Here is a 142,919-nt window from a genome sequence, read left to right on the forward strand (position 1 = left end):
CAGCTCCTGATGAGCTGCTCCTACCCCAGGGGTGGAAAACGCTCCAGGAAAAGCCGAAATTCAGAGTTACAAAGGGCTCAGCACCCCCGGATCGGAGCCGGGAAAAGCGGGAGCAGAGCCCGCTGTGGGATCTCCCTGCTCTGGTCCCTTCAGTCCCAGGCTCGGGATAAGCCCGGGAATGCAGCTCTGCCCACGCCCGGGGTTGCTCCGGCTCCTGCAGCGCTCCCGGATCCACCAGGAGGGGTTTGGGTTGTGGAGCTGCTGGAACCGGGAATTCCCGCAGCTTTTGTTCCCGAATCCCAGGGGATCCCACCTGCAGGATAAAAAGCTGGCCTGGCGTTTCTCCTGGAATTCCCGTGTGGAGCTGGTCTGAGAAGGGGAAGCTCCTTTAACACCACGATCTATTCTGAGGGTGAAAAAACAAACGCGCCTGCAGCAACGAGGGATTGGTCCCGTGAGAATCCGTGAGGAAAACAGGTAAACAATCCGAGAATAGAAGGATTTGGTGGACAAGGAAAATACCTTTTATAAACAACGGAATAATTAACAAAAAAGGCATTAAGCAGGGAGAAGTTGCCCTGGAGGTTTGTAAAAGCTGAATAAAAGACAGAGTAAGGAGCCCTCTGAAGGTTTTACCGTGAGCCTCATCCTCCCCACTCCAGGCCTGGACGATGCAGATCCCAATCCCTCGGGAAAACATTCCCAAATTTCCCAAAGGAATGCCAGGGAGGAGCTGCCCTGCACACCCGGGACCCAAAAATCATCCCAAAACCCATCCCAGGTCCAGGAAAATCCCCTTTTCCCTCTTCTCCCCCCCAGGAAACACAAAATAACCGAATGGTTTTTATTATGTTCGAGGATTTCTACAGGACAGGGAACATTCAGAAGGTAAATCAGGTTTTTGGTTTGATTGGGGGTTTTTTTCAATGCATATAATAAATATCTTCACTCAGATTTTTATACAAACTGACACGGGGCTACTGTACATTCGGAAATCCATGGATTGGTTTGGCATGCCCTATGGAGAAGGGAGGGAAAAGGTTTAAGGCAATGGATGACAGCTTTCAATTCATGGAATTCACGGTCATTTTCATATTTTGCTTATTTACATTTTTTCCCCTTTCTTAATTCATAAATCTGGGGACCACCAGTGATTTTCCCATGTTAGAAACTGAAGTTCTGTTAAAAAAAAAAAATTAAAAAATAAAATTCAGCCGCTAAACCAAACGTGCTTCAAACCCTGGAATGCTCAACTGCAACGGAGAAAGAATAAAGAATTCCCACCAGGCTCTCCTCACACTCCTGCAGCTCCTGGAGGATCCCAGGAAATCCTGGAATTGCTGCTCCATGGAGGGGCTGGGATGGCTCAGGGGAGCGCCTGGCAGGGAGCTGCAGCCTGCCCGGGACACGTGTGCAAGGCATGATGTGAGCGTGAGACACACGTGTGCAAGGCCAGATGTGACACACATGTGCAAGGCCAGATGTGCCAGACACACGTGTGCACGGCCAGATGTGTGTCAGACACACGTGTGCACGGCCAGATGTGTGTCAGACACACGTGTGCACGGCCAGATGTGTGTCAGACACACGTGTGCACGGCCAGATGTGTGTCAGACACACGTGTGCACGGCCAGATATGACACACATGTGCAAGGCCAGATGAGTGTGTCAGACACAGGTGTGCAAGGCCAGATGTGTGTCAGACACACGTGTGCAAGACCAGATATGACACACATGTGCAAGGCCAGATATGACACACGTGTGCAAGGCCAGATGAGTGTGTCAGACAGGTGTGCAGGGCCAGATGTGTGAGACACATGTGTGTGCACATCCCAGATGTGTCTGACATGCGTGTGCAATCCCAGATGTGTGACACATCCCAGATTTTGAGTGTGCCTGACACACATGTGCAACCCCAGATGCGTGACACACGTGTGTGACACATCCCAGGTATGTGACACATCCCAGATGTGAGTACCTAACACACGTGTGCACATGCCAGATGTGTGGCACATCCCAGATGTGTGTGATCAGACCCACGTCTGATCTGCACATCCCACACACGTGCACGTCCCACACGTGTGCGCACCTCCCACAGGTGTCTGTGTGCCCCACACACGTGAACATCCCAGACACCTCTGTGCATGCCCCCCAGATGTGCCCATCCCCAGATGTGCACTCCTCCAGACAGATGTGCACACCCCACACACGTGTGTGAACATCCCAGACACCTCTGTGCACGCCCCCAGATGTGCACACCCTGGCACACCTGCCCACCCCGATGTGTGCACGCCCCTGGCACAATTCCATGTGGAATTCCAAGGATCCGGAGCAGCAGCACAGCCCAGGCCAGCACTGCACAGCTGGACACACACACAGCCGGAGCCTGGGAGCTTGGGAATGGCTTGGGAGTCTGGGAATTGTTTGGGAGTTTGGGAACTTGGGAGTTTGGGAATTTGGGTATTCGGGATTTTGGGAATCTGTCAGTTTGGGAATTGTTTAGGAGTTTGGGAATTTGGGAGTTTGCAAGTTTGGGAGCTCGGGAATTTGGAAATTTGGGAGTTTAGGAGTTTGGGAACTGTTCAGGAGTTTGGGGATTTGGGAGTTTGGGAATGACACGGGAGGGAATGGGGAGAACCAGGCAGAGCCTTGAAGTGAGCAAGGCTCCCTTGTGGCCGGAGGCCCAGAGGAATTCCAGCCACGGGAACGCTCCCAGTGCCGTGGATCCGGGCCCGGTGTCCCTCCGGGACAGGGCTGAGGTGACAATGCCAGCACTGGGCCTGGAGCCCTCCCCCCTGGGATCACGGGAATGGGGAATGCTCCTGTCCAAGGTGCCATTCCCAAAGTGCCAAATCCTGGGATATCAACAGCACCACGTTCCATTTCCCACAGGATTAACAGGGTTTGAACCTGGAGCCTTCCCTGCACTGGGATCACGGGAATGGGGAATGCTCCTGTCCAAGGTGCCACTCCCACAGTGCCAAATCCCAGGATACCAACAGTACCACGTTCCATTTCCCATGGGATTAACAGGGATTGAACCTGGAGCCCTCCCCCCCTGGGATCACAGGGAATGGGGAATGCTCCTGTCCAAGGTGCCATTCCCAAAGTGCCAAATCCCGGGATACCAACATTGCCACGTTCCATTTCCCACGGGATTAACCCGGTTTTGATCCCGCTGCTCTCGGGGTCACCTGAACAGAGTCCGTGGGAAGGTGGGAAGAGCAGCCGGGAGCAATCCCAAATTCCCGCTGGATGTTCCAGGAGCTGGGACAGGCTGGCTCCAGGAAAACCACGGCACTCACACCCCCAGCTCCACAAAAATACTCCAGGTTATCCACGAAAAATCTCCTGAACTGGATAGGAGATATTCCCAGCAGAGGCTGAATCACTTCAAAATCCGACTGTTTCAAAAATAAGTCTTTCCCATTTTCTATGCTTTTATTTCTTTTTTTTTTTCCATATTTTTTTTTTTTCCTTTTGAACTGACATTTAATAAATTATAAAATCGGTGTATGGTGAAATAGAATATATCAGCCAGATATGTATGAAATACACATGCATGGGAAAAACCTATGGAACTCACCTGGAACTCACACACACGGATCTATAAATACATATATACACACACATATACATATAAACACCAACAGTTTCCTTTTTCCAAAATTCAAGTCAACTATTTAGTGGCAGAGGGATGCTGTAAAAACACTAAAAACAATTTTTTGATGCCACATCATGTGAACCTTTCAAATAACCATACGACTGATCAGACAGCAATACCTAATGCTACTTGGATTAAAGATTTTTTTTTGCTTTTTTTTTTTCTTGCTGTTTTAAATTTTTTCCTGTTTTTTTTTTCCTTTTTTTTAAAATCAATGCAAGATTTATTTATTTGTTTCTTTTGAGACGACTTCATAGGCAAAAGGTGGCCCTTGTCAATGCTTGAAGCAACTATTTGCAATCAATAGGTTTTTTTTTTTGGACATGAAAAAATTCAGACAAGAATCTGCTAATTTTAGTATTCCTTAACTCTCTTTTTCCTGATAAACTCGTTTACCTGCACTTTCAACCAGTTATAAAAATATTTTTTACACCAGAGGAAATATTTACTCTCTCTGACATGGACTTTGGGACACAAGAGAATCACCTCCTTCCCTCCCCCTTTCTCTGACTTTTAAAGAATCTCCTGAAAAAACAAAATCTGCATTCCAGCTATTTACACATTCCACTCCTTAAGAAGAACGGATCAGCCCAAATGACCCAAAAAAAAGAAAACTTTCCTATGTCATGCAGAACTTAAAGAGAAAAAATAATAATAATGAGAAAAGAAACCAGGAATTCGATACGGCTGAAATAAAATCCGGGAAATCCGAAGAATTCCAGGGGAAAAGTGAATTTTGGAAGCCACTACCCCTAAAAGAGCTGGATGGGGAGCAAGGAGTGGGTTCTAGGGGTGCCTCTGGGGCTGCCATGGAACACGGGATATTCATGGGATATTCACGGGATATTCACGGGATATTCACGGGATATCCACGGGATATTCACGGGATGTTCACGGGATATCCACGGGATGTTCATGGGATATTCATGGGATATTCACGGGATATCCACGGGATATTCATGGGATATTCCCGGGATATCCACGGGATATTCATGGGATATCCACGGGATATTCACGGGATATTCATGGGATATTCACGGGATGTTCACGGGATATTCATGGGATATTCACGGGATGTTCACGGGATATTCAGGGGATGTTCACGGGATATTCATGGGATGTTCACGGGATATTCATGGGATATTCACGGATATTCACGGGATATTAATGGAATATTCACGGGATATCCACGGGATATTCTCGGGCTATCCACGGGGTGGGCACTGGGCACAGCACGGGAGCTCTGCACGGGGCATGCAGGGGCTGCTGGATCCGCTGGGATTCCCCGGGCGCAGGAACTGCGGCTGCTGCACTAAGATGGGATTTGCCAGCGGGCAAGGCAGGCCTGAGCTGCCAGGGCGGATCTTAGGCCGAGTCTAACACAAGCAGCTCCACGAGGGAACACTGGCACATGCTCAGGAGTTTGTGGGGAGAGCTGAGGTTACCCCAACGGGATTGAAGGGCTGGGAAACAAAACCCTGCAGCCCAAGTGGTGCCTTGGTCTGGGGCTCCACGACATGAAAATGGAACAGCTTGTGCCACAAACCATTCCTCAGCTGGGATCTGATGGGGATTTGGGGCTCCACTGCCCAAAAAATGGAACATGCTGTCCCACAGGTCACTCCTCAGCTGGGATCTGATGGGGATTTGGGGCTCATACACAAAAATGGAACATCCTGTCCCACAGGTCACTCCTCAGCTGGGATCTGATGGGGATTTGGGGCTCCACTGCCCAAAAAATGGAATATCCTGTCCCACAGGTCACTCCTCAGCTGGGATCTGATGGGGATTTGGGGCTCCAGTCTATAAAAAATGGAACATCCTGTCCCACAGGTCACTCCTCAGCTGGGATCTGATGGTGATTTGGGGCTCCAGTCTATAAAAAATGGAATATCCTGTCCCACAGGTCACTCCTCAGCTGGGATCTGATGGGGATTTGGGGCTCCAGTCTGTAAAAAATGGAATATCCTGTCCCACAGGTCATTCTCAGGTGGGATCTGGTGGAGTCAGGCCCTCAGGAATAATTGAATTCCAAAGTGTGGAATATTCTGAGTTGGGAGGGACCCACAAGGATCAAAGTCCTGGCACAGAGCATCTCAAAATCCCACCCTGTGCCTGCCTGGGAGCATTGTCCAAACATTCCTGGAGCTCTGGCAGCCCTGGGAATGTCAGCATTCCCTGGGGAGCCCGGGCAGTGCCCGCAGCCTCTGGAGGAAGAATCTTCCCTGCAATCCAGCCCAAACCTCCCACTCAGCTTCGTGTCCTTCCCTGGGTGAATCCGCAACACTCCTGACTAAAGCACAGAATTCAAACGGAGAATTTGCCTGGATAGAGGGGCACAAGGAACCAGAAATGCCAAAAAAACCCAAAAAAACCAACCCCACTCCTGAAAGGCTCTGGGCTGCAGGGTCTGCTCTGCTGCCAGCATTAGAAAATCTGCACTAAACGTGGGATGGGGGAATTAGATTCCACCAGCAAAGGGAAATGTCTCCAAGAGGAGAAAAAACCCTCTCCCCAAGCCTGAACTTCAGAAGTTCAGCTCCTCTCCTGCTGCTTTAGCTGTGGAGAAAATAATGCCATTGGTGTTCAAACTATAGGGGAAAAAAGAAAAGAAAAGAAACTCACATGACAAATGCACAGGTGTAAAATCTTCAGCATCCATAAAAATGAACTGAAGCTCCTTGTTTTTCTTAATTTTTTTTCTCTTTTGTCTTTTTTTTTTCTTATTTTTACCAGCGAGGCCATCTTAGGTTTATATACAAAAGTAAAACTGAAAATAGACTTTTTTTTTGTTTGTTCTCTGTACACATAAATTTTTTTTTCCCCTTTTAAAAAAAGGAAAAAAAAAAACCACCTTGTCTTAACTCTTTTTTTTTTTCTTTTGAACAGAAAGGAAAACCGAGCACGAAGATTTCCTCTGTCCCACCCTAACAACAACCACCCCCCCCAAAAAAAAAATAAAATAAAAATAAGGATCAGTCCAATGAGATAATGTCTGGTATGATACCAAAGATTGAGGCCGTGTCCGTGCTGCTCCTGCTGGCCACGGGGTGGCCGTGGTTGTCCCGCAGGCTGTTGGAGGAGACCAGGCTGCTGTTGCTGCCGCTGCTGCTGCCGTTGGTGGCCGGCAGGGAGCTGCTGCCGCCGGCGTTCAGCTGGTCCAGGAACATCTGGGACGAGGTGTAGGGGAAGAAGCGGGAGTGTAAAAGTTCCTGATCGTCCGAGGCCGACACGGCGGCGGCGGCGGCGGCGAGGAGGGAGGTGTTGTAATGCTGCGCGCGGGGAGGAGAGGGTTAAAATTCGGGGTTTTGGTGTTAAAAAGAAGAGGTTTTTGTCAAGGTGGGGTTTGGGTGGAGCCTGGGTGTCACAGCGGCTCGGGGAGGGGAAGAGAAGAGGATTTTTAGCTCTTGTTTTTAATTTTGAGATTAATTTTAGCCCTCATTTGTGAAGCCGAAAGGAATTGGGAATGCTGGGGTTACAATCGGCAGGGAGGGAATGGGAACAGAGAGCCAAGGCAGGAAAAGGACAAGCAGGAATGGGATCAGAGAGCCCAAAACAGGAAAAAGGACAAGCAGCAATGGGATCAGAGAGCCCAAAGGAGGAAAAGGACAAGCAGAAATGGGATCAGAGAGCCAGAACAGGAAAAGGACAAGCAGGAATGGGATCAGAGAGCCAGAGAAGGAAAAGGACAAGCAGGAATGGGATCAGAGAGCCCAAAGGAGGAAAAGGACAGGCAGGAATGGGATCAGAGAGGCAGAGAAGGAAAAGGGCAAGCAGGAATGGGATCAGAGAGCCAGAACAGGAAAAGGACAGGCAGGAATGGGATCAGAGCGCCAGAGCTGGAAAAGGGCAAGCAGGAATGGGATCAGAGAGCCCAAAACAGGAAAAAGGACAAACAGGAATGGGATCAGGGAGCCAGAGCAGGAAAAGGGCAAGCAGCAGCACTTCGGTGGGGTTTTTTTGCATGTTTGGCTGTTCAAACAATTCCCTGGGGATAAAATTCCCCCCAGTTCACTCTGCCAGCCCCCAGCAGTCGGTGTGAGGCACAGCTGAGAGGTGGAACTGTGCTGATCCCTGCTGGGAGCAAGGCAGAATCCTGGGAAAATGCATTGAGGGCCCACGGGATGGAGCAGGGCTGTCCCAGGTTCTCCTCTCTGCTGAAGGGAGCTGGAGCAATCAAACTCCCCTTTAAACACAAAGCTCCTCCTGAGGGGCAGCTTTGCTCTCAGAGCTTCCTCCCACCATGCCTGAACATCCCAGCCTTGCTCCCAATATTCCCCGCTGGCACAGGCAGAGCAGGGATCAGGACAATTCCCAGGATTCTGAATATCCAGATTCCCTGAGCCCAGGTTCCCCAGAGCAGGCTCTGCTCTCAGTGGGGTATCAAAGCATCCCTCAGCCTGCAGTGCAGTTTCAGTGCAGCCTCCCTCCAAATCTGAGTTTTGCTGTGCCCAGCCCGTGCTGCTGCTGCTCCCTGCACTGCAAATCCCACCTGGGAAAGGCTTTGGACAGGACTGGGCTCCCCTGACTCACCTGATTGTCACCTGACAGGAAAGGGAAGAAATCTAAACCTGTCAAGAGACAAAAAAACAAAATTCAGCTTCTCAAAACAGCCCCTGTTTTCTTCACCACTTATTTTGACATAAAAGCCAGCCTAAAATAAAAGAGAATTTCAAATTCTCTTTGCTACCTGAAGATACTAACCTAAGTACTTTTATTTTATAATTAATAAATTATTATTATATTATCATTATTATAGAAACACTAAATAAAACATATATTATTTAAGATAATATTATCGTACAATATAATATTGAATATATAATATTGTGTATAGAATATCTAAATTATGTTTTCATATAATATATAATATATATTATATAGTGTGGTATAATATAGTATAATAAAACACAATATAGTATAACATGGTATAATAGAATAGAATATGATATAATATATTACAATACAATATAGCATAATACAATAGTATAATACAATACCAGATATGATATGAAATGATATGGTTCATATGATATATGATATGATATGATATAATATTATATGATACGATACGATATAATATCGTAGCATATCATGTTACATAATATCATATAATAGCATATATGCTATAATATTATATTGTTATATTTATTATATTGTTATATTTAATGTAATACTTATATTATATACCATACCATACTATGCTACACTATACTAAATTATTCTATTCTATTCTATTCTATTCTATTCCATTCCATTCCATTCCATTCCATTATACTAAACTATATTATATTATACTATACTATACTTATACTATACTATACTATACTATACTATATTACATTACATTATACTATACTATACTATACTATATTGTATTATATTATATTATACTATATTATATATTATGTTTTATGTTATGTTACATTATATTACTTTATATTATTTTATTTTATATTATGTTCTATTCCATTCCACTCCCTTCTATTCCATTCTATTCCATTAATAATTCTCCAATCATTCTCTAACTGTGTCAGTGCTGCAGGGCAGGGCAGGGCAGGGCAGGGCACGCACCCTGCAGGTCGTAGGGCATGGGTGCCATGTGGAAGGGGTGCCGGTAGTCCTGGATCAGAGATGTGTTGATGTAGCTCGTGTCCACCGCAGGCAGGCTCGGGGTCCGCGACACCGGCGACGCTTGGTGCGGTAAATTCAAAATGCTGCAGGGGAAAAGCTTGTTAAAAACACGAAACACACCCCTGGTTCATTGCTGGCCTGTCAGGGGATGTTCTCTGCTTCTTTTCAAATTGAACTGAAATTCAATTGGAATTTGCTGCTTTTCAAATTGAACTTGAATTCAAAATGCGTCCTGAGCTTCTTGGAAGGTGTGCAGCAATTCCAAAGCTTCTCAAGAGCAGCACACATTCCCCAAGCTCCTTCCTCCCAGTATTTCATCAGCAAAATCAGTGCAGTCCAAGCCAGCTGCAAGTTAGGAAATCGGGAAATTTAGGAAAGGAAATCTGGGAAATTTAGGAAAGGAAATTTGGGAATTTAGGAAAGGAAATTCGGGAATTTAGGAAAGGAAATTCAGGAATTTAGGAAAGGGAAGTTTAGTCCCAAACAGCAGAAACTGGTTGCTGGCACTGGAAATGGTGCTGGGATCTCTATAAATGTGTTACAGATATTTCCAAGATGGACAAGGCATTCCTGAAGGAATATGGAACCCAAAACACCCCAGGGGTCTGTGGAACCTCAAAAGGATCTGTGGAACCCCCACAGGGATCTGTGGAACCCCACAGTGACGCTTCTACATTTCCTTATGCAAGAAAAACATCCCCAGATCTGCAAACCCCACACTGTTATGCCTTTTGCCTCACTTCACACTCATCTTTTCAAACACAACTGAAATATTTCCTTGTGTTCCACACTCAGAGCTGTGATTCCCTGTGCACCATTCCACAAACACAACTGAAATATTTCCACTCAGAGCTGTGATTTCCAGAACAAACCCAGGAGCCACTCAGTGAGGATTTAACCCCGGAGCTGATTTATTCTGGGATCTGGGACTCCTCACCCCTTGTTGTTTATGGGCGATGCTGGAGAGATGGAGGGGCAGCTCCTCTTGGCCGAGGGCTCCTCCTCCTCCTCGTCGGAGGAGCTGTCGATGGTCAGGTCGATCACTTCCACCTTCTTGTTTTTGCTGGACTGCTGGTGAGAGGACACCTGGTGTTCCAGGGAGGAGCTGATGCACCCTGCACAAATCAACGGGCAGCAGATTGATCAAGCAGCTCGTGAAAAAGCTCTCATTTCAAAAGAAACAAAAAAATAAAATCACAGAGTGTCGGGAACTTTAAAGCACCAGCGGCCCCAGACAGTGTGACCCAATTAACTGAGCTCATCAATGATTAAAGGAGAAATATAAGTTTAAAAAAGAGCATTTTGAGAGGTGAAGGAGCAGAGGGGATCCCAGTGCACCCCTCACAGCCCATGGCTCACCATCGACTCCGTTGTAAGACGCTGTCACCTCCTGCACCTCCTTCTTGGATCTCATGGGGGCCCAGGATCCGTCCTCCTTGAACTGGATTTCATCACAGTCTGTACAGAACTTCAGGATTTCCATGAACAACCTGCCCATCAGAAATGGTTCATATCAGTCCTGAGAAAGAGCTTTTGTCCTTTATTAGTCAGTGTAAGTCTGAATTTGTGGTAAAGCTTTTAGTGTTCTGCTCTTCTCTCAGCTGCCTCCTTGATAAAAAGGAATCACTGGAAAAATTCAACTATTACCTAAAACAAAAATCTGCAAAAATAAAATAAAAATCCACAAACAAAACCTCAAAAATCTGCAATACCTTTTTTTATTTAAAAGCACTGCAAGTGGAACCCTGCAGAGCTCGTGACACAGAACTCTCCACTTCTCAAAACAAAGGAATTTTGTGAACTGGAGTTTATGAAAAGAAATCTCCTCCTTACTCCCTTTGACAAAATTTAACTGAGGAAAGCTCTCTTAAATCTGAGGATTTAAGGGCCTGTGAAACTTCCTAAGAAATGCAGAGCATGGGAATCTCAGCTTGCAGCCTCTTCTCCCACAGTTTTGGGATCCTGGCCCCACATCAGTGCCCCTGGGAATTGCAGCTTTGACCAGGGCCATTGATGTGGTTCTGCAGGGAAGAGCTTGGCTTTAATTACAGGCAGCTCCCTCCTTCCCAGATTGGAGCATTTTCCACAAATAACCTTCTCTTTGGGATGCTCCAGCTAGATCAGACCCAACTCAGTCTGCACCTGGAACACCAGAGGAATGAGGAAAAGGGGGGTTTGCATTATTCCCATTTTTTGGCTTTGCTGTTTTAAGGGGCTCTGTGACCCAGGGCAGATTTATCCCTGGAAATCTGGGGATCCAAACCAGCCTGAGTGTCTCTTCAGGAGCTTTTTGCAAGGCTCTAAAGGGACCCTGAGTGACCTCATGATTCACTGGCAAAATAAAACACACATTACCTAAAAAAGACTCATCGTGGATGAGGTGGTTTTTGAAATTTTGGGGTTTTTTCTGGGTTTTTAGCTTTGCTTTTGGGGTTTTTATTCATTTGTTTTATCCATTTTTGGGCTTTTTTTTTAAATCCTGAGAGTATTCACAGAAACCTCTATGTGCTCTCTCCCTTTACCATTCTTTGGGAAAAAAAAAAAAAGATTCTTCTCTTAAAGAAATTAAAATGCAAGCCCAGAAATACACACTTGGCACAGCCCAACACAAGATTTATTTATTTTTTTAGTGCTTTGCAAGTAGGCAGAGCCAAGGAATCAATCTCTGTGTCACTTTCTATAGATAGCAACTCCCCGAGTGTGAAATTGTACACGGAATTGTACAGGCACTCCGAGGGGTGGCAGGATTGATTTGCTCTGTCTGTTATCAACTCTGCCACGTTTGTACAGTTGCTCCATTAAAAGAAAATACAACATTGTGCTGTTTGCACCTAGGAAAGCTCAGGAATTTACTGAGAATCGCTTTCATTATTAGCAATTTGAGGTTGAGGAGGGTAATTCTTGCAGGAGGCTGAATGAGAAGGAGCTGCTCAGGAATTCTTGACCAGCAGAAGGGAAATTAAACGTGGGGGAGTCCAAAAAGGAGGAAAACCAACTCCATTTCAGACAGAACATCACGTTTGGGGTCTGGTTTCAGCTTTACTCACCCATCAATGATGAGATGCTCGTAGGGAGCTTTCTTGTCACACACAGGGCAAACCCAGGTTGGTTTTTTCTCATTCATTTGGATATAGAGAGTGGCATCAAAACACTGCAGGTGGGAACAGGTCAGGGCCCTGCAGGGGATGGTGAGGCGCATTTTGCCAAGCTGGAAGAGAAAAAAAATCAGGGTTTTATTGCCTTGGTGTTAAATTGACCATCAGGGCTTTTCTGCCTGAAAAGAGACTAGAGTTAGGTTGAGTTTTATTCCAGAAAGAACTCTCAGAAATCTGAGTTTTGTCACATACACAGCTCCCTCCTTCCTGTATGTTTGAAAATGGCTTTACAGTGAATAAAAATCCTATCTGGAATGATATTTTTGATCAAGGAAGTTGAAGAATACATCCTGCCGTATTCCTGTAACAAAACACAGGGCCCACGGAGCACCTGTAAACAGCAGAGTCTGGAGGGACCAAAACCAGAATTCTGCTTCATTATCATGAAAGTATCACCACACTGAAAGGAAAGCAGGCAGTGAAAGGAATTTCACGTCAATCTGAGAGAAAAATCTCACAAAAGCCCAGCAGCTGCTCTGCGGCTGCAGCTCAGGAGGGGCTGGGAGCGACCACACCAAAGGTGAGAAGCGGCAACGCCTAAACAGCATTTTCACCACATGAAAACCCAACCAAACCATCACTCCTGGAGAATGTGAGCTGTGCTGAGCTGTGTTTATCTGACTAAACCACGCACAGGGGCTGTATCCGAGCAGTTCTGCTGACTGCAGGGAGGGGGGGTTGGAGCGCGGCTGGCCCGGGCAGTGCGGGGCGGACGCCACAGGATGGCACCAGGGCACCCCAGGGAGGGAGCAAGGCTCCCCTCACGGCCACCGCAGGATGGCACCAGGGCACCCCAGAGCCCGGGGCAAGGCTCCCCTCACGGGCACCGCAGGATGGCACCAGGGCACCCCAGGGAGGGAGCAAGGCTCCCCTCACGGCCACCGCAGGATGGCACCAGGGCACCCCGGGGCGGGAACAAGGCTCCCCTCATGGCCACCGCAGGATGGCACCAGGGCACCCCAGAGCCCGGGGAGGGAACAAGGCTCCCCTCACGGCCACCGCAGGATGGCACCAGGGCACCCCAGAGCCCGGGGCGGGAACAAGGCTCCCCTCACGGGCACCGCAGGATGGCACCAGGGCACCCCAGGGAGGGAACAAGGCTCCCCTCACGGCCACCGCAGGATGGCACCGCAGAGCCCGGGGAGGGAACAAGGCTCCCCTCATGGCCACCGCAGGATGGCACCAGGGCACCCCGGGGCGGGAACAAGGCTCCCCTCACGGCCACCGCAGGATGGCACCAGGGCACCCCGGGGCGGGAACAAGGTTCCCCTCACGGCCACCGCAGGATGGCACCAGGGCACCCCAGGGAGGGAGCAAGGCTCCCCTCATGGCCACCGCAGGATGGCACCAGGGCACCCCAGAGCCCGGGGTGGGAGAAAGGGCTCCCCTCATGGCCACCGCAGGATGGCACCAGGGCACCCCGGGGCGGGAACAAGGGCTCCCCTCACGGCCACCGCAGGATGGCACCAGGGCACCCCGGAGCCCGGGGCAAGGCTCCCCTCACGGGCACCGCAGGATGGCACCAGGGCACCCCGGAGCCCGGGGCAAGGCTCCCCTCACGGGCACCGCAGGATGGCACCAGGGCACCCCAGAGCCCGGGGCAAGGCTCCCCTCACGGGCACCGCAGGATGGCACCAGGGCACCCCAGGGAGGGAACAAGGCTCCCCTCACGGCCACCGCAGGATGGCACCAGGGCACCCCGGGGCGGGAACAAGGCTCCCCTCATGGCCACCGCCTCCCCCAGCGTCACCGACAGGAGGCTGGCCCGCGTTCCCTCGGACTGAGATCCCTCCGCACCGCTCCCAGCAAATATCGTCTCTTTTCCTGCCCTCAGTCACTGGGGACAGGACACACAATTCCCTGGGGACACACAATTCCCTGGGGACATGCTCTGGTGCCAGGGGTTTGGCACCTCCTTCCCCCAGATCCATGACCAAGCACATGATTCCCATTCCAAAATCACATTATTCCCATCCCCAAATCAAATGATTCCCATCCCAAAATCACAGTATTTCTATCCCAAAATCAAATGATTCCCATCCCAAAACCCCATGATTCCCATTCCAAATCATCTCCCACCCCTGCTCCGTGCCCATCAGGAATTCTCATCTCCCCCATGCTGGGGCACTGGCTCATTATTTGATTTTTGGGCACAGTCCCCCAGCCCAGGCAGCATCAGAGGAAAACCTGGATGCTCCAAAAGGAAAATTGGGCAGGTCGAGGACAGGACGGGCATAAAACTCCATGTGCCAAGGAGAAAAAAGCAGATTTAAGAAGCAGGAAGATTTTTCCCTAGGTTTTGGTAGAAAACCTCTGCCTGAGATGTCCCTGGGATGGGATTTAACCACACTCAGAGCTCACAGGTTGATGCTCTTTTTTCATTTTTGGCACTGAACCTCCCGGATCAGCTCTGCCACAAAAGAAGAAAACAGCAGGGATGCATCCCAACTTTGGGAAAGCTGCATTTCTGCCTGTTTGCAGCCAAAAAACCACTGCATTAATTTATTTTATGAGCACACAAAACATCTCTCTCTTTCCCTGCTAAAAACCAGGAGTTCAGGAGTTGTAAACGAAGCTGCAAAACCTCCAGTGAACCCCTGGATTTGGAATTTTTCTCCAGTTAAATATTTGGTCCGGCTGCAGAGCCTGGGGATTTATTTATTTGTGCTTCCAGGGGGAAAAAATCAACAGGAATTTGAGTGTGTTCCTGAAGTCCAGGCTGAGAGCAGCCCTCTGGATCTGCACAGATGCCAAATCCCAAGGAAGCTCTGAGCAGCTTGGAGGGCAAAATTAAGATTATAAAGACTAAAACCACCCTCATTTATTTTCCTGGATATTCCCATGGAGAATTCCAGGCAGGAGGGGAGAGAGCAGCACCCTCCCAATCCCAGAGTGATGCTGAATTCCTGAATTTTCCATCCTGCTGCTGGAGACTGAATCAGCATTTTCAGGGTGCACCTTCAGAGCACTTGAACATCAGAGAACAACAAGAAATTACAGATTAAAAAAATCTCCCTGAGCCAAAAGATTGCAAATTAGCAAGTGAAAAGAGAGGGTTATAAATGAAATTCCATTCAAAGCTGGATCAAGGTAAAAGCTTTCTGCTGGAAGGTGAAGTCCCTGTCCCAGTGAGCCTGGGATGGATTTTTCCAAGAGCTACAGGGAAATCAGGCAGCACTCAAGGAGGAAAAAATGGGGGAAAAAGGGAACCCAAAAGCACTGCAGAAGAATTTCATCAGTGATGGAGGCAATCAGGACAAAGAGGAAATTCCCACAAAACAACACCCTGACAAATCAAAGAAACTGAATAAAAATCTGTAATGGCACCAGATGCACAAAGATTCATTTAAAATAGTTGATTAATACTTCAGTGTTCCAAAATATGACACAGAAATTACAGGTTTTGGGGATTATCAATTCTGAGGTTTTAACTCTACAGGTCAGGATTTGAGCTGGTAAATGAAATTCCTGTATCTTACTCACAGATTAATTTTACCTTCCTTAAAAATTCCTGATCTTCCCTAGCTAGAATCAATGTTGATATGGAGAAAGGAATAAAATTGAAGATCATGACGGTATCACATTTAAAGATTTGCAAGAACATTATATATATACATATATATATATATATATATATATATATATAGATATATATATAGATATAAAAATATAAAGTAACCACACAGTTAATTGTGCTTTTTATGAAGTAAAGCTCACACCTCTAAAAGGTGATCTTTTTAGAGTCTAAGAACATATTTATTAACTTGAAAAAGAAAATAAGCTCCAATGTTGAAGGAATAAACTCAAGTTTTCTTGTTTAGATTCTAAAACTGAGATTTTTGTGTGGAGCCTGAGCAGATTGAGACAAGGCTGGAGTCAGACATGTCCTTAATTTTGGCAAGAATTTCAATAATTGTGCTGCAATAAAGAGATTCTGTCAATCAGTACAGGAATTCAAATATTCTGAAGGTGCCCTGCACCTGAAACCAGTCCCAGAGATTGAAAGAATTGCACATCACGTTAATATTGGGAATTTATCCTGCTAACACAAATGCAGGTATAAACCAGTGCATTTACTTTATTACTGATCAGTAAATCAAGATCTCTGCCTCTTGCACGTTCACTGGAATTATTTTCTCCCACTTCCAATTGATCAAAACATTTTGTTTGAACAGCTCCAGGACACTGCTCTGTTTTTAAATTCAGATAATATTAATATTAATATTATTATTATTAATAATAATAATAATGTGCAGCATCCTTTGGCTGCTTTGAGCATCAAATCCATCCCCTTTTCCCCCTTTTGAGAGAGTTTTTATCAATCCAAGCTCACTCTGCCCACTCAGAGCATCCAGTGACAGATTTAAATGTATGCTTACACATATTTGGAGTAACATTTGCAAGTTGATGGAATATTCCTTTTCCCAGGGGTATTTCACAAGCTTTTAAGCACAGAGACAGAGAATTTCAGCTGCTCACCATCCCCACAGAGTTAAACCAGGTGAACACGAGGTAACTTCTCCCACAACAGCCACATTTCCACCAGAATCATTTTGAGAGAATAAAAAATCAACTTACTGGACAAAGCAGAGACACTCTTAAGCTGGTTGTTGCTATTTCACTGTCTGGATCAGCAGTTAGTTTCTCTTTAACTGGTATTTGAAAGAGAAAAAAGGTTTATTTTAGGTTAATTCAAACATGAATTGGATGATAAAGAAATAAAAAGTCTGAAATTGCGTGGTAAACTTTGAATTCAAGACCCCTAAAAATGAGTTTAAGCAGAGATGTCTTGACTCCTTCACATGCAGCTTTGAACCTGACCATTATTTAATATTTAATATCCCATTAATTTCTAACTTCAAGCTGAAGTTGTTAAACTTGTTGACAACTCTCACATGGACAGGCACCACTGTAAAACCCCACAATCCTCAACAAGATTTAAAATTGAAAAGCAAATTGAGCAACAGGAAGTCAGCAGCACCCTGACAAAATCTGAGATTCAAACGACTGCAGTGAAATCCTGAAGTCTTTAATTTCTGGAGTTTTTCGTCCTTTATTTTTATTTACAAGGCTGTTTCATGAGCAGTCATTGGTAAAATGAACAGGTCACACTCATTTTATTCCTGCTCCAAGAACTGCCCCCACACCTTCATTCTCTCCCTGTGGAGCAGCAGCCACCTGCAACTCTGTGGATTTTTGTGCATTTAAATCATCAAAAACTGCATTACATGAGGAGAAATTAATGCTCAGCATTATTATTTACTGCTGGACTCATTTCTTCCCTTCCAGAGAAGGCACAAAAACCTGATGTGAGCATTAAGATGTCATCAGGGGCTGGGATTTTCTGCCTCTCCCTGAAAACCAAACTCACTTTTGCACTTTTTGTTTTCTGACACCAACTTGTTGAGCCATTCAAACACACAAACACACTTGTGCCATTTTACACATTTTTTTACTGCTGGACTGATTTCTTCCCTTCTAGAGAAGACACAACACCTGATGTGAACACTAAAATGTCATCAGGGGCTGGGATCTCCCTGCAAACCCAACTCCCTGCAGTTTTTGCTGGTGTTTTTCTGACACAAACTTCCACCAGCTTGTCAGAGGAAACAACGAGGCAGCAAATCCAGCCTGGGGTGAGGAGGGGGCTGGCAGGAGCTCTGTGCTGCCACTCCATCCAGGCTGAGCCCACAGCTCTGCGCCAAGGAACACAAAATGCTCCGAGGAGCTGCTCCTGCCCCGGCTCTGCTCCGGGGTGAGACCCCCAGGCTGAGATGCTGAATTCCCACTCCTCTGCTGTGCCACTCTGCACAAACAAAGGCAGGATGGCTGAGCTGAAAGAGATTCTCTTGCATTTTTCCCCTCACAGTGTCAACAGGGTTCCTGGACTGGCTCCTAGTGCAAACAAAGGCCTCTGAGTCTTTGAATTGGAGCTGAACACAAAGAACGCCAGTATCGGATTCCCAAAGCCCAGAGGGCTGTAGGAAGTCCAAAGCTTGGTTAGCACAGTCCTAACTCCAGCTCTCCCTTCCCCAAAGTGATTTTTTCCCTTTTGAACACAGCCCAGCAGACACGTACTCAGTGCTCGGGAGTGATCCGGGTTCCGGATTCCCTTGGCCCGCAACCGCTGCAGGAGCACCGTGGAGGAGAGCTGCTTCACCAGGTACACTGCCATGGAATAGTTCTGCAAAACACCAAAGAAAACACCAAAAATGTCAGAGAAAACACCCCAAAATACCAGAGAAAACACAAAAACCATCAGAGAAAAATCCTGTTTGCAGCAGGTAACAGTTTGTTATGGGATTGCAGTGCACTGAGGAGGAGAGCTGCTTCACCAGGTACACTGCCATGGAATAGTTCTGCAAAACACCACAGAAAACACCAAAAACTTCAGAGAAAACACCAAAACCATCAGAGAAACGCTGTCTGCAGCACAGGCAGCCTGGATACAGTTTGTTATGGGATTGTAGGAGAGCTGCTTCACCAGGTACACTGCCATGGAATAGTTCTGCAAAACAGCACAGAAACGCCAGAGAAAATGGCAAAACCATCAGAGAAAACAGCAAAACCTTCAGAGAAAACAGCAAAACCTTCAGAGAAAAATCCTGTCTGCAGCACATAACAGTTTGTTATGGGATTGCAGTGCACTGAGGAGGAGAGCTGCTTCACCAGGTACACTGCCATGGAATAGTTCTGCCAAACACCACAGAAATGTCAGAGAAAACTGCGAAACCTTCAGAGAAAACTGCAAAACCTTCAGAGAAAACAGCAAAACCATCAGAGAAAAATCCTGTTTGCAGCACATAACAGTCTGTTATGGGATTGTACGAGAGCTGCTTCACCAGGTACACTGCCACGGAATAGTTCTGCAAAACAGCACAGAAACGTCAGAGAAAACTGCAAAACCTTCAGAGAAAACAGCAAAACCATCAGAGAAAACAGCAAAACCTTCAGAGAAAACAGCAAAACCTTCAGAGAAAACTGCAAACCATCAGAGAAAAATCCTGTCTGCAGCACATAACAGTTTGTTATGGGATTGCAGTGCACTGAGGAGGAGAGCTGCTTCACCAGGTACACTGCCATGGAATAGTTCTGCCAAACACCAAAAACTTCTGAGAAAACACCAAAAACTTCAGAGAAACCCTGTCTGCAGCACAGGCAGCCTGGATACAGTTTGTTATGGGATTGTAGGAGAGCTGTTTCACCAGGTACACTGCCATGGAATTGTTCTGCAAAACACCAAAAACTTCCAAGAAAACACCAAAAACTTCCAAGAAAACACCAAAAGCATCAGAGAAGCCCTGTGTGCAGCACAGGCAGCCTGGCAAACACCAGAAGCATCGGGCACAGGCTGTCTGCAGCACGGGCCAGGATGCAGCTCCTCAGGGATCACAGGGCACCCTGTCTGTAAGGAGGCAAAGCTGCCAGAGGAACTCTGCAGGAAGTTCACAGGGCCGGAGCTTCAGAGGCAACAAAAGTGACTTCACTGGGGCTGAGCTGCAGAGCAAGCCTGGAAAGCAGCTTGGGGGCACCTCTGGAACTTCTACATCTGTGTCAGACATGCAGTCTAAACCTTTAAACAGGATTGGGCAATGTCCACCACTGCACTGGTGTCAGTATATTTAATTTTACATGGGTAATGTCCAGCATTGCACTGGTGTCAGTATATTTAGTTTTATATGGGCAATGTTCAGCATTGCACTGGTGTCAGTATATTTAATTTTATATGGGCAATGTTCAGCACTGCACTGGTCTCAATATATTTAATTTTATATGGACAATGTTCAGTACTGGTGTCAATGCATTTAATTTTACATGAATAATGTTCAGCACTGCACTGGTCTCGGTATATTTAATTTTACAGGGATAATGTTCTGCACTGCACTGGTGTCAGTGGTTTAATTTTATATTGATAATGCTCAGCACTGCACTGGTATCAGTATATTTAATTTTATATGGATAATATTCAACACTGCACTGGTGTCAATGCACTGAATTTTACATGGATAATACTCTGCACTGCACTGGTAGCAGTATATTTAATTTTACATGGATAATGTTCAGCACTGCACTGGTGTCAGTATATTTAATTTTACATGGATAATGTTCAGCACTGCACTGGTCTCAGTTCATTTAAGGAAAGCTGTCAGGTCAAATACGATCAGAATTTTTTCATTTTTTTTATAAAAGCTTATTTTGGTTTCAAAATAGAAAAATGAGCAGCGATGCCTCTTCAAAAGATGCATCAGCTGCAGTATCTGGAAGCTCTGGCCATCTTTCTCTTCTCCTCCTGCACTCAATTGTGTCTGAAATGTGAATTTCAGCCCCACAGCAGGTCAGAGGCAGAACCCAACTCTGCCCCACAGCTCAGCTGAACCTTCCCTCATGGAATGAACTCTTCCTGCATGGACTTCAGATTCCTGGGATTTCTGAAGCTCTCCTTTTTCTTATGATCCCCAAAAAATCAGGTTATAAATGTCTTTGTAAAAATGTGATTCAGCAGCAACACCCCTCAAGCCCAGAACGGAAAGGATAAAATCTCTGTTCTCACATTGGGCCACATCAATTATTTCTTGATTTGAACACTGGCTAAACCTGGAGCTGCAGTCATACAATTTAAATTGAAAAACAAAAGGCTTCCCTCAGCAACTGCCGCACATTTCCACTCTAAAAAAATCCAAGTAATTGTGACATCTCCCATCCTTTATTTAGGATCTGAAGGCAGGATTTCAGTGCTATATCTCACCACAAAATCACACCGATTGAAACTGCATCAGAAACACCACATTTTAAATATTTTATTCTCACAATGAACGCTTCTCACGTCGTTAAAAACCACTACTGCCTTAACTTGTTTGTTTAATGCCTCAATTAGGAGAGGAGTTAGAAAAATGCTAATTAACGCTGTGAAATTATTTACCGACAGCTTGAATCTACAAAGGCAGGAGCTTGCCCAAGGCATGGTGTACAGAAGGCTCTTGGAACAGATTGTGAAAAATCACAGCGAGGGCTCCAGCAAAGGTGGGGAGCACAGCTGGGACAGGAGCTCATTCTGGGGGGAAGGGGCAGAGGGAATTTTGGGCTATGCAGACACAGGTAAATATAAAATAATTCTTCACATAAAATGATTCTTCACAAAGAATTGGCTTAGGAAGGATTGTGTCTTTAAGAATCAGTTTAGGAAGGATTGGTTTGTGTAGAATTCCAGGATGGTTTGGGTTGGGAAGGATCTTAAAGCTCATCCATGGACACTTTCCACTGTCCCAGGCTGCTCCAAGCCTGTCCCGCCTGGCTTTGGACAGTTCTGGGATCTAATGCTTGTTCATACCAGGAGTTACCCAAAATGTTCTTTAGAACTGATGGATCTGGGGAGCAGCCAGTTCCCAAGGGATTGGCTCAAACCTGGGGCACCTCCTGGCCCTAAATCCTGAATTCTGAATCCCTCAGAACATCCAGGACGCCTCCACCTGCAGGGAGGCACCTCAGCAGTGCAAACCCGAGCAGGCTGATTTCAAAGTGCTTCTCTCTGATACCTGCAGTTCTCATTAGAGAAAACAGGAATTTTTTTAACCAAAATCACTCAGCCATCCTTTATGCCATCATCTGAACGGAGATTGTTTTCCTCTCCACAAGAAATCCATCCCGAAATCCCACCCTGATGTTTTATCACTGCCCATTGTGCCTGACTGGAGCGTAAGCGTTTTTCCACACTGACAAATTCTTGGCCAAAGTTTCACCTCAGGACAATTCTGGGCACTTCTGAAAACAGGATGGGGGCAGCGGCAGCAGCACACGGCGCCTCTGGAATGCCCATCCAGCAGCTTTGCTGCCAGCACTGAAAGCAGCTCAGCCATTGATGGCTGATTTATTGAAGTCACTTTTTGCAGCACGTTCCAGATTTAATTAATCCCGTGGAACAGCAGCAGTTTCTAACGTCGGCCGTAACGTTCTCCCCACAGACACAAAAAAGGGATAAAACCATGAGGTTTTAAACATGAAGGGTAAGGAGAACAGCTGAGAGAAATGTAAAAAAGGTCAAAGGAATCAGCTGGGCTGGGCTGTTCTGTGTTCTCACAGCTCTGAAGGGCCACTCTGTGCTCACCCGCTCCTTGCGAGTCCAAGCCAAGCTTTGTCAAGCCCCTCAAGTCAGGAAGAGCTTCAAAGCCTGAAGTTTGGCCAAATCAACAAACAAAAGGTTTGGAGGATGCCTTGATCTCTTAATCTGGGCCCTCCCTGAGTCACAAAGATGAGGAGGGAGAGATCCCAGCCCAGGGGTGAGGGAGGGATGGGAGGGAGCGCGCCCTGCCCAGCACCGCGCAATTCCAGCTGCAATTCCAGCTGCAATTCCAGCTGCAGGGATGCTCTGCGCCTGCCCCAGCTGGGGTTTTGTGCACAGGATTCTCTCCAAAACAGCCCAAAGAGAGCCCAGAGTCACTCACTCTGCCGATCTCTGCAGTCCAGGACACGACGATGGTGTTGGGGACCGTGGTGGACAGGCGCACGAGTGAGGTAATGTTGATTGGTCGGCTGGGGCGCTTTGGTTCCACGCCGTTTTTGGTTGGTGGCAGGTAGCCCTAAAAACCAAAAGAGTTCAGCTCTCAGAAACAGAAATTCCACAGTGCTCCTGCCCCTGCCAACACGCCTGGACCAGGCTCTTTGTTTAATTCAAAGAGAGAAGGATCAGACAATAAATTAGCGAGCATTTTGTAAGTTCTTCCTCCTGATGGAAGTCCAAAATCTTAACTCTGCCCACAGAATATTAAAGAGAACTTTGCCACCTCTCCTGTCTCAGCAAAACTAAACAAAAAACCCCAAACTTTGGACCAGAGTTTCTAAAATTTAATCCTTTTTTTCCTCTGCTCATGTTAGTATTAAATACGTGCTCTTGAAAAGGGGTTTTTAATTTCCATATTAAAAACTTCTGGATCTACTGGCTGTAACAAATGACTTGATCTTTTCTATTCATTCCAATGCTCCAGAATGTGAAAACAAAGATTAGGACAAATTTTCAGGCAGACAGTTCTTAACAATGCATCTCAAAATGTGTATTAAATAATATAATTAATAATAAATTAAACAATGCATCCCAAAATGTATATTAAATAATATAAATAATAATAAATTAAACAATGTATCCCAAAATGTGTATTAAAAGGAGATTTTACTTACTGGAAGGCTGCATGGTTTCCCATTTACTTTCACACACAGATTGGGTGGGAAGTGATCTTCTTGTGGACAACTGGTTTCTGATAAACAAAACCTAGAAGCAAAGAGCTGCCATCACCTTTCACTTTTAAAGTGATTTAAAGATCATCTCTTCCTCGAAGGAATTGTTTTTCCACCGAGCTAAGGAATCACGACCCATCCTGCTAAACACAGCCCTCAAACGATGTCACTCAGCAGGAAACCCCCAAAATCACAGTGGTTCAGCAGGCTGGAGGCTCCTCCTGCTCAGACACCTCAAATTCCTCAGCCTGACCCATCCCAACCCCGATTTCTCCTCTGCCTTTTCCCCAGCCTGCCCTCTCCACACAGGACCAAGGGGTCACAAGGACATTTTCCACCGTCCCAGCTGCAGTTCCAGGCAGCTGCTGAGCACAGCCCAGGACTCTCAGGCCTCTGCAGCTGAATTTCTTTGTTTTAAGTTCAAAGAGGTGTTTTTTGCTGCTGGATCCCCAGCAGGACACGCCCTTCCTGCTCCCGGCCCGGCTGGGGGACAATGAGCATTCCAAGGAGCAGCAGAACCTCTCAGCTCCCCGGGGTTCCTGCAGGGATCTGCCCCATCCCTCTCCATGTCCCAGCAGGAAATCAAAGAGGTTTTCCCTCATCCCTCCTCATCCCTTGGTCCATCCCTTCTGGCTCAGACAGAGGATTTAATCAATTTATGATTGATTAAATCACAAATTTAATCCCCAAATTAACCAGGCTGGTGATTCCCAAAGTGCCTAAAGAAGCAGATCTTGGAATGCCCATGGAATCCCCGCTCATGGATTTTCCAGCTCCAGGCACACAAAATGACAAATGTGAAGTTATAGGAAGGAGGATTCACTGATAAAATCAACCAGGATGAGGTTTTTTTCCATCCAGGAATTCCCAGCCTGCTGGGCAGGACCTGGCTGATCAATCCTAAAAACCAAGAGGCAACAAAGTCCCTACCTTAGCTGGACCTGTACTGTGAAGTCGCATTTGGTCCCAGAAATATCCCTGGAAACGAGGGAAAATGAGTTAAAATATCCTGCTTTTCACAAGATTCCTCCATACAGATTCCTCCAGAGCTTGCTGGAAGTTCAATTTATGGAAAACACTTCTTTTTTACACACAAAAAAGCATGAAATTCACACTTTCAGGTGTCTATAATGCACATCAGACTTTGCTGCTTTTGGTCAGACCACCACTCTCAAAAGAGGTTAAAAGGAAGAGTTTTTCTTTTTTGAGGTTAATAAATAAATTCTTGTCTGACCTCTATTTTTGTGGGGTTTTTTTTGGTTGGGTTTCTCGTTACTTGGGGGTTTTTTGTTTGGGTTTTTGGGGGTTTTTTTTGTAGGTTTTTTTTAGGTTTTTTTTCTGGTTTTGGGGAGTTGTTTATTTTGGTGGGGTTTTTTTTGGGGGTTGTGGGTTTTGGGGGCTGTTTTTGTGAGGTTTTTGTATATTATAAAGAAAATCCTGATGGGTCACCATGAAAGTCCCAACTTCATCATGAATTAACAGAGACCTTGGTGGCAAGGCAGAGCTGCAGGAAGCAGAATTCCGGATTTGTAAGAACTCAACACCAGAGAAACCCACCCAAAACTCAGCGGTGGGGTTGAACTCTCCCCCCTACACAAAAATAACTCCCCAGAGGAGTTTTCCCTTCCCATTTCCAAGGCAGGGATGTGGAAAGCTGCCTTTTTTGGGGGAATTTTAGGATTTCAGGGAGCTGACTCACATGGAGCTGCTGATCTGCTGCACTTGCTGCGGCGTCAGCGCGAAGGCAAAGCAGGTTTCCCGAAATCTCTGGCTGTTGTCTGAGGCTGCAAGAGAGCAGAGAGCATCAAAGGCAGCCAGGACAAGCAGGAATAATGGAATTAAATCACAACACACGTTTTTATGGCCAGCCCAGCAGTATCAGCCACATCTGGCTCTGAGCAGCTTTGGGGGAAGTCGCCACTGAAAGCCTCCTGTAAATAAAAATACAATGAACAAACACGATGTGCCTATAAAGCCTGCATTAAAATAGGGATGGAGATAACAGCAGGGCTGAGGCAAATCAAGGCTTTTTATCGCTGTAATTTCATGTCAAACGTGCTTTGATATGAAATAAAAATATTTCAGAGGATTTCTCATCAATCACTTTTTTATTTCCCTCAACGCACCAGATCGTGGCCGGGCCTGGAAAAGTTTACAGAGGGGCTGAAGCACAACACGTGGGACATCTCACATTTCACTTTGATATTTTATGGGCTGAAATGCACCAAACATATCTGGAGTACGCCAAGAACCCGTGAGAACTGCAGCTATAAAATCTGATTTTAAAGCTTTTCCACTCCGTGCCGCGGCGCTCCAGAACCAAACAGTGCTCAAGAGGAAAATGCTCCTGCTGGAAATTAATGTTAAATATCTCTAAAAGAGTGCTTTTAGCTAAAACACAGCCTTTCACAGGGCCACTGCAGCAATGAAAAGAGTTTTTTAAATAATAAATGAAAAGAAAGCATCATCTCCCCAGAGAATTACTGCACACACTCACCAACACACCACGAATAAAAAGCTGCTTATCAGTTGCACTTCAATCTCATTATTCTTCATCATTTTAGGAGTTCTCAATAAATATCCTGTGCATTAAACACTGGGTAAATTTCCCATTTTTTGGTTTACTACAGTGCACTTCTTGACTCATCCCTGAGGGAATATTTCAGGCTGAGATTGGAGAGGTTTTGTTCCAACAGCAAAGGCCTTGACTGAGTGTAAATATCCCAAAATTCCATTTTTTTCTCTCTCCTGCTCCAAACCCTTCCATTTGCCCCGTTATCTGCTGCTGTGGGTGAGGAGCAGGGACACTGAGGCTGCTCTTTGGAGTCCTGGAGAAAGAATTCAGCTTTATAAATAACTGGGATTTTGAAATGCATACATTTCCTCCCTGCCAGCACAATGTCTGCAGGAAACACAGACACAATGTACACAATTAACAATGAAAAGCTGCTCTCACATTTGCTCTTCCACACAATCTGACTCCCGTTTTTAGCTATAAATGGCCAAGATCACACTTACAAACTCCAATTAACAAAAGCTGAATTAGCAAAGCTAAAGCACTGCAGAGCAGTGAGGGAATTCCAGTTGTTATTTTGTTATTTCCTGCTTTTCCATGGTTTTATCTGCTGGGTTGCTTTTTCTCCCAGGTATTGTTTGCTTTAGCCTGGAAACTGTCAGCTTTGGCTTTGTTAGAAAAGTTCTGGAGGTTTTTGGGAACTTTTGGTGTGAACTCCAGCACTTGATTAATTAAAAACTGCTGACTATTTAACTAATGTCACCTTCATTTAAAGCTCAATTATCCAGAGAAGCCAAGCAGCAGCTACCAAAATTCCATGGATTTCCCAAGCTTTTCCCTTTCCCATCTTTTTTTGCAGCAGCTCCAATTTAGGGAACCCAGCAGGGAAATGGGCAACCAGGAGGAACTGGAAATGTGCGCAGCAGGTTGGACCCAAGGTTCTAAATTCAATCCTTTTTCCTCTGCTCAGTTGATTTATTATAAAAAGTTACATTTTTTACTAAACAGGGATATGAAAAGTGGGGTTTGAATTTCCATGTTCATAGAATCACTGAGTTATTAAGGTTGGAAAAGACCTGGAAGTTCACCAGGTTCAACTTCTGACTGAACACCACCTTGTTAACTAAACCAAAATTTGATTTTTGAGCCTTTCCAGGGATGGTGAGTCCACACTTTCCTGGAAAAGCTGCTTTATTACTTAACCACTCTCCTAGGAGAGAAACAGCTCCTAATATCCAGCTGTTCTATTGGTCAAATGAAAGCATTTATACATTTATTGGGGAGAAAATGGGGAAGGACATCCCTGAGTGCTGCCATGGGAGTTTCCCTATTCCAGCTCTCCTCAGGAGCCACGCCAGGACAGCAAACAGCCTCTGCTTGGACCAAATATTAAATGACAAAAAATGACATTTCTTCGTGAGATTTGGGGGGTTTTTTTGTGTTTTCAGTGTCTTTAGTGCAGTTAATGCTGCAGCCTCAAAGAGGAGCCTTGGAAAGGGGCTGGCAGGACAGCAATGGGTTTGCACGGGCAGCAGGGCTGGATGGGATTGGGAAGGAATTCTGTTCTGGGAGGGGGTGAGGGGCTGGCATGGAATTCCCAGAGAAGCTCCCGGGAATGTCCAAGCCCTGGCTGGACAAGGCTTGGAACACCCTGGGATAGGGGAAGGTGTGGGGATGGAGGGGATGGGATTGGGATGGGATTGGGATGGGAACGGGATGGGAACGGGATGGGAATGGGATGGGAACGGGATGGGAACGGGATGGGAATGGGGTGGGATGGTGATACGGATGGGATCAGTGGGGTGGGATCAGTGGGGATGGGGATAAGGATGGGATCAGTGGGGTGGGATCAGTGGGGTGGGATCAGTGGGGATGGGGATAAGGATGGGATCAGTGGGGTGGGATCAGTGGGGTGGGATCAGTGGGGATGGGGATAAGGATGGGATCAGTGGGATGGGATCAGTGGGATGGGATCAGTGGGATGGGATCAGTGGGATGGGATCAGTGGGGTGGGATCAGTGGGGTGGGATCAGTGGGGTGGGATCAGTGGGGTGGGATCAGTGGGGTGGGATCAGTGGGGTGGGATGGGATCAGTGGGATGGGATGGGATCAGTGGGGCGGGATCAGTGGGGTGGGATCAGTGGGGTGGGATCAGTGGGGTGGGATCAGTGGGATGGGATTTCAGCTCCCTTGCAGTCCCAGCCCCCCTGGCACTCTGTGCTGTGCCCCTGCCCCACGGACTGAGCAGAGCCCTGGGAGCTGCCGGATCCCTGATCCCTGATCCCCGGCGTTCCCTGGATCAGCTCTGCCGGCCCCTGCTGCCCTCCAGACGCTGCTCTGTGCACAGCCCTCCCCACGGGAGCACGGCCAAACCCCAGAGAGGGGAGGGGAAAACCTGAGAATTAGGCAGAGATGCTCCAAAGGGCAATCAGAATTCCAAATCAGAATTCCAAACTCCTGCCACACCGAGCAGAGCAGGCAGAGAACACCGGCAAGGAGCTCCACGAAACTACAACAGAGCTGCCCTGAGGACACAGCTCTGCCCCTTGGATGTGCCCAAGAGAGAGACAAAATCTCATTTTTCTCTGTGGTTTTCTCTGATCTTCTCCTTTATCATCTTTTCATGCCCATATCGAGTCCTTCCAGATCTGCTTACCCTACAAACGATGCGTGAAAATCCCACCAAACCACATTAAACAGAGCTCACCGAGCAGCTTTTCCACTGAAAACCAAATTTCCAGCTTTATCTCTGGCCCCATCTCCTCCATTCCCAAAGATCTGAGATCTTCCAAGGCAGAAACATTGGAAATTTGGAATTTCAGAGTGCAGACAAGCTGACAGATTTCCATTAATTCATCTGCTGTATCTGCTGTGTTTAAAACACCAAACAGATCCTGGCAAGCCAAGCACATAATTTACTTTTAGAAGTTCTGGAGGATGATTAAAACCACAAAAATATATAGTTTTAGACAATAAAACCATTCTGATGGCTACAAACACAACTGTGCCCTGCAAACAACAATTATTATTTAACAAAAGAAAGGTAAAAATAGATCTGCAATTGAAAACCAAGAGGATGAAAATAGAATTTATAATCCAATAAAGCTGGAATCAAGCCAGGAGAACAGAATTAATGTGGACATTCTTCAGGAAGATGCCAGGAATGTTTGGGGGGTTGGTTTGTTGTTTCTTTTCCATAACTATGATTTATTAAATATTAAAACGTTTTCTTTAGCACTGTGAATGCAACAGAGCTTGGAAGAGTCAAGAGTGCAAAATGCCTAAAAAATCAGAGTTTCTTCTCCCAAACTTTTCTTTTCCTCCTTCACTCCCACCACCATTCCCTGAGTGATTCCAGGCTTGCCTCACTCCAGGAATGATCCAGGGTTGGCAGAGATTCACTGAGGGACAAAATTCTGCCTTGCTGCTTGTGGATTTCCTTAAAACATTTCACTGAGGTAAAAAGTTCTCAAAATTCGAGGGAAAACAGGTTTAATACAAGGCACTCCCAGGGCCAAAACATTAAAATATATAGGAATATCTGTAACTATAACTGTAATTAAAAAAAAAAAAGATAACTATAAAATTGATATAAAATAGATATATAGATATAATATAGGTATAGATATATAGATATAGATATAAATATAAGTATAAATAAATAAAACTAAATAAAACTAAATAAAACTAAATATTATTATCATTATATTAATAATATATAATGTATACATAATATCTAAATAATAAATTATAATAAATAATGTAAATATCAATATCAACATGAATATCAATATCAATACCATGTGTATAGATGTGTGTGTATATATCTTTAAAATATATGTAAATCCACACAATCAACAGATCCCCTACTTAATCAATAAAAATGATACAGAAAAGCCATTTTCTACTAATTCTGCTCTTTATTTTGGAAAACCCCTCCAGCACCGGAGTGAAAAAAAGAACCCAGCCTGAGTGGCTGCATTTTCTACAGCTCTAAAAATATTCTGTTCCACCTCACCAGTACCCAGGGCTAAAAATAGCCACACAATCTTCCTGCAGTAAAACACCTCTCGCTGGTTTGAGAAAAAGCCACTCTGAATTTCCACTCAGGCACTGAGTGGAACCTTCCATGAATTTTTGGTCTCACGGAGCTGAGGTGGGGATGCTCCACAACCACCAGGAAATCTGAATTCATCTTCCCATCATCATCATCATCACCAGCTCCTGAATACTGCAGGGAATGCACTGAAGAGAGCCTTGGACTAAAATTCACCTTGCACTCTACACAGGAATTACCTAAATGGGCCCATTCCCAAAGATTCCCAATAATTGTGTTTATTTCCACAGGTAAAACAGTTGTAAAAAGGTTGCTGGAGAGGATGAGGAGCAGAGGAAATTGTTGCTGCATGGTGTAAGAAAAACAGGAGAGGACTAATTGGGTATTCACTGACCTGATGGTGTGGATTAGCTAGGTTAAAATATTAACCAGAAATATGGAATATTTATTATTTATATATATGGGAGTTCCTGAGGAGGGGCAGCTCTGCTCTCTGTGAGCAGGGCCAGGAGGGAGCTGAGTCTGGGCCTTTGGGATGGAAATCAGGAGGTTTTTCCAGAGGGACAACTCCCAGGGAATGGGCACATTCCCAAGGCTCCAGGAATGTTTGGAAAACGCCCTCAGGGGTGCACAGGGTGGGATTTGGGGGTGTCTGTGCGGGGCCAGGGCTGGGGCTGGATAATCCCAGCTCAGGACATTCCCCAGCTCCTGGTTCTCCTCCCCACACAGGTGAGACCTCGCTCTGCTTCTCCTCTGCATCCATCTCCCTGCAACCTCCACCCAACACCGCTGCCAGCCTCATCCTGCCCCCCAGGCAGGCCAAACTCAGCTCAGAGGGAGCACAGAGAACACCTGAGCTCTGAAAACGCTGAAATTCAGAGAGGTTTTGAGTGCAGAGCAGGAAATCCCCGACACAGCAGCCCAGGCACGGCTCCCCAGCGCCCCAGCTCGGATCGCTCTGCCTGGGGCTCGCCCGGCTGGAAGGGTTCAGGAATGGTGCTGAGAGGGAATTAGGAAAAGTTTGGGAGAAGAAACTCCGTGATTTTTTAGGCATTTTGCACTCTTGACTCTTCCAAGCTCTGTTGCATTCACAGTGCTAAAGAAAGGGTTTTAATATTTAATAAATCATAGTTATGGAAAAGAAATGACAAAACAACCCCCCAAAAAACATTCCTGGGTTTGGGAGCAGTACCCAAAGCTGTGTTTGAGCTGTAGAGAAGCAAAATCCAAGTGAGTTTGTGGGAGAATAAAGGACCCACCTTGATGGGGGATGTCCTCCAGGATGCACCATGAGGCCCCGAAAGCCACCCCAAAACCTGGAGCTCCCGGGTAAACCAGTTTATTTACACATTTATTTACACACCAACACTTCTGCCTCTCAAGCACAACCTCTGAGCCCCCAGCTCTGTCATCTCCTGGAACCAGCAGCACTTTCAATCCACCACCACTGCCTGCATTTCCTGCTGCATTAAATGCAGCTGGAGGGAGCAGGACGAGCCAGATCCCTGCTGGAGCCACCCTCTCCCTGGAAAAACCTCTCAGCCTCACTGAATCCAGCCCAGGCCAGGCCAAAGCAGGGCTCTGCACCCCAAAATCCTGTACTGACAGCCCCAAGCCGTGCCCCACACAGGCTGGGGGATTCAGGAGATCTGAGCTCCAGCACCAGGAGAAATCCCAAATTCCCACCCTGGCCTCTCTGCTTCATTTCAATCGCTTCTCACCAGGGATGCTGCGCCCTCAGCCTTTGCAAACACTGCAGAACCACCTGAGAGGAAGCATCTGAGTAAAAACCCAAATCCTTCCCTCCCTCTGCCACCTCCACAGGTCCCAGCTGTGCCCACCAAGAGCCTGAGAGAAGTGACAGGGCCACGTTCTGCACCTTGGAGCAGATAAAAACTGGAGCCTGGCTCTGGCCAGCTGCTGCATTTATCCCTTCAAATCATTTCTAGACTCTGTTCAGCTCCCAGTTAATCCTCAGGAGGAACAGGCAGAGCCACCCTGGGGGTGGGAAAGAAAGGGAGTAAAGAGATGTGAAGGAGCTTATTTGAAATCGTGCCTAAATATATACATGAAAATAGCCTGGAAATACTCCAAGGGCTACAATTAATCCATAAATATTATGGATTTTAGAACTCTTTCTGATATGTTGTATAAACAGAATACAGAAGAGATCAGCTGGAAATTATGTGCAATTGGACAGACATTTATGTTTGATGACTCTTTAGATCAGCCAGGGGTAGAACATTTCTGGAGGAAGATGAGGGGACACCTCCACGGCCAAACCCTTCACTCTCCCACCTCTGTGGATGGATCCCAGCTCTCCTCCCCTGATCCATCATTTTTCCAGAGGGAAGGAACATCACAGGACCCTCCCCACTCAAATTCAGCCCCCTGATTCCCTCAGACACCTGAATTGTGTGCCACAACTCAAATGCTGCTTTCAGGCTTGGAGATTTGAACTTTTATCCCTAAAAGCACCGACTCAGCCACGTCAAAGGAGCAGCACCAAGCCGGCCCTGCCACATCCCTGCACGGATCCTGGCTCTGGAGAAGCTTTCCCTCAACAAGAAAAGGATTTTCCTCAGGCACAGGATGGGATTGTTGGGCCAGGGAGATGGATTTTGTCCCTTGTTTGTCCTAACTCAGGATATTTTATATCCTCTCTGATTCTGTGGAAGCCCAGTGGCTTCCCAGCTCCATTCCAGCCATGTCTGGAAACATCCATGTCCTGTCAGGACCTGGAATCTGGCATGTCCCTGTCCTGACAGGACCTGGAATCTTTGTCAGGGTCTGGAATTTTGGTACATCCCTGTCCTGTCAGGACCTGGAATCTCGTACATCCCTGCCCTGTCAGGACCTGGAATCTCGTACATCCCTGCCCTGTCAGGACCTGGAATCTCGTACATCCCTGCCCCTTTAGGACCTGGAATCTCGTACATCCCTGCCCTGTCAGGACCTGGAATCTCGTACATCCCTGCCCTGTCAGGACCTGGAATCTCGTACATCCCTGCCCTGTCAGGACCTGGAATCTCGTACATCCCTGCCCTGTCAGGACCTGGAATCTCGTACATCCCTGCCCTGTCAGGACCTGGAATCTCGTATATCCCTGTCCCTTTAGGACTGGAATCTCGGTGACCTCAGCTCTACCATGAGCAGATTGAGCAATCAGCTGGACAAAACCTCAATAAATCCTTTTCTTCAGGAGTTACCTCTCCAAAGAAACACTCCTGACTGTAAAAGCTCAACCCCAAAAAAAGAACCCCAAGGGTGCTGGAAGTGCAGCTCAGCCCCAGCACGGGGCGAAGATTTCACCCCATTCTTGCACAATGAAAGCTGCAGGGCCGGAAATCAGAGAACTCAGAGCTGAACTGAGAATTTAGTGTTTTGTTGAACTTCCTCCCACAAAGTACATTTCAGAAAAATAATAAACACAGAAGACAGTAAAAGCGTGACTTTCATATAAACCATAATAGCAATTGCACGGAGCACGAGATCAGCGCGCTGATAGAGAAAAAGGAGAAATTCCTGCCAAACAAAACTTTCCTGGTTTCCAAGGCAGCTTTCTTGTGCACTGAATTGTTTAATTGTTTAATGGCTGTACCTTGAACTGCAGGCACCCTCAAGATTTCAGGCAGCTCAGCTGCAAGATCTGGCTCCACTCTGGGGCAGCAGGATCGCTCACAGCCAAAGGAAAATTCACGGGAAGTGCAAGGCAGGAGCACAAATGCTGCTTGGGAAGCATGGACTCAACCCTGAGGGGGAAATTCTGCTAGTGGAGAACAGAAATTACGGAATTAAACACAGACCTCCATGCAGAGTGCCTCAGTGGAGGCTCTGAAGGAGCTGGAACTCTGCTGGCTCGGAGGGATAATGACTGATCTGTGTCTCCTCCTTCCAGGAGGCTGCAGGTAAAAATTCTCCTTTCTCTGGCTCTCATCCAGCTTTCAGTGCTGTGTTGGTATCACTGAGAGCTGAAGCACAGCAAATAAACTGCAGCAGGATGATCCCTGTGCCATTTGGATTGATTCTAACAGGAGGAGAGCTCACAGCCTCTGTAATCCTTTCAGCTGGAAAAAAAACCCCAAAAAGCTCCATTTCCCTTACAGGTAAGGAAAGACCCCTAAGCCAGCTGAAATGTTTTTTGGAACAACTACACAGCTCAAGCAATTAGGAATGACATTTGCTGTAACAAGAGGCGTTTTTAAGATGTTGTTTAACTAGCTCTTGTCCCTTCCATAATAATCTGGGTAAATTCTGGGCCTTGCTGCTCACAGTAAACACATTTCACCACACAAAAGAGATCTTATCTGTGTGTTACGAGTTACTTTTAGAAAATGTGCTTAAGAAACAACCAATTAGCAACGTCTGTGCTCTGGGGGCTGGAAATGGGGGAATTAAGCGAGAGCTGCAGCTTCACTTGACAAACAAGCTCAATTCTCCTCTTTAGATCCTGTCAGAAAAACAACAGAGAAGCACGGGAATAAGGCGACTTGCACACATTCCATCAAAGCCAGAGAGGATTTTTCATCCAAAAATAAAAAAAGCCTTATTAAAAAAAGAAAAAAAGCTATTAAATCACTTGAAATGGTGGTGAAGCAGGGGCAGAGAGCTCCGTGCACACATTTCCAGAACAAGGAGCTTTCCTGGCTGGCTGGGACACAAACCCATCCCGATGCTCGCTGCACTTGGCAATGAGGGTGACTAATAAAATGTGGATCAAATTCAGCAGCTCCACTGCCAATGAACAAATGGCTCTTTGTGTGCCACCACCAGTGTCCGAGCAGGGCCTGGACGTGGCACCGGGGCTGATCAAAGCCTGGGCTCCCGGATCCTGGGGGGCTTTTCCAGGATCCTGGCGGGCTTTTCCAGGATCCTCGGGGGCTTTTCCAGGATCCTCGGGGGCTTTTCCAGGATCCTCGGGGGCTTTTCCAGCCTCAGGGATTCCGGGGTTTGGCCAGCCGTGCTCAGGAGCTGCTGAGAAGGGCAGGGATGGAGAAATCCCTGCATTCCACGAATCCAGCCCAGCACATCCCTCTGCATCCCAGGCTGGGGCTGCAGGCAAGTGTGAGAATTTCTATTTCCTCCTTTTGTTCCTGACGTTACAAATAAGAGGGAGCAGATTTCATTTTCTTATCTGTTCCTCACATGAGTTGTGTTCTACCCACCCACACAAAATATTTGGGTACAGAACGCCTGCTCAAGTGCCCCTACTGGGCAACTCCCTGCCCCGAGGCTTCCTCAAATTATTGCTTCTCCAATCACCCACCGCTTCTCAGAGGGACACAGAATTGTGGCAAACCTTCCCAGCGGTGCCACCAGGACTTGGGGACAAGCAGGGGCAACCCCAGCACCTCAAGGAGGTGCTTTGGCCAGTCCGATGTCATTTCAGGAGGAGCTGGAATTTGAATTGCACCAATTCCCTCTCTCACACCTATTTTCTTTCTCCTCCAGTAGGTTCCGTTCCAAGCAGGCAGAGAATTGTTCCAAACCCCACATCAGGTCATCAGTTCATCCTTGTGGGGGAGGGAAACAGAGTCGATTCAAAAGTTCTTTATCCCTACCCCATGAGTAATCTGATGGGAAAAAGCAAGCAGGAGATGCTGAAACGCTGGCTAAATTCCAGGTTCTGAGTGTCTGCCAGTGGAAAACAAACCAGGGAACCCACACACGGGACACTTGAGGAAACCCACACTGCTGGCAGCAGCAGAAGGGTGCCCGGACCATCTGGGCAAATATTCTACAAATCACTTCAGATTCTGTACTCAAAGGACCAGTGAGAGCATAAATGGAGAAAGTGAATCCGAGCCTGAGGAGGGCGGGGAGGGGCCGGGCTGGAATTCCCAGAGGAGCTGTGGCTGTCCCGGATCCCTGGGAGTGCCCAGGGCCAGGCTGGAGCACCCTGGGACAGGGGGAGGTCTGGGGATGGGCTTTAAGGTCATTTCCAAGGCAAACCATCCCAGAATTTTATGATATTCATGGATACTAAAGCTTGCTTTTCCCCCAAACACTCAACTAAATAACAGGATTTTAACAGGATTGCTTCAGACAAACAGAATTCCCAGAAAAAGCCCCAAAAATTCCTGAAGTTAACAGAAAGGACAAGGATTGCTTCCAAAGCTATCTGCTTGGAATTTCACTTCCATTTTCTTACCCTGACACTGCTCAAAGGGGAAGAATATCCCATTGTCCACCAGTTCCAGGGGCACTACTGAGAGCTGGCAGGGGCTGAAGGACGATCCCTGCCCTTGGGGCTGGCCTGGCAGACACAGAGCTGGCAGCAAGACTCCAACAGGGATGAGCTCTAAGGCCCTCTGCAACCCAAACCATCCCAGAATTTTATGATATTCATGATACTGAAGCTCTTCCCCCAGACACTCAACTAAATAATAGGATTTTTACAGGATTGCTTCAGACAAACAGAATTCCCAGAAAAAGTCCCCAAAATTCCTGAAGTTAACAGAAAGGACAAGGAATCACTTCTAAAGCTATCTGCTTGGAATTTCACTTCCATTTTCTTACCCTGACACTGCTCAAAGAAGAATATCCCATTGTGCACCAATTCCAGGGGCACTCCTGAGGCCTGGCAGGGATCCCTGGGGCAGACACAGAGCTGGCAGCAAAGGGCTCTCCCCACAGCCAGCAATAAAGAAATGCACACCACCATTCCTGCACTGGAATGTCTTGTGGAAATTACAGCCTTATTTTGAAGGATTTCTAATGGAAAAGTGATGAGACACATACTGAGCACCTAATTAGCTGACACCACCAGCATTGCCTGGAATGGTTATTAATCAATTAGGGTTTAGATTAAAGCTAAATAGGTACAGTGCACCTCTGCAAAGAATATCTGAACCAGAAGATTCAATTACCAAAATCTCTCGGCTTTTCCCTCAATTACAGCAGACAAATAAACCAAAATAAAAGATGCAAACAACTGTGCCAAGTCCTTCAAAAATGCACAGACAACCTCAGCACTCACACATCAGGTGGAAAAAAACCACCTGAAACAGAAGAACAAATGAGCAAAATCTCTCTGCTTTTCCCTCAATTACAGCAGCTAAAGCAAAAAAAATGTAAACAACTGTGCCAGATCCTTTAGAAATGCACAGACAAGCTCAGCACTCACACATCAGGCCTCCCACACCCCTCAGACTGGCACTGGAAAGTACCTGCTCAGCTTTGTTTACAGGGATTTCTTCTGCACAGGGCTTTCTCTTCTCACTCACCCACCCTTCTCCCCAGATCTCCTCTCACAAATCTGCTCCTCCTACCAGCAGGGAATCTTCCCTGGGGTTTCAAGCCAGCAGGAGGTTCCAGCACACAGAAACCACCAGCACTGGTGCATTTAGGTAACAGTGAAAAGCATTAAAAGTTAACCGAGCTGTGAGTGCTCCGTGGAGCCCAAAAATCCCACATGATCTAAAGCTCTGGGAGCAGCAGGCTCCTCTCAGCAGCTCCACAGTGATTTATACCTGCAGACAAAAATCAGCTGCAAGAAGAGCAGCCACAAGTGCAAGAGAACCACAAGTTCCCTGTTCAGATGTTCAGACTGTAATGGATCCAGCAAATTCCCAGCCTGGCACTCCTTCCCAGCACAGACGAGAACATTGTAGATTCCTGATGGATTTGGGGGTAGTTTTGTTTAGTTTGGGGTTTTTTTTTAATAATGAAACCACGTGGTTTTTAAGAACTACTGAAAGCAGACTGGGTTGGGTGTTTTTTTCTTTTTTTTCCTAAGATTCAGTTTGTTTCTTGTCAAAGCCCCCCCTTAAAAACAACGGATGTTTAAACCATATTTAGAGGCTCAGCTAAAGCAACTAATGAGAGCGTTAGGTAAGATGTCTCTCCATGTAGAACAATCTGTTCCCAAAGTTCCCAAAAATAGCAATTCTCTAAACACTGCTGTGATGCAACATTTAACCACTCGCTGCACCGGCAGCTGAATTTGGCCATCGCCCCCTGAACACAACCAAGATTCACCAGGAGCTCTCCTTACCGAGGCTGGTGGGTTTGATCAGCTCGTCCAACAGGTCGTAAAAAGGGAGTTTCTGCAGCTTGATGTCGGGGTGCACGGGGTGCAGGGCCGAGGTGAGGTGGGGCAGTTCCAGTTCGTGTTTGGGTCCCAGGAGCGACACGGGGAGCAGGGGGGACGTGGCGGGGTGGCCGTCGTAGCCCAGCTGTGGAATGGTGGATGGCGACAGCGTGGCCGGCATGGAGCTCGAGTGCACGCTGGGGATGGACAGGTCTGCCGGGGTCATGATTTTCTGGGGGAACCTCCTCCTATAGAGTTCTTTGATTTTCATCTGCACGGCGGGGCTGCAGCCGGCCTTGAGCAGGTGCAGGGCTTTGGTCAGCAGTTCGTGTTTGCGGCCGTGCTTGTTCCTGCCCGCGTAGCCCAGCAGCACCTGCAGCTCCGACACTCGAAGGCTCATAACCATTTGCTTCAAAGAAACAAAACAAAGAATTAACAGGGGACTTCCAGCATCCTCACCCGCGCTAGAAAAGGCCTGGAGCCCGTTAAGCATGAAGGTTTTAAAGGCTCTGCGCCACTGCTCTGCCCCCTTTTACCGTGCTCACGTATTTATTACAACGCTCAGTATTTCTTTTCAAGTCTGCAACCAGAGATCTTTAAAGGCATTTCCATTCTGTGGGCAAAAACCTGAGAAAAGGACTCAGTGCAAAATAATTCTAATTATTTTTAATCACTTGATAGAATCTCTGATGCTAAGAGTTTTTCTTGCTCTAGCTGGATGTAAAAGCAGTTGTACATTGACAATATCCAAGCTGTGCCAATCCTCAGCTTCCAAGTGCCTCCCTCAGCTTGTGCCGTGCAGCAGGATGATCCACACAGGTTCAAAGAAAAGATCAATGACATTAAAAGGAGAGTGGATATAATCCCATTCGTGTGCAACCCCTTGTCACCATTCCTGGCTAAAGGAAATTATTTCCCATTCCATCTCTGCGCTTCTCCCACCAGAGCTGCGCATCCTGTTCTGGATGGGGAGCTGGGCCTTGCCTCCCATTAATTAGCATCTTCATTAACACAGCCATTTAGTGCCTCCCAATATGATCCCATGAATCAGACTGGTACAACTTGTCACCTGCTTCACTTCTCCAGGAACTGAGAAAAACCCTTCCCAAACCAGTGAAACCAGTAATCACCAGTGCGCATCACTGGGCAGGCAGGAGCCAGAAAATCAACTTCAGCGCCTGGGTCTGTGCAAAAATGGATTTCAGAGCCTGACAGGGGCCTGTTCATCACCAGAAGGCCTGAGACACCAGCTGGAGTGATGAAAGCCCTGCAGAATTCTGGATTCCCAAGGAATCATAAAGAAATCCAGTGCCTGAAACCCACTGATGTGACAGCTTTGCCTGCACCTTCTGCATGGAAGCATCAAACACCCTGAATATTCTGTAGCCAACCCCCGAAGATGAGATTCCAACAATACTTGGGGGATACATTTGGGGGCAAAGCAGCTAATTCAGCACACGAGGAGGGTTCTGCAACCTCCCAGCCACTGAAGGGTGAAAACCCAAACCAGAATCTGCATTTGGAATCTCTGAATTTGACTATAAACACTCCCACCCTCTCTGGTCCTTCAAAGTGAGCAAAGTATTGAGTCTCAAGCACTGCTCTGATTTTTTCCACATTAATTCTCAACCCTAAGTGCCAAGATTAGAAAGGTGCTACCCCTGGCTTTAACAAAACCAGCCCCAAACTCCCATCATCTCCTCCAAGCTCCAGCACCTGCAAGAGCTCTTCACTGCCCAGGAGTCCACGGGAGGTTTTTCCCTGCTCTGAAACTGCTCCTGGTATTTAAAGGCCCTAAATGAGATGATTCATGTCTTTAATGAGGTTTGCAGCAGCCACACTGAAGGCAAATTTGCCACAAGGTTTCTTCTCTGCTGAACCACAGCTCGGGAACCTGGCTGCAAATCCTCACTGCAGCCTTCCACAAACCCTTTGGATAGAACTGGAGTTGGTTTTTTTTTTTCCCTGAATACCCCAAGAAACTTCTTCACACTTAACTCTGAGACTGTCACAAAGCCACTAATGAAAACAGACGAGGTACTTGGTAAGAAATGAAGATGTCTTAAAAGAATAAGGCATTTCAGTTCCAATCTGAAGTGTTGACAGCTGAAAGGAAAGTGAAACAAATAGATTTGAAACATGGAAAAACACTATTTATAATGCTTTACAAACACTTCTTCAACAGAATGAGTAGTTACAGCTGAAGGGTTTAATGCCATCGCCATTAAAAGTCACTTCCTGAACAGCCAGAACCTCTCAGAGCTTCACTCTGCTCTTGCTTTGTAATGAACTCACGGGCTCAGCTTGCAGAGAGCACAGGAGGATTAAGAAATAACTGAGGGAAGGGAGAAGCTCCTGCTCCACGCTGGATGATTTCCATTTTGAAGGTAAAGACGAGCTGGAAGGAGCACACAGAGAGCAGGGTCCGTGCTGGAGCCAGGCTCAGAGACCAAAACAAACAAAATCCCCACGTCTCCCCCACCCCGGCGCATTCCTCGCACAGGAGGACAAGAACAATTCTGTTTGCAGTGTTCAGGGCACCGACACATCCAGCCTTAAAAACAGCAATAAAGCCTTGTGGGTTTATTACACCTCCATCATTTATAGATAAAGCTTTTATCCACAGCAAAGAGAGGCAGTGCCTGACACCATCCCCACCTCGCACAGGGCTTTGCCAGGGGATCGTGTCCCTGGGAAAAGGCTCCTACAACATCAACAGGAAAATTCCTGTCCCCTCCTCCAAGCCAGCTGTGTTTGAGAGGACCCAACCCAGCTCCAGCACAGAAATCCAAGCCCTCTCCACGCTCTGATCCATGGTACCCTGACCCTGGAACAGGCAGGGTAACACAGCAGGGAAACAACCCGAGACCGCCTCAATTTCTCCCGTTTTCTCTGTCACGTCTCACCTCAGCACAATTCCAACCCCTCGCTGGCTCAGCCGCAGCAGCAAGGCCGGAGGGCAAGGACACAAAGTGTTTTGCTTCAGGAAATGTTGCTTTTCTTTCCTGTTGCCTGCAGCAGTTGAGCAGAGAGATCCCTGCCTGGTACAAACCCCACCATGACGAGCCCGGGCCCAACAACAGCAAAAATCTGCCCCCGCCTCTGGCTGCCGAGCAGAACTGCCAAAATGTCCGGATTTCTCCATCCTAACAGGAAATCTCTATCCTAACACCAAATCCCCAAATTCTGTAAATTTTAGGAAGGTCAGTGATGCTGTTGCATACCTGGACATGAATAAATTCCCAAATTCAGGGAGTTTTAGGAAGTGATGCTGTTTCATACCTAAACACTAAAAAAATTCCCAAATTCACTGTTTCAGGCAGCTCAGTGATGCTGTTTCATACCTAAACACCAAAAAATTCCCAAATTCAGGGAGTTTTAGGCAGCTCAGTGATGCTGTTTCATACCTAAATACCAAAAATTCCCAAATTCACTGTTTTAGGCAGCTCAGTGATGCTGTTTCATACCTGAACCCCAATAAATGACATTTCAGCCTGTAAATTCCAGCCAAAGCTCTCATCTAATGCCACCCCAGTGATGTCACCGAGCTCTTTGAGATGTCTGTCACTGCCTGGATTCCAAAAGCCCACGGTGACAAAAGTACCAAAACTCAGTGACAAGTGACACGACACTGGAAAAGCAAACACAGAGGCAGCTCCAGCCCCCTGAGCTGCTGCTGGGAAAAGGCAGAATTCGGAATTTTTCACATAATCCCCACGTTTTAAAGGCTGTCCTGTGGTATTTTGCTGTGCTCTGGGAGATGGGAAATACCTAAACCTGGCACATTAGTGCCCTTCTAGACATCCCAGCCCTTCTCCTATGGATTTTTTCCTCTGGAAGGGAGATCCAGCCAAACTGGGGGACCACACACCCCAAATTCAGAGTTTGACCTCTGAATCCCATGGGGTTTTTGTGAGATCCAGCCAAACTGGGTGACCACAGTCCCCAAATTCAGTATGTGAACAATGAACCCTGTGGAGTTTTCATGAGATCCAGCCAAACTGGGCAATCACACACCCCAAATTCAGAGTTTGAGCATTGAACCCCATGGGGTTTTTGTGAGATCCAGCCAAACTGGGTGACCACACACCCCAAATTCCGAATTTTAACACTGAACCCCATGGGGATTTTTGTTTGTGACAATGAGGACGCAGCAGCCACGCCAGGCAGAGCCGCTGGGGCAGGATCTGCTCCAGCTGCCAGAGAGATTTGTTAGGAACAGTGTGCCAGGACTGAGGTCATGTCTAAAGCAGGTTTGATTTAAGGCAAGCCCCGTTTTATCTTAATCCCTACCGAAAGTTTTAGCGCTCCCAGGAGCTCTCCCTGCCAGGTGAAGGATGTCATTACTGCTGGAATTAAATAAGGTTGCTGACACAATGGTGATCTCCATTCTCTTGGAGACTCCTGGGTTTTTTTCAGCCACGCTCAGACGTCACTGCCCCTGGTTGTCTTTGCTCTTTGCAGTGGGAATTCCGTGCTGGAATCATTTCCATGGCAAGGAAAGGCCGGAATTCCAGTTCAGGAAATCCTGGATAACACCCCTCAGGCTGGGAATGAGGGCAGTTACTGGGGAGGGGGTCACTGCCAGGAAATGGAGATTTTATGCAGAATATTCCTCACTGGAGCCCTGCTGGCTGCCAGGACGGGCAGCTCCTGCAGGCTGAGGTGCAGCCCCAGGCAGATGTGCCAGATGTGCCAGGAGCTTCCCAAAGCCAGAGCCCTCCCAGGATCAGTGGCAAAGCTTTGCAGCTTCTAACCAAAATAAAACCCCTGTCAGGCACTAGGGAATGGTCTGAAATGTCTGCTTGTGTCAAAAAGGACAGGACCAAAAACCACGTGGGAAGCTACAAATTCCCATTGATTTCCTGTCCCTGAGTGATTTGAAACTATAAAATATAATATAAAATATAATATAAAATATAATATAAAATATAATATAAAATATAATATAAAATATAATATAAAATATAAAATATAAAATATAAAATATAAAATATAAAATATATAAAAATAAAATATATAAATATATAAATATAATATGAAAATAAAATATAAAAATATAGAAAATTAAATAAAAATAAATGAAAAATAAAATAAATGAAAAATAAATTTTCTGCTTTAGACTCCACAATTAACACCAAATAAATAACCACACCAACTGTTGGAGTGATTTGTGATTCCCAGACAGGATTTTCCTGTCAGGCTCCCTTCCAGCCATCCTTTCCCAACCAGATAAAAGCTCTGCTTACCTCCTAAATATCTCAAATACCTGCATGGAGCACAGGCAGCTTTTATAAGCCAATGTGGAGGGAAAGCTGGGCAAGAATGCACCTGGAATTCCACGAATGCACTCCAGGAGCAGCTTCCAGAGCCAGCACAGGACACACACCAGGAGCAACCCTCCCACAGCCAGCCCTGGGGTTGGTGTAAAACTCTGTAAACCTCCCCTCATCAACAAACATCATCACTGCGCCTGTGTTTGTCACCTTCAGCTTCATTAAAACAAATTATTGTCGTGAGAGATGCAGATTTTCCTCCAAAATTCGAAAAGAAAATCTTATTTCTGTACCCCACAAAGTGATTTATTCCCCACGTGCCCTAAGTGAAAAATTAGTTATCCACTGCAAGTTTGCTATTAATTAGCTCCAAATGAGGTAACACTTCACGAGATGAGTTTATGCACTCAAACATAGCCAAACTCTCCCCTTTTTTCCTCCTCTTGTCCCATTTTCTAGGATGCAGCACAGGAGACAGACTCCATCATCCCTGCCTATTATGCTGGTATCTCAAGGAGGTTTAATTAAGAATCATATTAAATTTGGATCGTGAATTGCGACGTGCTGAACAGCAGGGTGAAGGCAGCCCATAATTGAATCTCATTTCCCTGAAAAGTAACCAATGGCTCTGGTAATGCCCCCAGAGAGGGAAAACTGCAAAACTGGAGTCAGCAGCTCACAACTCGCACTGGAAAGGGAAAAATCACGAAAGCCAACACGGAATGTGACAAAATTTGTGTTTTCTTACGGAATTTGAGGCTAATTCAAGCAATGAATTCCCAAGGTTTGTGAACTAAACAGAGCTCAGGCTTTGTCAGTGGGAACCAGGGACCAAATCCCACAGGATCCAGCTGGGATTGGAGCTGGAGACAGAAACGGCTCCACCAACAGTTCCAAAATATCTTAAATGGGGAAAGGGGGGGGAAAAACATTATATTAATATTATTGTATACAACAGAGAATATAAGAGAGAATATTATAAGAGAGACTATTATAAGGCAATATTATGAGACAATATAAGAATAAATAATATTAAATTCATTAAAAAGCAATAAAATTCATAAAATCATAAAATCATAAAACAATACGTTCATTAAAATAAAAATCAATAAAATTTCATTAAATTTCATTAAATTTCATTAAATTTCATAAAGATCATAAAGATCATAAAGATCATAAAGATCATAAAGATCATAAAGATCAATCATTAAAAATCATTAAAAATCATTAAAAATCATTAAAAATCATTAAAAATCATTAAAAATCATTAAAAATCATTAAAATCATTAAAATCATTAAAATCCTACCTCTATTATGAATTATCTCATTATCTAATTATTATCTCATGTGAGTAAGTCCAGCTGCCACTGACCCCCTGTGCTCCGCCAGTCCCGCAGGGCTGGGGACCCTGGTGACCCTGGGGACGCTGGGGACCCTGGGGACCCTGGGGATGCTGGGGACGCTGGGTGTGTCCCTGCAGGGGCCAGGGGTGACTCTGTGCCCGCCCAGAGCAATCCCAGATCTCCTTCCCAGAGCAGCACAGCCAGGGCTGAGCGAGCCCCGGGCACAAAGAGAGGCACAGGGAGAGCAGGAAATTCAGTTTTTGTATCAGCCACAGGCAGGGCTTCTCCCACCACGTGAAAATGCAGAGAGGTGACACACGAGGGGCAGAGGAAGCAGAGCTTCCTGCTTTTCTGCAGCCCTCAGTGAGGAGAAGGAGAATGGTTCTCAATGAATGTGAGGCCAAAGAGAAGAGAGAAGAAAATCCCAACCCACAATCCTATTTCACCCCTCAAAACCTGGGATATTCTGTGCTTGCAGCTTCCAGATGCCAGAAAAGTGCATTTTTATGTGCATTACCAGTGCGTTACCTATAGGCTCAAGCACGCAGTGAGTTAGGAAATTCAATATATTCTGTATGCAATATTTTCCTGGCCCACACAGAGCACAGCAGGGCCTACAGGAACGTTTTCCCCACTCTGGCTCATGCTAAGGACACTTGTTTGGTGGGAAGAGGGAGATTCCATCCCCCCAACCCACCACCTCATCCTCCAGACACTTTTCTTACACTCAGACTGAATCCAGTTAATTTTTTCCCACAATAACCCCTACCCTGCACAGAAACAAAGCACTTGTGGGATTTTTGAGAAGCCAAGTTTCAGCCACACCTAAGATTTCAAATACATGAAAACCACTGCGAGTAAACTCCAAGCAGGATCCTGAATTCACTGGGCTTTGGCCACAGGAATGAACCAGGATCCAAAGAGCTGCCTGAGAACTCTGACAGCAAAAATCAAAATCCCAACCAAATGAGAGAGGCAGAGGTGCAGTTTCTGATTCAAATATTCCCTCACCTTCCCAAGCTTCAGCTACAGGAATGAACCAGGATCCAAAGAGGTGGCTAAGAACACTCTGATAGCAAAAATCAAAATCCCAAACCAAGTGAGAGAGGCAGAGACGCAATTTCTGATTCAAGCATTCCCTCACCTTCCCAAGCTTCAGCCACAGGAATGAACCAGGATCCAAGGAGCTGCCTGAGAACTCTGATAGCAAAAATCAAAATCCCAACAGAGCTGCAGTTTCTGATTCAATTCTTCCCTCTCTTTCCCAAGCCTTCCTCCCCCCATTCCCATCCCAGGCTGGGGGCAGAGGGAGGAGGATGCTCCTCATTGCTCCTCCTCATCCTCACTGACCAAAGCACTGCCCCACCTCATTAACCACTCACCCAAATCCCACCCTGAACAGGAATTTGCATATAGACAAGGCTTCTGCAGCTCATTAATGGCCTCTGAATAACTCTCACACTCCATGCATTTATACCCTGCCTGTCCCTTTTACACACACAAGGACACAGGGATTATTTGGGGTCTGGTGACAAAACAAAGCATTTTCTGGGATTCAGCACAGAATTTTTGTGTGAAATGGCTTCACCTTTGTGCCTTCCGATCCACTCGTGAGGTAACAACCTCCAGCTCCTACCTCCAGGTAAGGATGTCTTAATTGCTTCACAATACTGCTCAACCTCTACATTGAAAGGAAAAATAAAAATAAAGGCACCAAGGCATCATCATGCAGGCCCAAGGGATGGAGTCCACGCAGCTAATCAATTATTAATTAGCTCAAGCCTTTTACCAGCCTGTGTGCGTCCTCTAAAAAACACAAAGCTGCATTTTATCCAACTTTTCGAGTGAACTGAACATAGGAAACAAGTTCCAACACATCTCTGCTTCCCTTTCACACAGCTTGGCACCACCTCAGAGTCCTCCGTGTGTTTAAAAACAACAAGAACAGCACAGGACAAACGAAACGACGAAAATCCAGTGTGCACACACAAGCTGGGTATTCCTCCAGCATCAATAACTCCTTTAGAAAAACAAGAGCAGGCCCTGATGCTCAGCTGCTGTTCCAAGTTCTTCTGTGACCATCGGGGCTGAGCTGCTCCGAGAGCAGACGGCAGAGGAAGGTGAGCGTGGAGCCCTGTGCTGCTGAACCTGCTCCTGAAAGTCCAAGAAATCCCAGGATCAGCGGGGTTTGGGGATGGAGCATCACTGGGAGAGGCCAGTTCAACGTCCAGAACTCGTGGGAAAAGCAGAGCAGCCAGCCCAGAGCTCTCCAGAGTGACCTTTGCACTGCTGGGCCCAAGATAAACAAACACAGGTATGGAAACGTCAGCTCAGCCACGAGCACACAAATCACCGGGAGAAATGGCTGGGAAGGGAGCAGGGAGCAAATGAAAAAATCATCTGAAATTATATCAGTTCCTGCTTCGCCCAAAGCTCCAAGTGTGGGTGGGTTTGGTGGTCTCACCATAAAAATAGGATATTAAATAATTATATATACATATACACACACACATGAGAAGTGGAAATGTTCAGAGGATGGCAGAAGTCCAGCGCGACTTCCCTAATGAAAAAATAATTAAAGCTAAGAGTTTTCAACCTAAAAATAGAGGACCTGGGGACAGCTCTGATCCAATCTGGAAAACCATGAGCAGCACACAGAGATGGACAGGGACGAGCTGTTTGTCCTCCTCCATCACAACATCATGCATGGAACCAGGCTCAAAACAACACCAGCAGGGGCAGAAATCCCTCCCAAAATACTGGGAACAAAATCAGTTAGAAAGGCTCAAGAGAAACCTGGAGAGGCACTTGAAAATAGATTTATTGTGGCTCTTCCACCCCACTGGATCCAGAGGGCTGAGCTGGAGGTGGCTGGAGATGGAGGAATATTGCAGGCAGGGATTTCTCCCACTTTGCCCTGTTGCTGCTTTTCCCCCTCACTCATTTCTGGAAGCTGCAGGAGCAGCACCAGGCCGGGTGGACCCTTGGGCTGAACCACCACAGCCACTTTTCCATTCCTAAGAATCAATTGCTAACACATTTATTTTTAGCCATTTCCTCTGAAACTCGAGTGACATTGTGGAGGGCCTCAAATCAAAACGTCACTGCAGAACAGAAAGAGTCAAACTTTAACAGCAAAGAGGTAAAAGTAGGAATGAACTGAATGAAAACCTGGGTGGACACCCTTTAGAAAAATATTATTAAAAATCCTTGTGATTCAAACCAACAACAGTTCTGGTACTTGAAAAAAAAAAAATTTGAAGCCCTGCCATGGAGTGGCCTGAGCAGATTCACAGATCTCTTAAATCAACACAGAACCCACCAAAAAGAACAGCTTTGTAAATCAGCATAGAACCCACCAAAAAGAAGAGCTTTGTTCTGTCCCACGTTTCCCACCCTGGTGCTGTGCACTCCTAGGTGCTCATAGCTCCATCCACAGCCTGAGCAGAGCTGGCTCCAACAGCTTCCCCAAGAAGCTGAAAATCTCCACAAATACTTGGGCTGCTTCAAAGCCTCTCATTTTGCACCAGGGAAATGAGATATAACATCTGCACGAAAGTGAGATCATTTTGTCAAGGGAGTCTCGAGAAACAAGATGAGGAATGAATATCAAAACCATTCTCATCCACACAACTTTTTACAGGACTCTCCTGCAGTTCAGATTACAGATTTTACCTGAACAAGATTATCCCTATTGCATTTGGCTTCTGCTTTTTACAAAAAACATACAATAGAGAGCTGCACCTCAGCTAAATTGCCAAGGAAAACTTGGTTTGCTGGCATTTTCATCCCATATTCTATTTTGCACACTAACTCATCATTTTTCAGTTGAGTATCTTGTATAAACCATTGTGTACACCCCGTTTTTCAGCTGAATGTCTTGTACAAACTCAGCTCAGAAAAGCCAGGCCTCTCAGTCCTGCCCAGCACGGATTTCTGAGAACATTTATCATGTGTTTGCACGCCCCACTGACCACGGCCACAAAAGATGCAACTTCAGGTGTTGCAGCCAAGCAAGGAGGAGACTGAGCTCAGTTTTCCACATGCTTTAGAACCATGGATTTAATGGGAGAAGAGGAAAGAGTGGGAGAGCTTGGTCTCCCGAGTTTCTAAATGGACAATAATTTCATGGAGCCTCCTGGTGAAGAGCTGTGTCCCTCTGAAGGTTCACTGCTTCTGAAATTTCAATTTTTGGAAGCAACTTCCATCTTTTCCACTGCTATCAGTGGAGAGTTTCAGAACTACTTTTGCACACTGCAGAGGATTTCCACAAACAGGAATCCTCAGGTGTAAAAATTCCTCAAGAATGACATCCTGGCATGGAATCACCTGTCCAAATCCCATTCCCAAAAAAGCTTTGTCAAAGACATGAGGTCCAGCAGGATGAGCTGGCAGGAGGTTTGGGAACTCCTGGTGGAGAGGAGGCTTTGGAGCAACCTCCTGGCAACATTCCAGCGTGTCCTGGAGGTCACCAAGGAAACAGCCAGGATCTCCCCACTGCAACACAGCACAGGCTGAAGGGAGAGGTTCAGGATGGAGACTAAGAGAAGCCAAACCAGCCCTGTTCTCACCATGAAACAGTTAAGCCAAGGAGGGGCTGTGCACAGAGGTGGTGCCAGCTCCATCCCTGGGGTTTCACACACCAGAGCGGATCAAGCCCTCAGTGACCTGCTCTGATCCTGCCTGGGCTGGGGGCTCCCCACAGTCCCTCCAGCAGCCAGCAGCACTGAATGATCCACGGGCAGGATCGAGGGGGAGAGAAGGTGTCAAACAAAGAAACACCATGAGGAACCAACGGGAGGGTCCTGCTGAACTCTGCCTCGAAGAATTCAGCATGACAATTTATATCAGGCCTGGAAAAGGGGGAAAGCACCACACACACGAATGGGACAGGAAGAACACAGAGATAAAGGGATGCTTCAGCATTTCTGGAGGAAGAGCTGCTGGCTGTGCCAGGAGCAGGGCAGAGATTGGGACCAGCCTTGCTCCCTGCCCTGCTGTCAGATGTCCTTCCTGCATGGAGAGTGCAGCATTTCCTGCAGCCCAGGCCAAGGCAGAGCCCATCCATGGTTATTAGTTACTAGCGTGTGTCCAGGGAGCTCATTCCCATTTCCTAACCCAAACACGGGAAGTTCACTGCGGAGCATCTGCAGGGCTGCCCACGAGTGACCAGCACTTATCTCGTCCCCTAAATAAACTTCCACATGGCCAGGGAGCATTTGCTCAGGGCTCCCTTCTCCCCAAGCAAAGGCTTTGAGAGGCTCCTTTTCCTTCTCATTAATTATCATGCCACTTCCCATATAAATCTCTTGTATATCATCTCCTACAGACGTGAGGGTCAAGCTCAGGCTGACCTCTGGTCTAATTGCACCCTGGCTTTTCATTTCTTTGTTTCCCATATTCCAGACAAGCCCCTAATACCCTCCCACTCTTCCCTAGCCCTGGAATCCAATCTCCAGAGCGCTCTGAAGGGACACAAGGGACCAGCAGAGACACCCACGGGCAGCCCCAGTCCCAAAAGGAAAACGAGAGGATGCAAATTGCTGACAGCTCCTGGATCAGTGCAGCTGCACCAGCCAGGGAGCCCCAGCAGAGGGGAGAGGAGAAGCTCTGGGGCACACACAGGGAGCACAAGAACATCCTGCTCTCCTGCTTCCACTGAGAATCTGAGATCAGAACAAAACCACCATCTCCTGGCCCCATCCTCAGCTCCATCTATTCTCAAAGGGTTAACACCTTCTGGTTTGTCTTGCTTTTCATTTACTTTGAAATAGCCACATTTTGTGGCAGTGACTACGTCTGAAATGGCTTTGATAGCATTGAGTAAAATTACAAAAATAAGCAGCCTTTTGTAAACTCCTTTCTCCTCCTCATCCCTCTCCCTAGCAAGGGATTCTACTTTTAAGAAAGGCATTTGTTTCTATGAACAGACTGCTATTGAAGGTACTATGTGCAATTTCTGCATCATAAAATCCAATCATCTCCACTTTAAAAAGCCCAAACCAACACTCAGCACTCACTGGTCTGCACAGAGCTGGGCCAGTGACAGAGCACAATCAACACCTGAGCTTCACCAAGAGGATTCCAAAATCCAGCAGTCACTCAAAACGGGCATTTCCCCTTTTCTCCCCACTCAAGAACTGGACCAACATTTATTTGTGATTCTTGCAGGCACTATTCTGTTAATCAGAGGTGAAGGGGGCAGGACACAAGACACACGAGGTATGTACAGAGAGGTTTTTCATGTAAAAGCCATGTTTGCATTCTTCCCTGAAATCTGGGGCTTTCAAAAGGCTTTTACTACTTTTTATGGAGGGTGATAAAGCCAAGTTTTCCATTAGAAGGGCACCTGTAAAGCAAAAGTTTCTACACTGGAAGCACAGCAGCAAAAGCAAACACACATTTCTGACACAACTTCAGGGCTGCAGGGGAAATTCTTTCCTCCAGGAGCCAAGAGCCAAACACCAACACCCCGTGTAAGAGAAAAGCCCCAAGAGAGAAAAATCCATTCTCGGGCCACAAATCCCCTGGGACACCGAGTGATCCAAAAATTAACCCTCTCAAAATGTTAATTCCCAAGCAACCAAGGGACTTCTGCTTCCAATTCCATCATTTCAGTAGAGCCCAATGCCACAGGGATGGAGAGACCAGCCCAACTCACCCTAAGCTTCAGGATAAACAAGAATTCAGGAAATGCTCTAAAGGGTCAGCCCCCAACTCACTCCACGCTTTAGGACAAACAAGAATTCCAGGAGATGCTCCAGGGGGTCAGCCCCCAACTCACTCCAAGCTTTAGGACAAACAAGAATTCCAGGAGATGCTCTAAAGGATCAGCCCCCAACTCACTCCAAGCTTTAGGGCAAACAAAAATTCCAGGAGATGCTCCAGGGGGTCAGCCCCACGCTCACCCTAAGCTTTAGGATAAACAGGGATCCCAGGAGATGCTCTAAAGGATCAGCCCCCAACTCACTCCAAGCTTTAGGATAAACAAGAATTCCAGGAGATGCTGCAGGGGGTCAACCCCCAACTCACCCTAAGCTTTAGGGCAAACAAGAATTCCAGGAGATGCTCTAAAGGGTCAGCCCCCACCTCACTCCAAGCTTTAGGACAAACAGGGATCCCAGGAGATGCTCTAAAGGATCAGCCCCACACTCACCCTAAGCTTTAGGGTAAACAAAAATTCCAGGAGATGCTGCAGGGGGTCAGCCCCACGCTCACCATAAGGTTTAGGGCAAACAAGAATTCCAGGAGATGCTCCAGGGGGTCAGCCCCCACCTCACTCCAAGCTTTAGGACAAACAGGGATCCCAGGAGATGCTCCAGAGAAAGGAGAGGGCTGGGGGTATCTCAGAACAATTACAGGGAGCACTCAAGTGCCGAGTGCCTGAAGTTCTGGTTTGGTTTTGGCTCTAATGGCACTGAGGAGAGAAGTGAGGAGACGCTGATTTCTCCAGGAGAGATTCCAGGAACTCCATCCCTCCCCCGTGCCAAACGCATTAGTGACAGGTCTGCCCTCGCTGGCCCGGGGATGCAGGGCAGGGTATAAAGCACAGCACTCAGAGCCTCCACCCCTATAAATAACTCCAATATCAGAGGGAGCTGAGCTGTCCACACCCCCTCCATGGGATGTTTTTAACTATTTGTCTCGTGTGCCCCATCCATGAATATTCCTCCAATGGCCAGGCAGTGCTGACCTCTTCTCCTCCCTGCAGGAACATTTTTCTCGTGCAATAAAGCTAAATAAACTGCATCTCCTACCTGCTTCTAACTGGAATTTCTAAATACCTTCATAACCAAAAGAAAAATCATCTGTAAATGATTAAAAATAACTGCTATGAAATGCTGGTGCTGATACCTTTGTCCTCAAATGAATTTCACCTGCACAGACCCACAGATCCTCCCAGGATGGGGAAGGTTTACCCACAGGTACACTGGCACTGTATTTGTGTGCATGCAACAATCTGGGGTTTATTGGCAATAAAAAAGGGTTATGGATTGAGGCTTTGACAGCTCAGCTGCCAATTTTATCCCTCTGATATCTGCAACCCCAGTACTGATAGCCAAAAGCTCAAAAACAAGGTACCCAGCCCAAAAATCAGTTAAAAATACAGTTCTGCTGACACACACCAAATTACAGAGTGAACAACGTAATCCACGGGCTCAGATAACAATGAAAAGTAGATTATATTTACTTTAATCTCAGCAACACACAACCTCAGCAACTTAGCAAAGGATTAAGCAGAAAGAGCTCGTAATGCAGAAGTGTGAAATTCTAACTGACCACTGAAACAGGCAGATGATGTTTATGAAAATTAGGGATGCAATGCCACAGGTCCATTCGTCACTGTTAGCCCAAAACTGCTTCCCTGGATTGCAGGGAGGGGTATTTCCCAACTGAGAATATTTCTAAGTGGTTTATTTTCCTCACCATTGTGTGGAAATGCTGTGATGAATTTTCATTCAAACTCTTGGCTCACTTTTTTTTTTTTTGATATTTAAAGTATAAATTATGTCTAACAAGAAACACACCAGGGATCTCTTCAATCCCCAAAGGCACTTTCTTAAAAGGAGAGAGAACAAAGGAGAAAACCTCCCAGCATGTGCTTTCCAAACCAGCTTCTTAGGACAGTATCAAGAATGACAATACTTGAACATAAGCTTTTCTTTTGCATTCTTTGATCCGTGGTTAATTGAATTGATTATTGCAAACTGCGTAATGATTTCCAAAATGCTGGAGTGGAAGGCGAAGATCACAACAATCTAATAACCAATTTAAAGAGATGTAAGAAATATTGAAGGAAAGATTTAATCACTCAAGTATACTCCTTCCAATTAGAAAGAGCTTTAAATAGCTTACCTTGAGATAAATTAGAGTCTGGGTGCAATTAGACAGGAATAGTAATTAAGATCAGGAAAATTCACATATGCCTCAGCCTATGGAGTGAGGGAGAACTCTGCAGAAGAACAAACTTTGCAGCTACCTTATTTCAGCAGCAGAAAGGGAAACATCCTGCTTTGATTTATCCAAACCTTCCCCAGTACCCAGGAATTCAGCAACCTCACAACGCTGCGATCTGCAGAGTTATGGTTGATCTTATCTGATTATTTTTTTCTTCCCAACAGAACAAACAATCCCAAACAGGGCAAAAAGACTGAAATTCTCTTGGTTGTGGTAAGGAAATACATGACGGGAAAGGCAATTTCATGATTAAAACTCCATGAAAAATTGTGGCAAGTAAGACTGACCACTGTTTTTCTGGAGGGAGCAAGAACTTTAATTTTCCTTTGGCAACGGCACCCATCATATCACATTCCCTAATTTCCACATGTGACACTCCCCACACATAACCCCAGGGTTCTTTGCACAGGAAGGCAACAAAGTTTTAGAAACTTGAGTAACTTTTTCTGACAAACTTCTTCTGGCCAGGCAAAAGAGTCCCTGCCCAAGTACTACAGTTGATTTAAGTTTTTAAAGGTCACTAAATCTGTAATCAATCCCATTTGCTAATTAATCAGAGGAGAACCACATAAGGTTTTAGCTAAGAAAATGAAAATAATTAAAGGAATTCACTGGTCATTCTTCAAACAGCAGAGTCTTAATCACAAACCCTCCCGTAGCTACCTTTCAACTCCCCAAAAAAAAAGAACTTAAAAGCATGTTTTCTGGGGATTTACTCCTGTTTAAAAAATACCCAGTGCCCCAAGCACGATGTGAGAGCTTTCGATGAGCAGCACTCACCCCTGCAGTACTGAGAGCTGGGGAGCTGCAGGCTGACAGCTCCAACCCCACCAAAAAGGAGATTTTGTGCCCCCTCCCTGACACAGCAGGACCCACCCACGCACCTTTTTTAATTCTGTACTGTCTAAAGACAAAAAAAAAAAAAATCAGAATGTCCTGAGGTCTTCAAGGTATGAATTTATGAAGTAATTACTTTTTTGCTAAGCAAACTGCCAGGCTCCCATGGCTACAGAAAAAAGCCCAAATTTTCACCGAGTGCCATCCTCCAGTCCCTGCCTGCAGGTACCACTCCGTACATAACCTGAGCAGGAAACTGAGAATAAAACTGTAACTTTGGCATTCACCCTCCCTGAGGTGGCAACAGCACTTTAGGAAACAGAAATTTTAAAAACTGTGATTTCTCTCTACCGGTTCTCAAGAAGGAGATTTCTAAGAGTGATCAATGAAGGGGTTTGGAACGATTTCATTCCTTATCTCCCATCTCTTTTAAGTCCTTTTGAGTCAGTCTTGCTAATAAAGGCATCACACAGAGCCAGGCTGGCTGCTGTGCACCACGAAACTCTCGCAGTTCCTTACCACAACACGCTACTCCATTTGCCACGCTAAAATTAACAAAAACTCCAGCACTGGGATCGCACTTAACCCTTTTGATCTCATTATGTGAGAGGCAGGGGTTGAAAAGAAAAAAAGGCTTAAGGACTACCCAACCCAAGCAATACAATATGGTCTGAAGATACCCAGAGAAACGAAGGCCAGAGGAGGATTTAAAGGAGGATCTGAAGGGTCCTGACCCACACAAGGCAGAACACACTCAAGATTTGGCCTCTCTTTACCTGCTGACAGCTCCTCAAGCACCTCAAACCGAAAGTGCACCAACACCTTTGACACACAGAAAACTCAGATCTATCAAACCTCAAGGGAAAAGACAAAATATTTCCTTAGTCATACTTGACACATCCCGTAGTTTACGCTACACATTTAAGGCGCCTGTGACCCTACACGTTTCATACCCACCTGATTTGTGCCTGTGAACTCTAAAGGAGGAGGCAGGAGCCCTCCTGGTGAATGACGACCCTGTGGCAACTGCGAGGAAACTCGGAAACTTGGAGCACCTTGCAGGGTGTGCAGGGCACGCTCTGCACCCACACACCCGGCAGGATTCGGGGCTTTTCCTTGGATTTTGGGGCGGATGCCTGCCACCCTCTCTCCTACACTGCTGTTCCTCAAAACTGCTGATTCTTCTGCGCGTTAGGAAATCCAGAGTTCCGCGTTCGGCAGAACCGCTCCCGCTCCTGCCCCGCGGGGGAGCGCCCAAAATCCCCCCCAAAATCCCCCAAAAATCCCTCAAAAATGCCAAAACCCAGGGACCCCCGCCCCGGGAGCGCCGGCCCGGCCCCGGGGTGGCTCGGAGCGCCCTGTTTCCATGCGTTTCGCAGGATGACAGGGACCGCCGCCAGCTCAACACCGCGGAACTCCTCCACATCTGCTTGTGACGTTCTTTATTTACCGGAGGGGCGGCCGGCCGGCCTCCCCGGCGCGCTCGCCGCGCTGTCACCGCGGGCAGCGCCGCTGCCGGGGGTCGCTCCCGCCGGACTCCCCTGCAAACTTCGCGGGGCGCCGGGGCTCCGTCCCCCGCCCCGGCAGCGCCCGCGCCGCCCCCCGCGGGGGCTCCCCCGGCCGCCGCCCTCCGCCCGCGGCGGCGCGGCCCGACCCGGCGGGCGCGGAGCGGAGCCGCCCGCGCTGCCCCGGCTGCCGGCGGGGCCGCCCGGCGGAGCCCGGCCGGAGAGGGGGGGCGGCCAGGGGAAGGCAGCCCCGCGCTCCGCTCCCCACCCCACCCCGCCCCTCAGCCCCCGCTGCCGCCGAGGCTCCGCCGCGACCGCCCCGGCGGGGCTCATCTCGCCCCGGGCCGCTCCCGGCCGCGGCCCCGGCGGCGCCGCGGGGGGACCCGGAGCTGCGCTTTACCTTTAGTTCCGCACTGTCCGCCATCTTGCGACTCTGCGCGCAGGCGCAGTGAACCCCGCCGGGACACCGCCCCCCGCCGCCCCGCCCGCCCGCGGCGCGCAGCGTTTGAATCGCGGCGCCATTTTGTGCCTCCTCGGGCGGGCCGGCCCCGCCGCTCCGAGCGCCCGGCCCGGCCCGGCCCCGGCGCACCCCCGGCTCTCGGAGCGGTTCCCGGGCAGCCCCGGGGACGCCGTGTGGCCGCCGCCCTGCCTGTGGAGTTTCACCGTGCGCGGCGCGGCCCTCGCGGTGCCGCCGGCCCCGCTGCGCGCTCCGTGAGGGGCGCGGGTCCCTCCGGGCTCCCCTCAGCCCCGCGCCCTCCGGATCGCCGCAGGGAAGCGGGGGATGCGCGTTCCCGCAGTAATAAATAAGTTGATTAAAATGGGATTTTGCGGCTCCGCTGCCTGCTGCTTAATCCGCGGGTTTAAGACCTTTAGGAGTGGAACGGGATAGGGCCGGGGTACCTCAGCGGGCGCTGCCGTAGTCTCCGGCTCCTGATCTGCACCAAGCGGGAAATGATGAGTTTTATTTCGGGGAATTTCAAGTTTTATTTCCCTGGGCTACTGCGGAGAAGTTCAGGAATCATCGTGAGCTTGCCCGGGTTTTCCTGTTACCGGGGAGCAGCCGTACAGGTGTTTTAGGAGTCCCAAACTGCAGAGTTGGGATCCAAATACACACATTTCACGTCAATTTTGAGTAAAATTTGTGTTCTTCCAACAGCAAGCCAGATAGTGCAGAGGGGAAAATATCTACCAAAATTCTGCCTGGCAAGATGATGGCATCAGTTGGGGTTTTGGGTGGATTAAATGTTAGTATTTAAGTCACTATATCTTGATTCAGCTTCTTTCTACCTGTGTTATTCTATAAATATAGATCACCATGACAATTTCTGTCTTTGGCCTTCACCTTAATGCACAGAACAGAACAAAGAAGACAAAATTCCCTACTTTTCCATAGCAGCCATAAAATCCATCATCCTCCATTCAGAAAGAGCTTGGATTATGGTCACTGAAAGAAAATAAAGCTTTAATGTCTCAGCTCTTAAAACAAGGGCGTGCTCGGTTCCACACAGGGAACTTGTGGTAGGATAACCATGAGTGATAATTACTGAATTAAAATTGACAGCATTTGACTCAGAAGTTACCCAGGATTTAAAATCAGGTACTTTGTGTCAAGGGAAGAATAGGAGAGAGGTGTCAAATGTGTTTAAGGAGCTTTTTGATAAAACACTGTTTATTATCAAGAGTATTTACATGAAGTCCTGAAGAAAACAACTCCTGGTAAATAGGGATGATGATGGAATTGTATCAGGATGTGACATTCCATCGATCCAGGACAATTTATGGATTTTGACCAAGATGGACAGGTCACATTATACTTAACCTAGAAAAGGAACATTATATAAATTATACATGTCCAACAAACAGATGATTTTGATGGCAAATTGTTTGTGGCAAGGATGTACATGAAATCCTGATAGGCTGAGCAAAGCCAACAACTCACTTCTCTTTCCAAACATTTCATTCCAGAGCGTTTCACCCAGAAATCTTCCCCAGCCTGATGGAAGATCAGGGGAGCTCCTGGCTGACACCCCTCTCTCCTCTCCAGAGGAAATTTCCTCCCTCCCTCCCATTTCCACCATCCCGTTCCCTCCTGGAGCTGCCACACCTCACACGAAGTGCCCAAAATCGAGGGCGGTGAGAGGAGGATGATGAGGCACGGCCGGATAATCCCGCCCGTGATGAAGGCTCCGGCGAGGGGGCAGGGTGCTCGCCGAGATAGCTAAAAAAAAAATAAAAGTCAGATGGCTCCAGCACACCCACGGCTCCCAGAATTAGCCCATCTATTTCCGTGGTCTGAGGCAGCCCGTGGAGAACCCTTCATTTGGAACCATTAAACACACGGAATAACCGGGATCTAACACCATCCATGAGTTCACCTCAAGTCGAGGGAATTTAGCCAGAAAGATCTGTAACTGTGTGGAGACAAATCCTTGCTTTATTTCAATGACTGTATTTTTTTTCCTTTTCCCCTGAATGAGGCTGCTGCACAGCAAAGCAGCTTTTCCTCTGCTCCTTCACTTCCTCCCGAATTCAGTGGGATGCGGACGTGTGCCTCGAGCGTTTTGCTAAATCATGGCACAACACTATCAAACTTGACACGTGGCCATAAACCACAGCGTCCTCTCGCAAAACTCGCTTTAAATAAAGCAGCCCCAGAATGGCTGCGGCTGCATCAAAATAAGCAAGCGGACTGAAAAAAGGGGAGACAGAAAATCAGGTTTAAAATGGTCCTGCCAGTGTTTTTTACAGACAAACCTCACCCAGGCTCTGCTTTTTGATAAGCACTCCCTTCTCAGTGCAGGATATGCTGGAGGATGGAGAAGGAACTTAATGAGAAAAACAATCTGCGCTTCTATTTTTAGGCTATTATTTACATGTAGTGAAATTTTGTTCCTCTCTGCTCCCGAGGCTCAGATGATGGTTTATTGCCAAAAAAAGCCTTTGTCAACACAGTCATTTCAGAGGTGCTCTCAGCAGCTCCAGCTGTGGCAGGGGTGGCAGCACCCGGATCTGTCAGGATTCTCTCCCCGCTTCCAAAAGAAAATACTGGGATGCAACTGGAGTCAGGGAGAACAGCCCCAAAACAACCCTCCAGTGTCCTGCTTCTGAGCTAAAGCAGGGATAATTTTTTTTGATTTTTAACCTCTGTGAGGAGAGAAAATGAAAGATTGAGATTTCCCTCAACCCTCCAAAATGTTGATATTTTCAATTCCCAATTTTCCAAAGTTGCATTTCCCCCTTTTGGCCGTATCACAGTAAAATAAATGACTTGAGAATCTGCCTCCCACCCCCATTTCTTTTATTTTCTCTTCTGTAACTTCCCCAAAAGTGTATCATGTCACATAACTCACGCTCAAAGCCATGTTCAGACACAATAATATTTTTCAAACAGACATGCATTTTTTCTGTGAACATGTTGTTTTCATTAGTCTGAGTATCCAAGAATTTTTCCTCTTTGTCTAATAATCCAAATTTACTCTTCGCTTAAAAGTAATACCAGGGCATTTCTGAGCCTGAATAAAACTGATTTAATGACAGACTCTCAGTTACGGTTTCTTGATAGAAAACACGACCAAGCCATTAAAACCCCTTCATTGCTGAGGTTGTTGCAGGCATGAAATGTGTGAAATCCCCTTTTCTGAGGGACAAAAAGAGGAATATTGTAGTGAAAATTACTTGGCTGCACTAGAAGACAATGGAACGGCCAATATCTGATAAAATAAATCCTTTTTTTACTTTATAACAGCACACGTGGCTGGATGTGCTGAGCAGGGAGCTGATGGGGAGCGGCTGAGACAGGGCTGGCACAAACACCTCCCCCAAAATCCACATCCAAGAGCAATATCGGATCAAATTCTATCACGTCGTGTTTCCATCCTCTCCCAAATCGGGCCCAAACGAGGGCAAAGAAACTTTCCTGCCTGTGCCGGGAGAATTCCCAGAGGGGGAGTTCAAATCTGCAGTCAGGGAGCGATCCCAGAATGTCACCCGGCAGTGGCACTGTGGGAAGCACACGAGTTTCTGTAATTGCTGATTACCTGTGCTGTGACACATCCCTCATTCCCTGTTCCCGGGTTTTCCCCATCCCTAATATCCAGGCTCTGCTCACACCAGTGGAGTTCACAGCCCTGCACAAACTCCCCCTCGCTGCAGTTCCTGCAAATTTACAAAAATTCCATTTCCCGCCTCGTTTTGTGGCTGCCCTGCAGAATCAGATTGTGTTCCCAGCCTGGAATGAGTGAATTCCCAGGCCGTATTCCCAGTCTGGAATGAGTGAATTCCCAGCCTGTATCCCCAGTCTGGAATGACACATTCCCAGCCCATATTCCCAGTCTGGAATGACACATTCCAAGCCCATGTTCCCAGCCTGGAATGACACATTCCAAGCCCCTATTCCCAGTATGGAATGACACATTCCCAGCCCATATTCCCAGTCTGGAATGCCAGAATTCCCGGCCCGTATTCCCAGTATGGAATGACACATTCCCAGCCCCAGTCCCAGTCTGGAATTCCAGAATTCCCAGCCCGCTGTCCCTCCCCAGCTCCACGAAGCCCTGCAGCTGCAGGACAGTGGCCGTGGCCACAACAATCAGCCCGTGCTTTCCTGGGATTGGCATTCCCGGGGTGATGCTGGGCTGGGAGGGGCTCTCAGGATCCCCCAGTATCCCCCAGGATCCCCCAGACCCCCATGCATGTCTGCACTGGCCTGGGGCACCTGCCTGCAGATGGACGGGGGGACACCTGGGGACAGTGGGGACAGCACTGGGGACACCTGGGGACATCAACACCAGCACTGGCAACACCTGGGGACATCGAGAACAGGGTGAGGGACACCTGGACAGGGTTTGGGGACACCTGGGCATGTTGGGGACACCAAGAGACAGCAGGACCAGGATTGTGGACACATGGGGTCATGAAGAACAGAGCTGGGGACACTGAGGGACACTGGGGACAAGGTTAGGGACACCAGGACCAGGGCTGGGGACACCTGGGGACATCAGGGATGGGGTTGAGGGGGTCTAAGGGACACCAAGACCAGGGCTGGGGACACTCTGGGGACAGGGTTGGGGACACCTGGGACACCTGGGGATGTTGGGATGGCATTGAGGGGCTCTAAGGACACCTGGACAGGGTTTGGGGACACCTGGGGTGACGTGGAGGACAAGAAGAGCCTTGAGGTGCCTTCCAAGCCGAACCATTCCAGGACTCTGGAAGCTGGTGGGGCACTGGTTTGTACTGGGACAAGGTGTGGCCAGCCCCGGGGAGGTGACAGCATTTCCTGCCCTTGCATCCTCCTCACCTTCATTTTACTCACCTAAAAATCACTTTGGGGACTTTTCCCTGGAAAAACTGCTCCTTTTGGGTGGATCTGCTCACTTTTCTCCAGGCTTTTGTTTGAATTATTCTATTTTTTTTTCTTTTTTTTCAATTAAAACTGGGCTGGCTCTGTCTCTGAGAAGAAATGGTCATTCCTGAGATATTCATCTCCAGTTGGAAAAGCATTTCCTTTGGCCGAGTTAAATCCCCCCTTTTTTTTTGTCAACAAAATTCCACTTCCATGAATCACAATTGGGATTTCTTTTTCATTTTTTTTGTCATTAGCACCCATTTTCATAATTTGTGGATGCAGCACTGGAAGAAAGAGCAAAAAGCAACCACAGCAAGTCCTGGAGAGCTGAGAAATTCAAAGCCAGGCAAGACTTAAAACATCTCATCCTCCAGAAGCTTCAAATCGGCTCAAAACTATTCAAACATGACGAGAAAAACTACAGAGAGCTGCATTTATTTCCAAAATATCATCACAGAGGTGAGGGAGGCTTTTAATTGCACTTCCAGCATCAACAAACCCAGAGTTTCACTGGGAGAAACTCTCTCATTCCAATGAAAAGTGATTTTTTAAGGCTCCAGTGCTTAAGTCAGAAGTTGTTCCTACAGATAATAAATGATTCCTAACAAGCAAAGCCCGTGGCAGTGAAATAAATAAATAAAAATAATTACCATTTTCCAGAACTCGGAGAGTGGGTCCTTGTCAGGCTGTTCTCCCATCCCTCCACTCACACGGTGCATGTAAAATACTGAGATTTTCCTATAATCTGAATTTAGAATGATTTTTCACAGAGAGTGATGTAGAAAAAGGCCTGTTCCGAATTGAGTCTCTTTTCTGTCCTATAATTCCCATTATGGACCACACATGGAGCAGATTTTGCTCCAAATTTCCATTTTTTTCACCTAAAAAGCAGGATAAACTCAGGATAAAGCAGCAGCAGCCAGGCTGTGTCCCGAGATGAGCTCAGCCGGGAAAAAAATCTTCATTTTTCACCCAAGCCCTCTCCTTGCAGCATCCCCTGAGTCATGGGAACGCTGCAAATGAGGCTGAGCTCCAGCAGCCAGCAGAGTTCATTTCAGATGGCTCATGTGAAAACAACCCAGCTAATTATACTGCAGTAATTACCTGAAAATTATATGTATGTTGTTTTTCCACCAGTCAATAGTGCTATTTTTGAACTTCTCATTGTTCTCGTGGCCCGCTGGAGTCACATTGTCTCGAAATCCTCTTTTTTTTCTGGCTCATCTCTTGCTCACCTCTGGACTGGGGAGGGTTTTTAGGAGGGGTTTCACCTGCAGCGTTTGCTCTGCGGCTCAGATCTCCACCTGCACTGCATTTCAGAAAATATTTCTGAATATTTTAAATGAGAGTTGCAAGATCCCGACTGAAAATCCCATCAGGATTCCCTTCTGCCCATCAAAAATCCTGAAAATCCCTGGATTCCTGATGGGGATCATCCCAATTTGGAAGAGTTTCATTCCTTCAGCTCAGATCTTCACCTGGGCTGCATTTCAGAAAATAATTCTGAATATTTTAAATGAGACTCACAAGATCCCGACTGAACATCCCATCAGGATTTCCTCCTGCCCATCAAAAATCCCGAAAATCCCTGGATTCCTGACCGGGATTATCCTGATTTGGAGGAGTTTCATTCCTTCAGCTCAGATCTCCACCTGGGCTGCATTTCAGAAAATAATTCTGAATATTTTAAATGAGACTCACAAGACCCCGACTGAACATCCCATCAGGATTTCCTCCTGCCCATCAAAAATCCCGAAAATCCCTGGATTCCTGACCGGGATTATCCCGATTTGGAGGAGTTTCATTCCTTCAGCTCAGATCTCCACCTGGGCTGCATTTCAGAAAATATTTCCATTTTAATCATCTTTTAAATAAGAGTTACAAGATCCCGACTGAACATCCCATCAGGATTTCCTCCTGCCCATCCAAATTCCCGAAAATCCCTGGATTCCTGACCGGGATCATCCCGATTTGGAGGATTTCATTTCCTCCCTGCCCTGGGTGGGGCTTGCGATCCTTGTCTGGTTTTTTTTCTTTTAAGAGCCACCAATAATCGCGGCCGAGTGTCACACCCCACTCCCAGGCAGGGAATGTTGTCAGGCAGCACGGCGGGGAAAATGCGAGGCAGGAATTTTTGGCTCAATCCCAAAAAACTTCCTGCCCTATTTCCCTGATTTTTGCCCGAATCCATGGGGTAAAGTGCACTCAGAACAATTCCTTGGGGAAATGAGGATGCTGCTGATGAAAGGTGTCTCCCTGGACTGCTGAGAGGAAATTAATTAACATTTGGAAAAGCACTTTGAGATTCTTGGATGAAAGATGTTGGAGCTGGAATGCTGGCAACGTTCAAATAAGTTGGAATAACGTTAATATTTATTGCACCCAGCACTTTCATCTTCAAAGCTCTTTACCAACATCACTGAGTTAACAAAGAAAATATTAATAAAGACTGTATTTACCCATAAAATTACCCTCCCAAAGCACAAATAAATAGAGCTGCCTCCAGTTAAAAAATAGTATTAAAAAATAAAAAGCTGAGCCCCAACTCCGGGATCAGGCACTAAATCCCTGCTGGGGCTGTCCACGGCAAACCAACCTGGAATGAGGAATTGTTAGTTTATGCTTTGAACGAGGAGTTATTTGTTTATATTCTGAATGAGGAATCATTACTTTGTATTTTTGATGAGGAATGATGAGTTTATACTTTTAATGAGGCTAATTGGACCCCAGGCCTAATCCACCATTACGGGGTGAAAAATCAGGATGGCAAAGGGAGAGGGGAGAGCAGTGCTTGGAAATGGCTCTGGTTGGTGAGCAGGAATTCCAGAATCCCTGAGGTTGGAAAAGCCCTCCAAGGTCATCGAGTCCCATAAAATTACCCTCCCAAAGCACAAATAAATAGAGCTGCCTGCAGTTAAAAAAGAGTATTTTTTAAATAAAGCTGAGCCCCAGCTCCAGGATCAGGCACTAAATCCCTGCTGGGGCTGTCCATGGCAAACCAACCTGGAGTGAGGAATTGTTAGTTTGTACTTAGAACAAGGAATTATTAATTTATATTCTGAATGATTATTATGAGTTTATATTTTTAACGAGGCTAATTGGACCCCAGGCCTAATCCACCACTATGGGGTGGAAAATGAGGATGGCAAAGGGAGAGCAATGCTTGGAAATGGCTCTGGTGGGTGAGCGGGAATTCCAGAATCCCTGAGGCTGGAAAAGCCCTCCAAGGTCACCCAGGCCAAGCTGTGCCCATCCCCACCTTGTCACCCGAGTGCCACATCCAGGCATTCCTCCGGGGCTGGGGACCTCCCTGAGCCGGCGTTTCCAGGGCAGGATGTTTGGGTTTGCTGTGTCTCCTTTGGGACAAACTCCAGGGAAGGGAAAAAGAGGTGGAACCGCCGGGGAGTTCCCAGCCTGAACCCTCCCGGTGCTGCTCCAAGGAATTGCACTCAGCCTTTTCCTTTGGGAGCGTTTCCCTGCTGGCACAACTCCCCCATCGCCACTGGCAGGCTTGGCCCAGCAATTTATGGAAAACCAGGGAAGGAGAGAGCCCTTCCAAGAGCTTTATCTGCATCGATCTCAAAGGCTCACAGAGCAGCCTCTCCCTTGAGGACTCCTCTCCCACTGCCCCAGCTCCGCCTCTTCGGCTGCAAAGATGAATAAATAAAGATACATAGATAAATAAATATAAATAAATAAAGATAAAGAGATAAAGAGAAATAGATAAAGAGAAATAGATAAAGAGAAATAAAACCAGGGAAAAGGCATTCTGTTGTGATTGCCCCCCAACACCACCCTGCTTTATTCCACATTCCGCCCGTTTCCGTGGGTCTCCCTGGCACCGACGGGCTGGGATGCATTCCAGCACATAATGGGCCCTAATAGATTTTTTTAAAGCCCATGGTGCTCTGCAGAGCTCTGGAGGTCATTTTAGGCAGCCCATCAATGCTCAGTATAAATATTTCTGGTCGGTGTGTTCCGATCCGGGCCCTGCTCTCGCCAGATGTGCGTGCCGCAAACCCAAAGCCCTTCCCCATTTTTCTTTTTTCTTTTTTTTTCTTGTCCAGGCTTCCTGTGAAAAACACCACGTTATCTGGGAAGGGTTTTGTGGCCTGTCTTGGCGGGGCTGGGCCGCTCCTGCAGAGCCGGCTGGAGGCTTTACAAACGTAGTCACACATTAAACTGCCCCGCTTAATCTGCGATACGACCACGGCCAGGCAGAGCTTCAAATACCTTCACTTCTGGAGAGGAATCAAACGTTACCTTTGGGAAATATGCTTATTATTAGCATTAGACACGGCTTTTGGGCTGCTTCCAACAACTCTGCAGAGTTACAGGCGTTTCGTTGCCGGGTTTTTCTTTGTGTCCTGCATGTGCTTGGACAGACAGCGGGGTCTGAGCGCTGCTGGCACGGCCAGAGGGGTTTGTAAATGTTAATTATTGTCCTGACGCCTCAGAGCTGGCTGGGAGCCAGCCAGGAGAGCCCCACCTGTGCTGTGGGCTCCCAGGGCAGCCCCTCCGGGCTCAGGGAGTGTTTTGCAGGCGGAGAGGAAAGCCCAGAGCAGGAATATCTTTCTTTTTCAGTGGACAAACCCGCCGGAGCCGTGCGGGGCATTTCAGCAGCCAGCCAGACCGACGGCCAGACAAACAGCCAAGGCCTTTTCCTCACCTTGTGGTCTTGCCAGAATCCTCCATTTCTCCCCAGATCAACAGGTTCCTCTTTATTTGTCATTGTCAGCTCTGGGCACAAAGGGCCTTCTGTCCGCAGCTCCCACCCAAACACACGGGAGCCTTTCCTGCCCGTTCTTGTCCATGTGCTCTCCAATGGACCGGTGGCTTTCCAGGCCATAAAGCAGAACCTTGGCCCCACGAGGGGAGAGCGGTTGTGACAACATCTCCTCTGTTTTGACATCATCGTTTATCCCTGCTGCAGCCCCAGCCAGCGAAAATCCCCGAGGCTGCTCCGCTCCAAAGCTCCCGCCGTGGAGACCAGCGCTGGAACCGGGCAGGGAGAACCTGAGCCAGGCTGGAGCTGCGTCCTTCCCTCCTCTCCTGCTTCGTTTCCAGCGTGGGGAAGTTACCAGAGCCCCTTGGAGCATCCCAGCAGCGTTCCTGCCACGGCTTCCCGGCGCTCTGCCCTGCTGCACCCATGGGTGCCGCTCTGGGGGTGCCTCGCTCAGGGAGAAGCCACCAGACGATGAGAAAAGTTCTTGATTTGCCCCAGGATTTGAATTTCCCTGGGATTTGCCACCACTTTGCACTCAAGCTGCCTGCTTAGGGAGGGTGGGAAAAGCTGCTGCTGGCTTGGAGGTGCCCTGTGAGGAGCATCCTGCAGCTACCACGGCCTGAGGAAGGTTCATACCCTGGAGCTGTCACAGAAACCCTTTTGTGTCCCATGGAAGCAGCTCCGCAGCCAAATCCCCCCTGTCTCCTGCCCCACCACAGAACCGGGGGTCCTGCTCGAGTTAAACCCACCCCGGGACCCCAAGGACGCCCTGGGGCTGCTGAGGAGGAGGGGAACCAACTTCTGGTTGTTATTATTTCACTTCTTTCACCCAAGATTTGCGTGGATGGGGTTGTGAAAGCGGAGCCTCCCCGCTCTGTGCTGCTCCAGATGAGCCAGGAGAGGGGGAAAATCTCCTTATCTGCCCCTGGAGCCCTCATCTGCCCCCGGAGCCCTTATCTGCCCCCGGAGCCCTTATCTGAGCCCGCCAGCTGGGCCACGGGGGGACAGCGGGAGGGGCAGGAGGAGGGGAGGGCGGGCAACATCTGCAAGGAAATAAAACTGTGTGAGAGAAGGGGGTTACACACACAAAACATCTCTTGTGACACCCAAAACACCCTCTGTGACACCAGAAACTTCTCTTGTGACCCCCAAATTCCTCTTGTGATGCCCAAAACACCTTCTGTGACACCAGAAACTGCTCTTGTGACCCCCAAAACGCCTCCCGTGACCCCCAAAACGCCTCCCGTGACCCCCAAAACGCCTCCCGTGACCCAGGGGTGGCACTGGGTGGGATTTAAGGTCCCTCCAGCCCCAATCCCTCCAAAATTCCATGATAATTCTGGCTTCAACCTGCCCGGCAGTACTTTGGGGCAGCTTGGTTTGAGGCTGCACACCTCAGACAAAGCCACCACCCAAGCCACAAAAACAAATCATCCCTCGTTCATAATACATTTTAAAAAGAGGGGGGAAAGAAGAAAAAAAGAAATAAAAAAAGAAGAGAAAAAAAAAAAAGCAGGCAGAAATGTGATGACAGAATTTCCTCCAGAACCTCTGCTACATGAAAATGAACACTAAAGCTTTTAATTTAGCTGAGATTTCACTCTGAAGAGAAAGACGTACAATTTGTTCAGGATGAGTTGACAGATGGGAAAATTAAGTCCTCCGTTATTGTTCCATTTGCTGGATGCAAAAAAAAAAATACTTAACACTTGCAGAGGACTCGGAGGATGGGAAGAGCCATGAAATATCAGCTGGCTGGACAAAAATTGGAGACAGAAGTGGCTGGGGCCGATCCTGGGCAATGCCACATGCTCGCAGCTCCTCCAAAAATCAGCTTTTTCCTGAGCATTCCTCGGCCATGTCCCTGTGGGAAAGCCAAGGAATCAACGGGTGAATTTAGTGTTAGACCTAAAAAGCAGAATTACACAAGATCCTTTCTGTTTGATGTCTCCACCCAGCAAACTCTTTCAAAACAGTGACTTCTCTCTTTCAGCTGAATTTTCCTTTTTTTTTTCCTTTTTTTTTTTTTCCAAGTTGGAAGCCTTCAGCTAAAATCTCTTTCTTTTCTCTGCTAATGAAGACAGACTGTTAGCACTGTTTTTTCCCTTCCCATTGAGGATGTCCTGCAGTTTCCTCCTGTCTGGGGACCCAAAATTCTTTCAAATGATACCATGAAATAATTGACACTGCTTGGCTGGTGCTGCGCTCACGTCTGGGCTCTCCCAAACAATAAATTATGGATTAATGGCACAAATTCCCTCTGGGAAGCGTGGTTACCACAGACCTGCTGCACCAGGGGTGTCCCCACAAGCCAAAGCAAAAATCAGCTGTGAGGTGATGGCCAGGAGAGGGGTTTAAAACAACAAAAACCCACTCAGCCCTGGCGGTATCCGGTTACTCCTGGTGGTTTTTGGTGCTGGGTGTGGTTGGGGTGCTCGGGACGCCGCGTCCCGCAGGATTTGGAGTTTGTTCCTCGCTCTCAGCCGGGCAGCACAGCCCGTCCGTTCTGCTCCCCTGGCTGCGGGCAGGGCCGCGCCCGGGAAAATAAATCCACATTTCTCATCCCAGTGCCTCTCCCAGGAGCCTCAGGGCCGGGAAAACTCCGGGAAAATAAATCCACATTCCTCATCCCAGCGCCTCTCCCAGGAGCTGCAGGGCCGGGAAAACTCCGGGAAAATAAATCCACATTCCTCATCCCAGCGCCTCTCCCGGGGGCTGCAGGGCCGGGAAAACTCCGGGAAAAGGCTGCGCATGGCCAGAGGTATTCCGTTGGTGATGTCCTGCATTTGCAGCTCATGTCAAACCTTTGGGTTTGGCAGAAGAGATTGTGGAATTGTTGGGTTGGGAAATCCCTCCAAGATCGAGTCCAGTCATCAACCCAGCACTGCCAGCCCTGTCCCCAAGTGCCACACGAGCACAGGGAAGTCCGAGGTGTCCAGGAAAACTCCAGGAAAAGACACAGCCAGAGTTATTCCCTTGCTGATATCCTGCACTTGCAGCTCATCCCAAACCTCTGGGTTTGGCAGAAGGGACCCTGGAATCGTTGTGTTGGAAAATCCCTCCAGGACCGAGTCCAGTCATCAACCCAGCACTGCCAGCCCTGTCCCCAAGTGCCACACGAGCACAGGGATGTCCCAGCAGGATGACAATGACTGTCCATCGGGGTGCTGGCTGCCATCATTCCCTTGGGATCCATCCCAGGAATTTGCCTGGCTTGGAAGGAAAATCTCCCTGGAGGTAACGAGGAGCACTCCAAGGCTCAGCCCTCCATCCCATCCCAGCCACCTGCAGCTTCCTGCAGGCAAAACCCCAGCTGCACTTTTTGCCTATTTCCCGTTTTTTCAACCATTTCCTTGCCCGTGGATGTTTTCTTGGAGGGAAAAAAAAAATCCACCAACCACAAAAAAACACCAAAAAAACCCCACACATGCAAAAACCACCAAAAAACCCACATAAAAGCCCAAAACAACCCGAGGGTCAGGCGTGCTGTGTTTTCCTCCTTTCACAGACGAAAGGGACAATCCATGGAATCTTGGAGTCCTGGAATCATCCAGGGCCTTGGAAGGGGCTCCCAGGCTGCTGCAGCCCCAATGTCCAGCCTGGCCTTGGGCACTGCCAGGGACCCAGGGGCAGCCACAGCTGCTCTGGGAATTCCAGCCCAGCCTCTCCCCACCCTCCCAGCTGGGAATTCCTTCCCAATATCCCACCCAAATCTCCCCTTTCCCCCTCTGAAGCCATTCCCTGTGTCCTGTCCCTCCATCCCTCATCCCCAGCCCCTCTCCAGCTCTCCTGGAGCCCCTTCAGGCCCTGGCAGAGGCTCTGAGATGTTCCAGAACCTTCTCTTCTCCAGGCTGGACAATCCCAGCTCTCCCAGTCTGCAGAGGATCCTCCTCCCCCTGGGACAGGCAGGGTTTGGTTGTGGCAGAGCTCTGCTGTGCCAGGAGCAGATTTCCTGGGACCCTCCACAGCTCTGCCATGGAGAGCTCTGGAAATTTCCAGCCTGGCCCTGCTGCCCATGAAAGGCTCCCTCTCCTCCTCCCGGGTCAGACATTCTGCGTGCAGTTTCTAATTTGGACCACAGCTCTGGAAAACTTGATTGGAGCCGTGAAGACGGAATTTTTATTGGGGAGAACGGGGCTCTTGCCAAGGTTTATTTTTCAAGGGAGTGAGACCTAATCCTAGAAGTGGTTCCAGGGCTGTGCTAGCCTGGATGCCCTCGCAATGGTTTATGGCAATTACGCAGCCCGGGCTGGAGGGCTGGAGGTGTTTGCTTTGGACAAGCTCTGCAGAGGGTAACCACCTCCAAATGTCCTCCTCAACGTGGTGCAGGCATTGCTGAAAACCATTTTCTCCCAGGTTTCTCCTTTTTTTCCCCCCATTTCTCTTTCATTTTTCCATATTATTATGTTATTATGTCCCAAATCCATCCTACCTGAAAACAAGGAAGAGTTTGAAGCAGGCAGCAGAGTAACAGCCCTCAGTTCAGACATCATCACCAGGGACACATCTCCCGCCAGCTTCCAAAGCCCAAATTCCCGCAAAAACCAGCCTAAACCCCGTTCAGGTGGAAATCTTCCAGGGAATAGCACATCAGCTTCCTCCGGGGAGCCCAGGAGGCTGTGGCTGGAGTGACCCTCTGGAGGGAGCTTTCCATCCGGGCTGAGCGGAGCCGTAAATCCAGGAATGCCTGGGAAAAGAGCGAATTAAAACGTGCTAGACTTGGCAGGGCCGGGGAAGGGACATTAATGGCCCTTCCAGCTGAGGGCTGCGCTCCCTTCCAGAGCCGGGGAGCACCAGAGCATTCCCAGACAGCGCTCCCGTCCTCTTCCAAAGGGTTTTCCTTTGGGACAGGGCTGTGCAGCACTTCCAGCCCGTGCCAGGGGTCAGGGAGGGGCTGCTGCCCCTCGCCCAGCCCCGGGACAGGAGGAGCCAGCCCAGGGGGGACTGGGGCATCCCCGTCGTGAGCACGGGGTGAGGAGAAGGAGCTGCTCCAAAATAACATCAAACAGGATGGGAAATCTCACAATCTGAGGGTTGCATCTTAAGATCCCCAAAACGAACAGATCTGAATAACTCCCCCAAAATGAGCAGATCCCACAGCTTTGTTCAGAGTCAGAAAGGGAAGCAAAGGAAAGGACTGATGGCTTTTAAGGGGGAAAAAAAAAACAAAAACAGGAAAATGTGTTTTAAGTTTCCAGGAGAACCACGGAGTTTGCTTGGTTACGTGGAAATAAAAGTGATTCTGTGAGCAAGGCAGAGCTGCCCTGCTCATGCCCTTCTCACAACACAGCAACACAAAAAGTTGTGTTAAACTGGGTGTTAAAAGCACCCCAAATTCTGTCAGTTTAATTAAATCCACATCTCCTCACACTTGGGCACCCCTGTTCACACTGGTCCCTAAAATACTGGATTTCAACCCAAGGGACACCAGCCAGCTCCAATTAAATGGGTTTCCCCTAAAAAATGAAGATGAGGCAGGAGGAACCTCCAGCCAGGCAGGGACTGAACATTGCCTTGTCCTCAGCCAGATCCTGGAGCTGCTGGGATTTCTCCCGAGAGAGATCTTCTGGAATTTGCAGCAGCCAGCAGCTCACGGAACGCTCTGGTCACACCTGAACATTCCAGATTCTCCTCATCCCTCTGGAGAAACACATCCATGGTGGGGAGAATCCTGGGAATCTGCCAGCATCCCTGTGGGACTACGGGATTATTTTGGTCACAGTTGAACCCTCCAGGTCCTCCTCATCCTCTGGAAAACATGTCCATGGTGGGCAGCATCCCTGTGGGACCATGGGATCATTTTGGCCACACCTGAACCCTCCAGGTCCTCCTCATCCCCCTGGACAAACACATCCGTGGTGAGCGGCTTCCCTGTGGGAGCACGGCATCATCTCCCTGGGGTCACAGCAGCGCTGGGACTGGGGAAACGCGAAATATAAAAAACAACAAATAAAACCCAACACCTGGGACCGGCAGCTTTGGTCTGGGAGAGGAGGAGGACCCGAGAGGACGCCCCGGAGGGTGATGGAGCGAATGCTGCTGGAATTCATCCCCCACAAGGGGCCGGGACCGGGACCGGGCGGGAGGAGCGGAGCCCGGCTGGCACCGGGGCTGTCCCTGTCTGCCACCCTGCGAGGGGACACCGGGCTGGCACCGGGACCCGGGGAGGGCGAATGTCGCGTCCTGCCCCCGGCCCGGGTAGTTCCCCTGGCAGGGGTTCAGAGCCTTCCCCGAACGCCGCCGAGCTCCGGGAGCAGCGCTGCGGCCGCCACCTCCTGGCGCCTCCCTGGAATGGTGCAGTGGCGTGGAAGGGCCCTAAATCCCACCCAGTGCCACCCCTGCCCTGGCAGGGACACCGGGCACTGCTGGGGCACTGCCGGGATCCGGGACAGCCACAGCTCCTCCGGGAATTCCAGCCCTGCCCCTCAGGTGGAAGGCGGCTTTCCTGGGGTTCTGTAGGACAGACATGTGATATCTGAGTCTGATGCACTGGCTAAAGCCGCCCAGACATTTGTTTTAGGTCATCTAACTGGCAAATTTGCGCTACTAAAAAAAGCAAATTCCACACAGACGTGAAGTAGAAATACAAGCCTAGACTTAAATAAATAGAGGATTTCTAAGTGCCTTAAAATGAGAGCCTGCGTTAGTAAGTAAGAAATAGACCAAGTACCTAGTTCATAGTTCAGTGGCATTGCCTTTTGCAAAGTTAGTTAAATCCTAGCCACAATAAAAATAACGTCGCCTAAACAATAAAAATAATTGTTCCCTCCCAGGGACAATTCCTTCCCAAAATCCCGTCTAAAACTCATCCACGCAGGGGTTTGGGACACGCTCGGTGCCCGGGGCACATTCCCGTCCATTCCCATTCAATCCCTGCCCAAACCCGGGCACTTGGCACTGATGCTGGAGGGCATCCCCAGCCCCGGCAATCCCCTCCCGCCGGGAAAAACCCCGGAGTTCATCCCCAGCACCCTCAAATCGCTCCCCAAAGAGGGACATCGCCGCCGGGGCTCTCGCGGAGCGCTCCCCGCTCGGGGCTCTCCCCGCTCCCCGGTGGCCGCAGCAGATGGGGGGGACAGGCTCGGGTCTGGCGAGCGGCTCCGGGCGCCTCCGCCACTGGCCCGAAAGAGCGGCTCCATCAGCTGCGGCCCGCAGACCTTCTGCTTCCCCCGCTTCCCGCTCCTTCCTGCTTTAATTATTCAAAAATCCTCACTCTGCGTGTTTATTTTCAGGGGCTCCGCTATTTTGAGACTGAACAACGACAACAGAAAAAAAGAAGATTAAAAAATCTGAACCTTTCCCTCATTCTGCCGGTGAAGTTTAATTCACTCTAATTATTTCATATTACTTAGACTGTAATAGTTTCATAATTTCTAGTATATTAAGCACTTAATACGTTGTGTCATTTCAAGGCGCATATTAAATTCTGCAAAGCACATTTTAATGAGCGCTAAGTAGTGGGGAAATATTAACACAACCTAATGGCTCATTGTGGTGCCCGTGCGGGAGGCACCGCCGGGCCAGGTGGGCACAGGGGGAGATCCGGGGCTGGAGAGACCCCCGGGGCCGGAGAGACCCCCGGGGCCGTGGGGTCACTCCTGGGAGGGGGCACCAGCGGCCCGGAGAGGCACCGAACTCCGAGGAGAAGGTTCTACAAACTCCAAAAAGGGTGCGGATGTTCTGTCCCCCCGAGGGAGCCCCTCTAGGCTCAGCTCAGAGCCTTCATTCCCTCCCGGGGCCCGCATCCCCTCCGTGTCCCGGCAGGTTTGGGCGTTGTTGTTGTTTTGTGTTTTTGCTGCGCTCACCTGCGTGGAGGAGCCCCGGCCCCGCTGCCCCCGCTCGGGATCTCGTGTCACAGGCAGGACAAAGAATCCCAGAACGGCTCGGAGGAGACCCTAAATCCCATCGATCCCACCCCGTGCCACGAGCAGGGAACCTCCCGCTGGCCCGGGCTGCTCCAAGCCCAGGGTCGCCTCGGACACGCCAGGGATGGGGCAGAGAAGCCTTGGGAACTTTGTGTGAGGCTCAGACAAACAAAAACCCAAACAGCTCCTCTGGGCTTCCTCCCACAGGGTTTTTAACCCTCATCCCACCCACCCTGGTGGGCAGGGCCCCCTCGCCCCCCTGCCCTGGGCGGGGCCGCTGCTCGGGCCCAGCTGAGCCCGAGGTCGGGACTAAGGGCAGACGGGGGAGCTGCACCTCCGGCCGCGCCCACGCGGTGGCGCCGCAGCCCGCGGAACGGCCCTAATGAGGCGGGCGCTAATTACCGGCGGCTCCCGCTCCGCGGGGCTCCGGGGCCGCCTCCACCGCGGCCACCCCGCCACGGCAGCCCCGGGACATCCCCGCAGCCTCCCCCCGCCCCCGCAGCGCTCCCGGTGCTCCCCGGGGTGCCCCTGATCCCCGGGGTGCTCCCGATGCTCCCCGGGGTGCTCCCGGACCTCGCACCCCTTCCCCCGGTGCCGGTGCCGGTGCCGCAGGGGCCCGCGGTGCTCGGCGCGTTCCCCTCTCAGCTCCGGAGCTCCCCCGGTGCAGCCTCACCCCGCCCCGCCGCCGCTCCCGTTCCCCAGCCCGGCCCCGCCGCGGTGCCGGCTCCGTTCTGGGCTAAACCGCGGCTATTTCGGGCTGCTAGGTGTGCGCCGCTCTCCGAGCTCATTAGCGCGGGCCCTTCATGTGTGACACGAGCATAGAAATGGGCATTAATGAGCTCCGGCGGGGCGGGCGGGAGCGGGCCGCGCCCCCGGGCCCCCCGGGCCAGCCCCACGCACCAGGCGGGTCCTTGGAGTGTGTTTTTATTAAAGAACCAAAAGCACGTACAGAGGGGCTGTCCGCAGTTAAAGTGCCGATACATCCCGAATTTACAGGCATGGGGGGAGGAGGGGGGAAGGAAGGGCAGGGGGAAGATAAATATACATCATAAATAAATAAAAATCCGACAAATACTGTACCAAGAGAATCACAGTACATTTATATCCATTGCACATAGCCACTTTTGTTTCCAGTCTGGACGAGGGTGGAAGAAGCGGACACGCGGGGAGGGAGGGGAGGCGGAGCGGGGGGACCCGGCCAGGCCCGGCTCGCCCCGGCCGCCCCCGCCCTGCGGCGGGTCCGAGCAGAGCCGGGCTCCGAGCCCTCTATGTACAGGTGTCTCCTCGTGGGAATGGCTTGTGTGGGCTCTGCCCGCATGGCTTCGGGGGGGCCCGGGGCTCACTGGGGCAGCAGCGGCGGCTTGAAGGAGCAGTTCCCGCTGCAGTGCCGCGGCGTCAGCATCTTGCACGAGAAGTGGTGCAGCGCATCGTGAGCCTCTGCCAGGGGCAGCGAGGGGTCAGGGCCGGGCCCCGCGGGCCGGGAGAGCCCCCCGCGGGCCGGGAGAGCCCCCCGGAGCCCCGGGAGCCCGCCCTGCCCCTCCAGTACCTTTCAGCTTCTGCTGGATGGCGTAGCGCGCCTTGCGCTCCTGGTCCAGCTCGTTGCACAGCGTGTCTGCGGGGGGAGAGCCGTGAGGGCACGGGGGGCGCGGGCGCCGAGCCGGGCACGGCGCTCCCGCCTCGTTCCACCCCTCGGTTTGGTTTATTTTTATTTTTTTTTTAATTTGGCCCGAGTGGGAATGACTGCGAGAGGGGAGGTTCGTTCGCTGCCGTGTGAAACCTCTCGAAACCGCGAGAGGAATTGGAGGGCAGGGAAAGATACAGGATGAAACAAAAAACCAAAACCAAAACAAATAAACTCCAAACAAATAAAAACAGCAATAACCAAAAAATAAAACACACACAAAAAAACCCCACAAAACCCCCCCACCAAAACAAACGAACAAAAACCCCCCAAACCAAAAAATAAACTGAAAACCCCTCACCCAAGCAAACAAAAAACCAGAAATAAATAAAACTAAATCGAATTTTTTAAAAAGGAAAAAAATAAAAAGAAATAAAAAATGAAAGTGCCGATGGGCTCGGCCTTACCTCGGACGATCTGCAGCTGCTGCACCATCTCCTCCCGGTACGCCAGCTCCCGCTTCATCTGGTCCTGGAAGTTATCTGTGGGGCCGGGGGTCAGCCCGCGCCGTGCGGGAGCCGCGCCCCGGCCGGGCCGGCCGCGCCCAGGGGACGGGGCACCGGTACCTTTCAGGCTCTGGAAGTCCCTCTCCAGCTTTTTCCTCAGCTCCATTTGCTCCAGGACCAGTTTTTGTAACTCATCTGTTTAAAAACACGCGGCGGGGTTGAGGGGAGCCCGCACTTTTCCATCTGGAGGCGGCTCGGCGCGGCGCTAATCGCATTACGTTACATTAATCACAGGAGTTAATCACTCCTGCACAAAACACAAATACCCCGGGCCGCGGGGACAGGCCGGGGGCTGCCCGGCCCCCGCCCCAGCCTCACCTCGGGCCAGGTTCTCGATGTCCTTCTCCAGCGGCGGGGCCCCGGTGACATCCAGCGCGAGCGCTTCGTCGCCTGCGGGGGGGCAGAGCGCGGTCAGCGCGGGCGGGGGACGCGGAGGGGCCGCGCATCGCCCCGCGGAGCGGTGCTTACCTCTGTCGGGATTTACAGGGCTGGGATGAGAGACATTCCTTTGGTCCTGATAGGATTTTCTGCCCTCCAAATCCTCCGCCGCGGAGTGATTGTCTTCTTTATCTTGCTCTTAAAAGTTAATAAACGGATTTGCGACCGTAAGCAATGAAAGTATGGTCCTGATATATCCTTAATTACATAATTACGGACAAAGCCCTCGTTAAAACCTTCTTAGCGGACATCCTAATCGCTTTGCTGGTGGAAAGGAGCTTGTGGGGCAGGAGCTTGGCCCATCCCCGCCGCACCGGCCGCGGCCCCGGCGGCGTCCCCGGGCCCGGGGGGGCCCGGCCCCGCTCCCCTCCCCGGGTCCCGTTTGTTTCGCTTTTCTCCCGAAAGCCCCCAAACGAAAGCGGCCCTTGGGGGTCCCCCCGGGGCCGAGCCGCCCCCGCGGCCGCGCCCTCGGTGCCCGCGTTACCCTTCGCCTCGGGGGTGCAGAGGAAGGCGGCGGGGGCTCCCAGGGATGCTGCGGGCTTCAGCGGCTGCAGGTGCTCCCCCCTCTCCGGCGCGAACACCTGCAAAAGAGCGGGTGAGGAGCCCGGGCCGGCCCCGCGGGGACCCCCGGGGGCAGAGCCCCCCTCCCCGGGCCCGCACCTCGTAGGCGCCGCCGCTGCCGCTGCGCTCGGGGCTGCCCTCGGGGCCGCGGCCGCCCTCCTGCGCGCCCGCCTCGCCCGCCTTCTCCTCGGGCGCGTCCGCCCCGCCGGGCGGAGGCTCCTCGGGCCCGGCCAGCAGCCGCGGCGGCGGCGGCTCCCGGCCCTCGGCGGGGCCCACGGCGGGCACGGCGGCGGCCTCCTCCTCGTCGTCCTCCGGGAAGCGGTTGGACTCCACGTCCACCTCGGGCTCCTCGGCCGTGTCCCCGCCGGGGGACAGCGAGCGGTAGCTGGAGCTGCCCTCGCTGAGGAAGTCCGGCGAGAGGTACCCGGGGCCGCGGGGCCCCGCGCCGCCGAACGCCTCGCGGGTGCCGTAGAGCTTGGCGATGCTCTCGGCGTCCTTCACCACCGGGCGGAAGGCGGACAGGTAGCTGCCCTTCCTGGGCAGCGGCAGCGGCGCCAGCAGCGCCTCGTCCCCGGAGCGCTCCTCCTCGCCCGCCGCCCGCGACAGGGCGCTGGGGCAGCGCTCGCCCTCGGCGCCGGCGCCCTCCTGGGGGGTGGCGCTGCTGCGGCCGCTGCCCGAGGGCTCGGAGCCCTCCAGCTCCCCGTGCCGCCCCGCCAGCCCCGCGGGCTCGGCCGCCGCCGCCGCAGCCGCCGCCGCCGCCGCCACCACCACGGCGGTGGCGGCCGCCTTGGCCGGGCTCTGCGCGGGGTAGGGCGGCACGGGCAGGCTGCCGGCGGCCGGCCAGAACACGGGGAACGAGGGGTACACGCCGCCGTCCTTGGCGGCGCCGGGCTGGTGCGGCGGCTGCGCCGGCTGGTGCGGGTGGGGGTGCGGGGGTCCCCAGAACATGCCGGGGGGCAGCGCGCCGCCCTTGCCCGCCTCGCCGCCCCCCGCGCCGCCCAGCGCCTCCTCCTGCTTCTTGGGGCACAGTCCGAAGGCGGCGGCGGGGAAGCCGTAGGGGTGCGGGAAGAGCGGCGGCGGCAGCTTCTGCAGCATCCCGAAGCCCTTGCTGGGCACCGGGATCACCGGGTAGCTGCGCACCGCGCCCGCCCCGCCGTGCGCGCCCGCGGCCCCGCCGTGCGCCGCCGCCAGCCCCAGCGCGCCGCGCTCGCCCGCCGCCTCCTGCCCGCTGCACCGGAGGCTCTTGTGCGCCGGGGCCAGCTCGGGGCCGGCGGGCGGCGGCGGGTGCAGGGCGGCCTTGGCGGCGGGGGAGCCGGCCCCGGGCCCGCCGGCGGCCGCCCCTTGCAGGGAGAAGGTCCGCTTGCGGGTGCCGCCGTTGAACATGGCCTTGACATCCTCCCAGGCGTGCGACAGCTCCTCCGTGGCCGTCTTGTCGCTGAGCTTGAGGTGGCGGCGCCACGAGTTGAAGTTGGCGGCGTCGGGCTGGGTGTACTTGGAGTCCGGGGTGCGGTGGGAGTGGAAGATGAACTTGTTGGGCGAGAAGTACATGCTGCAGTAGCTGCACTTGATGCACTTGGCGCGGGAGCTGTTGTAGCGCGCCGGGATGAAGCTGCCCCGGGAGCCCCAGGCGCACTCGTGCACCACGTCGAAGGCGAAGTTCTCGGGCAGCTTGGGCGGCTTGTGCTCGCCCAGGAAGGACTTGCAGAGCCGCTCCGCCTCCCTCTTGGTGATCATGCCGCAGCGGCGGGAGGAGATGGGCATGGCCCCGGCCCGCCGCAGGATCTCCAGCTGCACCGGCGTGCACTGCACGCAGGTGATGCCCAGGGCCACGCGCCGGTTGTGGATCTCATTGTAGCTGTAGTTCTTGAGCAGCGTGTTGGAGATCTGCGCCAGGCACAGCCGCTCCTGCCCGTCGATGACCAGGGACACGATGGGCACGCCGTACAGGGAGGTCTCACCCACTTGGTTGGGCTTGAGGGTACTGGAGCCCTGGTACGGCTGCAGCTCTTGCTTTGAATTTGGGGAGGAGCTTGCATCTCTCCCATTTCCCATCTGACTGGCGATCGCCTCCATTCCCCCCCAAAACGCCCCTGCAAAACAAAATCGGGGAAAGGCGCAGGTTAGAGGCGCTCCCGGGGCCCCGCCGCCGCCCCCGGCCCGCCGCTCCCGGGGCCCCGCTGCGCGGCCCGGCCGATCCCCGCTGCGCGGCCCGGCCGCTCCTCGCTCGGCGCTGCCGGCCCCGGCCCGGAGCCCCTCGGGCGCTGCCGCAGGACCCTCCTTGACCGGCGGGATCCGCCGGGCCCGGAGCGCATCCCCCGAGCCGCGGCCGCCGGTACCGAGCGCCGCCGCATCCGCCCGCCGGGCGCGGCCCCGCGGCTGAGCGGCCCCGGGAGCCCGGGGCAAGGGCATCCCGGGGGGGTCACCACCTCCGCTTCCTCCCTCGCCGCGTCCCCGGGAGCTGCCGCGTCCCTTCCCTTTGTGCCGACTCGCCGGGCCGTGCCGCGCCGGTTTGCGGCTGGCTCCGGGCGGGCTCCGGAGAAACGCGCCGGGGGATGCGGCCGGCGGGTCCCGGGGGCCCGAGCCCCGGGCCGGAGCGGGCGGGCCCAAACTCGGCGCTCGGTGCCCGCGGGCGGAGCGGGGCGGGGGGCGCGGCGGCCCCGAGCCCCTTTGTGGTGTCCCCGGCAGGCGATTAGGCACGGGCGGATTAGGGGCCGGGGCGGGCAGCACCCGCCGCACGTAGCAGAAGGGCAGCAGCGAGCCAGGCAAATTGGCTTAGCGGGGAGGGCTCCCGGCGCTTAAGCCGCTTCCGAGGTAATTACACAAAATAACGGGGAGCGACTCCCGAAAACGCACCCCGCTTTCCGCCCCCCCCCCGTCCCCGCGGCCGCCCCGCCGCCCGCCCGCACTCACCGCGCCGCGGAGCCCGGCTGGACGTGCAGGCGCCGCTCGGGACTAGGGGCCGCAGCCCGGAGCCGGGGCCGCCATGGGCCGGGGGAGCCCGTCCGCAGCGAGCCCGCTCCCGGGACAGCCGGAGCCGCGGGGCGCGGGGCGGGCGGGCAGCGGGCGCGCCCTTCACCGACGCCTCGGGGCCGCCGCCCGCCCCGCCGCCGCCGCCGCGTCCGCCCGGGCGAGATGCAACAAGAGCGAGTGACCAGGCGCGCCACCGAGGGAGGATCCGGATCCGTACTTGGAGACGCTGCACATTGATCCGGTGACAGCTAAAATAACGGGAAGACACACCCACTTAGCACCAGCATATTTACATTAACGGCCTCCGGGACCCCGCCGCCGTCAATCACCGATGCGCTCCAGTCAATCACGGCGCGGCTTTAAGGCACGGCGGAACGGGGAGGGAGCGGGAGCGGGGGGAGGGCGTGGGGGCCGCCACCGAGCGGGGACCCGCCCGGGCTGCCCGAGGTAAGAGCGGGGCTCAGCCCGCGCCGCACCTGCGTGGGCTCCGCTCCCCCCCGCGCCGCCTCCCGCCGCGCCGCCCGCCCGGGGGGAGCGATGCTCGTTGAAAGTTTGCGTGGGGAGCGGGCGGTAACGAAAAGAGGAGCCCGGGGGGAGCGGCGGAGGGACCCCATCGAAATCGGAGATGCGCTGCTGCCGCGCGTCCCCCTCGCAGCCGGGATGCGCGCTCCGGTGCGGGGCGCGGGTGCGGGAGCGGTACCGGGGCCGAGGGGGGGACATCGGGCGGCAACGAAATCGCCGGGAGGAGAGGGCAGGGAGCGGCGAGCTCGTGGTTTTCGTTCCCCGCGGGGGCTCACGCCACGCCGGCAGGACGGGCCGACAGCAGCGGCGGAGCGGCTTCGAGGACCCGGCGCTCCGGTGTCCGCCGGTGATGCCGGCGTGGCAGGGGCCTCTCGCCGCATCCCTGCCCGGGTTGGGTTCCTGCATGCGGCGCTCGTCACGGCCACGTTAATTAAACTGTAATTAATCACCGCGTCCGGCCGCGATCGGCGCAATTACAGCGATCAAACAGAAGTTAATAACGGCGCGGATCGCCCCCAGCTATCACTTTTGTGTGTGCCCCGCGCCTTCCTTCCCCGCCATCACCGGCGGCACCGGGAGGATGCGGCGGCGCTGCCGCGGAGCCGAACGCAGGTGCGGAGCCCTCCTCCTCCTCCGCGGCCGCACCGGGCTCCGGCCGCGCTCCCACGCGGGACAGCGGCCGCGGCTCCCCCCGGGCCGCCCCGTCGGGGGGACGCGGACCGGGCGCTGCCGGCCCGGCCTTGCGGCGCGGCCTTCCCGCAATGATCGCAACCCGAGCCGGTAATTATTCCTCGCTTTTTAATTATTTATCCTCCCCAGCCCCCTCTCCCCGAGTCGTGCGGAGGCAGGAGCGCGCTGAGACGCTCCCGCGCTGGGTCCCGGCGATCCCGCGGCGTTCCGCGCCCGCGGAGCCGCGGCAGCGCCTGCCCGGCACCGGCAGCGGCGGCGCGGACCGAGCCGGTACCGCCTGGCCGGGGCCGCTCCTGCCGAGCCGGGAGGAGAGAGGGGGACGCGGCCGTGCCCCGGTTCCCTCCGCCGTGCCCCTGCCCGGGCCGTGCCTCTGCCCGGTGCCCGCAGAGCTCGGCCGGCGCTCGGAGCGGCGGAGGCGCCCCCGGCTCGCCCCGGGCGAGGAGCGGCCCCGGGCCCGACCTCGGCCCCGCCGCCCCGGCCGCGCTCCCCGCTCCTCGCAACCGCCGGATCTTTTAACAGTTGAATTGACTGCAGTTTTTGTCAGTTAATTAGGTTTAATTTACATAATTAGTACAGTATAAAGAGTATTGGGGATAATCAGGAGGTACGTCTCGCTTACTGTGTAAACACGGATTCGGAATTAAAAATCAGATGTAATTAAGGCGTGTGCGCGCGGCTTTTAATTGTAATGAATTTCTAATTAACGCTCAACGATCGCCGCACGCAGGAGCCGGGACGTTTGCGGGCACCGCCGCCCCCCAAACCGGGGACCCCCCCGGGGCAGCCCCGGGCCCGGGGGCGCGGAGAGGCCGCGGTCGGCGGGGAGGGCGCTGCGCCCCGACGGGACCCCCCGCCCTTCCCCGTTCCCCGGGCCGGTGCCGCTGGCAGACGAAGCCGGTGGATAATTTAGGTTAAAACTTAGGGAGCCGTGTCACGGGTGTATAAATAAATAATCACGCGTGGCGGGCGCGGAAGGCCCCGCGCTCCTGGAGGGCTGAGCCGAGATTGCCACATAAATCACGGCGGTCTAATTCAGTGGAAGTTTAATAAACGCCTCCTATTGGAAATGAATGTTCCCCATTTAACAGTTGTATCAGCACCATATAAAACCATGACCCCAATAAATTTAATTTTAGAGGCCGATCAATCCGGGCTTCTCTCCATCGATCCGCGGCGGCTCTGCACCTCCGCAGCCTCTTCCGCCGCCCTTCCCGCCGAGGCGGGGGAAGGAGCGTTTCGATTAGACTCTTTATTAGGAAAAGATTGCTCCGAGAGGCCTGAAAATTAAACGGCGACATTTTAATTACTGGACATTGACAAAGGGAGCGGGCGGCGGCTCTCCGCAGGCCGGGCACACTGCGCCTGACCCGGCTGCTGAGCCCCGCGGGGCTGGGGAGCCCTGGGGGCTCCTCTGGGTGCGCTCCGGGGTCCCTTGGCAGGGCTGGGCACACCTGACCCCCACCCCCTGCCCCTCGTCTGCGCATCCCGGCCCTCACACCGCGCACCCCCCTTCGCTCTGGCCCCCGCCTCCCCCACCGCTCCCCCTCTGTGCCCCCCTGACCCCCCCCTTTTCCCCCACCCCCTCCATCCCCACAGCACCCCCCGGCTCTCCCCAGTGCGCCTCAGCTCCATCCCCGCAGCCGCTGCCGCCTCGTCCCCTGCCCCTCCCTCACCTCTCCGGCCACCCAAACCCTCCCCGCGCCTCTGAACCCTCCCGGTGTTCCCGGGCTGCGGAGGAACGCGGCGGGCGGGATCGATGGATCGATGGACGCGGCTTTATTGATCAGGGGAACGCGAGCAGCTCGGCAGGGCCGGAGCGGGACGGGGCGAGGGCAGCGCCTCCATCCCCTCCGCCCGGGCCGTGCCGCGGGATGGGGCCGCACTCACCTGGCAGCCCCGCCTCGGCCGCGGGGAAGTTTTGCTGCTCCTGCCGCCCATAAAAGCCCCAGACATCCATTTGCCATTAAACACCGCCCGGGCTCTCCGGCGCTGACAAACCTTGAACTTGCGCGGCGGGCCCGGCGCCGGCAGCAGCGCAGCGGGGCCCGGGGGCAGCGGCGCCCCGGGAGCGGGGGAGGCTCAATCCATAAATCCTGTCCCGAGCGCGCTCGGTGCTTTATGGACAGAGCCTCCGCCGAAGGTAACGCGGCCCCGGGTCAGCGCAGCTCCGCCGGCTCCGGCTGCCGCTTCCCGACGGGAAAGGCGCAGGATCGCAGCCCGGCTGTGGCTGCTCCCAGTTAGGAGAGACCTTAAAGCTCCTCTCCTTCCAACCCCACCTCCGTGGGCAGGGACACCTTCCACTACAGCAGCTCCCACAACATTTTTTTTTTATTCGGTGTGACCAAATACTACAATTGGAGATTTAAAAATTCTCTTTTCCCCCGCTAGGTTTTTCCCACTCCAGGCTGGCCAGTGCTGCGGAGCTGGGGGAGCAGGAGGAGGCCAGAAAGTTTAGGGGACAGCCCCCGGATCCCTCCAAATTTCTGGTGCCTGTGAGCCCCCCCTGGAATGCTGAAGATGAGTTATCCTAAAATGCGGGTTCCAGCCCAGGATTCCATCATTCAATGGGCTCCAGCTCCTCCCCTGGAGAGCCCCTGCGCCCCCCGGGCCTGGCTGTCACCCCGGGGACATCGCTCCCAGCCGGCTGCAGGACGTGGGGCTCGGGCTGCTCCTTGCCCGGCTCCCCGGGGCAGAGTGGCCGTAAATCCGCGGCGCTGGGTGCAGGGGGCACCCTGGGGAGGGGCTGGGGGGCTGCACCCGCACCCTCCGCGGCTCTCGGGGACCTGCGGCACCCGGGACGTGTTTGCTCCCTGCCGGGCCGCCCGTGGCAGCCGGGCAATGACGGCTCCGGGGGTGCCCCGAGTTCATTTCTGGGTTTATTTCTGGGTTTATCTCCGCGGATTCCACATCCCGGAGATGTGTCCGAGCAGCCTGGAGGCTCCTGGATCACCCTGGAGATGGATTTGCTGCTCCCGAAGGGGCCCAAGCGGCTCCGGGTGTGCCCTGGAGCCCCGGGAGCAGCCCCCGCCAGCCCCCGCCGGGCGGAGCCGGGGACAGTCCCTGCTCTGCCTCGGCCCTCCCGGCCCTGCCCAGCCCAGGAGCAGCTCCCGGGGGATGCGGTGGCTCCCGGGTTGTCCTGCCTGGGGACAGCGCTGGGCAGGGGACACAGCGGGACCGCAGAGCCGAGCGAGGCCGGTGCCCGCCGCGGTGGCATCGCCCCCTCCTCACCCCCTCTGCCCCGCTCCTCCCGCCCCTCTCGCTCTCCACCAGTGGATTTGGCTCCCTGCAGGAGTTTTGTTGGGGTTTTTTCCCCAGCAAAGCCCCAAATTCCCAGGTTTTGCCCACACGCTCCCGCGGTCCATCCCTGGCCCACGGACGCCTCCAGGTGAACTTTCCCTGCAGGACCGCGCAGCCCTGGGAGGAGGAAAACACCCACGGGCCACTAAAAGAACCTCGGGCCGCTGGCAGCTGCAATCCCCACTCTGCTCTCGGTGTCCGGGGATCGAATGGAGCCCCCGGGAGCTGTTGGCGGCGATTGCTCGGTTATTAACGCGATCACACTGCCGGCCTTGAGCCGAGGGACAGCCGCAGGTAAAGGACCCCTCGCAGCCCCGCCTCCCCTCCCGGCTTTTCTCTGGAAAACAAAAGCCGGGCGCTTTGCCTTTGGAATGCTGGCAGCGGGCTGGCTTTGGCCACGGGATACGAGAAACAAAATATTTTCTAATTCTGGGCTGATTGAAAGGCGAACTTCCACGGGCTCCTCTCGCGGGAGCTTTGCCGGGCAATGGGGAAGGGCAATGAGGAAAATATTGGAAGTTTTGGCACAGATGGGACGTGATCGGTTTTCCCCACATCCGCGCTGCCGTGGGGATCATCAGCACCGAGGTTCTGGGAGGGGAGACAGAGGTGACCCTGGTGTGGGGCTGCTGGGGAGCCCTGGATGGACGGGGTGAGGATGAGGAGGGTCTGTGGGATCCTCTGCTGAGGGAACGTGTTCACTGCACAGCCCTGCTGCCATCCTCTGAGCAGGGCCCGGCTGCAGGGTGTGACACTGCTGCATTTCCTGCAACCTTTCCAGCCAAGAAATACCGCGATTCACACCCAAAAAAACTGCAGCAGGAGAGAGGAGAGAGGGAAAAATCATCCCGAGGCAGCCCCAGCTCCGGGCCAGCTCCAGCCCCCTGAGCCCCTTCCCAGCACTTCCAGGAAAATCTCGCTGGAGGTTCATTCCCATCCCTGGAAGTTTTGGGAACAGGATGACGCTGTAAGGCAGAGCCTGGGGCACGTTTCATGTCCTGGCCACCTCCAAATCATTTCTGAGTGCACTGAGGTGGGATTTGCTCAGCCCCAAAGCAGCCGGGGCTGCTGCACCCGGGGGATCCCCGGGGCAGGTCTGGGGGTCCTGAGCTGCTGAGGGATCCCACAGGGCACAGACACGGATTGGGACGTTCCTGGTGCAGGGAGAGGAGCCTGGGCTGGGTTAAGACCTCCTGGATTTGGGAGGGGCCACCTAGAGGAGCGAATTCCTGGCCTTGTCCTCGCCTGTGCCCCTCGCTGGCAGGAATTGGGGTCCGTGTGGGGACAAGGCACCCCCAGAGCCCGGGTCCAGGCAGGACGAGGGGCTCTGGGAGGGTCCGGCCTCGCTGCTGCTCAGCTGGGAACGCCAGCAAGGACGAGAGGAGCTGCTCAATCCCAAACCTCCCTCTGCTCCCTCATCCAGCCCCATTCCCCCAAATTCTGCTGGCAACAGGGCATCCCTGGCTGCACTGAATCCAAGGATTTGGGAAACAGGGCAGAGGCCCCCGGGTTCCCTGACTGCTGATCACCCTGATGAACCAGGTGAATTATTATTGTCACCACTTTCACCAGGAGGTTTTAGCCCAGCTCCATCCCACACGGATTTTCAGGGTGAGCGTTCCCCTCCCAACCTCCCTGCCAGGAAAAGCAGCAGGAGAAGCCCTGGGTTTGCTGAGTTTTAAACTAAATCCGAGAGAAAGAGAGACAGAGAGAGCTTTTATGCAGGGAAAGCTGCTGCAAACTGTTAGGGATAAATAAATGGCAGCGCTGCCGATGCCCTGCTTGGCTCAGAGGGAGTGAATTTGTCTCACTTTAGCGAAAGGACCTGGAGGAACGGGGGCTGTTGGCTCATTCATTGCGCTGTTATCTGCCAGCGAGGTTGTGACATCAGAGCAATTAAGACAAACTTTAGTCTGTAAGTTCACGCCTGCAACCTCCACACTTCAAAAGAAGACAAACGATCCCTCCAAGGAAGGAAACCAAGTCTTTTCCAGGCTGCGTCCAGAATAACATTTAGGATTTGCAGTGGTTCGGGAGGAATATTTCACTGAATCGTGGGGGGGTTTAAGCTGCTGGGAGAAAATAAACAGTATTTATTTAGTTTTTTTTTTAGCAAAAGTTTATTTTTAATGCAAAGACAAGCAAACAAACCCCAACCTCCTCCCACCCAACTCACTCACCCCAAACCTGCCTCTCACATCCGTATTTTTTTCCCCCTTTTAATATGCATTTTAACACAAGCACTGATTCAGTCTGTGTTGGTCTGTTGTGGAAACGTCCACAGGAATTGCAGGAGCCAGGAACACCCAGCAGAGACATCGCAGTCATTCCTTTCTCCTGGCACAGCAAACCTGGAGCCTGTGCTTGACCCACAGCTGTGCCAGGGCCTGCCCATCCTCCCAGGGAAGGATTATTCCCAGTATCCATCCAGCCCTGCCCCCTGGCAGTGGGAGCCATTCCCTGTGTCCTGTCCCTTGTCCCAAATCCCTCTCCAGCTCTCCTGGAGCTCCCTCAGGCCCTGGCAGGGGCTCTGAGCTCTCCCTGGATCCTTCCCTTCTCCAGCTGGACATTCCCAACTCTCCAGCCTGGCTCCAGAGCAGAGCCTTGTCCTTTTTCACCTCCCCTTTTCCACCTCAGCAAAGCCTCTCTGATTCAGGGATCAGCCCGGGATGTTCCTTCTGTGTGACCCCCAGCAGCTGGCACTGGGAGCAGAGGGCCATTCCCAGTCCCTTACTGGTGTGGTACTGGCCTGGCAGCCCTCACCTCCTCACAGGGTGGGCAAGCCCAGAGATTGCTCTTTTTTTGTCTGTTTGCTTTTGTTTTCCACTCAAAGCCAGTATTTTGTGGCTGCCTGCACTCAGAGACAGCCACCAACTCCTCAGGAAATCCTCTGGACACTGGGACAGGAGCAACAGCTAAAAAACACTTCGGAGTCAGGAAATAGAACATTCAGTAACCCAAAAATAGAGATATAAAATACTTGCTTTAAGGCTGTGTACAGTCTAACTGAAGATAACCTGGAAATCGCTCAGCAACAAAAGAAACAATTAAAAAAATTCCTTATTGTGGCGGTGAGGAAAAGGCAGCCAAAATCCTGATTTTGCTGATGCTTCTAGGAAATAGTTGGAGTAAAATACGATAAACTGCGAGTCCCAAGGTGGAGATCCTGGTGTGGGAGAGCTCCCGGGCTGCTGCAGGGCTCACTGCGGCCCCTGGGCTCGCCGCTCCTCCAGCATCCTGCACACCCACATGGACACGACCTCGGCGTTGCCGTCGTTGTACTGCACCACGAAGGGGTGGCCCTGCAGAGGGGACAGGCAGGGTCAGCCCGGGGAAACACGGCCCTTAAGGAGAGAAAACTGCACTGCAAACACAGCCCTGCTGAGAGAAAACTGCACTGGAACACAGCCCTTACAGAGAGAAAACACAGCCCTTACAGAGAGAAAACTGCACTGCAAACACGGCCCTTACAGAGAGAAAACTGCACTGCAAACACAGCCCTTACAGAGAGAAAACTGCACTGCAAACACGGCCCTTAAGGAGAGAAAACTGCCCTGCAAACACAGCCCTGCTGAGAGAAAACTGCACTGCAAACATGGCCCTTAAGGAGAGAAAACTGCACTGGAAACACAGCCCTTACAGAGAGAAAACTGCACTGCAAACACAGCCCTTACAGAGAGAAAACACAGCCCTGCTGAGAGAAAACTGCACTGAAACACAGCCCTTACAGAGAGAAAACTGCACTGCAAACACGGCCCTTAAGGAGAGAAAACTGCCCTGCAAACACAGCCCTGCTGAGAGAAAACTGCACTGCAAACATGGCCCTTAAGGAGAGAAAACTGCACTGGAAACACAGCCCTTACAGAGAGAAAACTGCACTGCAAACACAGCCCTGACAGAGAGAAAACACAGCCCTGCTGAGAGAAAACTGCACTGAAACACAGCCCTTACAGAGAGAAAACACAGCCCTGCTGAGAGAAAACTGCACTGCAAACACAGCCCTTACAGAGAGAAAACACAGCCCTGCTGAGAGAAAACTGCACTGAAACACAGCCCTTACAGAGAGAAAACTGCACTGCAAACACAGCCCTTACAGAGAGAAAACTGCCCTGCAAACACAGCCCTGACAGAGAGAAAACTGCACTGCAAACACAGCCCTTACAGAGAGAAAACACAGCCCTGCTGAGAGAAAACTGCACTGCAAACACAGCCCTTAAGAAGAGAAAACTGCACTGCAAACACAGCCCTGCTGAGAGAAAACTGCACTGAAACACAGCCCTTACAGAGAGAAAACACAGCCCTTACAGAGAGAAAACTGCACTGCAAACACAGCCCTGCTGAGAGAAAACTGCACTGAAACACAGCCCTTACACAGAGAAAACACAGCCCTTATGGAGAGAAAACTGCACTGGTGCACCCCGTGGGGACTGCCAGGAAAATGCACTAAAGCATGGTTGAAAATCCAGCACCAAACTGGTTTTTCTGACTGGCCTGGTACTGGTGTACAGTAACCACCTCCTTCTCAATTTTTAAATATTCAGACTTAAAAATACCTGGAAACAGCACAGCCAGCAGGAAAACCCAGCATCAAACTGGTTTTTCTTACTGGCCTGGTGCTGGTGTGCAGTAACCACCTCTTTCAAAAATTTTAAATGTTCAGCCTTAAAAATACCTGGAACTCAGCACGGCCAGTAGGAAGGAGGTTGAAAACCCAGCACCAAACTGGTTTTTCTGACTGGCCTGGTGCTGGTACAGTGCCTGTCTCAGTGGGATGCACTGGGAATCCTGCAGGGAATGGGAAGTGGCTGCTGGAGAGCACAGAGCTCAGAGCTGGAAAGGTCAGGCAGGACAGGGCCAGGGCTGGCCCCCAGTGAGTGTCAGGCAGCCTAATTTTGTGTGTCAACCCTGAAAATGAGATAAACAATGACAAACCAGGCTTTTTAAATGAACTTGTCTCATCTGGTTCTCTTGATAAAGGGTACGTTTCTCGAGGTGCAGTGTCCCACCAGACAGGTTTAACTCTTTCACAGGGGAGCTCCTGGCAGAGGGGGAGGTGAAGGATTTAAATATCTGACAGGAAATTAAAAGGGCAGTGCCCCCCTGAACACAGGGCCCTGGTAATTCCAACTCGGTGCTCACCAGCCATCAATCATTTAGCCCAGTCAATTAAACCGCCATTATTCAAGGGTAAAAGTTCCATCGTTTTATCTACCCCTAAAATTCAGCAATTTGCTTTCATGGCCTTCTCCTCTGGCCTAGAAAAATCTCTGTTTCTGATAATAACCCACCCCGAGCTAATTGCCACAGAGCTTGCACGGCATCCCGGGCAGGGCTGCACATCCACGGGCCTTTCCCTGATCCAAGTGCCCGCCTGGAGAGCAGCTCTGCTCCGGGTGGATGAAATCCCCCAGGGATACAAAATCATCCCCCACAGCCCCAAACCTGGGCTGCCTGAACCCCTCCAGCTCTGCAGCCTAAAGCACAACTAAAGGTGAAAATCCAGGGAAGAGCCTCTCCCACACACAGGATCCTCTAGGAATAAAATGTTTGTGTTTGGAGAGCACCAAGGAGGTGCAGACCAAGGCCAAAGGACAGGCAGACCATAAACAACGCCCCTCATGCACTGCCTGGCAGTGCAGAGCCCTGTCCAGGCACAAAGGAGTCAGTGTTTGTGTCAGGCTGGTCAAAGGCCCGTGGAACAGGCAGTTACAGCCCAGAATGGTGACAAAGCACATTCCCACTGGGAAATGCCAGTCAGCCACTGATTTTTCCTTGGAAATCACCAAAAATGAGAGCTTTTCCTCCCCAGGGTGGTGTTCCCTGGGGCACAGAACGTGGGAGGGATGAGGACAGGGCAGGAACCTGAATCCCAAATGGTGGGAGTGCAGCACATCTAACCCACAACAGCACCTCCTTGTATTTTTTCCCCCTGGGACAGCGAGAGGCTGATTGGGGAGGGCAGCAAATTAAAAATGATGAGAAAATTCCTCATGCTTCTGCAAGGAAGGTTGGGAAACGAGTGGCACTGCATTGGTGCCACCCTTTTACCATTTCTTTTTCCAGGAGCTCTCCCAGCCTGAGCTCTATTTATCACCAAGCAGCACAGACAGCTCGTGCATTCCATTTAAAAAATTTTTGAACTCAACGCAACCAAAAGCCACAATAAAAAGATCCCAACTGTTGCAGGCACAGCCTGTCGAGACAATGGCCGTGCCCTCAGACAGCATTTCAAATACAGTTTATTAGTGTGTGATATGAAAAGGGTATTTTTATTGCATGATATAATGCAATGGGACCTTGGGCGCTCTGCAGAAGGACCTTGCACTCAGAAGTGTAATGAACCCATAGTCCAAAAAACATTATACTGTACATTAACCTATCATTAATGGCACATTAGGGCTGGGGGCATTGCACGCTCGCTGGTCAGGGCTCCATCAGGACAGTGTGCAGGAAACCACAGTCTTCCCAGGCTTAAAACAAATAGAGAAAATAAATATTCCTGCTGGCTGCAGGCTGCTTTCAGGGAAGCTCAGTGGCTGCTTAACTCGCAGGTTTTTAAAGAGGGCAAGAGGAAGATGCAGCAGTTTATGGGGTGGTGTTGGCATGCTCTGAATGCATCAGGTGCAGCTTTTCCTGCACGGAACACAGCACCTGGTAAGAATAAAGGGAGAACTGGAAGCCTGCTGCCCGTCCCTGCCATTCCCTAATTCCTCCCTGGCAGCAGGAGCTGGGGATGGGAAGAGCAGCCTCTGACCCAGCTCTCTGCTGAACACTTGGGATCTGTTTCCTGAGCATAATTCCAGCCCTGCCAGCACTAACTCCATGTGAAACGTGAGCAAACCCCAAATTCCTGCTCGCAGAGCAGCTGGGATGTTCCAGGCCTTCCCCCACTCCAGGTGCTCTGTTCAAAGGAAAACCACAGAGCAAATGTTAAATCAGGGAAGCCTGGCTGCCACCTCATCCCTCCAACTCCAAAAAATTCCAACTTGGCTGTCCAACAGCACATCCCAGTTGGTTCTCCCATTGCTGCTGAGGCGTCTGTGCTGTTTACAGCTCTTGTAATTAACTCAGGGCATGGATTTGAGGAGAAATCCACGTTTAATGGGAGACAAGTCTGGCCTCCAACAGGACAAACACAAAACTCAGCTGTGGAGCTGCACCAGCTTCCCAGGAAACACAAAGTGCTGGGAAACCCAAAGAGCTTCCAGAATTCCTGAAACACAAAGTGCTGAGTAACCCAAAGCACCCCGAATTGACCCCGGGTCCCCCTGCAGTGACCTCAGCAGGGATTTCATCACTCCACCCCTGCCTCCAGTGCTGGAGGATTTTCCATCTCGAGCTGCTGCCTCCAAGGACAAGCCACACTAAAAGCTGTTCTAATTATCTGTGCCAGCTACCCACAGTATCCAACTGCGGCTCCCACAGCCAGGAATAGCAGCGAGGAATCCTCAGGCCAATTCTCTCACTGCAGACTCCCAAACCATCCTTAATTCACAGGCACAGAAGGTGGCAGGGCATCCTCAGGGGATGCTCCATGCAGCTTCTGAGGCTTGAGAGGGTAAAAACTCTGAAAAAACCTCTGCAGGCTGAGCACACGTTAATCCAGGGAGACACAGAATGCACCCACGGGTGAAAGGACCCTGCACGACACCATTTGAGAGCCATCCAGCTCCTCCATCTCTTCTCCTACTTTTGAAATCTTGAGATTTGGTTTTTTTAAACCCTTTGAAGAGAAGTGTGAGCACCTGAAGTGCTTGGAACAGCAGGGACTGGGAGGCTCGGTTTGTGCGTCTGCCAAGAGCGTCCCCAGTGTCCCAAAGCTGCAGCAAGGTCAGCTGCAGCCTCCTTGTCTCCTCCAAACGGGATTGCAGATCACAGGTTGAGCTTAACCCTGAAATTCCAGCTCCTCCCTGGCACTTGCAAGGCTGTGCTGGATCTGGGAGTGTTTGCTGGCCCAGTTCTCTCTGCCTGCTCCTGTCCTCAGCCGATTGAGGGCAAGGACTGCGCTGGCTGTGCTGGAGAAGCTTCGCTCACCTGGGTGTGGAGAGAAAGCCCCGGAGCAGGGGGTGGAATCACAGAACCACGGGATCCCTCAGTCGTGGGCTGCAAGGACCTTAAAACCCATCCAGTCCCACCCCTGCCCTGGGCAGGGACACCTTTCACTGCCCCAGGCTGCTCCAAGTCCAACCCTGAACACTCCCAGCATCGCCCAGCGGCGTTTCCTGGGTGGGGACGAGGCAGGAGCAAGAACACATCCTCACAATAAACCAGCTCTGATTATTTCCCTGGAAGTTTCTGCTCCTTCCAGGCTGCAGAGCCCAGCCCGCTGAGCAGCTCCACTCGGGAAGTGGGGAGTTTTGTTTGTTGCATGGCCTCCCTAACATACACTGTAATTAAAATGTTGATTACTAAACAGTTTAAATATATGACAGACAATGCAGTTAAAGCCTACAGTTAGGTCAATATGTGATTTAGATTTGCCATTTAAAAACTCTCATTTAAATTTTGCATACATTAATCACTACCATACTTCAATGTTCTGATATCCACCTGACTACACTATTAAAATAAAACTTGCTGCCCCAGGGAAATCCTACTTATTCTTAATTGTTTCGAGGCTTTGATGGGCTTTTAATCTAAGATTAATTTATGCAATTTTAAATAACTCTTCTTATGATTAATAAGCTTGAAAATTAAAAGGAGTCTAAAGCAATTATAATGAGCATTTGGTCATAACCTCATTAGGAGAAGGAGTGAAGGATACAGCTCTGGAATTCTTACAAGACTACAATTTAAGGTTACTTTCAGAGGAGTCAAACATAGTTCTTGAAATTGCAAAGGCAGATTAGCCTAGGTCAGCCTTAGAACTATGGCTACCTAGATTAGCACACTAATGATTTTATCCCTCTGATGATATGTGAGCCAGTGAAAAGATGATACAAAACAAAGATAAATGGATAACACAACTAAGCACTGAAGTCTTGGGGTCATATTTCTTCCTTTTTTTTTGTTTTTTGAGAGGTACTTTTTTCCCCTATTATTTATCTATTTGTAGCTTGGCTTTCACCAATGCATTTTTCCTTTTTATATGATGAAGTCAATTGCAAGCGATTTTCAGCTGGTTTAGTTTTGTCGAGGCACCAAAACTCTCCTGCAGTTTACAGAATTTGCCTTCAAATAACAACAGCCCCCAGGCCTGATGGATGAACCAAGAGGAAGAACAGCTTAACTTTGACCTCAACACCTTCACCTGAAGAGCAACTGTCTGCACACCTCACCTGAATTTCCATTTTTAGACAGCAATACAGACCCTTTGTTATGATTAAAGTATTATTTTTCCAAGCTTTGGACAGCTGGTGACCCCAAAACAGATCTCAGAGACCCCTCGTGCACTTGACTGATGTGTCCAAGCTGACAACTCCTCACCACACAAAGGTCAAGAGGGAATTTTCCAGGTCAGAACAGCAGGAACCAGAGCAGCTCCACGACCTAGCGTGGACCTGACTCCGAGCATGACCCTGGGCCTGCTCTTTGTTCCCTTCCTGTGGCCAAGGCTGGGCTGAAATCTACTGCAGAGCGTAGGTTTGGCTGTGGCACAGAGGAATCTATTTGCCCATCTGCAGATCGTTCTTTCCACTGCAGCTCTGCTTTTGATATTTGTTGTTAAACCAGTTACTGTCCTTGGCATTCCCCGCGCTGCTCAGCCCAAAACGAGCCAGCTGCCAGCAAAGGTATCCCAGTCTTTGTGTCAGGACTCTTAAAACAAACGAAAGCAACCCAGATCTAATTGGAGTTTACTTCTGCAAGTGCTGCTGAGGTTAGGAAGAGCTGCAGAGGAGGAATGGGAGAGTGGCCCAAGGCTGATGGAGTCTGTCAACATTAGCAAGCTGTCGACAGCAAAGCGGCTCTGCTGAGTGAAACGCTCGGTGCAGCGTGTTAGGGATGGGAGAGGTTTGACTTTTGCCCAGCTCTGGTCTGGTTTGTGGCCTCAGCGCCCATTAGTGGCTGGAGCTCATTAGGTGTGTGCCTGGAGCACATCTTCTGGTGGGGTTTCATTTGAAATCGATTCAATTTGTGAGCTTCAAGACGTGGCTGTGAGGAGAATGAAAGAGCGGGGGCTCGGAAAGAGCAGAGCCTCACACCAGGAATGCACACCTGACCTGAACCCTGATGGAGCTGCACCTGCACCAGGGTCCTCAGCCCCAGGAACGGTCCTGGTGACACCAAACCAGCTCATCAGGAATTAAATTTCCTTCAAACAAGGACTAAATGTGCCCTACAGAATTTCCTTCAAACAAGGACTAAATGTGCCCTACAGAATTTCCTTCAAACAAAGACTAAATGTCCCCTACAGAATTTCCTCCAAGTGAGGACCAAGTGTTCCCCTAGACTGGGGGAGAAGGGTGAAGAAAACCACAGTTTTCCCCAAGTTTTTCTACTGGGGAAAAAAAAAATTGCAAAGCAAATTACTAAGCTGAAGTAAACTGAAACAATCTCCTAAATGTTTTTCACCCAAACCTTAGAGAAGAAAATGCTGTGTGCATACACGCACACACAAATAACAACAATTAACAAAAGCAAAAAAACCCCTGAAAATGATGTGGCTGGAAGCAAAAAGGGAGAATGAAACAGCTCGTACTTCGTTAGCATTTTTGTGATGAAGTTTCAGCAAATGAACAAGTTGTTTTTAAAAGTACCACCACGATCATCCTGCATTCCAATGGCTCCACGCTGCCTGCACGGAGTGCAAAATAACATCCCCGTGTTTGCCAGGCTTTGTAAAGGGACTAAATAAAGCATTAAATGAGGTGAAGGTGCTGCCAAATCTCGTCTGAGGGGCAGAGAAGGCTCAGGTATGAAATGATGCTGGAATAAACGCACAGAGCCCTGCTGAGAACACGGAGAAGGCAAAATATATCACCACTAGTTAGCTTGGGAAAATAAAAATATAAATTCCTTTGAATCCCTCCCAAGGTCACTGAGCAACAACTGAGGCCACCACCACCCTTTCCACGCTCAGAGCTGGATTTTAATCCTACAGGGAGCTTTTCCCTGGTGGAACCTGCCCGGCCCAGCAGGAACACGCTCATCCCGATTTACACCAGCTGAGAGTTTCCCCCAGCCTCTCCCATCAAATCCGAGCGGGCAGATGTACATTATGTACATTTATGGGACACTGAACTTTTCCAGGGCTGTATTTTGGCGTTCCAGCCCGAATAAAGCTGCGTGTTCTGAGTTCTGCCCCGGCTGGGAGCGCCAGCAGCCGGCTCCGGAGGGGAGGCCGCGGCTTAAAAAAAAAAAAAGGAAAAAAAGAAAATAAATAAAAAAGAAATCGTGTTTAATTTAAAAATTAGAAACTGGAGCAGGCTGTGAGCACAGAGGTTGATTGAAACAAAATTTAGATTCCTGTCAAGCCCATTTAAACACAGGGGCCCTTCATAGGCAATTAGCTGCTCCCTGTGAAGGCTGAGCGAGGCCGGGCCTGGTCACTGTGAGGAGCCGAGAAAAATTAACTAAAATCAGGCGCTATGAAATATTTAGCCTCCCAGTTTATCACAGGGGTTTGGAAGTGTAAACAAGACAAAAATCGATTCCTCGGTGCCCTCCAATCAATCCCCCAAAATGGCGAGGGCATCTGTTTCTGCTCAATTTTGTTTACTCTGGCAGATTTGCCTTAATTGCGGTTGTTTATCTCCCGTTGTCCCCGGGGCCCTAATCTCCCGATTACTAATACTTAACACTCATTTCACATCTAAAGCTACTTCTAATCCTCAACAGGTTTCTGGAGCTCTTAAAATGATGGAGGCCAGGGAGGTTTCTCTTTGTTGAGAGGAGCATTTTGCGACCCGCAACCAGCTGGGCCCAATCGTCACCAGGGATGGCGGCAACAAAGGTGCTAAAAGGCTCTTTCACAAACTCCGCTCCATCGGGAATGCCACCGGGAAAAAAAGGCTTTGATGGGGAAAAAAGGAAAAAAAAACCACCCTCAACAAGGGGGCTCGAGCAGTCCAGCCAAATAAAGTTACTGTCATAATCAAGCGCTGTCAATCACAATGAAAATCCAATTAAAAAATCTTTCAGCGCGGCCTCTCTTCAGGAGAAAAATGTTCCCTATTTATATGCGGGTTTTTTTCTTTTTTTTTTTTTTGTCAACTGCACAAATTAGAAAGTCGTATTAATTGATTTTTTACTACTTTAGGCCCTGATCCTCCAGCTGAATTTCTGCGGATAGAAGAATCGAGCGGCACAAATCTGATTAAGGGATTTGAGGCATAATGCACACAGGTCACTAAGAAGCCATATCTCTATCTCCTGCTTTATACTCTGCTTATTCATAGGCAATTATTACTCTTATTTAATACTGCAGGAGTGTCCTGAGGTGCTAATTGGACTAGAGACCCACATGTAGCTGGTTCTGCACAAGCACCAGCCATTCTAATCTATGCAGAGCGTCTGAATACATTTGAAATGCCAATTTCATGACACAAATAAAAATCCAACGTGGATTTCAACAGTTGCCTGCTAGAGCAAATTCCTTGATGAATTTGGAATGAATAGAAGGGATGGTATTCTGGGATTTAAAGATATGGGTCTTTTTTTGGAACTGCTAACAGATTTATTTTTCTAGATTTTAACAAATAAATACGTAAGGAAGACAGCTGACATAAAATATCAACGAGGCAAACTTCTCAATATCCAGTAATTGAAAGATTTGCAATTCTGCTACCAAAATGAGTGAGATGTAAATATTTGTCCCTGTGCCTGGAGAACTACTGAACAACCAGCAGTGCCAAATGAAACATTTGCTCAAATTAAACTGCAAAGCCCAGGAGACTCAAGGAACCAAAAAATATGAACTGTATCCCTCCAAGCCGTTGCCAATTTGTTTTTGTCCAATTTCCTCAGATTTTCGACACCTCTCTGAGCCAACTCAAGTTATTCCTTTTCACGTTTCTCTGGGAAGTGCTGCTGTTGTGTGCAGCTCCAGGGCACGTGGGGAAGGGGAAGTCAGAAATTCCCTTTTTTGGGGAGCTGGGTGAGCCCAGGGAAGAACTCACACCCCTAGGACAGAGATGGCTTTTTCTTTGTTTTTTTTGAAAGGCAGAGGGGGAAATATCCCTGACCCACCTTTCCCCACCTTTCCCAACTTCAGCTCAGTGAGCAACGCTACCACCTGAAGAAACAGATATTTTTCCTCCTAAGCTACCTTGAGCAAGGAAGATTTTGAACACCCAGTGACAGGAGCGTCCTGAGCCCTGCTGTGAAATCCTTGCCTCAGTATAAATTTTGATTTGTCTTCAGTGTATCCAGGATTTGATCCAGAACTCCTTGACCACTGCGTGTCTGAACTGAGAGATTGAAGATCCAATTCATTATTTATCACACATATTTCAGGCTTGAAATGGATGAACCTAAAAAACCTTTTTCAACCTAAACAATTCTATATTTACAACAGCTAAAATACTTGGCTCTGTACTTTTTTCCCTTGAGAAACCAGGAGAGCCCTTTTCCTCTCATCTGCATGTGTTTGTCAGAACTTCCCCTTGTCACAGAGTGAATAACTGGGATTGCTGTGACAGAGCAGAGGCTGAACCTCTGCAAACAAATCCATCCATCACAGGCCAGGCACAGCCAATTTTATCATCCCTGATGGGAGATCCTGCACAGGGCCAGGATAAAAAAAGTACCCAGGAAGGGAAAATTCTTGGTTCCCTGTGATTCAGCAATGATGCCCAAACACCTGGACAGGTGCACACAACAGCCTTGGGTCTCTACAGCTGATCTCCCAGGATCTCTGGGGGGTGCCTGTGGAAAGAAAAGTGCTGAGAGCCCTCTGGTCTGTCCCAAAAATCACCATCATCCAAACCCCAGCCCTGGCTACTCAGTGGTGTCACTGGGGAAAGCCCTTTTATTGACCAGCCTAAGCACCAGTGTTTTATTGGCTTTATTCTGGGGTTTAGATGAAAACCCAGGCAGGATTATGCTGATCCTCCATTTGTTTGTTTAAACCATAAAAGTATTTCCTGAGAGTTGAAACCAGGGGTTTAACACAACCAACTGCAAATGTGTTTAGCTACTGTGCAGACCCTCAAAAATAAAGCTACATAAAATATAGCTACTTAAAATCCAGCTACTTGAAAGCCCCACATTTTTAATTTCCTTGTTGTACTTGTTGGAGATGTGGGAACAGGCAGCCAGAATCCATTTTTGAGAGTCTCTAATATCTTGACACGTGTCTTAAGACACTTAAATACACAAAATAACTGTTTATCTGGGAAAAAAATACCCATTATAGCCAATAAAATCAGGGTGCCTGGTCTAGAGCCATTCCTGGAATGGAGAGAGGGATTGCTGGATGCACAGAAATGGAAATTTCACAATTGTATTAGGCATTAAAATAAATAAAATACCAAAGGAGAACAGGTTTTCCAGCATGTCAGTGGCTTTGACACAGATGATCTACAATTTATCACACAATGTTTAAATTAATAAAATAGCAACGTGAGGAGCGTTGGTAATTTAAATTTTAAAAAGGAGAAAAGCTCCTGGTTGAAAATGTGACAACTTGAAGAAGAATCATTAGATCTGTGCAAAAGCAATGGAGTGCAGGAGGTGACTGGACCCTCTCAGTTTTTCCATGAGAAATGCTCAAGGCTGTGCTGTGATGCCCCCACAGGAATGACTGCTCCACTCCTGATTTTTGGTGTTTCAAACACAATTTCCCTATGTGAACTCCTTCCCTTCCAATAACCATAGCACGGAGGAGTTCAGTGCTGCACTAACAACACAAAACCCACCTCACCAAGAGACTCCAGCAACCCCAAAAAAAGCACCAACACTCTGCAGAAGCAGGGGCTGAACTCGCAGCTAAAGAGGAGATTTTAAACAATTACCAAAGCGGGGCAGTGATATCATAAAGGCAATTTCTGCGCTAGCTTGTTTTCTGCAACTCTCTCTGCCTCTGAACAGCTAGAACAGATAATAACTATTAGTAAATCAAACTCCTGCAATATCCAGCTGTGTCTCCCACATTTACATACAGATAGAATGGGTATATGTTTTTAATATGTATGCGAGCCGTACTTTTACCACAGCTGAAGCGCCTGCTACAAAGGAGGAGGAGAATGGGAATGGAATCAGCATGAGATAATAAAGTGGCCTAGATAAAGTATTAGCCAGCGATTGATCTCAAACAGGGGATGTTGCTTCTCTCTGACCTGATTACTTACTATGCATAGATTCCATTAAATAGAGCTTAGCATGGAAAGCTTCGGGAAAATGCCGTAAATACAGGCACGGCTCCGGGTGCTGCCCCGGACCCCGGGCAGGAGGGGAAACCTTCCTGGGATCCCACAGAACAACTCCTAAATAAGCACTGCCCCCAGAGCTGGGAAAACTCCCTGCTTCTGGCAAAAACCCCTCAAGTGAGAAGGGGAAAATCTCTTTATACAGAAGAATTGTGGAGATTTTCGTGTCAGAAAGGGAGAGGCAGAGAGGAATGCGCTGTGCAGGCTTCCCTGTGATAATAAAGGAATATATTCAATTTATTCGGCTGTCTGCCTTTCTCTTAAGAGGGGACAAACTGGAGATAGAAGAACAGCATTTTGGGGTAAGTTCAGGATGACCACTGGTGAATTCTGAGGTTGTTCCTTTCCCTGAATGGACAATTTTCTCATTACTTGGTGAAATTCCTTGTTTCACTGCTGTGGAACAAGCCAGTCGATTTGATTTCGTACATACAGAAAAACCAATGGGATATCTTGGTTTGTGGATGGCTGCATGGAAGAAAGGGCAGTGAGTAAATTAATAATAAAATAAATAAATACAGGAGCCTGATCCACCTGCACATGGACATCCACGGTAAGGAAAAGCCTGACTTTAAACAGGAATTTCATCCAGCCTCAGCTTTGGCCCTATTTCCTGAAAAAATAGACATTTTGGGGTTTATTAAAAAGAACTTTTTTGCATGATAGGCAGGGGAAATCCATCCCTGCTGCAGCCCCAGGACTCTGGTGGAGGTGCCAACCTGGCAGTGCAGGTATTGTCAATCAGCTCCTCAAATGCATTTAAAATCCACTGATTATCAGCAGAGGAGGACGAGATTGATCTGCTCCCTTCATTTGGCTTTCAGTCTCCAATTCTCCTAAACTGGTCACCAAACAGGGACTCCCAGCACAGCTGGAGCCTGCAGGGGAGGAAGATGAGGCTCAGGTTTGTCTGAAGGTGAGGATGGCTGTGTGTGACACCTCCCATCACTCCTGGCTTTAATTAAAAAAACAAACCCAAAATTCAGTGAGCAAGGTGAAATCCTGCTCTGGTTTAAATCTGTGATAAGGTGACCTTGAAGACGCAGGGTTTCACTGCATCCCTCTGTGAATTCCTGGGATTCACAAGTATTTCCATCCCTGTGTGCACCCCTTATATCCACCAGAACCACGTGGCAACTTCAGGAGTTAAAAGGAATGAGGAATGAAAAGGATTAAAAGGGTGAGAAATTCCAGAATTCACAGGATATTTGTGTTCAAGGGATGTGGCACTCAGTGCTCTGCTTGTGACAAGGTGGGGATCAAACAGACCCCATGACCTTGGAGGGCTTTTCCAACCTCATATTTAAATATAATTTAAAGTATTTTTTTTCTGGCCCCATTTTCCAGCAATTCTAAATTAATTTCTGTATACATATTTAGGCACAGATATGCTGTGTGTAACTGTGCACACAGATACATAATGCTATGTATATATTCATATTAATTTTATAAATAAAGTGCTTCTTGACAAGACTGGGGAAAAACAAAAATCCAAAGGGTTTGACTCTATAATATACAATATACATAATTTATATATAAAATACTTTTATAAAAGACCAGAAAGAATAGAATAGAATAGAATAGAATAGAATAGAATAGAATAGAATAGAATAGAATAGAATAGAATAGAATAGAATAGAATAGAATAGAATAGAATAGAATAGAATAGAATATCCTCTATAATATAAAAGAGTGAGCAGCTCCTGTTTTACTACTTGTTGTTGCAAGATCATTTCTAACTGAATAGAAAGGAGGGGGGAAAATGCATTAAATTGTTTAAAAAGTAGGAACGCTTCTTTTTTATTTATTTTTTTTTCCCCAGAGGCACTGGAATTTCCAAATAATTTCACAAAACACCTCCTTTAAAGGGGACTAGCACACTCCAGGGCATGTAGTTGTAAAGATAAATCTGTGCACTTCCCTGCTACTGCAGGCACTCACCCTTTGGCCTCATTTTTATGGCTCTACACCCTGGAGTGGTGTTATTGCTCACAAACATCCCCACACACCCTTCTGGGGGGCTGTGTGATCTGCAGATGTTTTATTTATAAGTGGCAGGCCTATTGCATCACCAAAATGTGCATTTACAAGCAGAGAGAGGCTTTATGAAACCCCATTCCATTGTTTTAATAGCTGAGCCACCCAGCCATGGCAGAATAGAGCACGAGGTAAATGTGTCTGCACCTCCAGAACCTGCTCCAAGTTTTCTCAGATGTGACTAACTGCAAGAATTTCCCAGCCATCAAAAGTTAATAAAAAAAGACACCAAAAAAAATCAGCCTTTGGTGTGAGAAACCTCAAGGTGGAGGGGCTCTGATAAACTTTCAGGTTTAATTTCAGTGAGGTATTTAAGCAGGTGCCCAACTTCAAATGCAGATTGGGTGGAGTTAATATCCTTAAAATGAGATTCACAGTTAAATACTTTCCTAGCCAGGATCTCAGCTGGGACTGGGCTGGATTGTGAGACCTCTGCCCCTGGGCACCTTCAGAGATTTGCCTTTAACCACAGAAATGCTGCAGCAGGAAAACTCCACTGGAAGCAAGAAAAGAGAGGATGCACCAGTGTCTCAATGCTCTTAAAATCCCTTACAACTACTCCTGTATTCCAATTGTCTCTGTATTTCATACACAGCAAATAAATGGTGATGATTTTAGAGAAGCTTTCGAGTTACAAACAAAATACAAAGGAAAGTAAGGAAACATTTAAAAATTAAATGTGTCTGACACGAGTCAGGGGAGATTATGGGTCTATATAACTTGCTGTGAATAGCAATAATTAATAATTGAAAAGAGGACAATTGCCAGCACAAGGAGTGGGCTCTGAGCTCAGATTCCAACCCTGAGAACCCTTCCATGGCCACACCTCCCCAAATATTCATTCTCTCCTTCTCCTGCAGCCAATCTGATTTAATTTCACACGAGCACCAGTGAAAACAGTGGCTCTTGCATTTCATTAAAATATGGATTTTAACCACTCTCTGTCTTCAATCTTTGCATTTGGGAAGGTTAAGGCTGGCAAATGCTGACAAAGAGTGACCCACATGAAGCTGTAATCCCTGGACATCCAAACTGGAAGAAAATGTGTATCAGGCATCAAAATGGTTTGGACTGAAACTCGACCGTGGCTGAGAAATTCGGAATTAACTCCCCAAGTCACAAGTGAAGGTAACAGCAAAACACCCACCAAGCTCAGAATCACAACCCCCCTCTGGTTTGGGTGCAAATATGGAATTGCTGCACAAGCAGGAAGAGTTTAGAGAGAAATGCACTGAGCACACTGAAAAATGCAGGAAAAAATGGATAAATTACAAGGTAAACCACCAAAAAATACTCACTGACAAATCCAAACTGAGTTTCACTTACCATTAAATCTTCAGGTGCCGGCCTCTCCTTTGGCTGCTTCTTCATGCTGTGTCATAAAACAAAATGTTTGTATCAAAACAACTGCTCGTTTATTTGAAATGTCAAAATATTGAATTGTTTTATTTGAAGTGCTGAAATATTGAGTTATTTTGTTTGAAATATTGCATTGTGTTTTATCTCTTTTATCGCGGAGTGAAGAATTTCAGTGTATTTCTTACCTTTATCGGATGCTGGTGGGAGACAGAGTTCCTGACAGTAACCAAAATATTTCTGGGTTTTTCCTCCCTCCCAGCCTTCCCCTGTGGGATGCAGGGCTCCACACTGTTTATAACCATGGAAAGTGTGTAAATACAGAGATCCCAAAAACCAGCCAGCTCAGGAGGCACAGAGAGAGCTGATTCCCATTTTTCCAATTGCACTTTCTCTCTTTTATCACAGAGTGAGGAATTTCAGTGTAAGGGGACAGGGTTCCTAATAGGGTTTTCCCTCCCTCCCAGCCTTCCCTGATGGGATGTAGGGCTCCACATTGTTTACAGCCATGAGGGGTGTGTAAATCCAGAGACCCCAGAAAACCAGGAGGCATGGAGAGAGCGGATTCCCATTTTTCCAATTGCATTTTCTCTCTTTTACCACAGAGTGAGGAATTGCAGTGTAGGGGGACAGGGTTCCTAACAGCCCCTGAACACTCACAGGTTTGTCCTCCCTCCCAGCCTTCCCTGATGGCAACCATGAGGGGTGTGTAAATCCAGAGACCCCAGCAAACCAGGAGGCACAGAAAATTCCCATTTTTCTGGGGATTATGACACGAAGAATTCTCCAAGCAGGTGGGAAATGCAACCCCGGCGCCGAGCACGCCGTAGCCCGGGGTTCCTCCCCTCATTCCCCCCGGTTATTTCCATTACCCTGCAGGGTGGTAGTTCATTACACAGCGTTAACCTGTTTATAAGATCATGTTTCTCATGCAAACAGTCCTGCTCTGCCCTGCAACAGGTGCAATTAGCTCTCCTGAGCTGCGTGAGGGACACAATAACGTGGCACAGAGGTGACCATCACGAGCTGCCTACGGACTAATTGGATCCTCTCCAAAGTGCCGGGCTTTATGGAGGGGCTGCCATAAAGCCTGGGATGCTGCTCACTCCACACCTCTCATGGTTATTCCAAATGGATTGCTTAAATAAGACAGAGCTGCTCCTCATCTGCCTTTTTCTTTTTTCTTTTTTTTTAAAAGCAGCGATTCCCCCCACTGCAAAGCACAGCTAATAAACCCCTGGATCCAAACTACCAAACGAGCTGTGCTGTAAATTGGAGATATTAAGGACACAATTTACCTTCACCTATGAATAACTGGGAGCCCCTCACACAATCGAGTCCCACAGGCTGTGAGAGGCAGCAGCTCTAATCTGACAGCCCCAAGTAGCCGTGTCCCCAGGGAACACAGGCTATTAGCCACCATCACTTCTGCTGCAGGTTGACATCTGGGGAGATTTTAGCACAGGTTATCCCTCCCTCTGCCTCCACTCTTGTTTGTTTTCTGGGTTTTTTTTGAGACCAGTCTGTCATCGATATTTTGGGGAGGATAAAAGGAGCTGGAGCTCCACACCCAGGGCTGTGCTGCAGAATCCTCCAAATACCCTTGGTCTTTGTAAGCTGAGCCCGCTGAAAACCGAGGCCTCTGTTACACAAACTTTAATTATTTAGTTCCTTTAATTAACCGCTCATCAGCCTGCTTTTTGTGTCTGTATTTGTTACAGACCCTGGCAGGCCTCACAGAGACCTTCTGCTGTGTGAGCTGCTCAAAATTCACTTTGGTGGGGTCACTTTGGCTGCGGTGGCAGAAAAGCCCAAAAGGTGCAAAGCCCAACCTGTGTGGGGCTGAGAGCTCGGGGGAAGACAAGGATACATCCCTGGAGCAGGACAGATCCCTGGAGCAGGACAAATCCCTGGATAAAGACACATCCCTGGATTCCTGCACCCACCCAGCCTCAGCTCCACTTGATTTAACCCAGCCCTGCAAGAGGGGTTTCTCCCTCCAACACTTCCTATTTTTACAATATTCAAGCTTATTTCTTCTCCCGTGCATAAATGCCTCCCCTTTTAAAAATATTGTTGGATTTGAAGGGGTGTGGGGCAGTTAAAGTGAGATTTTTCCCTTTGCTTTGCACCTTTAGGATCTCTTACCTTCCAGATTTGTATCCTCCACTCACTCAAGAACCGTATTGTTTATTCTACAACCTCCTCTTCCACCCAATTCTCCTTTAATTTAAAAGGTTTCCAACCAACTATTCCGTTTTAAGGACAGCAAATATACCCAGTGGTGTGTTTTAAACCACGGCTCTCAGTAAAAATTACTTACTGAGAAGCCAATGAATTCATCAAGGCCGCTTGCCTTCCCAAACATCGAGGCAATTTTATGCAAAATATTAAAAAAAAACCCCTAAATAATGATAATACACACATGAGTTTTGCAGCTGAATCCTTAGAGCCTCAGCACCCGCATTCAGGGCGAGGTTTATTAAAAAAAAAGAGGGGAAAAAACCCAAATAAAATCCCCCAAAAGCCCCAACCCTTGTCAGCACTTTTACGACCCTTTGTGTAAATAACGTTTACATAATTTAAACAGTTTGCTCAGCTTTGCTGCCCCATCTGCCCAAGGCCCCGCTTGTCCGGGAAGGGCGGCGGAGCCAGGAGGGCTCGGGGATGGGAGTTAATGGCACGGATCGCTCCCATCCCGGGCACGGCTGCAAACCCCGCTCACCATTGAGTGATGAAGTGCACAAATGGCTCCGAGAACTCCCCGGCTGGAAGCACCGGCGATTCCTGCGATTGCAGCGAGACAAGGAGCGCGGTCAGGAGCACGAAACTGCTTTTTTTGTGTTGTTGTTTTGAGGTGGAAAGCAAAAATAACAGCAAAACAAAACACACACACACACACAAAAACACCCCCAAAAGCCCTCAGGAATAATAACCCCCAAAGCCCCCTTTTCACAAGCAGGATTTGAGACAGAAAGGTACAAATTCTGTGGAGGATGTGTTATAAAACACTGAATTTCAACTAATGAGTATTACACAATGGGTAAAAACATGTGGAAAGACACTGAGGGGAGGTGAAAAAAGGACAATGATAGCCACAGGGTAAAAAGGAAGGTAGGGAAAGTGTAAATGAGAAATTAATGATTATTTAAGTAACACACAAATGGTCTTGTAATTAACAAAGAGCTGTGAAATTATTCTTGTGTTGACCTTTGTTTCTTTCACTGCATTCGCTATTTATTTACACTCATGTTTATTTACACTTATTCATTTTCCAAGCTGTCCTCATATGCTGCCTGTTCACGATTTAAAAGGCAAAAAGAATTTTTAAAAGCCAAAAAAAAAAAAAGCCAAAAAAAAAGAGAGCAGGATTTACCAGGCTAGTGGTAGAAAACAACCAGCCAGTATTTATGGAAGGAAAAAAAAAAAAGGAAAAAGAGCACAGGAGGAAAAAAAAAAAAAGAAAGATTAGGAAGAGGGAACAAACAACATCACCATTTGCAAAGAAGGGCTTTGCGAATTTCGGAGTTTTTCCAGGAATGACGGAGAGCTCCACTGTGTTTATAGTGTAACAGCTCAGGATGTAATGAAATTACACTGCAGAGTACTTTAACAGTGTCATCTCATTAGACCTACAGTTGGAACAAGAGAGCCACATAAAACACGCAGCTGCAAATGACTCCATTCTCATCTATTCTCATTTGCTATTAAAAATACCTTTCGGCGTCTTTTTTCCTCCCTGACATCCCTCCACAAAGTACCCTGCAAAGTATGATACATGCACCTATTTAAATTAACAAAGGAATGACTTATTTTAATCTCACTGTGCTTTGGAGTGCTTTGGCCATTTGGATGAGCAATATATCATTACATACAACCTTCCAGCGCTGCAGGCAAGAAACTCGGAGCGTGCAGCATTTGGTGGGAGCCAAACAATTTCTCTAGCACACAACTGTGTCAAATGCATGCATGTATTCATTATGGGGAACGGGGAAATAGCTTTGATGTAGTGGAAAAAAGAAGATGATAAAAGCACCTCTGCAATGTGTGTGCCATTATCAATGGTGGCAGATAGACACGACTGCAGAGCCTCCTGTGTGATTAGTAAATATACATATAATTGCTGTGGCCAATTATCAGAAAAATGAGATCGGTAATTACAAGAGAGAAAATTAACTAGAACTCTTATTAAGGCTTTGTTTCCAATCCGAACAATTGGAAACTGCTGGAAAATACAATTAAATCAAAAGTAGCTGAGGAGTAAAAGGAGAAGCCAAAATTGCTTGACAATTTTCAGAGACTTCTATTAAATACAAGGAGTGCTTGATAGAACGTGGCCAAATTCTCTTTGAACTTGGGCCGGGTGAGGGAGAGGTTATTGTTCCCAAACTTAGCAATGACAGCAATCTAGGGAAGGTTTCTGCAGGAGAGTGGAGGCAACACAAGGAAATCAACAGCGCAATTAAACTTTCTGCACTTCAAAGCACTGCCCATGAAAATTACCTGCATTAATAGAGAAAACACAGAGGGAAAAGCCAGCCTTGCTCACACAGAGCAGGATTCGCTTGTCCCCATCCTTTTCTCCTGCTCAGCAGAGCCTTCCTGGGCTTCTCCCTGAAGTTAGAGGACCCAAAATGGACAGGCAGAAAATGCCCCAGGCACAGAATCCACAGAATCCACTGGGATGGACCCAAAATGGACAGGCAGGAGATGCCCCAGGCACAGAATCCACCGGGATGGACCCAGAAGGGACAGGCAGGAGATGCCCCAGGCACAGAATCCACCGGGATGGACCCAAAAGGGACAGGCAGGAGATGCTCCAGGCACAGAATCCACCGGGATGGACCCAAAAGGGACAGGCAGGAGATGCTCTGGCCACAGAATCCACAGAATTCACTGGGATGGACCCAAAAGGGACAGGCAGGAGATGCTCTGGCCACAGAATCCACAGAATTCACTGGGATGGACCCAAAAGGGACAGGCAGGAGATGCTCCAGACACAGAATCCATGGGACACCATTCCCTGGGGAATTGCTGGCTGTGCCCAGCAACCCTCCCCTGCAGTTTATTTTAACTCCAATGCCAGTGAGGAGCTTTTTCCAGCCCAAACATCCCTCCCAGGGGCTGCCAGCTCAGCTCAGTCCACGCTGCAGGATCAGGATGGGCATCCAGCACTTCACACTCATTTGGGAGGTGATAATTTCTGCATTCACAAGAGATGACGGACCCATAATGGAGAGAAAGCTCATTATGAGAGGGGAGGAGAAGCTGATGAGCTGCTCTGGAGCCACTCTGGTTATTCCAAACCCTCTGGGCTCATCCAGGCCAGGGGAGAAGTTGTTCCCACAGCAGCACAAATCCTGGACTGTGCAGCTCCTGTCCTGCAGCTCAGCCAGGGCACAAGGGGCTCCTGCCGAAGAAAACTTCACCGGGATAAATGTAAATGTTAAATTCTTTTTTTTGGGCATATTTTTCTGTGTAATTGGGGTATTTGACCTGCTGGCCATGGCTATGCCTGGGCTGGTTTGCTCTGAGGAGCTGGGGAAGAGATTTTGTGTGTAAGGGTGGAGATGAGCACACACAGGATCTCAGGATGGAAAGGAGATGGAGCCATCCTGAGGATTTTTTGGACACAGATTTATCAGGTATTTGCATTTGAAAAATGCAAAGCCTTTTGGGAGGCTCAAGGAAATCAAGGCTGAATCTTGAGGACACCTTCCACTAGACCAGGCTGCTCACGTCCAGGATGTGCAGAGATTATTTTGTATCCTGAAGTTTCCCAGATGTTGTCTGACACTCCAAGAGATGGGAATAAAGGGAGATAAAGCAAAGGTGCACATCTGTACCCAGTCTGGGTGATGAATGTGGTCACATTTGCTGCACCCCAGTGAACTGCCTGATTTCCCCATCTACAATGTGAAATCAAACTACAGAGGGAAAGAAACTCGAAACCCAAGATTTCAAGGGAGTGATGAACAGATCTTTTCCATTTTGACTGGGAAAAGGTTCTTTCCTTTTCATGTACTGCCACAGCTTTTCATGAAAAGCTTTTTCATGACCAGTATCACAAAGATCTTGATACTGGGGATGGTGCCAAAATGGCAGTGAAGACACAAAGGGTTCTAAGGATGCATGGAACATTATTCCCAGGGCTGGCTGTTTCCCTAAGATCCAAGCAACATTTCCCCAACTGGGATCTGCTGCAGGAGATCCAAACAATATTCCCACAACTGGGATCTGCTGCAGGAGAAGAGGAGAAGATCCAAACAACATTCCCACAACTGAGAACTGCTGCAGGAAAAGATGCAAACATTTCCCTAACTGGGATCTGCTGCAGGAGAAGAGGAGAAGATCCAAACAATATTCCCACAGCTGGGATCTGCTGCAGGAGAAGATCCAAGCAACATTTCCCCAGCTGGGATCTGCTGCAGGAGAAGCCAAGAGCAGGCTCTGATTTCTCCAAACCAACTGTGCACACTGAGCGAGGGAAGGGCAAGAGGAAAAAAGTTTGAGTGATGCCTTTGCCTTGTGAATAATGAACAGTTCAAGGAGGTCAACCCATTACAAGTGAAACCGTTTAATTATTAATTATGCACAATCTATGAGCAAAAGGACAAGTTCAGAATGTTTAATGGGTGGTAACTCCGACTGGACCCTCTCTTGGCATTTTGTTATTAGCACTTGTCAGCAAGGTGCTCAGGCAGAAAGACAAAAGCACAGCGGCAGAAAACGCGAGCTGGAGGAGGAGGGAGCGCTTTAAACTTCAAACACTGCTCCTAATATTTAATTTATAGAGTGCCAGGGCTCTGGTATAAACCTTATTGACTTCCCTGGAGTCAGGGGAGGCCACATTATCTAAATGAAGACCTGAGAATGAGCACGCTGCACAATCCCTCCCAAATCCCTCTCTTTTGAAGGCTGCAATAACATTAGGATCTGCATCTTCCCTTTTTTTCCCTCATAGGTCTGAACAAAGGAAGAAAGAACCACCCAAGAGCATGTCCAGAAGCCAATCCTTCAGAAGCTCTGCAATATGAGCTTGAATTACAGATCCCAGCATGATCCTCACTCACCCCTCCACCCGATTATTTGGAACTTCTGCTGCTCTGTTTGCTCTCCCAGAGCAGAGCAGGGCAGAGATGCTGCTGAGGCTCAGGAAATAAATCATGTCCAGCAAATTCACAAATGAACATGGATAAGGCACCTTCCTCCTTTTCCTGTCCAGTTTGCAGGTTTACATGGAGAACCTCAAGAAGAAAATGCAACAGACACAGTTTGGAGCTGCTTGGTTTTTTTGGAAACACTCTCATGTTGATGAAATTTGGGAGTCATTCCTGACTGGCAACAAACACCAAAAGCCCTCAGGTTTCCACACCTTCAGGGGCCTTGCCCAACACACAATTTCTTGAAAGATTTTCTCAGGATGTCTGAGATTTATCACATCCTTATGAAGGAGGAATGTCCCTAAGTGGAAAAGCAGGAAACAAACACAGCTTTTCCTAAGGAAACCAGGAAACACAGCTTTCCCTAAGGAAAATAGAAAATACAGCTTTCCCTAAGGAATCATCTCCGTGGCCGGGATCTGCTGCAGGACAAGACAAGCTGATTTCTCTCTCTGATTTCTCCAAACCGACCGTGCACACCCAGCGAGGGAACAGGAAAAGAGTCTGAGTGATGCCATCAGGGTGGTGATGGAGCACTGGGGACCAGATCCACGTCCCTTGGGGCCAGCCCCACGGATGGGACGATGGACAACTGTCACCAGCACGTCCCTCAAGCACCTGGTGGCACCAGAGGCTGCAGCTCCCAGAGGATGCCCCCAAAGCAAAGCAGTTTTCTTCCTGCTGCTCTGGGAAGGGTTAAATTTTCCCATTCTCTCCCCTCAGCTCTGCCTGTGCAGAAGGAGCTGCCATGGTCCTGTGGCTGCAGGGCCACAGGAGGGAAGTTACAGAGCCCAGCAAACCAAGCCTCAGCTCGTCTCTGCTGCGGGCTCCCCCAGCGCTCCCTGCCTGCGCCATCAGCGGCTCCTCTGGGCACAAACTCCTGCTCTGACTCCTCCATGGATGCTGCAATGGCAGCATTTCATCAATAATGCCTGTGCTCTGCAAGGCACTTAGCACTCCAGCCCTCAGAACCTCTAGGATTAAAGAATTTTTACGTTTCTCTCGTAGTAAAGCTTTCAAAAAATATGTTTACTTTTCTAGAGTAGCTGCATTTCGCTTTGTGGCCAAACAGTGATTTTTAAATTTTTTAATTTGGTTTTTTTTTTTCAGAAAAATAAGTTTTAGATGCACCAGAAATGCTGCCAGGTGCAATTACAAGTAATAAATGCACTGTAGTTCCCAGAAAATTCTGAGCTGGAGAAAATCAGAAGAATCACTAAATCCAACTCTTTGGCTACAATGAGAGGAATTAACAATATTGTACAAACTCAGATTTACTCCTACAAGGACAACTTTCTTCCACAAAAAAAATATATATCTATACATATATAAATCAAATCCATTTCCCAATTTAGATTCACTCCTTCCAGACAACTCTCTTCCACAACACCCCTAAGAAACCCATTCTTTATATAAAAACAAAATCAAAGCCTGACTTTCGATTCACTCTTAACAACTTTCTTCCACAGCGTTCCTAAAACAATAGATCTATATAAAACAACAACAGAAAAAAAGCTCCATTTCTGCCTTTCCAGCCAATCTACTTCAAAAGGCCTGAGCAAGGCCAGCGCAGGGCACTTCTGGCAGTAACAAGTTGGCAGCAGCAGCGGTGGCTGGAGGTGGATGGGGACTTGAAAGGATCCCGGGCTGGCTGTGCCCCGGGCAGGAAGGTGAAGGATGATTACATCTCTGCCCCTCTGGCTCTTCTCTCAGGAGCAGGTGCCCAAAGTGACAAATTACCCGTGGGGACACCTCGGGGCGGCGCAGGAAATGCGTTTGTCTGCAGAGCTGCAGCCGGACAGGGCCGGGGTGGAAAGGCCAATGTTTCATCCCAAAACACAAATCCTCTGCCTCGAAAACTCCAACCTTGTGGGGACCAGCTCCTCTTGCAGCTGTCTGCTCCTCAAATCCCCGCGGAGATCAGGAGCTTCCCTCTGTCAGGAATGCTCCCGGTTGAGTCAGCCTGGGTTATTGGAATTATTTGTGGATATTTGGGATTATTTGTGGATATTTGGGATTTCTTGTGGATATCTGGGATTTTTTGTGGATATTTGGGATTATTTGTGGATATTTGGGATTGTTTGGTTGTAGCTACTGGGGGATATTTTTCAGAGCCCACAAAAAGGGAGGAAAGAAGGGACTAAGAGCAGGAATAATCCAGAGCGTGGGACACGGCACTTCCTCCCCTTGCCATGGATTTGATTAGGATTTTAGGATCCTTATGATTTTAGCTTGTATATTTTTCATGTATTTGTAATCGTGCAATTCTTCAGTGTGTGACTCTAAACTCCACACAGTGGGAGCTGCTGCTGCTTCCCCATTTTGGTCAGACACAGCAATTCCTCTCCAGGCCTGGCAATCAAGGACACCTCACTGCCTCAGGCCCCAAGAGATGGAAACAAAAGTGAGTTGGGGAGAGAAAACTTGGGGTAAATGACTTCATTAGCTGAAGCTGTAATTGGAAGATTAACCCCCAATATGCAAATGGGCCAAACTGATAAAAAGATGAAAACCCATGGTCCATTTTTCGGGTGTAGGAATGCCCGAAATGGACCTGAAGGCCCCTCAATAAATACAAGTGGATTTTATTCCATCATTTTGTCTGGCCTCTGTTTTTAGGCAGCTCCCAAAAAAGCATCAGCCAGGCTCTGTGCCTCTGAAGGGCCTGCAAAAACAGGTTAATCCTTCCTCCAGAAGTGTAATTGCTTTTTCTCTCAAACAAGCCAAGAATTCCTCCCTCTCCTGTCGCTCATCAGGCAGCAGAGCACGGCAGGTTTGAGCAGACAAACACACACAGCCACACCGAGGGGACCTGGCAAAAAACTCAACCCATTTGTTGTTCCCTTTCCTCCCCTGCACCCTCCCGGTGCATTTTTATTGCTTTTTCATAAAACACCACTGCAAATAATCAAGCATGACCATTGACATCCACAAGATTGAGTTTTAGGAACCATTAAATGAGCTTGTTCTCCTGGGAAGGTTCTTGCTCAGGTTGGTCTAAAGGTAATTATTCAGCAATTCCTACCTGTGGTTTTACCTTGTTCCTGTAGAAGTCTCTGAATCTCATACACTGGTAAGGTCACAGTTTCTGTCTCCAAAAAACTGTTCCTTAAACCAGCTCCTCCACAAAATAAATTATTGTAGGTTTGGGGAAACACACACACACGTGTATAACCTATGGAAATCTTCAAAACTCCAGAAATTTCCAGGTTTCCTACACTGAAATCAATACCTGACAATCTAAAGAGAAATTCCTAAAGAAAAGAAATTAAATCTTGTTTCATTCTGAGCCTTTTGGAGGTTTTTTACTGTGTTTATAGCAAGAGCAAAATGCAGCATGGATTCATTCATAAGGTGAAGGAATTCAGGAACCCTCCTCATGTTATTTGATCAAGCTGAACATCCTGGGAATTGCTAAGGCTATTCCAATAAGCAGAGGAGTATATTTAACCACATTAAAACCAAAGATAATAGGAACAGCTATAACAGAAACATGGATTAAATGCAAGCTAATTTTTTTTCCACAGGAAAATTTGAAAACATATTGACACTGAAATGCTTCACAGCCCAGCGTTAACACCCCACCAGCTCTTAAATGCTTCTGGAGTAAGGATTTAAAAAGAGACAAAAAAAAAAAAAAGAGGTCTTTGATTTGTGGAGTTTGCAAAGTCCTTGAGCTAGATTAAACTGCAGTCTTGTGAGACCGAGTATCTCTGTGGGGGCACTTCACAGAAACGCTCAGGAAACTCATGGAAAGCTTCTCTCTGCTTACTCATGAAGCTATCAGGGTAAGGATTCATGAGGAGAACTAATTAATTTTTCTTCTCAATTTCTGCCTGGCTTGTTAGACCAGGCAGGTTTTGCAATGCTGCCTCCTGTTTGTACAAACCAGGATTGGAATAACACAACAATTCCAAACTGACGGGCAAAAATCGAGTTCTTTTCCTCCCTAATCCAACACAATTAAAAACAAATAAACCAAAAGCAACACTCAAATCACAATTGCAGTGAGACAAACCGTGGCACCTTTGAAACCAAAATTAATTTCTCTCAGGTGAGGAAGAAGAAAAGGCTGGAAAGCAGAGCTGATGTTTAACTACAGAGCTGGTGCCCAAACTGCTCCAGGGGCTGGCAGGAATTGCTTTCCTAGAAGGGACACTCCAACTACATAAAGGTTAAAGAAAACAGCCCTGGAGGGCTTAAGGAATATTTAAAGGGCTCTGCAGGATGTATTCCAGCTTTCTGCCTATCCAACCTCCTCCAGATGCAGAGCAGACACCTCTGAAGCCGGGGAATCCAAAGGATGGAAGCTGAAATGCTGAAAAGCACAAAGCTCCTGGGTCTGGGTGTTTTGGGGACCTTTGGGCCCAATCTGCAGCCACCCAGGGAATGCAGAGCTGAGCAGAGATCAGGAAAGAAGTGGCATTTTTAGAAGGTTTCAAGAATTCTGCAGCTGCAATACAGCTAAGGAAGTAACTAAATGGTTGGATTTGATGATTTTGAGGTGTTTTCCAAGCTAAGTGATTCCAAACAGTGATTTCCTAACATATTTCGACAGCAACATAACATAACACAACATCATTCCCCCTGAGCCTCCTTTTCTCCAGGCTGAGCCCCTTTCCCAGCTCCCTCAGCTGCTCCTGGGGCTCCTGGGTTTGCATTTCTAATTCCTATTTCTACTCTTTTTGTGTATCTGGAACAGATCCCGACAGCAAAAACTTTTACAAACTGTTTGAAACCGCCCCATTGCTTTGGCAGCATGATCCTGTTCCGTGGCAAACTCTGTGACAGCACCACCAGGAAAAACAGGGGCACACCCAGGACACCTCCCAAGGCAGGCTCCTGCTTCCAGCCCCTCTCCATCCCCCTGTGCTGCAGCCACAGCCTTCCCAACAGAGTCCAGGACATCCCTCTGATCACCCAGGAGGGTTTGGAGACAGGACAGGGGGTCTGGGGTCTGTCCAAGGGGCTCAGGCAGCCTCACACAGAGCCCAGGAGGGCACTGCCTCTGATCCCTGCCATGGCAGTGAATGCCCACAGTGTGTGAAGAATCACAAGCTGGGAAAATTCAAAATAAGCAGTAGTTAGTTTATCACAGAGTGTAAATGTAGAATTTAGGATTTTTAGTGTATGGGTTTGAAGAGGCAAGATGGAGGAATTGGGGAGTGGTCCTGTCCTCCTTGTTCTTGTTCTTTCCCCCCATTTTCTGCTGAGTTGTGTCACAAGGATTGGTTTAGAGTAGAAATGACATGTTAACATAGGCAGTGAGTATTGGTAAGATTCTGTCAATAAAAAGTTCCTTGTGGACAGGGGTTGGGCCAGGGAATGGTACAAAGGGTCTGGGACCCTCTGATCCTCCCAGTCCTGCCCCGTGTCCTGCTCTGCTGGGGACGCCCTGCAGAGCTGGGACAGAACTGAGAGATGATGGAGAATAAACAACCTTGGAAACACGGACTGGGGACTCAGCCTGGCTGCTCTGGCTTCGGTGTGAGACCTTTTGGGCAAGGGAAGCTCGAAAGCCTGATTACCTTCAGGAACAGCAACCCCGAGGAGAATCTCAGGGAACAGCAACCCTGAGACCTTCCCAAAGGGAATCATCCGTGCCCCCTGCGCTGCATTTCCTGCAGCTGCATTTCCTGCAGCTGCAGACAAACCCAGCCCAGCGCTGCAATACCAAACAGCTCTCGGCTCCCAAATCCCAGCAGCCTGCCTTGACTGCTGGCTGTGGCAGGAGGAACTCCATTAGCACCCAGTCCATCCCCATTTTCAGGGCCTGGTGATGCTGGGATTTCAGGGAGGCGCTGCTCCAACAGGAGCTCAAATGAGCGTGGCTGATTTGGAGCTGGATCAGAGCTCACTCGAAGCCACCACATGGTAAAAAATAAAGGTTCTGGCAGGCACGTCCATCCCATCCACACAACACTCCTCGCTAATTCTGCCATCAAAAAATAATCCCAGCCCCGATGCCGTTAGCAGCCCCGTAAGATCATTTCTCAACAGAAGCCATCAGGCACAGTTTGCTGGGATTTCAGAGGAGCCACGTGCCCAGCTAGGTGGAGAATACAGAAATGAGGACTTGGCTCACCCCAGGCTCAGCAAACGTTACAGGGACAGGCTGGAAGCAGCTGGGTGACTTTAGACATGTTTTAGACCCATCAGCACCCAGCCCCTGGACCTGAGGAGCTGCAAACCACCCCCTGCTGGAGGCTGAGGCGTCTGGGAACAGCCATGGCTCCTTGATTCTTGGTGAACTCCCTAATCAGCAGTATCGCCTTATAAACACTAAAAATGAAGCAAACTTCAGTTTTTCAACACCACACCACTTGCAGCCTTTCAGAAAGGATCCAAGTGGTGATACAGTTATTAAAGAGATTTCAGTCTCTTGGCTTTGAGCTGCTTTTTTTCAGGGAGGGAAAAAAATCCACCTTTTCAAGGATTCTGGAATATTTTTCAAGTATTTAGAAGACAGAGGTTTGCCCTCAACTATTTCCTCATTGTTCAGGGACCCTGCTGCAGCTCAGGGAGGGATGTGGGAGATGCAAGGAGTGTTTCAGCCCAGAAATGTGATGTTTTGCTACTGAAACCCCTGAAATCTCCTGCTCACACCTGCATCTCCTGCATCCCAGTTTCTTATTCTGGCCTTCTGATGGAATAAAAATGTTGGGGTGACACTCCCGTGCTTTGCTGCTCACCCCTCATTTTCTCTCCTGGTTAAAATGCCCTTTCTGCCCATCAGAACCTCCTTAAACACGCCCACATTAAAGATTTAATTGTCCCAACTCATCAGAGGAACAGCTCTGGTGACGAGGCAGAGGCTCCAGGAGCAGGCAGCTCCAGGCACTGCCTTGTGAGGCTCCAACCTTGCCTAAACTCAGGATTTAGAGCAGAAAAGCGGCAGAGAGTGGGACCAGGCCGGTTCATGTGTGAGAGCTCTGAGCTGCAACTTGTGCTGGGGAGGATGTTGGGCATTGTGCTTCATTAGGAAACAAAATATAAGCTTTCCACTCCATTAGGAATGACTTTAGGAGTGAAAGCACATAAGACGACGACTCACCTCATCAACAATGCACTGCAATAACTGGAGAGGCTGCAATGGCAAGGAGAGAGGGGAAAAAAAAGTATTAGACTATATGCAATATCTTTACAGTGGAGTGGAAAGAAAAAATCATTAATGCAATAAAATATAGCAAGATTAATCAACGGCAGCAAACTCTTATCAAAACATTGATGCTCAGGATGTTCTATTATTTCTAATGGTACCTAATCTAATACAGGCAGTTAAAGGTTTGCATTTTCTTCAAAATGCAATTTGCTAAGTTTAAAACAAGGCATTCAAGCATGCAGAGGGAGCAGCCATCAGGAAAAAGAAAAGTGAATTTTTTTCTGAACTCATAAAGCTTACCATTAAAGATCCCTGGTTTTTCTGAATCTGAAAAAAGACAATATGTAATTAGCATGTCATAATCAAAATGACTCACTTGGACACATTATGATCACTGAGAGAAAATTATTGCATCGCTGGTGGCAATTTGTGGGCATGTGTTAACACAATTTACATAATGAAAATACACAAATGTTAATAGCTCGCTTCTCATTTATAGGCGAAAGTCAGCAGAATGTTAATTTCACACAACACTTTTTAGTACCCTCCAGGTTGTATTAGAATAGGAAGAAAAACCATAATCCATTTCAAAAGGCTGTTTACGATTCAGATATAAATAATGTTTTATATTGCTAGATTGTGAACACTGGGCTTAATGTTGCAATCATTGCTAATGTTATGAAGCTCACTCTTTTTAAATTAAAAACCGATTTATTTAAAATTGAAATTAAATCATAGTCAGAAATTAGAATTTTGGATTACTGCCAGGCTCTGCTCACAATCCCTTTTTTGTGAAGAAAACTTTAATTATGTGGTTGAAGTATCTACTGCTGCTCAGGAAAGCTTTTAATACTCCACTTTTCCCCAAGTTTTTTATCCAGTTTTCCCTGGACTCTGAGTAAAGCATCGCCATCCACGAGATGGGGAAGTTTGGTGAACTTTGTGTTGTTTTCAGCTGAAAAGGGAAGATTTGTCTCCTGAATTTCTGAACAATCTGGGGGAGAAATGCACCCACAGTTTGCAATAACAGACCCTTCCACTGATTCAAGAGCTTCACAATCTCCTGACCCACGTTCCCTTCAATGAAAAAAAGAAACAAAGGCAGGACCCCAACACAAAGAACAAAACACAAAGCACAGAGCAGGGACTTCACATAAAACGCTGAATTTTGGGGTGCTGCCCTCCCAGCCATTCCCACTGCACCCCATTTCCAATGGCTGGGGTAATTAATTCAATCTTTTTCCTTAACAAACACGAACTTGGGGACGACCCAGCACAATCCTGATGCAAACACAACACAGCCCTCAGTGAAAATGTTCTTTTCTACCCCCGTTTCTTTGCCTTGCCCGTCCATTCCATATTCTCCCTCTCCTGGATGTGAGTGCTGGGGGCTCCCAGCAGCTTTGGAAGCTCTTTCCCATCCCCATGGACAGGATCCTCCAGGAACACTTTTCCAGCAGAAAAATGGGAAAGAGAGGAGGGTGAAGACCAGCACCAAGGAAACTGCTGCTGTTCTACACCTCAAGTCTTTTATTAGCAGCACACAAAGTTCCTGAGTATAATTCTATTTTTCCAAGGAGGAAAATACAATGATAAATAGGCAGAAGCAGCCCATTATATTTTTAATGGTCAATCTCCATCTATTACAATTCAACAGAATAAATCTGCTGCTTTTGCTAATAAGCAAAATATTCTGTGGCTATAAAACCTTTTTTTTCCCCCCTCCTTCACTTCCAGATGTTAAATGACAAAATAGACTGAGCTTATTCAATAGGGATGATTTGGAGCTTCTTTACATTAGAGCACAGGACCAGTTTTTATCCAAACAGACCATCAGTCACATTTCCTTCCTGGAAAAATAGCTCTTGTCACGGAAAGGAATGGAGGTGGGGTCACACGGAGCGGCCCCAACACGGCTATGATTACATCCAATTTCAGAGCAAGATTTAAAATATCATTTCTAATAAAAGCACTCAGCCCTCCTAATGAAAAATCAAGCTACACAAATCCAAGTGTTGGGGAATTCTCCCCGTGACACCGCAGGCTCCGCCGGAGCCCGGCCCAGCCGTGGCCTCGCTCCCACACACGTCGTTACCAGCCTTTATTACACAATTCTGATGGCAACAAATTATTTGGAGATCATCTTCATAAATTTTGCATTAAGGTAGCTGTGCCACTACCTGGAATTGATTCAAAGCGCTTAAGACACTCAATTACTTTTTAACACTGTTACCCGGTGTAACGACACCGCCGCCGCTTCCCTCGCATCTGATGATGCAACATCATTGTAATTGATTCATTTTCTCAATTAAATAAAGCTCCTGTGCTCTCCTCTCTGCAATGCCACCGAGACTCCCCGGCTGGATGGATTGCCTCTTCTCCCTGCCTCGGATAAATGGCTGGCGAGGCCACGCTCTGCTCCTCCCTTCCCTCCACAAAGCTGCTGCCGTATTTTTCAACTCGGGAGCGGGGCTGAACTTTGCTGTATTTATATTAGACAGATTTTTCACTGCTCAAACCACGTTGTTTACCTTTTTCCCAGCTCCCATTACGGGGCAGCTTGCATGGCCATAAAGCAAAGGCGAGCGCCGACAACTTTACAGCCGGGGCTTCTCCTGCTGCCCACAGTTCAGGGAAAAGGGGAGCAGCAGCTTTGCTGAGCATTAACAACTGGTTTAAAAGGGCTCATCACAAATGTTGCCTCGTTTTTGTGTCATCCCCCACGGGCCAGGTTTTTGTGCATTACTGGGAGATGGGAGGTTTCAGAGGTTGGTTCACCCTGAGGGATCCCAGTGCAGCAGCTGCAGCTCAGAAGTTGCTGAAGTTGGGGTGTTCCTACCCCATAAAATGCCAAAAAACCTTAGGGACTGAGGAGATTGTTGTGTTTTCATGTTTTCCATGAAGAATTTTAAACAGTGAAATGAGAAATAGGGACATGAGAAAATCCAGAGCGAAAGGAAGGGAAAAAAAACCCAAAAAAAAAAAAAAGGCAGGGCACATTCTGAGAGCATCCAGGAAGGATTTGATGTGCTTGCTGGAACATCCCGTGTCCAGCTCTGGGACCACGCAGCTCCAGAAGGTCATGGAGCTGCTGGAGCAGCTCCAGAGGAGGCCATGGAGATGCTCCAAGGGTGGAGCCTCTCTGGAGCCAGGCTGGGAGAGCTGGGAATGCTCACCTGGAGAAGGGAAGGATCCAGGGAGAGCTCAGAGCCCCTGGCAGGGCCTGGAGAGGGGCTGGGATGGGGGATGGAGGGACAGGACACAGGGAATGGCTGTGGGTGAGGGAGGGATGGATGGGCTATTGGGAAGGGATTGTTCCCTGTGAGGGTGATGGGCTGGAATTCCCAGAGCAGCCGTGGATCCCTGGAATGTTCCAGGTGAGGCTGGACAGGGCTCGGAGCAGCCTGGATGGTGGGAGGTGTCCCTGCCACGGAAGGGCTGGAACGAGCTGAACTTTCAGATCCTTTCCCAACTGAACCATTCCAAGATTCCACGGCCATTCCCCCTCAGAAAAGTCACTTTTAGCCTCTCAGCACCAGGACTCTCCCTCAGCCACGCCAGAGCATCTCTGAGCCCGCCCTGCTCATCACCAACACCCCCTGCTCAGAAGCTTTTCCAACCTTTCCAAAAGCAACTGCAACAACCCAAACCTGCAGAATTATAGCAGAGGAGCTCTGCTATTTGGTATTTTTGAACCTGCACTGTATTTTCTGTGGATTTACCTACTGCATGTGGCAGGTTATGCTTTGCAGAAAGGGGGCAAATGGTCAGGAAACCTGTCCCATCATTAGAGTGTTTCTCAGGCCACGGAACACCAGTGCAACCTGGATAAACCCCTCCATACAGCACAGTCTCCAAAAGTGTGGGGGTTTTTTCCCCCCCCAAGGTTGGTTAAAAATGCCAAAGTTTATCTCCTGCTTCATCTCCTATTTAATGAATGCCTCTGGTTATGCAAGGAAGGTTCTGAGAGACCATCAGGTTATTTTTGTGTCTCCATGGAGATCCTGGGCCGGGAGGTGGCTGAGGGGACCTCTCCCATCCCTGCCACAGCCACCAGCACAATCACAGAAACTCAAATGAATCCACCCCGGGTAACTTGGAGGAGCCACCAGCCACAGCTTTCATTTTCACTTTTACTCCCTGGAATTAGGACTTGCCCTGGAGCTCTTGTTTGAGAGATTTGCGGGTGACCCAGGGTTAGATCTTCCCGCAGCAGTTAACAAATTTTCTCTTTACATATATACTGCTTTTCAAGCTCCTGATAGTTGGGGTTTTTAATAGAAAAACCCATCTACCAACAAATCATACAGTTATGATTTTTAAGGGAGGCTTCACACTACAACATTCATTTTCCTGTGGATTTTAAAAGTGGATAGAAGTTATTTTTCATCTGTACAAATGAGGGTTGAGTTTTACATTGTGTCATACTGACAACAGCTTTATCTCTGCCCTGATATAAAAGGGTACAGGAATATCTAAATATCCTGATTTCCATGGGGGCTTCACCACCATTCCACAATTCCTGTGGAATTAAAGGATGATCTTCAGATATATTTTACAATTTCTTGCAAAATTGCAATTGTTGCCACTTCTGCAAGGAGTCAAAGCACCAAAGCCAGCGAGAACGACCCCCCTAATTTGTTCCTGATATTCTAAACACCCTTCCCCATCCCCATCTGGGGATTTTGCAAATGGCAAACTTCAATCACTGTCACAAAACATAAAAAAAAAAAAAGGAAATTATTTCAAAATAAAAAAACCCAGACAATTCACAACAACCTTAATATTAAATATATTCTTACAATTATATTACGCTGCTTTTCCCCGAGGTCTCCAAACAAATTTATATAAAGAGATTATTTCATCCACCATTGAACTGCAGCCACTTCTCAGAGAAATCTCTTTACCAGAGTTTAGAAACACAATTCCACAACGTGGGCATGGAAAGCTCCACGCTGTTGGAGGGATTGTGGCGACAACAACTCCTCCCAGCAATCATTTCTACACCAGAGCAGGACCAGAACAGCCTGACAACAAATCCCTTGGTCAGCACCAGTAGGGACAAGGAAAAAAAAACAAATTTAGCAAATTGCTGTTGAAAACCTTGGAGTGATTTAAGCTGGAAAAAGTCTCCAAGATCACCAAGTCCAACCATCACCCCAAACTGTGTCTGCAGGCCTTGTTCCCAGCAGCACAAAAAAATGGGTAAGGAGAACAAAGAATGGTCAAACAGACACCAAATAAAGAACTGGGTTCTGTCCCACCCAGACCTTGCTTTGCGTCACCCAAATGACAAAAGACAGGAACAGCAGGAGAACTTATTGGACAACATGGAAGAGGGGAAATGAGCACAACTGAGCAAGGAGAAAATCATGGAATATTCTGAGGGACCCAATGAAGTCCAGACCTGAGCAAGAAAAAAATCATGGAATGCTCTGAGGGATCCAATGAAATCCAGACCTGAGCAAGAAAAAAATCATGGAATGCTCTGAGGGATCCAATGAAATCCAGACCTGAGCAAGAAAAAAATCATGGAATGTTCTGAGGGATCCAATGAAGTCCAAACCTGAGCAAGAAGAAAATCATGGAATGCTCTGAGGGATTCAATGAAATCCAAACCCCCCAAAACCCCCCAAACACCGTGGTGGGATATCCAGGAGGGACAGGCTGAACCACTGGAGGTGATCCCTCAGCCTGGGCGTTCCCAGGGAGCTGTGGGAGCATCCAAAGGAGAATCCCACCAGTCAGAAATGCAGGGAGACCAAAGGAACCGGGGTCTCCAGCCTGGAAACAGAGCCAGGACATCACAGCCACCCCTCCTCCTGCACCCACGTTCATTCTGCACCCATGTTCATTCTGCACCCAGCTGCCCTCAGGTCCTGCAGCAAGGAAAACCCTTCGGGAATAAAGCAGAGGAACAGACCTGAGGGGCTGAGAGCCTCCACACCAGCAGGGCCGAAGAGCAGCAGGATTTCCATCAGGGTTGTCCCTGCTCCTGAGGACACCCCTGCAATCCCTTTGGAAATAAACAGGTAAAATGTTGATTGCTCAAGTCCTTCACCTTTTGAGCCATCTAAAAAAATCCACGTCTTCTTCAGAGGAGCTGCAAAGTCACCTGTGATCACTGCAGATGTCACAATTCCAGGGACAGCTGAAGGGAGCAACCCAGAGCAATAAAAATTTGGGTTCATGAGGGGAGTTTCCTACCCAAGCTGAGGTGCTGAGGCACCACCGTCCTCTCCTGTGTCACTGGACTGCCCACAGAGGGTTGTGCTGCACCCAAATCAACCCCAAATTTCCATGGGATTGGCAGAAGAATGGATGCTTTGGGGATGAGGGAAACACCTGCCTACAGCTCCAAACTATTCCCTCCTGCTCTGGGGCTGGAGGTTCCTCACTGTGCTGAGCAAGCAGCACCCAGCAGAGGAGGAGACAATCCCTTCCTCAGCCTCTGGCACAGCCAACGCTGGGACTGCTGTGCCCTTCTCCAGAAGAGCCTCACGGGCCCTGAGGAGCAGGAATTGTTGAGAAGCTCCAAACTGAGCTCCCACAGCTGCAGCCCTGCCCAGGAACAGGCACAGGAGAGCGGGCTTGTCTCAGGTCAGCTCCTGGGAGGAACCTGCTCCTCCTGCAGGCCCACAGAGCCTGTCCTGAGGGCTGCTCTGGCTGCCCCTGGGTCCCTGCAATGTCCCAGGCCAGGCTGGAGCACCCTGGCACAGTGTAAGATGTCCCTGCCCACGGCAGGGGGTGGAATGATTTGAAGTTCTCTTCCACCTCAAACCAGTCTTCAGATGATAAAATTCCAGTAAATCCAGTATTTCCCCACTGTTCTCCAGGGGCCACCTGAGCCACCCCAAGCACTCACACCCCTCCACCCTCTGCAGCCTCTCTGCCCGAGGGGAGCTCCAGTCCCAGGCAGGTCCCGTTCAGGCAATTCCTTCACGGGAATCAGGAATTTCCTTCCAAGGCCTCCAGGGACATCTCCCATTCACAGCTCATGCAGGAGATCCCCCCACAGCTGCAGAAACACCTCGGAAGGGATTTCAGCATTTCAGGGAAAGCTGGGATGGTTTGGGTGGGAAGGGACCTTAAAGCCCATCTCCTTCCACACGAGACAGAAGAAATCCTGGAACAAACCAGATCTGAGCCCTGCTCCCTCAGACTGCCTGGAATCCTCAGGACTAGAGATGAAAAAATACACATCAGCTTTCAAGATCACAAGCCAATAAGTCACCATTAAAACATACTAAGATCCTATTAAAACTTATTATTAAATCATTATATTAAAACCTATTATAAAATTTTACTGATTAGCTCCATTTCCACACTTGACCATCTTACTTAAACATCAATTTTACATTAAAAAAATATCAGGAAGATTAAGATAAATAAATAAAATTTTTCTCCTTATATTTCAGATTCCTAACAGATCCATTGAAAAATTTTCTAAAATCTCTGTTTTCCAAACATGAAAGCACCTCTGGAAAAACAAACTAAATTCAAATTTTACAGCAAGTTTCTAACAGGCAAATCAAATTCAAGTTCAAACTTATTTCTGGCTATGGAGAAAAAAATAATAAATCAAAAAAAGCATCTGAAGTAAATGATCAGGAATGATCCATGTGAAACCTATGCTAAGAAATTAGGAAGAGTTTAAAACAATAGCAGATGACTTCAAATATTGCCAGTGATTTCTGGAATATATTATAAAAGCAAAAAAGATTTGCAGAAATCTATCATATTTAAGATATTGCCCAACAATTTCACTCCCTATTTTGGCATTAGCATTTGAACAGTGTTTAATGTCTTTTAAATGGTTCGATGTAATGATAGATCTGGAAGACAAAACATTTCTTCCTTACCAGGAAACACGCTGTAAACAACCCTCAATTTATCCTCCCCAAAGAAATGAACGCTTAAAGGATGCTCCTGCCAATGGGAAAAACACCACTAAAATGGTTATTTCGCAGCCCAACTTTAACTAAATATTTTTTCCCTTGACAAGCTGCTTCCATTTAAATGAAACCAGGCCGGGTTTGGTCAATAGTATGGATTGCAGAGAACAAAAAGAACCTTAGACCGTGGTAATGCAGGGATCAGAAAGCAGCAACTTCATTTCAAGCCAGGCAATTATTTAGCAAACTAAGATCCAGCAAATAAATCCATGTTTTCCATGGAAAAGCTGGCACGGGAGCTTTCGGAGCTCGGATTAAATCTCACTCGCAGAAAGCGCAGCGAGGGCAGGAGGGGAGAAAAACCAAAGGGAGAAAAATGAAATCCTGGGAAAGCCCTCAGCTTTGGGCTCAGAAATAAAGAATAACAGCACCAAAAATGAGAATAATCATCTGAGAAGGGCACGGTGCTGTCCTGCTGCAGGAGGGAGCCGTGTCCCAGGCTTTGTCCCAGTCCCCGGAGCAGCAGGACGGGGCTGCTCCAGCTGAGGATCCTGCCTGGAATGTTCTGCATTGTTCTGCTTTTAAACGCTGGGATCTGGGGAAAGGACAAACCTTTCCCTGCCAGGAGGAGCAAAATGCTGTTTGCTTCCACCGAGGGTGTTTTTTTTGTTTTCCCTGCTATGATTTCTTAGGAAGCAAAGCCACGGCAGGTCCACAGCGAGCGCTTTCCTGGGCTAGAAAATTCCCTGTTCTGCCCTTCTGCTTCCTTTGCTGGGGGATTTCAGGATGCCTCTTCCCTGAGAATATGTCATCATTTTCTTGGACTACCAGCTCTGGCAGCCTTGTCCCTCCCAGTCTGAGCTCCTGTGCTCAGAGCGCTGGGAAAAGGAAAGGGGGAGAGCTGAGAGAAAAAAAAAAAAAATCCAGGGGAAAATCCAGCTATGACTAAATTCTTCCCTAATTTTTATTCCCTTTATTTCTCCTGCTGCAAAAATAAACTTTCTATATAAAAAAGAGCCTTAAATGAAGGTCTCTCGCTCCCACGGCATTTTGAAGGAAGTTATTTGAATCCCTGGCTGATCTATTTTAACAAATATCATCTCCCGCGTCCATCACTCCTCCTGTCTTTTTGATCTCCTTTCTCCTACTTATCATGTTCTTTATTTGAAACAGATTTTTAACAGATAATCTCCGCCGTTATAACAATATCTTGCTCGCATTTTATTCAAATAATTCTTAAAAACAGCTTAAAAAGCCGTTTGGAATAACATCAAGCTCTCCATCAATCAAACAGCAAAAATTCCGCTGGCGGTTGTATAAACATCAGATCAACTCCGACGTCTTCAAGGATTTCAGAGCGAACCATAAAAAACTCCATTAACTTCTGACAAAGAATGCAAATTAATCACAACATGGGGTGAAATGAAATTAAAGGCTCTTTTCTAATCAATGACAAGGCAGGATGAAATATTTGGTGCCGGGATGCTCCCGTATTTTTATTTTTTTTTCCTGCTTTTCTTCCCCCCGTGTGGAAAAAAGGGGGATTCACCCGGGGTGGCTCTTTAGCCCTCCCCACCCCTACAGGGATGTGCTCACAAGTCGCCCCAGCTCCACAAAACACACTAATCATCCGAATCTCAGGTGCATCCAATTTGTTATTCACACTCTCCCGGTGCCAGGGAAAAAAAAAAAAACAGAAAATAAAAATAAAAAAAATAAATAAAAAAAAGCCTGGCATAGACAGATGCACCGGGAACCTTAAATGACAGTTTTGGCCTCCGGAAGTGCGATCGCTACAGCAAAATCTAGTACAGCCTCCAGGTGAAATGTCTGGAGCTCCATATGGAGCAGGGAAAATTAACAACAAGATGAAAATCGCTGTAGCAGCGGGGAGTCGGAATTTAACAAAAAAAAAAAAAGAGAGAAGGGAAAGGAGGAAAAAAAAATTTAAAAAAAAGGGGAAAAAATTTAAAGATGAGGCAAGAGAAGTAATAAATTAATGGGGTGTGAAAACATTCAAAGCTTTACAATACCAGGGGCAGTATTTGCTCAGATTTGGGGGGGAGCAGCAGGGTGGGGAGGGGGAGCACGGGATGGGAGGGGGTGGAAGGAGGGATGGGAATTTTTTTGGTGCCGTTTCTTTCTTTTTTTTTTTTTTTTTTTTTTAAATCAATCAGATCATTTTCATCTAATTTATTAAGAGAAGGCAGGGATAGTATTTTTTGAAATGTAAAAGTCTCTTAAATCCAGTGGTGGTGGTCCTGCAGCTGATTAAATCCTCGGCAGCCAGTGCTGCCTGCTCCTTTGGAATATTTCCCTAATGGATGCACGTCCTTTTAACACCCTGCTTTGTAGAAAGTTTGACTACAAGCCGAGAATATTTAGTGGGCAATTCTTTTCATTTCTCCTAAATTGCATTATCATTAAACAAATCATTGCCCTCATCGTGCTTTTATTCCGAGACTGAATCTCGGGGATTCCCTGGAAGGTTTGTTTGGATCTTCAGGGTTCCAACCTCAGATTTAATTCAATATTCAAGGTGCCACGGCCTTTTTGGGGTGTCTGGATTTCCTTCCAGTTGTTTGTGTAAAATCAAAATAATGTAAATTGAGGTGAAACTTGTAAAGGGAAATTTAAAACTTATTTTCCTCGCGTGCCTTCCTTAGGCCCCTAAAAAGCTGGATGGGTTATGGACCAGCTTGGAAAAGAGGTTTCTTTCCTTTTTTTAATGTTTATGCAGAAAATAAGTTAATTCAGGAGTATTTGTGAGCACATGCACTGTTCTTATTAATTATTAGAGTTGTAATAAATCCAGGGTGAATTTGCCCTCCAATACTTCAGTTTGTACCCATGGAAAATCCTACAAGCATCGTTCCCTTCTGCTTCCAAAGGGACTTTTATATTTTCCAAAGGCACATTCCATGACCACGACAGCAGAACCAACACCAAAACAATCAAACGCACCAAAAATTCAGATATTTCACTCAATTTTTAGGCTTAAGAGTTTCCTGTGCCAAGTTTTTGCAGCGGCAAAGTCGGTTCTGAGCATCACTATTTGATATTTCCCTGCTCAGATCCCTGTTAGATGCTGAGTATGAAGATTATATTCTGTATATTGAGGCAAAAAAATAAAATTAGAGTTAATAATTACATATTAACTCTAAACACAGCCATAAGGAACTTTACTGACACAGCAGTTGCTCACGTGCTTAAGTGCTTTCAAAATCAGACCTAATTGTAAAGATTAAATAATGATTAATAAATCCTTATCAAATAAATACCTATAAAAGTTGTGAGAAATGAGAAGGGGGAAGTCCTGCCATTAAAATATTCTGCTAAAGGCCAGAAAATGAAATAATCATCCTTTAGTTTTCACTGGCAAATTGCAGGATGTCCTGAATTTCCACACCGCGCTGATTTCCCCCTATAAATCTTCTTCATTTAAACTGAATTTATACACACCATTTGTCTGTGTCTCAAAAATAAAGAAAAAAGAAAAAAAAATCACATTTTGTGCAGCTGCAGCTGGAGACAAACATCCATTTGCAGGAAATTTCAGGTGCTCTCACCCACGTGGCCACACTCTCCATTTTCACAGGGAGGCAACTTTGAGGTATTTGGGGAGAAATTCGGAACCACACATGGGATTAACTTCATTCCTTGAATATCCCCATGAAGTGAGGAGGAATTACTCAAGGAATGAGCAGAATCAGGCCATTACTAGGAAAATAAAGAGATTTTTAAAACCTTATTAATTATCCCCCTAATCAACGAAGGTTTCTAAGGGTTCTCCTGCCTAAAATGCCTAAAATACATAAATTCACATAAAACCCCCTCTGCAAAGCAGTTGCTTGGAAAGCTTAATAGCCACATTTTAAAGTTTCACCTCCTCGGCTGTTTTGCATTAAAAAATATATACAATTTCATGGGCTACTGCCTTGCCAAATATTCTTTTACAAACCCGATCCGCTTTTTAATTAGAACAGCAAAAAACATCTTTGCACTTCGCAATCGTGCTTTGCTCCCCGTTCAGGGAGACATTTTTGCCTGGAACCACATGGAATGTCCACATTCCAACCTCCTTCCCCGTGTGCTCTGACACATCCACGAGGTTCATTTCAAGTAAATAAATAAAATTTATTTCAAACTGTCCCCTCGTCACTTTGGGTTTTAGGTTCTAAAACACGACCACCAGAGACCCTCATGAGCTCCCCACGCATGGAGGGCGCTTGGACACAAGAGCTTCTCTTCCAATCCTCTCCTCCAAAACCACATTTAAAATCCAGATAAAATATCCCAAGCCTATTCTCTTCATGGTGTCAGCGAACATTTTGCAGAGGAAACAAAACAAAACAAAACAAAAAAACCAACCAGTGAAAAATCAGAATATTTCCACCCAGGCAAAACCTTCCCAAGTCCGTGAAAGTGTCAGGAGAATTTGCTTAAAACAGCTTCTAAAAATGGGAGAGGGAATGAGTCCCAGCCTATTATTCAATAACCATGTTTGTGAGGCATCTGCATAATCTAACCATGCATAAATTAGTATGTGTATTACAACAGTTATTTGCATAATAATAGCAAGTTAATAGATGCTTAAAGAGCACAGACCAACACCACCTTTAAATCAGACATGCCTCCAGGCACTGTGAGCTGTAGAGACCAAGATGCAGAGAACAGTCTTCATAAAACACACGAAAACATAAAAAACCACATTCAAATAATTCATTTTAGTCCCTGGACACTTCACTTTTTTTTCCCCCTCTCTCCCCGGAAAGAATAATTGGAGGAACTGCTGAACAGTTTGTTCCTGTGAATTCTAACATCCATCTCGAGATGAGAATTTCAAGTAATCGTCAGAGCCAGTTCTGGATTTGTTTTGTTCAGAGCTTCATGGGGTTTTTTAGCATAAAAAGTGAAATATTCTGTGGTGATGCAGAGCGCAGCATCCACCCAACCACTGCCACTGGAGATGGAAAGAGTTTTACCAGCAGCTTCAGGTGGAAACTTAGAAAATACCAATATTTATATAAAATACTAATATTAGGTCCTCTTAAAAGGAAGAATCTGAAGCTCCCTGAAGTACTGAATTCACATTCTATTTTTGAGGAGAATTTAGACCATCGTACCATTATTGAAAATTGGAATTTAAAGTTAAATTATAAGAAAAAAAGCAGATACACCTTCCTGCTTCCAAAAAAAAAATATTGTAAAGCCTGGATAATTTTTAATCTCCCAACAAAATGAACAAGATTAACATCATCCTAATTTTCACTGTCTCCATGGGAAGAAAACATTGAGTTTGGAGAAGAGAAAAAGAGGGGGGCAAAAAAAAAAAAAATCAATAGAGACTTCTAAATGACTCCTTGCAGCTCCCACTTTTCAATTTAACAGGACAGATTTATTTGTATGTGGCTCAAATGTTCACAATTGCTCTCTGCACCTTCATACATAGGAATGAATGTCACAGTGGCAAACAGCAGTAATGAACAATCTTACCTGAGGATATGGAAACCTCCCAAGAGCAAGCTGGGAAAGGAAATAATATTTGTCTAGTTATAGAGATTTGCATGGAGGGCACATTTCCTTCAAGAGAGAAAAGTACTCAACTCTCACGATGGTAGGAATTGGGGAAATGGCAGAAGAAAAAAAAGGGATTCTAAAACACAAAGAGCTGTATTTAGAATGGGCCCCTCACAAGCATCACCCCTCATTTTTCCCTTCAAGATTTTGGGTTTCTCCAGCCCTTTTATCTCTCTCAGTACCTTCGTTTGATGCCCAAATTTGGGATCATTTCCCTCAAGATAAAAAAGTTCTCAACTCTCCCAGCTGTAGAAATGAAAAAATGGGATTCTAAAACACAAAGAGCTGTATTTAGAATGGGCCCTTCACAACCATCACCCCTCGTTTTCCCCTCAGGATTTCTGGGTTTCTCCAGCCCTTTTGTCTCCCTCAGTGCCACTGCTTGATGCCCAAATTTGGGACCATTTCCCTCAAGAGAGAAGAGTTCTCAACTCTCATGATTGTGGAAATGAAAAAATGGCAAAAAAGGGGATTCTGCAAACACAAAGAGCTGTATTTAGAACGGGCCCCTCACAGCCATCACCCCTCATTTTTCACCTCAGGATTTCCGGGTTTCTCCAGCCCTTTTGTCTCTCTCAATGACACAATTTAATGCCCAAATTCAGGCACATTTCCCTCAAGAGAGAAAACTTCCCAACTCTCCCAATTGTAGAAACGAAAAATTGGCAAAAAAGGGGATTCTGCAAACACAAAGAGCTGATTTAGAACGGGCCCCTCACAGCCATTACCCCTCATTTTTCCCCTCAGATTTCTGGTTTCTCCAGCCCTTTTGTCTCCCTCAATGACACAATTTGATGTCCAAATTCAGGCACATTTCCCTCAAGAGAGAAAAGTTGTCAACTCTCACAACTGTAGAAACGAAAAATTGGCAAAAAAGGGGATTCTGCAAACACAAAGAGCTGATTTAGAACAGGCCCCTCACAGCCATCACCCCTCAGGATTTCTGGTTTCTCCAGCCCCTGTGTCTCCCTCGGTGGCACCGTTTGATGCCCAAGGTCCCCAGGATGGAAATGAAACCAGTTCAGCCTCAGGAGGGGCCAAGGCGCTGCCCTTTGCTGATAATTAGCTGTGATGAGCAGGCAGCTCCCAGCTCCACAATCCTCCCTGAACTGGCTCAGGGTAAAATCTGGGTTACAGAGCTGAGCTTGGTGTCCCTGTGGGTGCCAGACCTGAGTGGGATGAGGAGAGAGCCCACAGCACCCCCAGAGAAACCCCATCTTCCTCCAGACCCGCTTTTCCAGGATATCCACGGCGTTTGCTGCCCCTGCTGTTTTACACAGCAATTCAGGCAGTACAGAGTAGTCCCCAAATCAGCATTTTTATGGATATTGTCTAAAAATACTCTACTGGCCATAACTAATAAACATTCCAAGAGAAATTCTTTGTACTAGGCAGGTTCTCCCACTCGGAGGGGACCCTGGAAACGATTCCAGTGAAATGCATGGTGTTATTTATCTGCTCCTCAGTGAAGGACCAAGGTTTTCAGGGTTAGAATCACAGAATCTTTTGGAAAAGCCCTCTCAGACCATCGAATCCAACCACCCCCAGCGCTTCCAAGGCCACCACTGACCATGTCCCCAAGTGCCACATGCACAGAGCTGTCAAACCCCTGCAGGACAGGAGGTCACCAGCTGTGCCAGTGCTTGGAACCCTGTCCATGAAGAGATTCTCCCTGATTTCCAAATTTAACTTCCCCTGGCACACCCTGAGCTGACCCAGGCATTCAGAGCAGCTCCAGTGTGTCCTTCTGGGGGTGTCACATTTGTCTGTCCTTCTGTCACTTCCCTACACCCCACAAACCTTTGAGAATCCTCCTGTTACCAGCTCCAGAGGAAGGGCTGGCACAGAGCTTATGGATGCAGTGAAATTATGGATTTCCCAGCTGGATAAACTCATTTTATTCCCACCATCCTGAGCGAGAGCTGAAGGGTCACCGTGCCACCCACGCAAAGGGACAAACCCCCGAGCAGGGCTGGCCAAAGGCACTGCCCTGGCACTGACACCTGAGCCCCTGGGGCTGGGGACACCTGACCTGGCCAGATTGCAGCTGCCCAGAGGTGAAATTTCAGCCTGCTGGCAGCACAAAACTCTCCTGAGGACAGCGAGGAGGCACAGCCAGAGCTGCAGCGAGGTGGGGAAGGAGCCCCCGGCAGCCCTGAGCCTCAGCAGCCCAGGAGGGAGGCAGAGATGGGCCCTCCCTGCCACCCCAGCTGCTCTCCAGCCCCAGCAGAGCTCAGCCCCTGGCCCGGGAGCCTCAGCAAAACAGAGAATTTCTGTCACCTCCTCGGGGGAGACATCACAAACCCAGAGTGGGGCACAGAGCAGTGTGTGAGAGAGATGGAACAATTTCTTTGGGGGGCTACTGCTAAATGAAGCTTTCACAATATTGACTTCAAAACTCTTGTCCAGAGCAGGCCCTGGAGCTGCTCCAAGGGCGGGAATTCCTCTGGAGCCAGGCTGGGAGAGCTGGGAATGCTCACCTGGAGAAGGGAAGGATCCAGGGAGAGCTCAGAGCCCCTGCCAGGGCCTGAAGGGGCTCCAGGAGAGCTGGAGAGGGGTTTGGGATGAGGAATGGAGGGACAGGACACAGGGAATGGCTTCAGAGTGGGAAAGGGAAGATTTGGATGGGATATTGGGAGGGAACTGTTCCCTGGGAGGATCAGGAGGGGCTGGGCTGGAATTCCCAGAGCAGCTGTGGCTGCCCCTGGATCCCTGGAATGTCCAAGGCCAGGTTGGACAGGGTTTGGAGCAGCCTGGAATAGTGGGAAGTGTCCCTGCCCAGATGATCTTGAAGGTCCCTTCCACCCCAAACCATTTTGGAATTGTCTGATCATTCCCATCTCTGGAAAGTCACCCGGGTCACTCTCAGGGCAGGCTCTGAAAAATGCAGCTACAGGGTTAAACAAAGCCCCTTCAGTTCCTGCTGTGGACCAGAGGCCACTCAAACACGTCCTTCAGCACCTTCTCCTCTGCTGGGAGCAGCACCCTCCTGTCCCAGGTATCTGAGATCCTGGGGAGCTGAGCTGCTGTGACAGCCTGGAAATAAACCCAGAAATGCCCAAGAGTTTTCCCTAAGCTCTGAATCTTTCACTGAAGAACACTGAAAAACTCCAGACAGAACAAGCAGATCATGATGATTCCATGCACACAGCATCGTTCTGCAGGTGTTATTTAAGAAAAACAAAAACTGCCTCGCTGATGGCTCCAGACAAAGCATTTCCACTCCCTCTGACCACTGCAGGCCTCAGCAGGATAATGGGGGAAAGAGCCAGAGATCAGTACAGGGTGAATAAATGAGCACTGAAGGACCCCAAAATGCAACAAGTTCTTTGGGGGCTGTTAAAAGGAAACATTTCTCAGTGAAGCTGAGAGCTGCAAGCACAGGCAGGGCCAGCTCCTGTGCCACTTCTGCATCCCCTGCACCACCGCTGGACCCATCTGCTCAGAACCCCTCCCTGCAAGATTGTCAAGGTATTATAAATTAAGAAACTTAGCAAAGAGTCTGTAATCTTCCCCGAAATAGCCTGCAGATATGTCACTGTACTAAATGTGTTTCAGATTTAATGAAGCTTTAATGTCCTTTTTAATTTTGCCTGTTTCTGTATCACCAGGGGTCGAGCGAGGCAATCAGCACTCGAGAGGGTGGCTTGGTTTAAAACTAGGAAAAACTCATTTGCTTATGAGTTGCACTGTATTTTCTTAATTAAATTTACTAAGTAAAACGGTTTAAGTTCAGCCAACCAGTGACCTCTGGGTGTAGATTTAGATTTATAAAAAGTGTCACGGTTAAAAAACCAGAAAAGCCCAAACAACAAACAGATGAGAGATTCACTAAATGGATTTTCAAATTATCATTTGTCTCAAGGAAGTCACAGGAACACGAGGAACAAGCCCAGTGCAGGATGGAAAAACTAAAACCTACCAATTGAGCACATTGACCAAAACTTCTCTGCATTTCAGGGATGAAATTCCAGAACTTGCAACTCTTTAAGGGTATTTTATGGAAAAATATAATTGAACTTAGTTGGGTTTGGGAACTGATCAGTGTTTTATGTCTGGATATTGAGGAGGGAATGCCTGAAATTCAGGGAGCTGCTTCCCAGTTCCCCATGGATCCCTTCCTCAGGTTTGGATTTGATGATCTTGAGCTCTTTTTTCCAACACAAGAACTGTAAAAAGTTTCCTTTTCGAAAGCCCAGTGAATTGCAGTGGCAGAATGGTGAGGAAACAGAAATGAGAGGGGCTCAAAAGCACCAAGAATTCCCCCAGGAAAACACTTTCTCACTCCATTTCACCTGGCAGCAGCGACATGGAGGAGTTTTTTGGGCTGTGGGTGTGTGGTTTTTAGAACAATTACCTTTTCAAACCACAGAAGTAGCTTGGGAGAGGAATTAAAGCAGCTCAGGGAGGTTGTGTCCTGAGAAAGAGCCTTCCCCAAGGCTGGGCAGGGGATGGATGGATGGGATCAGATTCCCAACTTGATAAACCCAGAAATAATCCCAGATTATGAAATAACAGAGGTACAGGGTGCGTATACATACTGACTTTTATCAAACTATCAAAAACTTTTGATTTAAAAAAATCAAAATTTCATTATTAAGTGTTGATTCAGGAAGAACCTCTGGGCTGAGCACCACAAGTAGGGCTGGCAAGCAACTAAAACCTGTTCTCAAACACACCTAAATGAACCCAAAATTCAAATCACTGGTTGAAATAATGCAATTTGCCATTTTAGAACTGAAAAGGGAAATCCAGAAATCAACCCCTTACAAATCACTTTCTCCAGCTCCCTTCTTCCCTTGCCTGCTGCATATTGTGAATAAAATTACAGCAGCAGTTCCGCCTGGATCCTGTTTGGAGAGTGGCTGAGGGAAGGAAGTTCAAAACGTATTTTTAGGACACTCAGGCAATAAAGTTTCCCACTTAGATTATGGTCGATGTTGTGCAAGTTGTTTTTTAATTTACAGTTACACTGGAGAGCACGGGATGCTTTTATTCTTAATTTAGGCACATTCCATGTTTCTCAGCATAACTGCAAATTGAAAATAAGCGCTCGCAATATCGCCAGTGATGGAGCTGAAGGAGGACTTTATAGTCTGAAATGTTCTAAAATTTGTTCTTAATTACCTCGTGCACATTTTACACAATTAAATTTCCATCCCAGGATTTTGCATTTAGATTGTGCACTGCAGTTAAACCCTCATTTTCTGGAGAAGCAGCCGCCACTCTGCGCCACGCTCAAACTTTCAAAAGCAGACTTAACTACTGGATAACACAAAATTCCCCAGGTGAAATTCCATTCCAACACCAATTTATACATTCCTAGATAGATGGGCTTCAAATCACCTGAAACTCTGCAGGGCATGGACCTTAATAAATATTAAATACCTCAAAAACTACAAAAACTACTCCAAGATTTTTCTTCTCCTAATATCAATTTTGCTGTCCTCTTACCGCAGAGGGTTGGTTTTTTTTAAAAAAAAAAAAAAATCCAAAAGGATATAACAGCAATTTAGCAGAGTTAAAGTGCTTCTGAGGTTAAACTGACAACAAAGAGGAACAGAAACACAAAGCATCTTGAAGTAGGGTTTCAATTAAATGTGCAGGATTTAGTAATGCAGGGCCCCGACAAAAAGGAAAAAAAAAAAAAAAAAGAGTTACAAATTAATTTAATCTTCTGCCTATAGTTTGCAGCTGCACTCCAAAGTGTCTGGGGCTTAAGAACAAAGCCTTGCAAGGCCTGGGAGTGAGGAAAGCTTCAATTTTTAATGTATAAGGCCATTAGCTGATAACTTGTGGAATCTGCGACCCCTGCGGAGGGGCAGGAGCGGCAGCGGAGACGGATGAAGTGACAGATTTGTTGTTGGTGGCCAGGGCTGGGAGGGGGGAAGGTTATTACCACCACCAGAAAAATGCCCTAATAACCTTTGGGACATTCCTTGGCTTGAGCAGATGAGTTCCAGCTCCGTCTCGGCGTAAAAAAAAAAAAAAATTAAAAATCAAAGCTTAATTCGCCTTAATTAAAGATAATTAGTTTCACTTTGACTTCTTTTAAATATGAACTACAGCGAATGCAGTGCCAGCTCAAGGCTGCAGACAATCAGGGTTAAATTGCACATTCCTGCCTGGCCACAAATCCTGGATATTACCAGGCTTTTACTGCTGCATCCTCAAAGGCCACGCCGGGAACGGCAGCGCCTCTTCCGAAGGGACAAAGGTGGGCAGGGAAATTGTCAGGAGCAAAATCTCCACAAGTGCTCCAGGAGGGTTAATTTGATTCCTTGTTCCAGCAGAGAGCTTCCTGCTCGGCTGTTTGCTGGTTTAAATTCAGTATAAAAATGGAGAAGTGGGATAAACGGGGCTGTGCTGGTGGAAATGCAGCTCAGCTTCTGCTCCCCTCCACCTCTGCTGGAGTGAGGTTCATCTGCCAGCACAGCAGTTAAATCATGGAAAAAGGCAAAATACTCCCTCATTTTTGGACTCTTTAAACAACCCTAGACTGAGAATAGGAAACAATACACAGAGTGATGGGATCTTGGCATGGTTTGGTGGGAAGGGACCTTGTAAGATCCTCTCATCCATCCCAGCACGGGCAGGGGACACCTTCCACCATCCCAGCTCCTCCAAGCCCTGTCCAACCTGACCTGGGACACTCCAGGAATTCTGTGCCAGGCCCTCCCCACCCTCACGTATCCATAAAAACATAAATAACAGATCCTGCTCCATCCATTAACTAACCTTAAACATAAAACACACATTCCAAACACCCAGAGCTGATGTCATCCCTTAATTGCCCCCTCACCCCGGGTGCAGAACTGGGTTATTTATTTCCCTGCCCACAGCGGCCTAGGAGCAATTGCTGAGCAACAATGATCCATCGAGGTCTCAACCCGTGCAAACTGTACCTAAACTTCCACTTTATTGCAGCTTAGTTCACAATCTTCACCTAATATAGGGTTACATCCCAGTGCAGCAGGCGGATAAATCATCCTGGAATATTACTCTGGCTAAGTTTAGCTGGGAGTGGAGCATATGTGCTTCCGAGTCACTGAAGCACAGGCCCATAAAATACACTAATTACTGGAAGTTCTGGTCACTGAGTGATTGATAGCGCTCTGCCAGGCAACTTCCACGGCTGCAGCTCGTGTGAGGGGCCTCCCCCAGCACACTGCAATTATTAATTCATGACCCAACCCTCAGGCACTGCTCCCTCCACTCCCAGTCCCACCAGCACCGGGCTGGACATTGTCTGTCCCCACCCCGGCGTGTGAGGGAGATGGGAGAGGAACCAGAGGGAACCGCTTGGAGAAATCACCCAGAACAGCTCCAGGGGAAGAAATAATAAAAATATAGGCCAGCTTTTCTTTGCTTCCCCCCCAGAAGGAGTTTGTGAAGTGCATCATTCTGCATGGAATGGCTGAGACTCCATAAATACTCCTCAAGAAGAAGGGTTTGGGCTGCAGAGCGGGCTGGGCACAAGGAGCTGTCCCCAGGTCACCAACATCACAGCACCAGGGTGCCCAAAGCCTGGCAGCAACAAGGTGAGCCTCACTGCAATAACACCAATAACAACAAAAAGCAGCTTTTGTATCCTCCCTTTCCTTCATCCTAAAGGGAAAGTGTTATTTTTCCCCCCACTGGTACAACTTGAGGTTCTTCCAGAATGCTACAAAAATGAGCTGTACCATCAAGATCTGGGGTTCAGATCCTTCCTCCACCACCTCCAATCACAGAATCCTTCATGCTGGAGAAGAAGACCTTGAGGAGCATCAAGTCCAACTATTACCACCACCCAAAGCACCCTGGCTGCACCCCTGGCTCAGATCAGGGGTGCCCTGATCAAAGAGCACCCACAGATCAGTGAATTCCTGCAGCACCTCCCTCGGCTCAGCTCTCAATCCTGACCTGAACCATCTGCACTCCCAGGCTGGTGAGATGTAACTGGTCCCCCCTTTCAGACCCCTCAGAGGGAGATTTGAAACTTTCCCTCCTCAAGAGGGGAGTCTTGACTCCTGTTTCACGCAGTTAAACCTCCTCAAGCTGAAGTGCTTTCAGCAGAGCTGCTTTCCCTGGAGCATCCTCTGCAAGCACCTTCCCTCTCCTCTCTGGGCTGAGTGAGCTCTTCTCCAGCCCCAGCAGGATGAAGAGTCTGAGCTCCAGCACTCTGACAGTGCCCAGATCAGCTTGGAGCAATGATTGAAGGCACATTTGTTGGATAATTCCTGATTTTCCTGTGTCTGGGAATGCACACAACCACTGAAAATGCCTGATGAATTCTCAAGAGATTGCTAAGAACCCTTGAAAGCTCTTGCAGATACGCAGCTACTGAGGGCTGTGGTCACCAAACACTTCAAATTCTCACTCTGGGAGGTTTAAGAACAAATATTAATATTAAAACCGATTGCACAAACTCCTGTCCTCCGGGGGAGACAACAGAGATAATCTCTGTAAGAAAATCTAATTTCCCAAGGAGACCTGGAACACAGAGGGCAGTGGAAAGCACAGACCAGGACTGATACAGAGGAAGGAGGAAAAAGCCAAGCACATGAGCTTCTACTTCCAAAATCAACCTGGTTTTGGGCATTAAGAAATGGCTTTCACTTCCTGAATTAAAATTTAAATTTTAACACCAACTCTGTCTGGAGATTAAATGATAAATATCACAGAATCCCAGGATGAGGTCAAGAAATATTGGGCAATCTCATTTCTTGGAGAAATGGAGAGAGGGCTCTTGGAGAGAGGGAAGGGGTTCCAGAGCTCACTCAGGCCCAGCCTGGCTGTGTTTTATACTGAGTTATAAACCCTGCAAAAACAGCTTTTAGAAATGAAACTGCTGACACAGTGCTCAGTGTAGTGACAGCAGTGGCACGGGTTTAAATTGATCTTGCTTTGTCAAGCCCAGAGCACTTAAATAAAACACGGGGAAAACCTCATGGAAACACAGCAACTATTTGTGATGGAACACTTTGAAACAGTTTTTCCAAGCTATGGATTAAGTTCCATCCCCTTCAGAAAAAATCCTGAAGGAAAAAAGGCAAACTCAAAGAAATGAAAAAACAAAAAATATAGTAATAATAATAACAATACTACTACTACTACTACTAATGGTGATAGTAACAAAATGGTAATAATGATGATGATATAGCTGCATATCTAATTTAATTATATTTTAATTTTTACTTTATCTAGCTTAATATCTAAATTTATTATATTTTAATTTAATTTTTGATTTTTTTTTTATTTCTGAAGGGATGACTGAGCACCCTCAGACCCCTCGAAGGGAACATGAACTCTCCCCATTTCTCAAAGCTTAGGCAGCACTCCCATCCCACCTTCCCCTCTGTCCTACCCACTTTTTTGGGGGAAGTTTCAAGCTCCCAAATCCCACTCCCACTTCTCACACCCAGCTCTGCAGCACAGAATTCCACACGTTCCAAGGGCTCAGAAGAGCATTAAGGAAAATGAGAAGATTCACTGACAGTTTTATATCCTCGCACAGCAGCACAGCCCTCCTGACTCCATCCCACAAGAAATTCCTGTTAAATTACCGTGGTGCCAGCACCGAGGTGTGGGGCTGGGGCCCGACTCCACCGAGTGGAGATGATTTTAAATCCCACAGCAAACCCCAGCTTCCCTTTTTAACAGCCACAGGAGCGTCCCCACTCCCAATCCCCACGTCAATAGGGTGTTACTTTAATGACAGTGACCTTGTGTGGCTCCTGGAGCACCTTCTTCACCTTTTTGGAGGCTTTTTTCCTAAGGCACTGTCCTTGTTTTCATCATTTCACATCACTCAGAGCACTTCAATCGAGCTGCTGGTGCTGGGAGAGGTCTCGGAGCAGCAGCTGCCAAACCATGAACAAAGCACCCAGACCCACCGTGGGTCCTGCACCTCTCAGGAGAAATCCGTGGGAAGGGGGGAGAAACAAAGTTGGGAAGGTGCAAAACCAGGGGAGGAAATGGAAATGAGTTTTAGCAATAAAAATCAGCCTGCACGTGGAACTGATGAGTGGCCAAATTATCCACAAACAGCCCTAAAATAAACCCCAAATATCTTGTGGTGGATCACTGAGCTGCTGGGGCTCAGCCTCTCATTCAGCAAAGGAACTGGGAAATGCTTTATAAATAAAGTCCTGCATTTGTTTCACTCTTTTTATCACCATCACCACCACAGAGTCTTCCTGGAGTGCAATCTCAGCCCTTTTCTGGCTACAATCATTTACAGGCTGTGTGAGTTTGGTCTGTATCTCTCCCCAAATCCTGAGTGATTCAGCACCCACCACTTGCATTTTGGTTTAAAAGGGTCTGGGCAAGGAATTTACTGCGTGGAAATGTAAAAATGGTTCAGTTTTGGGCTAAAAAATGTGAAATCAGCCAAGATGCAGAGGGTCAGCACTGAGACTGCTCAATTTCTACCCCATCTTCTGCTAAAATACTGGTTACAGTTCACTTAAAGGTATGTCCAGCTTCACATTAATATGAGGAAAAACAGAAAGAAAAAGACAGAAAGGGAGAGGAAAAGGAGAGAGGAAAAGGAGAGAGGAAAAGAGAAAAGGAGAGCAAGAAAGAAAAAGGGAAAAGGGAAAAGGAAAAAGGAAAAAGGAAAAAGGAAAAAGGAAAAAGGAAAAAGGAAAAAGGAAAAAGGAAAAAGGAAAAAAGGAAAAAGGAAAAGGGAAAAGGGAAAAAGCCTCCACACACCAGGCCCTACTTCCTACCCAAGCATGGAGTTTTGTTTAGTTTTGTTTAGTATTTGTCTCAAATGAACAAACCCATTCTAAATACAGCCAAAATTAGCAACAGGTAAAAGCACATGAATCTACAGGGAATTTAAAGAATAAACAAAGGTGAAATTAAAATATTTTCATGTTCCTTTCAATGTTAAAGAGTTATTTGAGTCTTGCAATGTGCATGTGACAGGAGAGCTCTCTGCATACCTCCATGAAGGAAATCCCCAGGCTCCAAACATCCGAGTGGATCCCGTACTGCTCTCCTGAAATCCTCTCAGGCTGTGAAGGAAAGGAGAGAAACAACCCCTGAGCCTTGCACACAAACAGGGATTCTGCTCAAAAGCTGCTCCAGGCCAAGGAACGGGATAAAATCACAGCATTGTGGAATAATCTGAGATGGGAGGGATCAAATTCCAGCTCCTGGCCCTGCACACACATCCCAAAATCCCTCCCTGGGAGCGCTGTCCAAACTCTCCCGGAGCTCCCCCATTCCCTGGGGAGCCTGGGCAGTGCCCCAACACCCTCTGGGGGAAGAAACTTTTCCTAAAATCCAATTTAAACCTGCCCTGGCCCAGCTCCAGCCGTTCCCTGGGCTCTCGCTGACCCCAGAGCTGCTCCTCGGGAAGCTGGAGACACCAAAAAACCACCAAGGTGCTTCAAAGCTTCCCTCGTAGAGAGCCAATTCAGGGAAATTCAGGAATTCTCCAGGAAAATCCGTGTCCATGCACCTTGCAAGGCTGGCCTTGGATTTGTGTTTGGGTTGTTTAATGCAAGGAAAAAGCCAAGGGCTCGTGCACGTGAGCAGAGCACAAGGTCAAGGTGAGAGAATCCAATTTTCCACTTCCCTCCCCAAATCCAGGCACCACAGCAAGGAAAAAATTCCCTGTGAGGAGTGCAGAGGTTGGGGAATAGCTACAGTTAAAAAGCAAAGTTACTGAAGCCAAAA

The 142,919-nt window shown here is 48.6% G+C and overlaps 3 protein-coding genes across 7 annotated transcripts in view; all 3 read right to left on the reverse strand.

Annotated features, from left to right (window-relative positions):
* Positions 1 to 4,016: 4,016 nt before the first annotated feature.
* Positions 4,017 to 56,671, reverse strand: PIAS1 (protein inhibitor of activated STAT 1). Of its 4 annotated transcripts, none has more exons than XR_010082369.1 (15): positions 56,603 to 56,671; positions 38,248 to 38,692; positions 25,379 to 25,463; positions 24,610 to 24,657; positions 23,623 to 23,713; positions 22,893 to 23,027; positions 18,532 to 18,637; positions 17,032 to 17,105; positions 12,346 to 12,506; positions 10,658 to 10,788; positions 10,236 to 10,413; positions 9,239 to 9,381; positions 8,198 to 8,235; positions 5,503 to 6,936; positions 4,017 to 5,355 (listed from the first exon to the last, which is right to left on the reverse strand). XR_010082369.1 is itself a non-coding variant. In XM_063412493.1 (14 exons), exons 1-14 carry the CDS (start codon positions 56,624 to 56,626, stop codon positions 6,640 to 6,642), a joined length of 1,956 nt encoding a protein of 651 aa, XP_063268563.1. In that variant the 5' UTR covers positions 56,627 to 56,671; the 3' UTR covers positions 4,017 to 6,639. The 4 variants fall into 4 exon arrangements, 2 of the variants coding, with proteins under 2 accessions (XP_063268563.1, XP_063268564.1); XR_010082368.1 differs by having other exon boundaries at positions 5,430 to 6,936; XM_063412493.1 differs by having other exon boundaries at positions 4,017 to 6,936.
* Positions 56,672 to 75,301: 18,630 nt separating this feature from the next.
* Positions 75,302 to 79,399, reverse strand: SKOR1 (SKI family transcriptional corepressor 1). The gene is made up of 8 exons (XM_063412667.1): positions 77,426 to 79,399; positions 77,250 to 77,346; positions 76,796 to 76,903; positions 76,646 to 76,717; positions 76,388 to 76,462; positions 76,229 to 76,303; positions 75,687 to 75,752; positions 75,302 to 75,577 (listed from the first exon to the last, which is right to left on the reverse strand). Exons 1-8 carry the CDS (start codon positions 79,397 to 79,399, stop codon positions 75,480 to 75,482), a joined length of 2,565 nt encoding a protein of 854 aa, XP_063268737.1. The 3' UTR covers positions 75,302 to 75,479.
* Positions 79,400 to 86,468: 7,069 nt separating this feature from the next.
* MAP2K5 (mitogen-activated protein kinase kinase 5) overlaps positions 86,469 to 142,919 on the reverse strand; it is a 120,010-nt gene continuing 63,559 nt past the window's right edge. Inside the window, exons 16-22 of one of the 2 annotated variants that reach the window (XM_063412157.1) lie at positions 142,181 to 142,252; positions 131,163 to 131,192; positions 118,072 to 118,098; positions 117,724 to 117,756; positions 106,232 to 106,293; positions 103,477 to 103,522; positions 86,469 to 88,107 (exon numbers count right to left, since the gene is read on the reverse strand). In XM_063412157.1, coding sequence (XP_063268227.1) covers positions 88,006 to 88,107; positions 103,477 to 103,522; positions 106,232 to 106,293; positions 117,724 to 117,756; positions 118,072 to 118,098; positions 131,163 to 131,192; positions 142,181 to 142,252 — 372 coding nt within the window. In that variant the 3' untranslated portion in view covers positions 86,469 to 88,005. The remainder of the gene's footprint in view (positions 88,108 to 103,476; positions 103,523 to 106,231; positions 106,294 to 117,723; positions 117,757 to 118,071; positions 118,099 to 131,162; positions 131,193 to 142,180; positions 142,253 to 142,919) is intronic. The other variant, XM_063412158.1, reaches the window with a different exon arrangement.

The sequence above is a fragment of the Prinia subflava genome, chromosome 15 (genome assembly GCF_021018805.1).
Source record: "Prinia subflava isolate CZ2003 ecotype Zambia chromosome 15, Cam_Psub_1.2, whole genome shotgun sequence".
Classification (NCBI taxonomy): Eukaryota; Metazoa; Chordata; class Aves; order Passeriformes; family Cisticolidae; genus Prinia; species Prinia subflava.

What these genes read in the sequence shown, in the direction of transcription:
- PIAS1 (XM_063412493.1), bottom strand. Translation starts at nt 56,626, where the DNA reads ATGGCGGACAGTGCGGAACTAAAG. An exon ending in GGACTGCAGAGATCGGCAGA is followed by an intron (nt 18,638 to 22,892) that starts GTGAGTGACTCT and finishes GGTGTTTTGCAG; the next exon opens with AACTATTCCATGGCAGTGTA. An exon ending in GAGTGTCTCTGCTTTGTCCA is followed by an intron (nt 12,507 to 17,031) that starts GTAAGTTGATTT and finishes TTTCTCTTCCAG; the next exon opens with CTTGGCAAAATGCGCCTCAC.
- SKOR1 (XM_063412667.1), bottom strand. Translation starts at nt 79,399, where the DNA reads ATGGAGGCGATCGCCAGTCAGATGGGAAATGGGAGAGATGCAAGCTCC. An exon ending in CATCGAGAACCTGGCCCGAG is followed by an intron (nt 76,463 to 76,645) that starts GTGAGGCTGGGG and finishes GTTTTTAAACAG; the next exon opens with ATGAGTTACAAAAACTGGTC. An exon ending in GGACTTCCAGAGCCTGAAAG is followed by an intron (nt 76,304 to 76,387) that starts GTACCGGTGCCC and finishes CCGGCCCCACAG; the next exon opens with ATAACTTCCAGGACCAGATG.